Source organism: Oncorhynchus keta, unplaced genomic scaffold (genome assembly GCF_023373465.1).
Source record: "Oncorhynchus keta strain PuntledgeMale-10-30-2019 unplaced genomic scaffold, Oket_V2 Un_contig_889_pilon_pilon, whole genome shotgun sequence".
Lineage (NCBI taxonomy): Eukaryota > Metazoa > Chordata > Actinopteri > Salmoniformes > Salmonidae > Oncorhynchus > Oncorhynchus keta.
In genome coordinates, this window is record NW_026290294.1 from 112,133 (window position 1) to 256,311 (window position 144,179).

Here is a 144,179-nt window from a genome sequence, read left to right on the forward strand (position 1 = left end):
AAGTCGCCCAGAACTGTGAGAGGTGAGCCGTCCTCAGGAAAGGAGCTTATCAAGGCATCAAGCTCATTGATGAACTCTCCGAGGAACCTGGAGGGCGATAAATGATAAGGATGTTAAGCTTGAAAGGGCTGGTAACTGTGACAGCATGGAATTCAAAGGAGGCAATAGACAGATGGGTAAGGGGAGAAAGAGAGAAAGACCACTTGGGAGAGATGAGGATCCCGGTGCCACCACCCCGCTGACCAGAAGCTCTCGGGGTGTGCGAGAACACGTGGGCGGACGAGGAGAGAGCAGTAGGAGTAGCAGTGTTATCTGTGGTGATCCATGTTTCCGTCAGTGCCAAGAAGTCAAGGGACTGGAGGGAGGCATAGGCTGAGATGAACTCTGCCTTGTTGGCCGCAGATTGGCAGTTCCAGAGGCTACCAGAGACCTGGAACTCCACGTGGGTCGTACGCGCTGGGACCACCAGGTTAGGGTGGTCGCGGCCACGCGGTGTGGAGCGTTTGTATGGTCTGTGCAGAGAGGAGAGAACAGGGATAGACAGACACATAGTTGACAGGCTACAGAAAAGGCTACGCTAATGCAAGGAAATTGGAATGACAAGCGGACTACACGTCTCGAATGTTCAGAAAGTTAAGCTTACGTAGCAAGAATCTTATTGACTAAAATGATTAAAATGATACAGTAATGCTAAAGTAGGCTAGCTGGCAGTAGCTGCGTTGTTGACACTACACTAATCAAGTCGTTCCGTTGAGTGTAATAATTTCTACAGTGCTGCTATTCGGGGGCTAGCTGGCTAGCTAGCAGTGTTGTTTACGTTACGTTGAGTTAAAAGAACGACAATAGCTGGCTAGCTAACCTAGGAAATCGGTCTAGACTACACAATTATCTTTGAAACAAAAATGTAGCTAGCTATGTAGCTAGCTACGATCAAACAAATCAAACCGTTGTACTGTAATGAAATGAAAATGTGATACTACCTGTGAATGCGACCGGGTTGTTGAGTTCTATTCAGTAGACGTTGGCTAGCTGTTAGCTGTTAGCTGTTGGCTAGCTAGCAGAGTCTCCTACGTTAAGGACGACAAATAGCTGGCTAGCGAACCTCAGTGAATTAAGATAATCACTCCAAGGCTACACACACTAAACTACACAATTATCTTGGAAACAAAGACAGCTATGTAGCTAGCTAACACTGAACTAATCAAGTCGTACAGTTGAGTGAATAGCACTACAGTGATGCAATCACATGATGTCATAATGGGCCAATTTGAACAACAATAACATAGTTATAACAGAACAACAATCACATGATGTCATAATGGGCCAATTTGAACAACAATAACATATATAAAGGAACAACAATCACATGATGTCATAATGGGCCAATTTGAACAACAAGCCCTAGTTGTTTACAATATGCATACTGCCTTGCTCCACACACATAAAACATTACATTTGAGAAGCACTCCCCCTACTATATTACCTTGTTGATTTGCACACACTGTACATAGATTTTTCAATTTTTCTTTTCTATTGTGTTATTGACTGTACATTTGTTTATGTGTAACTCTGTGTTGTTGTTTTTGTCGCACTGCTTTGCTTTATCTTGGCCAGGACCCAGTTGTAAATGAGAACTCGTTCTCAACTGGCCTACCTGGTTAAATACAGGTGACATAAATTAAAAATAAATACAAATGTTAAAATGGGGCCAGCTTGAACAACAACCACATGATGTTCTAATGGGCTAGCTTGAACAATCACATGATGTTCTAATGGGCTAGCTTGAACAATCACATGATGTTCTAATGGGCCAGCTTGAACAATCACATGATGTTCTAATGGGCTAGCTTGAAAACCAATCACATGATGTTATAATGGGCCAGCTTGAACAACAATCACATGATGTTCTAACGGGCCAGCTTGAATAACAATCACATGATGTTCTAACGGGCCAGCTTGAATAACAATCACATGATGTTTTAACGGGCTAGCTTGAACAACAATCACATGATGTTTTAACGGGCTAGCTTGAACAACAATCACATGATCTTTTAATGGGGCCAGCTTGAATAACAATCACATGATGTTTTAATGGGGCCAGCTTGAATAACAATCACATGATGTTTTAATGGGGCCAGCTTGAACAACAATCACATGATGTTTTAACGGGCTAGCTTGAACAACAATCACATGATCTTTTAATGGGGCCAGCTTGAATAACAATCACATGATGTTTTAATGGGGCCAGCTTGAATAACAATCACATGATGTTTTAATGGGGCCAGCTTGAACAACAATCACATGATGTTCTAATGGGGCCAGCTTGAACAACAATCACATGATGTTTTAATGGGGCCAGCTTGAACAACAATCACATGATGTTCTAACGGGCCAGCTTGAACAACAATCACATGATGTTCTAATGGGCCAGCTTGAACAACAATCACATGATGTTCTAATGGGCCAGCTTGAACAACAATCACATGATGTTTTAATGGGGCCAGCTTGAACAACAATCACATGATGTTTTAATGGGGCCAGCTTGAACAACAATCACATGATGTTTTAATGGGGCCAGCTTGAATAACAATCACATGATGTTTTAACGGGCCAGCTTGAATAACAATCACATGATGTTTTAATGGGGCCAGCTTGAACAACAATCACATGATGTTCTAATGGGCCAGCTTGAACAACAATCACATGATGTTCTAATGGGCCAGCTTGAACAACAATCACATGATGTTCTAATGGGCCAGCTTGAACAACAATCACATGATGTTCTAATGGGCCAGCTTGAACAACAATCACATGATGTTCTAACGGGCCAGCTTGAACAACAATCACATGATGTTCTAATGGGCCAGCTTGAACAACAATCACATGATGTTCTAACGGGCCAGCTTGAATAACAATCACATGATGTTTTAACGGGCTAGCTTGAAAACCAATCACATGATGTTATAATGGGCCAGCTTGAAAACCAATCACATGATGTTATAATGGGGCCAGCTTGAACAACAATCACATGATGTTCTAATGGGCTAGCTTGAACAACCACATGATGTTTTAACGGGCTAGCTTGAAAACCAATCACATGATGTTATAATGGGCCAGCTTGAAAACCAATCACATGATGTTATAATGGGCCAGCTTGAACAACAATCACATAGTAAAAGAGTCAAAGAAGTAACTCTGATAATTGAATCAGGATGATCAAGGTTGTGATGTAGGCTCCTCAGTGTGCAGTACAGTAATGTCATATTTAGTTTGCTACATTGTAGAGAGAGAAAAGATAAATAGATACAAATAACTGCCAAATTAAAGGAAACATCAACATAAAGTGGGCGTTGGGCGACAACGAGCCGCCAGAACAGCTTTCCCCTTGGCGTAGATTCTACAAGTGTCTGGAACTCTATTAGAGGGATGCGACACCCTTCTACGAGAAATTCCATCATTTGGTGTTTTGTTGATGGTGGAGGAAAACGCTGTCCCAGGTGCCGCTCCAGAATCCCCCAGAAGTGTTCAAGTGTGTTGAGATCTGGTGACTGAGACACACCCTTTAAACCCTCTATGTTCCTTTGATCCCCCTCTTTCAAAGTCACTGAGATCTCTTCTTCTAGCCATGGTCGCCAAAATAATGGGCAACTGAGCATTCTTATACATGACCCTAAGCATGATGGGATGGTAATTGCTTCATTAACTCAGGATACCACACCTGTGTTGGAAGCACCTGTTTCTATACATCCTACTTGTAGCCCTCATTTACTCAAGTGTTTCCTTTATTTTTGGCAGTTACAGTTATAGTGAACTTGCCTGTAGGATTCCAATGGTGGCTTTGAAATAGCCCACATGAAAACAGGGCATCTCCAGGTCCAGATACCCATAGTGTCCCAGACAGTCAGCCAGGTTCTTCCCACACGTCTCACAAGGACGATCCTTCTCACTGGTGCCCTGGAATATAACATGACAGTTGGGTCACAACCACCGATAGAGGAGGCCAAGAGTTTGCAAAGCTGTCATCAAGGGCAAAGGGTGGCTACTTTGAAGAACTTCAAAAATCTAAAATATATTTTGATTTGTTTAACACTGTTTTGGTTACTACATGATTCCGTATGTGTTATTTCAAAGTTGATGTCTTCACTATTATTCTACAATGTAGAAAATAGTCAAAATAAAGAAAAACCTTTGAATGAGTAGGTGTGTCTAAAACTATTGACCAGTAGTGTACCATGTGATGATCCAGTACTCAATAGGGTGGTATGTATGTATGTGTGTGTGTGTGTGTGTGTGTGTGTGTGTGTAACGGATGTGAAACGGCTAGTTTAGTTAGCGGTGTGCGCTAAATAGCGTTTCAATCGGTTACGTCACTTGCTCTGAGACCTTGAAGTAGTAATTCCCCTTGCTCTGCAAGGGCCGCGGCTTTTGTGGAGCGATGGGTAACGATGCTTCGGGGTGACTGTTGTTGATGTGTGCAGAAGGTCCCTGGTTCGCGCCCGGGTATGGGCGAGGGGACGGTTTAAAGTTATACTGTTACATATGTATGTATGTATGTATGTATGTATGTATGTATGTATGTGTGTATGTATGTACACGTGTCGGCCCTACCATGCGATGATCCAGTACTCCGTACGGTAGAGGAGTATGGCTGGTGTCCTGGCTGTACAGGTTCTTACTGACCACTTGGATATGAGCCTGCTGTCTCATCTGTTCAGCCGACTTCATCCCAAAACAGATGTGGCTTCTGTTGACATAAATGGAATAGATCGCAAACTCAGCATAGGGGTTAAATTAAACACTGGCCACTAAGTCAACTAGCAAATAGGTCCTACCCAAGCAAGAACTGCCAATGACAACAAGCTATAGTTTAGGGGTCAATTGAGAGTCTATTGGTAATGCATGGTCAGCATTGCCTTGCTGGATGTCTACTTGAGGCTACTTGGTAGTTGGTTGGAATGCAGATTCCCTGCAGCACGTCATGCTTTACCATGTACTCAGCAAGAGTGCCAGTGGTCATGGCAACACGGGTTCGACATCCTGCCACCTTAGCCAGGTGGAGATGTGATGTGGTGTGATTGTTTGTTTAGCTAGCTAGCTAGCTTTCTAAAAACGTGTTTCCAGCGTTGCTGACCCTGTTCAAATCAATGATGCAATTGCAAAAAGCTATCTAACTTAGCTATGAAAAGCAAGCTCATGTGACAAATTGCAAACTGCTTTAGGCAAATACTCATAGCTAGAGGGCTGGGGGAAATATTAATTGCTTGTGGCTAGCATCTAGCTAACTGGACATACTTACATTTTTTTGGCCACATCAGTCTCTCTAAACTGCTCTTTCACCATCGTGACTTCTGTTTGCCCCCGCCAACCTCCGGCAGAAATACAGATCTAGGACATAAACTGTTATTTTCTACACTGTTGTTCACACTAAACTTGATATACAGTCATCACACTGTCACTTGTCGTTCCCAAATCCCATGTTGTAGCTAGAAATGCAGCCACGGCAATGTGAAACAGCGTGAACCATGAATTCATATGACAACGACATGCACACATCCGGTTTCAAGAGCGCCCCATGAACGAGAGAGAGGTTATCCATCAGCAACTGCCCTCCAGTGGGCCAAATAATTATTACATAAACATCGAGGAAACGAGTGCAGAAATACATTTCCACTAGATGTCAGTCGTAGCTACATGGATTAATAACAGATAGGCAACTACATGTTCCTTGTAGAATAGACCAAATCTGTCTGAAATTCATATGGACTTTTTTAATCTCCTCTAGTGCGGGACCCATGGGAGTTGTAGTTTTAAGTGGGAAGAAAAACACAATACAGTATACAATAATATAAGCAATTTAGCAAACACTTTTATCCAAACCACTTAGTCCTATGTGGCTCAGTCTGTAGAGCATTGCACTTGCAACGCCAAAAGTCGCGTATTGATTACACGTTGCATGGTGTATCAATACACCTAGTCACTACAAATATACATATTTTAAAATTAACTATGCAAGTCAGTTTAGAACAAATTCTTATTTACAATGACAGCATCCCCCGGCCAAACCTATACGACACTGGGCCAATTGTGCACTGCTCTATGGGACTCCCAATCACAGCCAGATGTGATACAGCCTGGATTTGAACCATGCTCACTGAGATGCGGTGCCTTAGATCTCTGCGCCATTTGAGAGGCCAAGAAACAGGTGTCCTTCCTAACTCAGTTGCTGGAGAGGAAGGAAACCGCTCAGGGATTTCACAATGCGCCCAATGGTAACTTTAAAACAGTTACAGAGTTTAATGGCTGTGGTAGGAGAAAACTGTAACATTGTTACTCCACAATACTAACTTCATTGACAGAGTGAAAAGAAGGCAGCCTGTATAGAATAAACATTTTCCAAAACCTGCATCCTGTTTGCAACAAGGCACTAAAGTAATACTGCAGCAAAAGTTGGCAAAGCAATTCACTTTTTGTCCTGAATACAAAATGTTATGTTTGGTGCAAATCCAATACAACTCATTACTGAGTACCACTCTCCATACTTTCAAACATGGTGGTGCATGCATCATGTTATGGGTATGCTTTAATCGTTAAGGACTGGGGAGTTTTTCAGGATATAACATACATGAATGGAGCTAAGCACTGGAGTTACTTACCAAGGAGACAGTGAATGTTCCTGAGTTACAGTTTTGACTCAAATCTGCTTGAAAATCTATAGCAAGACTTGAAAATGGTTGTCTAGAAATGATCAACAACCAATTTAACAGAGCTTGAAGAATTCAGAAAAGACTCATGGCCAAATGTGGCACTGCCAAAGGTCATTCTAACATGTATTGACTCAGGGGTGTGAATACTTATGTAAATTAATGTTTTCACTTTGTCATTATGGGATATTGTTTGTAGATGGTTGGCAAAAAGAAATATTCAGGCTGTAACAAAACAAAATGTGTAATAAGTCAAGGGGTATGAATACTTTCTGAAGGCTCGTATTAAGTAACCACACCCATTATTCTATTTGTAATGTAACGGAACACAGCATACGTAACGGAGGGACACAAATTTACATTCCATACCTTACGTCTGTTTAATGTGAATGGGCTGACATTGACACACATTCTAATTCTGGCACCAGTGCCACTGTTATTAGACAGAAGATATTTACTTGGAGTGTTTTTGGGGTGAGAGAACATTCGCACCAACATTCGCACCACAAGTTAGAATACTGTCACCGTTCATATTTGAGGTATTTTGGCTGGGCCTTGGGAGGATCAGACAGTAACTGTTGATCCAATACATTCTAAAGGTGCTGTAAACGACTGGGTCCGTGCTCGCCCAGCGGTTCTATCAGCACAGACAGGTGTTTGGCTGGGCCTTGGGAGGTAAACGACTGGGTCCGTGCTCGCCCAGCGGTTCTATCAGCACAGACAGGTGTTTGGCTGGGCCTTGGGAGGTAAACGACTGGGTCCGTGCTCGCCCAGCGGCTCTATCAGCACAGACAGGTGTTTGGCTGGGCCTTGGGAGGTAAACGACTGGGTCCGTGCTCGCCCAGCGGCTCTATCAGCACAGACAGGTGTTTGGCTGGGCCTTGGGAGGTAAACGACTGGGTCCGTGCTCGCCCAGCGGCTCTATCAGCACAGACAGGTGTTTGGCTGGGCCTTGGGAGGTAAACGACTGGGTCCGTGCTCGCCCAGCGGCTCTATCAGCACAGACAGGTGTTTGGCTGGGCCTTGGGAGGTAAACGACTGGGTCCGTGCTCGCCCAGCGGCTCTATCAGCACAGACAGGTGTTTGGCTGGGCCTTGGGAGGTAAACGACTGGGTCCGTGCTCGCCCAGCGGTTCTATCAGCACAGACAGGTGTTTGGCTGGGCCTTGGGAGGTAAACGACTGGGTCCGTGCTCGCCCAGCGGTTCTATCAGCACAGACAGGTGTTTGGCTGAGGCAACCTAGCGCCTTGGCTCACGTCAGCATTGTTCCAGTATTTCTATAAGCGCTCTCCAATTCCGGTGTACGGTGGGATCCTCTTACTGCTCAGACCTAATGAGAGAGAATCACAGAACTGGTGAAGCTTGAAAGACCTAGAAGATGTCGCCAACTGTTCTCTTCCAGTTTTTACTGCTGCTGTTTAATTATTTGTTACTTTTATTATATATATATATATATTTACTTATCTGTTTTTTACTTAACACTTATTTTTCTTAAAACTGCATTGTTGGTTAAGGGCTTGTAAGTAAGCATTTCACTGTTGTATTCAGCGCGTGTGACAAACACAATGTGATTTGATTTGATTATGGGATATTGTGTGTAGATGGGTGACAAACAAATGATTCAGGCTGTAAAATGTGTAACAAGTCAAGGGGTATGAATACTTTCTGAAGGCTATTATTATGAACCCCCTGGCTGAGCAAAGTTTTTACAAATTTGTTTAGCCTTTTAGCCTATTTACATTATTCCTAATCGTCAAGGTCTCTACTAACATAAATGGTGCAATATTTATTCTTGTCATTTATCCTGTATCTTTATCCTATATCACTACCTCTGTCCAGAGACCCATCTAGCTATCCCATCACTACCTCTGTCCAGAGACTCATCCAGCTATCCCATCAGTACCTCTGTCCAGAGACTCATCTAGCTATCCCATCACTACCTCTGTCCAGAGACTCATCCAGCTATCCCATCAGTACCTCTGTCCAGAGACTCATCCAGCTATCCCATCAGTACCTCTGTCCAGAGACCCATCTAGCTATCCCATCACTACCTCTGTCCAGAGACCCATCTAGCTATCCCATCACTACCTCTGTCCAGAGACTCATCCAGCTATCCCATCAGTACCTCTGTCCAGAGACTCATCCAGCTATCCCATCACTACCTCTGTCCAGAGACCCATCTAGCTAGTCCATCACTACCTCTGTCCAGAGACCCATCTAGCTATCCCATCACTACCTCTGTCCAGAGACTCATCCAGCTATCCCATCAGTACCTCTGTCCAGAGACTCATCCAGCTATCCCATCACTACCTCTGTCCAGAGACTCATCCAGCTATCCCATCAGTACCTCTGTCCAGAGACCCATCTAGCTATTCCATCACTACCTCTGTCCAGAGACTCATCCAGCTATCCCATCAGTACCTCTGTCCAGAGACCCATCTAACTAGTCCATCACTACCTCTGTCCAGAGACCCATCTAGCTATCCCATCAGTACCTCTGTCCAGAGACTCATCTAGCTATCCCATCAGTACCTCTGTCCAGAGACCCATCTAGCTAGTCCATCACTACCTCTGTCCAGAGACTCATCCAGCTATCCCATCAGTACCTCTGTCCAGAGACCCCTCTAACTAGTCCATCACTACCTCTGTCCAGAGACCCATCTAGCTATCCCATCAGTACCTCTGTCCAGAGACCCCTCTAACTATTCCATCACTACCTCTGTCCAGAGACCCATCTAGCTATCCCATCAGTACCTCTGTCCAGGAACCCATCTAGCTATCCCATCAGTACCTCTGTCCAGAGACCCCTCTAACTAGTCCATCAGTACCTCTGTCCAGGAACCCATCCAGCTATCCCATCAGTACCTCTGTCCAGAGACCCCTCTAACTAGTCCATCACTACCTCTGTCCAGAGACCCATCTAGCTATCCCATCAGTACCTCTGTCCAGAGACCCCTCTAACTATTCCATCACTACCTCTGTCCAGAGACCCATCTAGCTATCCCATCAGTACCTCTGTCCAGAGACCCCTCTAACTATTCCATCACTACCTCTGTCCAGAGACCCATCTAGCTATCCCATCAGTACCTCTGTCCAGAGACCCATCTAGCTATCCCATCAGTACCTCTGTCCAGGAACCCATCTAGCTATCCCATCAGTACCTCTGTCCAGAGTCCCATCTAGCTATCCCATCAGTACCTCTGTCCAGAGACCCATCTAGCTATCCCATCAGTACCTCTGTCCAGAGTCCCATCTAGCTATCCCATCAGTACCTCTGTCCAGAGACCCATCTGCTATCCCATCAGTACCTCTGTCCAGAGACCCATCTAGCTATCCCATCAGTACCTCTGTCCAGAGACCCCTCTAACTATTCCATCACTACCTCTGTCCAGAGACCCATCTAGCTATCCCATCAGTACCTCTGTCCAGAGACCCATCTAGCTATCCCATCAGTACCTCTGTCCAGGAACCCATCTAGCTATCCCATCAGTACCTCTGTCCAGACATTCTAACCCATTGCTGATCTCTCCAGGCATTCTATTCCATCACTGTCTCTGTCCAGGCAAATAAATGAATTGCAACATTTGTGAAGATGTTTTTTGTTACATGCCTTAATGAACATGACCCAGCTCGTGGGCTTTGCTACTTATTTAGCAAATCTCCAGATTTGTAAAGGACGTCACACTGCTTTCTTAGCGAGTACGACTTCCTCCCAATGATGAGGGAGGAGCAGTGCACCTTGTACCAGCAGTCCCAATACTTTTGGAACTGTATTATAAATAGCATGAGCAGTGCACCTTGTACCAGCAGTCCCAATACTTTTGGAACTCCCTGTATCATAAATAGCATGAGCAGTGCACCTTGTACCAGCAGTCCCAATACTTTTGGAACTGTATTATAAATAGTATGAGCAGTGCACCTTGTACCAGCAGTATCAATACTTTTGGAACTGTATCATAAATAGTATGAGCAGTGCACCTTGTACCAGCAGTCCCAATACTTTTGGAACTGTATTATAAATAGCATGAGCAGTGCACCTTGTACCAGCAGTATCAATACTTTTGGAACTGTATTATAAATAGCACGAGCAGTGCACCTTGTACCAGCAGTCCCAATACTTTTGGAACTGTATTATAAATAGCATGAGCAGTGCACCTTGTACCAGCAGTCCCAATACTTTTGGAACTGTATTATAAATAGTATGAGCAGTGCACCTTGTACCAGCAGTCCCAATACTTTTGGAACTGATTATAAATAGTATGAGCAGTGCACCTTGTACCAGCAGTCCCAATACTTTTGGAACTGTATTATAAATAGTATGAGCAGTGCACCTTGTACCAGCAGTCCCAATACTTTTGGAACTGATTATAAATAGCATGAGCAGTGCACCTTGTACCAGCAGTCCCAATACTTTTGGAACTGTATTATAAATAGTATGAGCAGTGCACCTTGTACCAGCAGTCCCAATACTTTTGGAACTGTATTATAAATAGCATGAGCAGTGCACCTTGTACCAGCAGTCCCAATACTTTTGGAACTGTATTATAAATAGTATGAGCAGTGCACCTTGTACCAGCAGTCCCAATACTTTTGGAACTGTATTATAAATAGCATGAGCAGTGCACCTTGTACCAGCAGTCCCAATACTTTTGGAACTGTATTATAAATAGCATGAGCAGTGCACCTTGTACCAGCAGTCCCAATACTTTTGGAACTGTATTATAAATAGTATGAGCAGTGCACCTTGTACCAGCAGTCCCAATACTTTTGGAACTGTATTATAAATAGTATGAGCAGTGCACCTTGTATCAGCAGTCCCAATACTTTTGGAACTGTATTATAAATAGTATGAGCAGTGCACCTTGTACCAGCAGTCCCAATACTTTTGGAACTGTATTATAAATAGCATGAGCAGTGCACCTTGTACCAGCAGTCCCAATACTTTTGGAACTGTATTATAAATAGTATGAGCAGTGCACCTTGTACCAGCAGTCCCAATACTTTTGGAACTGATTATAAATAGCATGAGCAGTGCACCTTGTATCAGCAGTCCCAATCCTTTTGGAACTGTATTATAAATAGTATGAGCAGTGCACCTTGTACCAGCAGTCCCAATACTTTTGGAACTGTATTATAAATAGTATGAGCAGTGCACCTTGTACCAGCAGTCCCAATACTTTTGGAACTGTATTATAAATAGTATGAGCAGTGCACCTTGTACCAGCAGTCCCAATACTTTTGGAACTGTATTATAAATAGCATGAGCAGTGCACCTTGTACCAGCAGTCCCAATACTTTTGGAACTCCCTGTATCATAAATAGCATGAGCAGTGCACCTTGTACCAGCAGTCCCAATACTTTTGGAACTGTATTATAAATAGTATGAGCAGTGCACCTTGTACCAGCAGTCCCAATACTTTTGGAACTGATTATAAATAGCATGAGCAGTGCACCTTGTACCAGCACGCAAGTAAAAGATAAACTCTATATTTCATGAAATGCATAGCATTACTCAGTGTTTAAATGAATGAATCAGTGTTTAAATGAACTAGCATGATATTGATTCTTGACTACACCATTCACCACAGATGAATAGGGGAAACATATGTATCTTTGCTAACACCCTGCAGTCAGGTTTTCACACCAGTAGACTAGCTAGCTATGTAAACAACGCCCATTATCCAAACATCATCCAATTTGATTACTTTGATTTGGCCTGTTCTGGACCTTTCAACATGATTTCAACATGATTTTGACTGTTCAGGGTCTTTCAACATGATTTTGACTGTTCTGGGCCTTTCAACATGATTCCAACATGATTTTGACTGTTCAGGGTCTTTCAACATGATTTCAACATGATTTTGACTGTTCTGGGTCTTTCAACATGATTTTGACTGTTCAGGGTCTTTCAACATGATTTCAACATGATTTTGACTGATTCAGGGTCTTTCAACATGAGTTCAACATGATTTTGACTGTTCGGGACCTTCAAGTGTATAGTTTATTGGCTTTTAACTGTATCCTATGCCTGCCAGAAATGATTGCCCCTCAGGGATGAATGAAGTTCATTAAACATTATTGTTAACCTATTTTTAACACATGTAATTCAGCAATGTAATGCACACACACTAGATGTTAATGTATCTAAATGTGTGTAAATCCTAAAGTCTTTTGTCTGTAATGTCTCTTTATGGTTGTGTGTCGGACTCCAGTAAGACTACCTGTCACCATTGGCGTCGGCCAATAGGGATCCTAATAAATCAAACCAGGAAGTTGTTCTTTCAAGTCAGGCATTTCACATTCTTCAATATCTATCTCATCCTTGCTTTTATCAAACCTCTGCATTTAATAGTTGTTTAAATGTTCTTTGTGTCTAATATGGTGCAGCCATATTAATGTTCAATAGCGTGAAACTTTACACAGGGCCGGCCCTAGCCTTTTGGGGCCCTCGGTGAGATTTGGGCCACAGTGGAAGTCATGGCCCCTGCGTCCCCGGCCGGTTTAGGCCATGATTACTACGAGTTCAGATAGCTGACTAGATTAATTTACCAATCGAAAAATTAGCTGACATGGCTAATTCAGTGACTGATATAAGAACAGAAAACTGCTGATGCACAATCAAATTGCACCTTGTGTGCTCTACCATTCTATCTCTGCTGGATGCACAAGTTGAGCAGGGGGCTGACCATCTGGGAGGACCATCAAGGCCTTTTCATTTCTTGGACTGTGCTCTAGTCTTCACTGCAGCCAAGGTTTATTGTCTGGATTCTCTGCCAACATTTCCACAAAGCCAAAATCTGGCTCCGTTGCAACTGTTATTAGACAGAAGATATTTACTTGGCGTGTTTGTGGGTGGAGAGAACATCAACACCATGCAGACTAAGAGTTTATGACATTCAAGTTATTTTAATGTGCAAAGATCTGGCATGACACATGACCGGTGTGTCTGTATCTGAGGGACATGTTTTCTCTAAGCTCCAAACTTGTTACCATCCGCAAATCAGTGGGGTGGAGATGTCAGAGGAATAGACAACTGTGAATTTGGCCACAAACACCTCAACTGACTTTACAGCCATGGGTCTTCTCACAATGCACTGTATCGAGATCAGGGCTGGGGTCATTTCGAGTCAATTTAGGAATTGACCTGCAATAATTTCTCATTAAAAGCCTTGTGAAATATTGGAATTTCAGTTCACTTCCTGAATGAACTGGGTTGTAATTTCTTCATTAACACACTGAACCTGATTTGAGGTAATTAGGGGCTAAATTGAAGATTATGATCTGTTGATTTAGCTAAACCCTAAAGCCCTGTTAGCGCTGGGGTGGAACAAGAACCTGCACACCATGTGGACGGGGGCTGTCCAGAACAGGAGTTTCTGGCTTCTGACACACTGTTAACTGCCAGATGTCATTAAACCGTTGAGTAAACTGTCATTATAAAACTGTCATTGTACATATTTGACGTATTGTGGCAGGCCCTTCAGAGGATCAGACAGTAACTCTTCATCCAATACATTTTAAGGGTCCTTTAATTCCTCAGGCAGAGCCGGCTCTAGCCACTAAGTGGCATAACTGGCATAGGGGGCCCCCGACCCGACCCCCCACCCCCAAAAAATAAGTAAAAAATAATAATAATTAGGAAATCTGTTGGGTTCTCAAGTTACTATTAGGAGTTAGAATAGTAGAATACCCAAGGTGCAATTTTAAAATGTGGTTGTACATTAGCAGTTTTTCTCTTGTTATGTCAGTCACTGAATAAAGGTCTTCACGGCTCCACCCGATTACCCAGAACCCGAACCGGTCCGAAATACCATAGAAAGACCCTCGGATCTCGGTCGGGTCCTGTTTGATGGCCATTATTTTAGATGCAACAGAAAATGGATGTGTGAAACCATTTCGGACAAATCTTGGACATGTTTCAGGTCAGGATCTGGTCAACGTCGGATCCTAATCGAGTTGGGTATTGATCTTCAGAAAAATGACCTGGTCCTGTCGAAGTCGGGTTGGAATTTTGTGGTTCCAATTTGGCGCGGGTCTCATTTTCAGGACCCAAGAAAACCTCTATCACTGACAGTCTCTTAATTAGCCCATGTCAGTTAAGATTTTTTAGCTTGCTGAGATAGTCTAGTAACCATGGTTGAATTGGGATGCCAGGCAGCCTAGTGGTTAGAGCTGTTGGACTAGTAATCTAGAAGGTTGCTAGATTTAATCCCTCAGCTGACAAGGTAAAAAAACGTGTCGTTCTGCCCCTGAATAGGCAGTTAACCCACTGTTCCTGTGCCGTCATTGAAAATAAGAGTTTGTTCTTAACTGACTTGCCTAGTTTATAAAAATCAACCGGTCTTGCAGGGCATGACCTCAGGGGCCTTAACCTCCAGGGGGCCCCCATTGATTTTGTTTTTCACTCTCACTCATATATCATATTAACATTCAATAAGTCACGTAAAAATGTATAGAATTGCAGAAAATGTGTTATAAAATTGGGGGTGGGGGGCAACAACATTTAGTTTAGGGTCCCCAAAAGGCTAGGGCCGGCTCTGGAGTTACCCTGAGACACCCTAGCGCCTTGGCTCACATCAGCATTTATTTTTTCCACGGTTCAATCCATTAAAATGTCACAGCAGTAAAACTCTATATCTGGACATGAAATGTCTGTGGCATGGATCCACAAAACAACCGAGCAGGGTTCATTCAGATCTTATTTCCAGCTCACATATCTCACTGTAAATTTAGTATGGGAAGGGCCAATGTCAGCAATGTGAGGACCTTGTGGTCGACTAATAAGGTCTAGATAATGTTCTGTTCTGAACCGGATCTCTCTGTGATCCACATTACAGGTTATAAGATCTAAATAATGTGCTGTTCTGAACCGGATCTCTCTGTGATCCACATTACAGGTTATGAGGTCTAATAATGTTCTGTTCTGAACCGGATCTCTCTGTGATCCACATTACAGGTTATGAGGTCTAATAATGTTCTGTTCTGAACCGGATCTCTCTGTGGTCCACATTACAGGTTATGAGGTCTAATAATGTTCTGTTCTGAACCGGATCTCTCTGTGATCCTCATTACAGGTTATGAGGTCTAATAATGTTCTGTTCTGAACCGGAACTCTCTGTGATCCACATTACAGGTTATGAGATCTAATAATGTTCTGTTCTGAACCGGATCTCTCTGTGATCCTCATTACAGGTTATGAGGTCTAATAATGTTCTGTTCTGAACCGGATCTCTCTGTGATCCACATTACAGGTTATGAGGTCTAATAATGTTCTGTTCTGAACCGGATCTCTCTGTGGTCCTCATTACAAGTTATGAGGTCTAATAATGTTCTGTTCTGAACCGGATCTCTCTGTGATCCACATTACAGGTTATGAGGTCTAATAATGTTCTGTTCTGAACCAGATCTCTCTGTGGTCCACATTACAGGTTATGAGGTCTAATAATGTTCTGTTCTGAACCGGAACTCTCTGTGATCCACATTACAGGTTATGAGATCTAATAATGTTCTGTTCTGAACCGGATCTCTCTGTGATCCTCATTACAGGTTATGAGGTCTAATAATGTTCTGTTCTGAACCGGATCTCTCTGTGATCCACATTACAGGTTATGAGGTCTAATAATGTTCTGTTCTGAACCGGAACTCTCTGTGATCCACATTACAGGTTATGAGATCTAGATAATGTTCTGTTCTGAACCGGATCTCTCTGTGATCCTCATTACAGGTTATGAGGTCTAATAATGTTCTGTTCTGAACCGGATCTCTCTGTGATCCACATTACAGGTTATGAGGTCTAATAATGTTCTGTTCTGAACCGGATCTCTCTGTGATCCTCATTACAGGTTATGAGGTCTAATAATGTTCTGTTCTGAACCGGATCTCTCTGTGATCCTCATTACAGGTTATGAGGTCTAATAATGTTCTGTTCTGAACCGGATCTCTCTGTGATCCCTACAGGTTTGACAGGTTACAGGTTATGATGAGGTTATGAGGTCTAATAATGTTCTGTTCTGAACCGGATCTCTCTGTGATCCTCATTACAGGTTATGAGGTCTAATAATGTTCTGTTCTGAACCGGATCTCTCTGTGATCCTCATTACAGGTTATGAGGTCTTTTCCTGCCTGCAGTGTGAAGTCAATGTAATATTAATCTCAGAAATGTTCAAGGATAAACACATGGGGATCGGTTGTGTTTTCCATGAAGCTTTACAGATCTTTGGACAAACAAGTAGTCAAAATGATCTCCCCCCCCCCCCCTGTCAGCAACCTTCTCCTGCCAATCGCCCTGTTCCCGAAACTGGAAGTCAGAATGACATGCAGCCGATTGCTTTATGATCATCTGTCATAGAAATGTCAAAGTATCAAACCCCAACTACTGAGCTGTTGTTGACACTCCAATTTCATCCCATACAGTCGACAGCAGAGTTACAAGAAGTAGAGTCTACCAAAGCAACAGATGAGTTACGAGCCCAATATGGCCATGTTTAGTGGTCAGAAATACATCCAGCTTCCACAGCAATCTCTAAGGTAATTTAGCATTGCTTCGTTGCTTTGTTGGCAGATCTGCTGCTATTTGAGCCGTGCACCAGAGGACATTAACATAAAGGAAACAGACTTATACCTGATATGGCTATTAAACAGACCATTCAAATATCTGCTTATTTTTGGACAGCTTTATTTGTACACTTTCAAATGCAAAGACAACAGAGATTGTAGAAAAATACAGTCAAGGACAAGAAAAGTCCATAACAGAGAATATCAATAAAACTGGGAATCCCACAACTCCCCTTCAGCTGAAGCTGTTGGAACCTAAGCGTCTGGGGGAGCAAGGTGTGTGTGTGTGTGTGTGTGTGTGCGTGCGTGTGTCTACAATTATATTTCATACAGGTATGGTCATGCGAATGGGACCCCATTGAGTTGTTTGGCCATGTTAGAAAAAGTCTTCTGTGATTGTCTTGTAATCTACAAATCTTTTCTAGCCGTGTGTATGTAATTTGGTGCTTATGTCACCAAAGTTACCATCCAAAAACGTAACCTCCAACATTCTTATGTCAATTTTACAATATGGGCTAATTTTAAACAATATTTGAAGGTGTTGCTGTCAAATTTGGTTATATTATATACATTTGAAGGGTGATGTCATGACCTGTCAGCTCCACTTGTATCAGGGTTTCCTTTTTTAAAGCAATTCATACAGGTAATTCTGATATGTACCCTAGATGTCAAAGGTCAAAGTTCTGTTGACCTGAACATTCCCGAAAATGTGTCTAGTGGATAGCTGTGAATCAAAGCTTTTCAATTATATACTGAATGAGTATTGGGTATGTGTGAGCAATATCTTGTGTACGGACATTGTTTGTGACAGTGTAAAATCCCTACCCTCTCCTATGGGGGAAATGAATAGGATGGAGGGATGAATGAAAATGTGAAAACACAGTGAAAGCTACCATTTCTGCACTGCTATCACACGTGTTACAACTCCAGGGACATATACCTTCAACGAAATCACTGTGAGACATCGTCACCCCAAGTGAACCCTACGACCCAAATGTGGGGGGTCTAGCCCATGGACTGTTTCTGGGAACGACAGCTTGCAGTACCCAGGTCGGCCTTGAACAGCATGGCTTCAATGAGAGGGGCGCAGTCGTTCTCCCCTGATTTCAGCTGACTGTTTGGCTTTCATTCCAACCTTTCCCGCCACTGTGGATATATTTATAGCCCTCTCATAAAAGTTGGAGGGCTCCGCTTATGTGTCTGATATGCTGACAAAGCTATCTAGCCTCTAACTCATTGCAATTTGAACCCTCTGGAAAATGTGGATAAGTCTAATGTTACTGAATACATGAAATGCTTTTTTCCTAAATGGGTATAGACTTGTTATTGCTTGTGTTTGCAGATGGGGGATCTGTGAAACTCACTCCTCAGTCTGACGTGTCTCCCCTTGCGCTGCCAAATAGAAACATTAGCATTACCATTAAAGAAATGTCTCTGCCGATGGTGGCTCCCTCACAAGTTGCTACAGATGTCTGTTAGAAAGATATTAAAACTGTATTTGTAAAGGATTAATTAAAAATATCATGGTCATGGAAAGGAATCTGTTACTTTATAGTAACTATATAGTCATTTTAAAGCAGTTTTATAGAAGCCAGCTGCTAAACGGTTTACCTCAGAGTGTAATAAAAGTTTGAGGCAGCTACTTGGCTGTCAGAAATACGAGTGGATAAGATGATTTAAATACTGTACTGATGTTATGTAAGCCTGAAGAATCCTCCTGGACCGTTTTAGACAACTGACATGTGAGACGATTAAAAGCCCTTGCAGCATCTTCAATAGATCATACTGTAGATAAATAACTACACAGTTGATTTAACACTTTTATGAGCCTAAATGTTTCTGTTGTAGCTTTAAAATCAGTTTTGCAATATGGTTTTACCAGGGTGACAAATCAAACTAAGCAAAGCAATGAAGTGACGGCCAACTCCTTCACAAGCAGGAGGTGACTGAGGAGACCGTTTAGATGTGTTTGAAAGCAAAATAATAGATCTATTTTTTTTTATATAAAGAAAGCTGTTGATAAGGATTAATGCCACAAAAATGAAACTAAATTAAGTAACATTATATATTTTTTACAATTGTAGTGTCATTACAGTATTTGAGTGGCAGCGTCATGATTATTGTCATATTGATGTTTTCATAATTATTATTATTTTATTATGATCTATTTTTTTCTTAAAACTGCATTGTTGGTTAAGGGCTTATAAGTCAGCATTTCACTGTAAGGTCCTGTTGTATTTGGCGCATGTGACAAATAACATTTGATTTGATCGAATTAATGTAAATTCAGTGAAAATCAATTTAAAACCAACTATTGCATTAAAAACTAATGTAATGGGAGTGTGGCGCTCCTGGGAGTTGGTGCCGCTAGTGAGACACAGAAATACAGATGTCTCTCAGTCAATCCATGTCCTTTACCAGAGTGGTCCATAATTAACTTTTGCCTGGTTGTCAGTTTCAACCAGATATAAGCAGGCTGAGACCCCAGCATCCATAAGTCAGACACCTTCCTCCTCTGTGGTAAGAGACTCTCCACCTCTTCACATGTTTACATTTGCCAACATTTTGTGTGCTTAGAATCTTACATGTGTCTTGTTAGATTTTTAAAATGCAATCAAGTGGCATTGATTTAAAATGTTTTATTTATTTATTGTGCTTAACTTTAAATGTGTTTTCAATTCAAATCTGTAAATTTCATTTACGGTCAAAAGTGGTTCTCCTGCTGTTTATAAATGGAGGGGTTGGTTTATAATGTAACTGGGTTTTCAGGGGTATTTATTTGAATTCTTGTCAGAATGTGTAGTTAAGTGAGTTGTCACCAGGAAATGAAAGTTACCAGTTGCACCTGTAGTTTAATTGGACAAGATTGTCATGATTGAGTTGAATGATGTTTTCTGGCCCTCCGGGGACTAAATGTTAATGCTTTAGACTTATTCATACCACCCTAATGTTTCCCAGGGTTCTCCAAGAAGTACAAATTCATCTGTAGAAGGGGAAAAAGAAGGTGAGACATAGTTTGAGTCTTCATAAGAAAACTGACAAATGTTCTGTAAGAGAAACCCCTCACAAATCTGTTGACTGTGGAGGAAGCACCACAGAGTCAATCACTCTTTCTTGTTGTCTCTTTCCTAGTGATCCGTCACCATGAGTACGGACGCGGAGATGCAAATCTACGGCAAGGCTGCCATATACCTCCGTAAGCCTGAGAAGGAGAGGATGGAGGCACAAACCGCACCCTTTGATTCAAAGAACTCCTGCTATGTCGCAGACACCAAGGAGCTTTACCTTAAGGGTTTGGTCACTGCCAGGGGTGAAGGAAAGTGTACTGTGACAGTCACGAATCCTAACGGCACTAAGGAGGTAAAAGCCTGATTTGAAAAGACTTGAAGATTGTGCAGACAAATTTTTCATTTTTATCATGCCAATTGTACAAATTAAATAAGTAAAAAAATATTGATTAATAAGCATTTCTTAGTTTTTTTGTAAGCAGAATATAACCTTCAAACACATCCTTTTTATCGCTGCTAATTAAAATTGGCATTAAATGTTCTATTTTGACTAGTTAAGTATCACCATGTATGTGTCAATGGTTGATAACAAAGTAGTTGGGTTAAATGGGGTATGCAGTTTTTAAAAAATATATTTGTTTTTAAAAGCATTCAGTCCTGTCCAGTTTGATCTGTGTATCATCTAGATTTTTGACTGTTTCAGGAAGGAAAAGTGTTCAAAGATGCAGATGTCTATGAGATGAACCCCCCGAAGTACGACAAGATTGAGGACATGGCCATGATGACCTACCTGAATGAAGCCTCTGTGTTGTATAACCTCAAAGAGCGTTATGCAGCATGGATGATCTATGTAAGATACCTGTATAAACATACACACACATACAGTACTACACATAAAGTCATGGTAGAAACTAAAAACAGACCAATACAGTAGACCTACATTACTATACCATAGTACACCCACATCCTCACATAAATCCAGGTAAACGTCAATCTGATTGTTCTAATCCCCTAATTGGATTTATTCTCGTTCATCCAGACCTACTCTGGGCTGTTCTGTGCCACGGTGAACCCCTACAAGTGGCTTCCTGTGTACGACATGGAGGTTGTTAACGCCTACAGAGGGAAGAAGAGGATGGAGGCTCCACCCCATATCTTCTCCGTCTCTGACAACGCCTTTCAGTTCATGCAGATTGGTATGAGCTCTAATGGAAGGATGGATGGATGGATGGATGGATGGATGGATGGAAGGAAGGAAGGAAGGAAGGAAGGAAGGAAGGATGGATGGATGGACTGAAGGATGGATGGATGGATGGATGGATGGATGGATGGATGGATGGATGGAAGGAAGGAAGGAAGGAAGGAAGGAAGGATGGATGGATGGATGGATGGATGGATGGATGGATGGATGGATGGACTGAAGGATGGATGGATGGATGGAAGGAAGGAAGGATGGATGGATGGATGGATGGATGGATGGACTGAAGGATGGATGGATGGATGGAAGGAAGGATGGATGGATGGATGGATGGATGGATGGATGGAAGGATGGATGAAGGATGGATGGATGGATGGAAGGAAGGAAGGATGGATGGATGGATGGATGGATGGACTGAAGGATGGATGGATGGATGGATGGATGGATGGATGGAAGGAACGAAGGATGGATGGAAGGAAGGAAGTTAAAATATGCTTTAGAGATGTATCTACTGTTGACGAGGAGTCTACGTGGATGGATGGATGGATGGATGGACTGAAGGATGGATGGATGGATGGACTGAAGGATGGATGGATGGATGGATGGATGGATGGATGGATGGATGGATGGAAGGAAGGAAGGATGGATGGATGGATGGATGGATGGATGGATGGACTGAAGGATAGAACAGTTTGCTGAAAGTTTGCTGGTAATATCTGATTTCACTGGCCTTGAATGGAAAAGGTTCCTAATTTAAATCCATGATGATGCTATGAATTCAATAATGTCCCCATACTGTTGCTTGAGTATGATAATCAATATGTTGTTTTGTTGCAGACCAGGAGAACCAGTCCGTCCTGATTACGTAAGTTGTTTACTAAAATCTCACTTGAAAAAGGGTTTCTACTGCAATATGTTGGGACACTTGGGTGTGATGAAAATACATGACATTATGAATGGATTAGGCTATGCATAGAAATTAGTTGATGAGTGGGGATATGTGTTCATTTATGTCGGAAAACAGTGTATTTTTCAATGTTTTTTCTTAGTGAAAGCCAATCTGACATTCAAACATGTGACTAAAACCCCTGTTTCTCTGTCATATTAACCAGTGGAGAATCCGGTGCAGGAAAGACTGTCAACACCAAGCGTGTCATCCAGTACTTTGCCACCATTGCAGTGTCTGGTGTCAAGAAGGAAGTAGACCCCACCAAAATGCAGGTATGTTCAGCTTCTGAGTGCCATTTGAACACATTTCAGTTTGGTGGGCTGTGTTCAAGCAATCGAGAATAACTAACCTTACCACTTAACCAGTTTCTGAGCAACTTGTGTTTGTCTCAATCAGGGATCTCTTGAGGATCAGATCATTGCTGCTAACCCTCTGCTGGAGGCTTACGGTAATGCCAAGACAGTGAGGAACGACAACTCGTCTCGCTTCGTAAGTATGAAGGGCACACTGGGAAAGTTATCTAATATTGGACAAATGTATTTCAGTATTTCCCTTCTGACATCAATAGATGTCAAACAAACTGTAACATTTAAAGGGGTCTATCAAAGTAAAATGTTAGATATATGTAGGTAACCTCTTTCTAACCCCCATGCTCTACTTTAGGGTAAATTCATTAGGATTCACTTCCAAGGTAGCAAACTGGCTAAAGCTGACATTGAGACCTGTGAGTTGATTTTCATTGTTTCTCAATGATTTCCTAAATTCACACATATTCTTATTCGGAGAGCATATCATCATATCATATAATTTAATCTCATATTCTCTCTATCTCTCAGACTTGCTAGAGAAGTCCAGAGTGTCCTTCCAGCTTCCCGATGAGAGAGGTTACCACATCTTCTTCCAGATGATGACCAATCACAAACCTGAAATTATTGGTGAGGCAAAGTAGAGATTCAGGGGGAATGTTTCCTACCTCCATTATAAATACTATTACAATGAGTACATCCATGGTAACAAGGCATCTAGATATGGGTCAGGTCTTTGGGAAATATCTGTCAAGTAATGGACTGTGATGCACTAGTCCACGAGTCTCAGTTGATGCTATTTATTTTATACTACATCCTTGAGTCCATCTACTGAGTAAAGGAGAGATACTGTAAAGGTAGGACAGTAGAATTCTAAGAGATTTAACTGACAAGACATCCTCTGTTGTCCATAGAAATGTCACTCATCACCACCAACCCCTACGACTTCCCCATGTGCAGTCAGGGTCAGATCACTGTGGCCAGCATCAAGGAAGAGCTGGATGCCACAGACGTGAGTCAAACAAAGGGAATAGCTGGAATGGGTAGGACCACCATACACACTGAATCAAACAAATGGGGGACCACCATACACACTGAATTCATATTCTATATATGGAATTACACACTGAATCATCATATTCTATATATGGAATGGGTAGGGACCACTGAATCATCATATTCTATATATGGAATGGGTAGGACCACCGTACACACTGAATCATCATATTCTATATATGGAATGGGTAGGACCACCGTACACACTGAATCATCATATTCTATATATGGAATGGGTAGGACCACCGTACACACTGAATACACTGTGCAATTCCAACCTGGTGGCAGCTGGGAATTTTCATGTATTTGGTTTTGCTTTATTCTGCCTTGTTGTTAGTTAGGCATGTGCCTCAAGGCCTTCACACTTCACCTTGAGGCCCATACTGTACATGTAAGACATCCACAAGAGAGTGTCACTAAGTCCCTGTGGAACTGTGTCAAATAGAGGTTGACACGGGAGTGAAAATTCATTCCTTTCCTTCTTGGCCTGTCAATGGTTTTTACTGTACTGTCCTGATCCAGCAACAGTTCTACAACCCTTGAACTTTCCTGTCCCTTCCGGATAAAAAAAAATCTCTCTTGTCCCGTCCAGTGCTCATTTTTGCGCACAGAAATATAGTATGTAGGCTATTGTGTTTGTTTAGGAAGTATGCTAAATTATTTCAGTTATGCAATACGCGACAGTGATATGTGGTTGTCTTACCTATATTAGTTAAATGCACTGACTTGTAGGCCTAAATCGCCCTGGATAAGAACATATTCTAAACGACCTAAATGTAGATGGATTGAAACTGGAGGATGAGGACAGACCACAGTCACCTACAGCTGAGCACTGCCGTTGATGAACATTTACAACACAATAACATTTACAACATGAACATAACAAATAAACCTGAGCGGGCATTACTGCATAAGTCAATACATTTTTCTTTCACTCTTCACCTCATACGTTACGGGTTTAGTTAAATACACGAACAATCAGGCTTGACGATAAAGTTGTTGGGAGGAGAGCAGCTATGCGGCATCAGGCCGCTTGTCCCGCTCTCTTGTTTGTCGCGTATTTGATTATGTTACACCGCAGCATTTCTTTTACAAACCATGTTCTCGGTTCCGTCATTGTCAGAGACAAGACCATCAAATTGAACTAAAACATCGCCATTTCCTTTGGCTCTAATGTTAATATTGTTAGTGAAGGGTCCTTGGCTGCAACAAGATGTTGCAATTCCTCTACTGAAGGCTTCTTCATTTAACCTAATAACGTCGGTTGGCATCTGAGGAAGCGTTGTGACCCGCTACAACTGGAGTGAGCCGCGAGGGTGTACTCGTAAAAATAAAATAAAAATTGTAATGAAATACTCTACACATGATATATTTCCACACCAAAACGATGTTTATAACTATACATGTACTGCCAGCTCCTGTGGACTGTTGATCCTCTCCGAACTTGATTCTAGAACTTCACTCCCATTCCTGCCAGAATCCCGGAGGACCCGCAAAAAAACGCGGGATTCCTGTTCCGGTGTCAATCTCTCGTCTAAAATGATTTTTGTGCTGTCATCTACCAGGGTTGGTCAAGTGTAATCATGTGGATCTGAGAACCCAGTCAAATGTATCCATCTCATTTGTTCTGCTGAGAGAACAGAACTGCAGTGTTCTGTATGTGAGAAAACTACCGTTCAGTTCATCACTGTTGTACTTCCTGTCTAATGCCAGGATGCCATTACAATCCTGGGCTTCACCAATGATGAGAAAAATGGCATCTACAAGCTGACAGGAGCTGTACTGCACCATGGCAACTTGAAATTCAAGCAGAAGCAGCGTGAGGAGCAGGCTGAGCCAGTAAACATTAGTCCCATTCCCAGTCCCACAGAGGGTGAGTCATAGATATACACTATGTAAACATTAGTCCCAGATATACATGTAAATATGTAAACATTAGTCCCATTCCCAGTCCCACTCATAGATATACACTATGTAAATTAGTCCCATTAGATATACCTATGTAAACATTAGTCCCAGTCCCACTCATAGATATACAATATGTAAACATTAGTCCCATTCCCAGTCCCACTCATAGATATACAATATGTAAACATTAGTCCCAGTCCCAGTCCCACTCATAGATATACAATATGTAAACATTAGTCCCATTCCCACTCATAGATATACAATATGTCAGATTGACAGAGCCTCCTCCAAGTCCGGCAGGAGATCATTTATAGAGACCAAATTCCAACCTCCAGAAATTATTTAAAATTATGGATGTGTGTTCAAATCAAAACCTAACCCTTTTGTCAGTGTGACATCAGAAACAAGTGATCTTGTGTTTCTGAGTCTGTTGTTGTTGGTTCTCTCTCCAGTGGCTGATAAAATCGGCTACCTGCTGGGCCTGAACTCAGCTGAGATGCTGAAGGCTCTGTGCTACCCCAGAGTGAAGGTCGGCAACGAGTATGTGACCAAGGGACAGACCGTGCCTCAGGTAAGGCGGCCAAACACAGCTTCTACTATTTTCTGAGCACCCTACATCTTTTGGTGATGAGTACATTGCTTGTTTTGAATAGTGATGATGTTTTCCCCAAGCTCTTTTCACCTTGTCACTAGACATGGTCAATATATCATGTATTAATTTGAGCTATTATCATTGCAGGTTAATAACTCAGTCTCGGCTCTGGCCAAGTCCATCTACGAGAGGATGTTCCTGTGGATGGTCATCCGTATCAACGAGATGTTGGACACCAAGAACCCAAGGCAGTTCTACATCGGTGTGCTTGACATTGCCGGGTTTGAGATCTTTGATGTGAGTCTGAGACCAGAACAAGACAATTCGTTGTGATTGAGAGGGATTACAGCCTTGTATGATGATGAAATGATCCCTTCTGAAATTCCTTCAACAGTACAACAGCATGGAGCAGCTGTGCATCAACTTCACCAATGAGAAACTGCAACAGTTTTTCAACCACACCATGTTCGTCTTGGAACAAGAGGAGTACAAGAAGGAGGGAATCGTCTGGGCCTTCATTGACTTCGGCATGGACTTGGCTGCCTGCATTGAGCTTATTGAGAAGGTAAGCTGTCTGTCAGGATTATAATGGACCTCAACAGCAAAGCTCAAATGGAGTGATGTGAGGTATTATCACATGGTACGACTGTTGAGAACTCAATATGTTTCCTATTGTGCCACTAAATGAAGATACTCTGATAATAGCGTATTTGCTAAAGGAATAAATATGATCCTAAATGTAAACATCACTAATTTGATATACATCTCTTTTCGTAAAGCCATTGGGCATCTTCTCCATCCTTGAAGAGGAGTGCATGTTCCCCAAGTCTTCAGACACTACCTTCAAGGACAAGCTGTACTCCCAGCATCTTGGCAAAACCAAGGCGTTTGAGAAGCCCAAGCCAGCCAAAGGCAAGGCAGAGGCCCACTTCTCCCTGGTGCACTACGCCGGCACTGTGGACTACAACATCACTGGCTGGCTGGAGAAGAACAAGGACCCCCTGAACGACTCAGTTCTTCAGCTGTACGGGAAGTCTTCAGTCAAACTGTTGGCGACCCTGTATGTCGCTGCCCCACCTGAGGGTAAGACTAGCAGAACATCAAAAGACTTCATGAAGAACTAGTTACAAATCAGTCCCATATTCTTTAAAGGCTCAGTCTGTAGTTGCTACATCCATTTGTGGACTTAGGACATGTACCCATTCGTTCTTGAAGAACATATTGTAACTTTCTTGAAGAACATCAGCTTAGTTCAGCCTTTGTACCCCATCAGAAGCCGAAATATAAGCTTTTACTTGTATGTTTGTAAGCAAAGTAAAGGGAAACATGCACTTTACAGCCTCAAAACATTATTAAAACTATCATTTTGATATCATGGATGGTCAGTCCTTCAATACATAGATCTGTCTATACATTTGAGTGGTTATGTTTCTCCAGACCATCTCTCAGTGTTTTATTGAAACAGGGGCAGGGAGGATGCGTTGTTATTGTTTCAACTGCTGATTGCTGCTTTAAATGTATCACAATTTGTCAGGGTGATTTACTGGGTTAATGTACTCATACAATAGGTGTTATTTTACACAATCTCATTGGCAGCATTAAGATGTGTGTGAAGATAACCTGAGATCCTCTCATTTATAATTATATGGAACTTTTCTCCATTATAACAGATACAACAAAGAAAGGAGGCAAGAAGAAGGGTGGTTCCATGCAGACTGTGTCCTCCCAGTTCAGGGTGAGCTTTTAAAATGTGGATATTCAGTCCTTCAAAACATGTACTGATTATCATAAATGATTTCTGAGAACATGGTTTGTAACCCTCTTACAGGAGAACTTACATAAGCTGATGACCAACTTGAGGAGCACTCATCCTCACTTTGTGCGCTGCCTGATCCCCAACGAGTCAAAGACTCCAGGTACAATAGATGTTGAGTTAAATATGACATCTTGTCAGTACAGTATCACTAACATTAACAAACCAGTCTTTAACCTGTTTATGAGTATTTATAGAGACTTGGTTTGTGTTTCCAGGTCTGATGGAGAACTTCCTGGTTATCCACCAGCTCAGGTGTAATGGTGTTCTGGAGGGCATCAGGATCTGCAGGAAGGGCTTCCCCAGTAGAATCATCTATGCTGACTTCAAGCAGAGGTACACACACACACACACGCACACACACACACACACACACACACACACACACACACACACACACACACACACACACACACACACACACACACACACACACACACCTTCTCCAAGGGTGTTCCCAGGCTTAACCAACCCATTACAACTTGACTAATGTTAAACATTTCTCCTGATTCAGGTACAAAGTACTGAATGCCAGTGTCATCCCCGAGGGCCAGTTCATGGACAACAAGAAGGCTTCTGAGAAGCTGCTTGGGTCCATTGATGTGAATCACGAGGACTACAAGTTTGGACACACCAAGGTCAGTCAAACCCCCCCAGCAAAAGATGCCAACTAAAACACAACTTCAATGATAATTTAAACTCTAACCATTAAATGTCTCTCCAGGGTGATCTATCCATCTTGTAATTATTTCTTAAAAATGTGAAGAAACATTGTACTCAATTCATTATCTTGTGCATTATGTCAGAATGGTATGTCTGCAGTTATCTATATCAGTGTACATTATTAATCTACAACTATACAATAACTTACCGCTCATTAACAACCGATCTCATGGTTTGTTTGTAAGGATTACAATGTTTATGCTGTTCAAATCAATCTAGTGGTTTTGTTCCTCTCTTTGGATCCAACCCTTCTGTTTCCACCTGACTGGTTCTATAATTGACCATGTCAACCTGTGTCAGGTGTTCTTCAAAGCCGGTCTGCTGGGTGTCCTGGAGGAGATGAGAGATGAGAAGCTGGCCTCTCTGGTCGGCATGGTCCAGGCTCTCAGCCGTGGATTCCTCATGAGGAGAGAGTTCACCAAGATGATGGAGAGGAGGTGAGGAAGAGTACACATCTTGGCAAACAATTCTGTCAGCCTCCTGTATGTAATGTATAATGATTGTGTACTGAATATGCTGTGAGTTGTTCAGGATGAGAAGGTACATGTTATAATATTCTATTAAAGCAGCAGGTTGGGATTTAGCAAGCTGTTCAATTGTTATTTAACTTTGTGATATTTACCCATTAATTCTGGAATAATATGAAATGCCTCATGATCTTAACATCACCTGTCAGTTCTTTCATCTAGAGCGACGTCTATACATTTAAGAGGGATTATATTTCCCGAGCCTCATTCCTCAGCTGGTGGTGGGGTCCCCATTTTGTTATTCTTTGAATCGCAGAATGTAGCTTTAAAGACGTCATCCAGTGATTTTATTTTTTACTTTTCCAGTTAAGGAATACTGGGAATGCCACTGCTTGAAGTTTGCAGTTGTATTAAAAATATATATTTTCCTCAAAACATAGATTTTTAGTGTGTGTACTTTACTGTATTTATACTTGGGATATCGTTTTCCACAGGAAAAGTACAAATCAAAAACACTGGAGGAGATCTTTAAGCATGTCACTCACCATGTCACTCACCATGTCACTCACCATGTCACTCACCATGTCACTCACCATGTCACTCACCCTGTCACTCACCATGTCACTCACCATGTCACTCACCCTGTCACTCACCCTGTCACTCACCATGTCACTCACCATGTCACTCACCATGTCACTCACCCTGTCACTCACCCTGTCACTCACCCTGTCACTCACCATGTCACTCACCATGTCACTGTCACCATGTCACTCACCATGTCACTCACCATGTCACTCACCATGTCACTCACCACCACTGTCACTCACCACCCTCACCACGTCACTCACCACTCACCATGTCACTCACCATGTCACGTGTCACCCTGTCACCGTGTCACCCACCATGTCACTCACCATGTCATGTCACTCACCATGTCACTCACCATGTCACTCACCACCCTGTCACTCACCATGTCACCACCATGTCACTCACCATGTCACTCACTCACCATGTCACCATGTCACTCTATCCTTTCTGTGGACCAGAGATTCTGTCTTCACCATCCAGTACAACATCCGCTCATTCATGAATGTGAAAACCTGGCCATGGATGAAGTTGTACTTCAAGATCAAGCCCCTGCTGCAGAGCGCTGAGACTGAGAAGGAGCTGGCCAACATGAAGGAGAACTATGAGAAGATGACGTCGGACTTGTCCAAGGCTCTGGCCAAGAAGAAGGAGTTGGAGGAGAAGATGGTGGCCATGGTGCAGGAGAAGAATGACCTGGCACTTCAAGTCGCATCTGTGAGTGAGCAACAACCCTCATCAGAGCACATTTAGACCCACAAGTACATAGACACTAACACAATCGCTATGTGACTAACTCAAGAAAATGCCCATGGTAAATTTAAAACATTTAAATTGATTTGCTCTGACTTATTTGACTAAATGAAGTCTATATTTTGATACACAAAGTGAAAACACAGTTTAAAAAAATCTTGTTCTGAAACCAGGATTCAGAGAATCTGAACGATGCTGAGGAAAGGTGCGAGGGGCTCATCAAGAGCAAGATCCAGCTGGAGGCCAAACTCAAAGAGACGACTGAGAGGCTGGAGGATGAGGAGGAGATGAATGCTGAGTTGACTGCCAAGAAGAGGAAGCTGGAGGACGAGTGCTCTGAGCTGAAGAAGGACATTGATGACCTGGAGCTCACCTTGGCCAAAGTGGAGAAGGAGAAGCACGCCACTGAAAACAAGGTCTTGTAAACAGTCCAACCAAACAATAATCCAAAGAATGATCAACTCAAAACAGAAATGTAATTCAAGTCTTTTTGTGAGTGCAGTAAAAATTAAGACACAAAATAGTGGAATTTCAGTTGTGGTGGACTCCCCACATTCATTACATGTTCTGCTCCCCCCTCGTTTATGATTTCCATTCAGTCCACTGGCATGGAGTACAGTGCCATCTAGTGTTGAATCTATAGTACAGTACTTGTTGACACATTTCTATTATCCATTTAACCACTTATGGTGAAGAAACCAAAAACTAAATTTGTGTTGGCCGTTTTCAGGTTAAAAACCTGACAGAGGAGATGGCGTCTATGGATGAGAGTGTTGCCAAGCTGACCAAGGAGAAGAAAGCCCTCCAAGAGGCCCACCAGCAGACACTGGACGACCTGCAGGCAGAGGAGGACAAAGTCAACACTCTGACCAAGGCCAAGACCAAGCTGGAACAGCAAGTGGACGACGTGAGTGGAGTTTGACATTCTGGCCATGATATTATGCAAGATGATATAATCTACAGTTGTTTAGATTTGACCAACACATGTCTGTTTATATCTTGTAGCTTGAGGGTTCTCTGGAGCAAGAGAAGAAGCTCCGTATGGACCTTGAGAGAGCCAAGAGAAAGCTGGAGGGAGATCTGAAACTGGCCCAGGAGTCCATAATGGACCTGGAGAATGACAAGCAGCAGTCTGATGAGAAAATCAAGAAGTAAACACAAATAAATGACTTCAGTATTCCCTGCCATCTTGATCAACATAATGGTTCTTCTTGGCTCATTCTTGTAATCACGAATTAGACTTATGTGATTCTTACAAGCAAAGTGAATGGTAATGTAGGCTCCCTTTACACTGTCTAACCAAAACAAATGTGTTTGTGTTTGTTAGGAAGGAGTTCGAGACCACCCAGCTCCTCAGCAAGATAGAGGATGAGCAGTCTCTGGGAGCTCAGCTGCAGAAGAAGATCAAGGAACTCCAGGTACAATACAGGATCTAAGCTCCAGTACAGGAAAATAACTGACACATTTCTTCTGGTAGCACACATTCTTCCTGGTGGATTCTGATGACTCAGTAAGATGGAAGATGGTGCTTCTTGCTGGTGCTTCTAATCTGTGCAAAGATGTTGCTTCTTACTGTTGTTAGTTTGGTTCCTGCATGGGACAATGTCTAATGAATATAGTAAATATGTTAGTGTAGCTGGCTATGTATAAACACATTTATGCTAAATATACAGTACATGCTATTATTATGTAGTGAGGTTCAATTGTTTCAACTGTATTGTAGTGTTCATTCCCCCTGCTCTTACCACCTGTTTTAGGCCCGTATTGAGGAGCTGGAGGAGGAAATTGAGGCTGAGCGTGCTGCCAGGGCCAAGGTTGAGAAGCAGAGGGCCGATCTCTCCAGGGAACTTGAGGAGATCAGCGAGAGACTTGAGGAGGCCGGAGGCGCCACTGCTGCTCAGATTGAGATGAACAAGAAGCGCGAGGCTGAGTTCCAGAAGCTGCGTCGTGATCTTGAAGAGTCCACCCTGCAGCATGAGGCCACAGCCGCCGCTCTGCGCAAGAAGCAGGCCGACAGTGTGGCTGAGCTCGGGGAGCAGATCGACAACCTGCAGCGCGTCAAGCAGAAGCTGGAGAAGGAGAAGAGTGAGTACAAGATGGAGATTGATGACCTCTCCAGCAACATGGAGGCTGTCGCCAAGGCTAAGGTGAGTAGTGATGTTTTGGTCAAGCAGTGTTGAGGGTCAACTAAATGACCATTGAATAAACTGAAGTTGACAGTCCCATATGTTTCACTAACAGGGCAATCTGGAGAAGATGTGCCGTACTCTTGAGGACCAGCTGAGTGAGATCAAGACTAAGAATGATGAGAATGTTCGCCAGGTCAACGACATCAGTGGACAGAGGGCCAGACTCCTTACAGAAAATGGTACCTTCAACAATGAACAACAAACCAATATAGTTCACCTCAGTAGTACACAATAACATGTGTTGGGGGCTGAAAAATTAAATCCACACAGTTTCTGCACAATTTCAATCGAGAAAGAATGACTCACAGGAGGTCCCTCTTTCCCTGCAGGTGAGTTTGGCCGCCAGCTGGAGGAGAAGGAAGCCCTGGTGTCTCAGCTGACCAGAGGCAAACAGGCCTTCACCCAGCAGGTGGAAGAGCTGAAGAGACTGATTGAGGAGGAGGTCAAGGTAAGGCATCCTAAATGGGAACCACCTTCCAGTTTAGAGCTTTATCTACACATAGACTGTTTCTACACCTCCCTCAGAGACTCCTACTGTCATGTTTTACTCTCCCTCTCTAATTTCTCTTTGTCTTTCTTTCTCTCTCAGGCTAAAAACGCACTGGCCCATGGTGTCCAGTCTGCCCGCCATGACTGTGATCTCCTGAGAGAGCAGTTTGAGGAGGAGCAGGAGGCCAAGGCAGAGCTGCAGCGCGGCATGTCCAAGGCCAACAGTGAGGTGGCTCAGTGGAGGACTAAGTATGAAACTGATGCCATCCAACGCACAGAGGAGCTGGAGGAGGCCAAGTGAGTTGCACTCAATAGCAAAGACTAAAATAAACGGTGTGGATGGTGAGGCTGGTTGGGGATCTGAGAAAATGGTACTTCAATATGTAGTGCAATATTTGTTTCACAACAAGTTACTCACCATGACACCATCCTCTGTTGTCCAACAGGAAGAAGCTGGCCCAGCGTCTGCAGGAGGCTGAAGAGACCATTGAGGCGACCAACTCAAAGTGTGCCTCCCTGGAGAAGACCAAGCAGAGACTGCAGGGAGAGGTGGAGGACCTCATGATTGACGTTGAGAGAGCCAACGCCATGGCCGCCAACCTTGACAAGAAGCAGAGGAACTTCGACAAGGTGAACATATATGAACCTCACTCTAGGGTGATATTTTCTGTCTGCTATTTGATCAGTTGTATTATAATTGTAGCATATTTCCGATTGAAAATTCTCTTTCAATGAGTTGTAATGAAAATCCCATGGATTTCGCTAGGTTCTGGCAGAGTGGAAGCAGAAGTATGAGGAGGGCCAGGCTGAGCTGGAAGGAGCTCAGAAGGAGGCTCGCTCAATGAGCACTGAACTCTTCAAGATGAAGAACTCCTACGAGGAGGCTCTGGATCATCTGGAGACTCTGAAGAGAGAGAACAAGAACCTGCAACGTGAGCATTTGACAGCAGTTATTTTTGCATGATGTTTGACCAGTGTTTGAAAATGGAATCAACTGGAATCATCAACATTATATCAAATCTCAGAATTTGTATATACATTTTAAAATATATATATTTTTGGAACTTGTAATTGGTATTCCTTTGAACAACCCAATGATGTGGGGTGGCAATTAGATTTGCAAGATATTATGTAATAGGAGCTACTGTTAATTAATTATCTGTTATTATTATTCATTATAAACTTCAGTGCATTGGTGATATCCACTGGAAATCTCCCAAGTCTAAACAGCTTCTGTGTTTGTGTGTGCAGAGGAGATCTCTGACCTGACTGAGCAGATCGGAGAGACTGGCAAGAGCATCCATGAGCTGGAGAAGGCCAAGAAGACCGTGGAGACAGAGAAGTCTGAGATCCAGACGGCTCTGGAGGAGGCTGAGGTACAAACTACAGCTGTTTGATAGGAAAAGCAGTGTTACACTTGGCAATGCCAGTTACAATCCAATGCTCCCTTTTATTGGTGTTTATTGTAGTCATATATATGCAATTGCTTGTGTTTTGCACATCCAAACGTCCTGACTCTTCACTAAGCTCCGCCCTAACATTTGTGGGCAACCAATCCCTGTTCTCCAATGGATAGCAACTATCGTCGAGTCGGACACATCGAACAAGCTCTTGTTTCAAACACATGAAAACCAGTAGAAAAAGAAAACAGAAACAGAGTTTTCTTAAAATAAAATTCAAGTTTAATAATTGAACAGTGAATCAGCAGTACTTTCTAATGTGATTCCTGAAAGACAGAGCCTGTTGATGGACTGAATCCGATATTATACTTGTGTTGCGTTGTTTGCTAGCTCAGCTGGTTAGCTAGCTCTGTCTCATAGACCACCAAACGTTGCTAGCTAGGCATATAACATATAACATATACATTGGCTAGCTCAGTTAGTCTTGTTATGAATACATCTCCCATCTGCTTTAAACTTCAGGATACGATTTGAGACCACTAGTTAGTTCCAAAAGTAGTTATAGCTTTGACTGCATGCTGGCACTGAATTCAGAGCCATTCAGTGGCCACACTACAAACATGACTTGACCAGGATGCCCTTTAAAGCAGCTGTAATGACAGTCCAACACAACATACCTGAGGGGTTGTGTTTCATTTCATTGTGTAGTTAAAAACACAGTTTGAGATTATTGTAAGGGGTTTATTCCAGTGGTCTGAATGGGGAATTGGGCTTCCCAGGAAAATGTTGTCTGAGGTTGCAACAGTAACCAAGGGGGGCGGAGCTGAGTGAAGGGTTGATTTGACTGACGGCTTCTCTTCCTTCAGGGCACACTGGAGCACGAGGAATCCAAGATTCTGCGTGTGCAGCTGGAGCTGAACCAGATCAAGGGTGAGGTGGACAGGAAGATCGCTGAGAAGGACGAGGAGATGGAGCAGATCAAGAGGAACAGCCAGAGGGTGGTTGACTCCATGCAGAGCACCCTGGACTCTGAGGTCAGGAGCAGGAATGACGCCCTGAGGGTGAAGAAGAAGATGGAGGGAGACCTGAATGAGATGGAGATCCAGCTGAGCCACGCCAACAGGCAGGCCGCTGAGGCCCAGAAACAGCTGAGGAACGTCCAGGGACAGTTCAAGGTAAAGGGACTTGGACATCAGGCTCAACAACCTGAACATGGGGAGGGATTTGTTTGTGAATCAGTAGAAAATAATAGATCAGAGGAATGTAATAGACTGGACTAATATACTGTAGGAAGGTAGGGATATTAGAGTAGACTAATATACTGTAGGAAGGTATGGATATTAGAGTAGACTAATATACTGTTGGGATATCGGGGACATTTTTACCAATGAACATGCCTATTACCCACTGGGGAGGCAGGTAGCCTAATGGTTGCTGGATCTGTCATTCTGCCCCTGAGCAAGGCAGTTAACCCACTGTTCCCTGGGCGCCGATGACGTGAATGTGGATTAAGGCAGACCCCTTCACCTCTCTGATTCAGAGGGTTAAATGCAGAAGACACATTTCAGTTGAAGGCATTCAGTTGTACGACTGACTAGTTATCACCCTTTCCCCTTTAATACCAATCCTATCGCCCCCACTTCCACAAGTCTAATGATGCTATGTAATTGTGAACCCCAGGATGCACAATTGCACCTTGATGATGCCGTCCGAGCCGCAGAAGATATGAAGGAGCAGGCAGCCATGGTGGAGCGCAGAAACGGTCTGATGGTGGCTGAAATCGAGGAGCTGAGAGTTGCTCTGGAGCAGACAGAGAGAGGCCGCAAAGTGGCTGAGACTGAGCTGGTGGACGCCAGCGAGCGTGTTGGACTGCTGCACTCCCAGGTACGGGTCAAAAGCCATTTCTAATGAAACTCAACCAAGCATAACGTTTACATTTTCATGATTTCAGCCTTGTGACTTTCTCTTTCTCACTTGTAAGTTCTCTTGAGAGTCAAACAAATCGCCTTGTTTCCTCGTTCAGAACACCAGCCTTGCGAACACCAAGAAGAAGCTGGAGACTGACCTGGTTCAGGTGCAGGGAGAGGTGGACGACATCGTCCAGGAGGCCAGGAATGCAGAGGAGAAGGCCAAGAAGGCCATCACTGACGTGAGTCCTTGAATTCCAACAACTTGATTTGTCCCCAAGGGCCAGCAGTCGCTAGGCTGGTTTAACCACACCAAAGATCCCGAATGAGCTTTATGATTGGTGCCAGTTGGTGCATAAATTAAACTAACTACCATTCCAGGCGGCCATGATGGCCGAGGAGCTGAAGAAGGAACAGGACACCAGCTCTCACCTGGAGAGGATGAAGAAGAACCTGGAGGTCACAGTCAAGGACCTACAGCACCGTCTGGATGAGGCTGAGAATCTGGCCATGAAGGGAGGCAAGAAGCAGCTCCAGAAACTGGAGTCCAGGGTGAGTTAACAGCAGGGTGGATTGAAAAACAGATTGCTGGAAGTGTATTTGATCATATGAAAATAAACAGGGGCATTGTGTAATGGCTTTTTCTCTCAATAGCCCACCTACATCATGAAAAGTAGTTGTTTTCATTATAGACCCCTTTAATTAAAATCGTAAAAGTTCATAAGAGCAGACATTTCTTGACCAGTAGAAGAAGATTCCTCTGTTTTACAAACATTTGTTACGTCTGACTTCACCACCTCACATAAATGCTGACCTTTATTTCTTCCACAAAGGTGCGTGAGCTCGAGACTGAGGTGGAGGCTGAGCAGAGAAGAGGTGTAGACGCAGTCAAGGGAGTCCGCAAATATGAGCGCAGAGTCAAGGAGCTCACTTACCAGGTAAGAGAAAGTGCATTCTTCACACACTAAAGCACACTGGTTTGTGTGTTAAACTATAGACTATTGATCCTTGTAACTTCTCCCACAGACTGAGGAGGATAAGAAGAACGTTGGCAGACTTCAGGACCTGGTAGATAAGCTGCAGATGAAAGTGAAGGCCTACAAGAGGCAGGCTGAGGAAGCGGTGAGTCACAGACTTAGTCAAATCCTCTGAAAGCTTACAGTCCCAAGGAGACATTACAAAACATTTAGTGAGATTAGTTGAAGTGTTGTTACTGCAAAACGTCAACATTGACTCAGTTGATAGTGCAAGTCATTTCTGAAGAAATGTACGCACAGTGACTCTTCCTATGTGTAACATTTTAAAGTAGAGAGGTGGTGCTGACTCTCCTGGATCACATGGCCCTGGAAGCAGCAGATTGATCCTCTGTTCCACCACTCACTTTCTCTTCTGTATCATCTATCTCCCTATATATACTGTACAATGCTATCCTACATCTTTTTAAAATATCTTTAAAATAATTATATGAATAAAAAAATAAAAATAATATGAGGCTTCAAACGTTCAATACTGATGTTTTGCTCTCGTCTCTTTTCCTCACCCAGGAGGAAGCATCCAACCAGCACATGTCTAAGTTCCGGAAGGTTCAGAATGAGCTGGAAGAGGCTGAGGAGCGTGCTGACATCGCTGAGACTCAGGTCAACAAGCTCAGAGCCAAGACCCGTGACTCTGGAAAGGTACAGAAGTGCTGCTAAACCTACACCTGACTTCACAGTAGACAATTCTGACATTTACTGAGTCTTAAATGCTTGAGCCATTCTGTTATTTCAAAGTGTTGATATATTTATCATGTTCATTATTAATACTGATCCATTCTGTTATTTCTTTCTTCTTACAGGGAAAAGAGGCTGAATAAAAAAGACCAAAGTCTTGTCAATTTCCTGTGTTTCATAAAATATGATTTTCATGGTAAAATGTTGAGCATTGATTAAAAACATGTCGGCCTACATACACTTCCTTTGTGACTGTGGAATTATTTCTCAGAAAACAGCTTTTCATACCATAAAAATACTGTACTTTAACTAAAGGAGCAATCTGGGATTTAAACCACATCAAAGCGGACACCTCAACAAAGAGGTCACTTGTTTTGGTAACCAGCTGAGGGATGAGGATGGAGAAATGTAACTACACAATTCATACAACTAAGCTATTATAAATCATCCGTGATAGTTTTAACCCTTTATACTCAGGGGAAGTGGCCTGTATGAACACGCCCAAATTGAAATGTTTCCATAAGAAACAAATAGGAGAAGCAAGATGGTAACATAAACATGGCAGCACTTAAGAGAACACTTTGGTGATTGGGCCGGAAATTCTCAGAACAAAGTTCTCAGGATACAACGTTTTTTTCCAGTTGAATTTTGTCCCAGATAATGCACACAATAATCTAATGTGGCCAGACAACGTGAAAACAAATGGTAATCGATTATCTGACCAAATTACACAAGATTTTAGTCCTGGGTTATCCGAGATTATGCAAATATATACATGAAAAAAGTAAAGAGAACATGATATTGATTTATCATTAGCCAATTTGCATCCCCCCCCTAAAGAAATGCAGATATACACTTCCATAATGATTAGTGTTCCCTTGTCCCATCTAGTGGTGAAATTACAATAATTCACATTATAAACACGGTACCAGACATTATAAAGACATTATAAACACGGTACCAGACATTATAAACACGGTACCAGACAGTATAAACACGGTACCAGACATTATAAACACGGTACCAGACAGTATAAACACGGTACCAGACAGTATAAACACGGTACCAGACAGTATAAAGACATTATAAACACGATAATAGGCATTATAAACACGGTACCAGACATTATAAACACGGTACCAGACATTATAAACACGGTACCAGACATTATAAACACGGTTCCAGACATTATAAACACGATAATAGGCATGACAAACACGGTACCAGACATTATAAAGACATTATAAACACGATAATAGGCATTATAAACACGGTACCAGACATTATAAACACGGTACCAGACATTATAAACACGGTTCCAGACATTATAAACACGGTTCCAGACATTATAAACACGGTTCCAGACATTATAAACACAGTACCAGACATTATAAACACGGTACCAGACATTATAAACACGGTACCAGACATTATAAACACGGTACCAGACATTATAAACACGGTACCAGACAGTATAAACACGGTACCAGACATTATAAACACGGTACCAGACATTATAAACACGGTACCAGACATTATAAACACGGTACCAGGCATTATAAACACGGTACCAGGCATTATAAACACGGTACCAGACATTATAAACACGATAATAGACATTATAAACACGATAATAGACATTATAAACACGGAACCAGACATTATAAACACGGTACCAGACATTATAAACACGGTACCAGACATTATAAACACGGTACCAGACAGTATAAACACGGTACCAGACATTATAAACACGGTACCAGACATTATAAACACGGTACCAGACATTATAAACACGATAATAGACATTATAAACACGATAATAGACATTATAAACACGGTACCAGACATTATAAACACGGTACCAGACATTATAAACACGGTACCAGACATTATAAACACGGTACCAGACATTATAAACACGGTACCAGACATTATAAACACGGTACCAGACATTATAAACACGGTACCAGACATTATAAACACGGTACCAGACATTATAAACACGGTACCAGACATTATAAACACGGTACCAGACATTATAAACACGGTACCAGACATTATAAACACAGTACCAGACATTATAAACACGGTACCAGACATTATAAACACGGTACCAGACATTATAAACACGGTACCAGACATTATAAACACGGTACCAGACATTATAAACACGGTACCAGACATTATAAACACGATAATAGACATTATAAACACGGTACCAGACATTATAAACACGGTACCAGACATTATAAACACGGTACCAGACATTATAAACACGGTACCAGACATTATAAACACGGTACCAGACATTATAAACACGGTACCAGGCATTATAAACACGGTACCAGACATTATAAACACGATAATAGACATTATAAACACGATAATAGACATTATAAACACGGTACCAGACATTATAAACACGGTACCAGACATTATAAACACGGTACCAGACATTATAAACACGGTCATTGACATTATAAATACGGTACCAGACATTATAAACACGGTCATTGACATTATAAACACAGTACCAGACATTATAAACACGGTACCAGACATTATAAACACGGTCATTGACATTATAAACACAGTACCAGACATTATAAACACAGTACCAGACATTATAAACACGGTACCAGACAGTATAAACACGGTACCAGACATTATAAACACGGTACCAGACATTATAAACACGGTATCAGACATTATAAACACGGTACCAGACAGTATAAACACGGTACCAGACATTATAAACACGGTACCAGACATTATAAACACGGTACCAGACATTATAAACACGGTACCAGACATTATAAACACGATAATAGACATTATAAACACGATAATAGACATTATAAACACGGTACCAGACATTATAAACACGGTACCAGGCATTATAAACACGGTACCAGGCATTATAAACACGGTACCAGACATTATAAACACGGTACCAGACATTATAAACACGATAATAGACATTATAAACACGGTACCAGACATTATAAACACGGTACCAGACATTATAAACACGGTACCAGACAGTATAAACACGGTACCAGACATTATAAACACGGTACCAGACATTATAAACACGGTACCAGGCATTATAAACACGGTACCAGACATTATAAACACGATGATAGACATTATAAACACGATAATATACATTATAAACACGGTACCAGACATTATAAACACGGTACCAGACATTATAAACACGGTACCAGACATTATAAACACGGTCATTGACATTATAAACACGGTCATTGACATTATAAACACGGTACCAGACATTATAAACATGGTCATTGACATTATAAACACGGTCATTGACATTATAAACACGGTCATTGACATTATAAACACGGTACCAGGCATTATAAACACGGTACCAGGCATTATAAACACGGTACCAGACATTATAAACACGGTACCAGACATTATAAACACGGTTCCAGACATTATAAACACGGTTCCAGACATTATAAACACGGTACCAGACATTATAAACACGGTCATTCACATTATAAACACGGTACCAGACATTATAAACACGGTACCAGACATTATAAACACGGTACCAGACATTATAAACACGGTACCAGACATTATAAACACGGTACCAGACATTATAAACACAGTACCAGACATTATAAACACAGTACCAGACATTATAAACACGGTACCAGACATTATAAACACGGTACCAGACATTATAAACACGGTACCAGACATTATAAACACGGTACCAGACATTTTAAGTCATAGACTGTTTTCTTTGCTACCGCCCGGCAAGCGGTACCAGAGTGCCAAGTCTCGGTCCAAAAGGCTCCTTAACAGCTTCTACCCCCAAGTCCTTAGACTGCTGAACCATCTGATCTTTGTTTTAACACTGCTGCTACTCGCTGTTTATTATCTACGCATAGTCACTTTACAAATGACCTCGACTAACCTTTACCCCCGCACATTGACTCAGTACTTTTATTGGTTTTATTTGTAATTAGTTCATTTAGGGGGTGATGGTGTCGACGCGGGCCATACTCAAGTCCTCATCAAACTCCAGGTCGATGTCGAAGAGTTCTACCTGCAACTAAAGAGGGTTATTGAAGGAGTTTTCCATTGGGGACGGACAAAGAACCCTTTTAGGTTCTAGATAGCACACTTTTTTTCTAATGTGGAGACTGAAGGGCAACGTAGGATGAGATGAACTCAACGTTGTTGAGACGCAGTTCCAAAAGCTGCCGGAGACTAGGAATTCCATGTGGGTTGTGCATGCTGGGTACAAGAAAACGCCCTCCATTTACCTTTTATGGTGGCAATAATGCCCTGTATTTAATGTATAATTGGGCACTATTGGAATTAAGCCACAGCAGTTTGTAAAAGAAAAAGCACTGACATACTTGATCACATTTCTGTAGAGGTTTGGGCAGAATGTTTGGGCAGAAGGTTTGGGCAGACTGTTTTAGCAGAATGTTTGTGCAGAGGTTTGGGCAGAATGTTCTAGCAGAATGTTTGTGCAGAATGTTTGTGCAGAGGTTTGGGCAGAATGTTTTAGCAGAAGGTTTGGGCAGAAGGTTTTGATATTTTCCAGTGACTTGTATGCTGCCTATAGTGAGTGCCTGTCTGCGCATTCTGCAAGATTGATCGTATGTTGTCTACACAGACCAGATTTACGTACTGGACTGTGGAGGCATACTGGAGGTCTGGTGTGTAGAGCTGGCACCACCCGTCCTGGCTGGATGATTATTTTTGCCCTGCAAATGCGGGGCGCTGGCACAGGACGTATTGGGCTGTGTGGACTCACCAGAAACACAGTACGCAAAGCCGGCGCAGGATATCCTGGTCCAAGGAGGTACACTGGAGACCAGGAGCGCTGAACCGGCACCCTCCTTCCTGGCTGGATGCCCATTCTAGCCCGGCCAATCCGAGGAGCTGGAATAGAGCGCACCGGGCTAGATTAGCGCACTGGAGACACCATGCGCTCTACCGCATAACACGGTGCCTGACCAGTAACACGCTCCCCACAGAAAGCACAGGAGTTGGCTCAGGTCTTCTACCTGACTCAGCCAATCTCCTCGTGTGCCACCCCCAAAAAAAAAAATATTGGGGCTGCCTCTCGTGCTTCCGTGCACCTTCATATCGTCGCTGTTCCTCTTTTCTCCGGTATTTATACTCGTAGTATCGCCGTTCCACTTTCGCTGCATCTAACTCCTCCTTAGGACGGCGATACTCCCCCGGCTGTATCCAGGGTCCTGCTTCATCTAAAATCTCCTCCCAGGTCCATCTCCCCATTAAGCGCTGCTCCTCCTTTTCACGCTGCTTGGTCCTTGTAGTGTGGGTTGTTCTGTCACGGTCGTCATAATGAGGAGATCAAGGCGCAGCGTGATACGCGTACATAACTCTTTGAATGAAAAGAACGAACACTGAAACAAAACGAACCGTGGAAGCTATATAACTACTGCAAACAGGCAACTAAACATAGAATAACAATCCACAAACTATCCATTGAATATGTCTACCTAAATATGGTCCCCAATCAGAGACAACGATAAACAGCTGCCTCTGATTGAGAAACAATCTAGGCAACCATAGACATACAGACGAGTTAAACCCCATAAATAAACTAAAACCCCTAGACAATACAAAACTACACAAACCACCCTAGTCACACCCTGACATAACCAAATAATAAAGAAAACAAAGATAACTAAGGTCAGGGCGTGACACTTAGTCATATCTCAGCTTACTCACTGATTTATGGAGCTGCCTACTCCTGATGATTCGTTTTTTTCAAATCATATGAGCAAAACATATTGAGATTTATCTGGGATGCTAATCCAGACAAAATAAAGCGCGCCTGTCTATATAATGAATATGAATTGGGTGGGTTGACATTATGAAATATAAAAGCACTAAACCTCTCTCTAAATGCTTCACTTATACAACTGGTCTGCCTGTTCAAAACAAACTACACTGGAGGAATAAACATAGCATAAATAGGAAATGATACCAGTTTCAAATATTGCACTACATATTGAAGTACCATTTTCTCAGATCCCCTACCAGCCTCACCATCCACACCGTTTATTTTAGTCTTTGCAATTGAGTGCAACTCACTTGGCCTCCTCCAGCTCCTCTGTGCGTTGGATGGCATCAGTTTCATACTTAGTCCTCCACTTTAGCCTGAGAGAGAAAGAAAGACAAAGAGAGATTAGAGAGGGAGAGTAAAACAGATGACAGTAGGAGTCTCTGAGGGAGGTGTAGAAACAGTCTATGTGTAGATAAAGCTCTAAACTGGAAGGTGGTTCCCATTTAGGATGCCTTACCTTGACCTCCTCCTCAATCAGTCTCTTCAGCTCCTCCACCTGCTGGGTGAAGGCCTGTTTGCCTCTGGTCAGCTGAGACACCAGGGCTTCCTTCTCCTCCAGCTGGCGGCCAAACTCACCTGCAGGGAAAGAGGGACCTCCTGTGAGTCATTCTTTCTCGATTGAAATTGTATTTTGAGGAATCGTAGTGCAGAAACTGTGTGGACTGAATTTACAGCCCCCAACACATGTTATTGTGTACTACTGAGGTGAACTATATTGGTTTGTTGGTCATTGTTGGAGGTACCATTTTCTGTAAGGAGTCTGGCCCTCTGTCCGCTGATGTCGTTGACCTGGCGAACATTCTCATCATTCTTAGTCTTGATCTCACTCAGCTGGTCCTCAAGAGTACGGCACATCTTCTCCAGATTACCCTGTTAGTGAAACATATGGGACTGTCAACCTCAGTTTATTGAATGGTCATTTAGCTGACCATCCTCAACACTGCTTGACCAAAACATCACTTCTCACCTTAGCCTTGGCGACAGCCTCCATGTTGCTGGAGAGGTCATCAATCTCCATCTTGTACTCACTCTTCTCCTTCTCCAGCTTCTGCTTGACGCGCTGCAGGTTGTCGATCTGCTCCCCGAGCTCAGCCACACTGTCGGCCTGCTTCTTGCGCAGAGCGGCGGCTGTGGCCTCATGCTGCAGAGTGGACTCTTCAAGATCACCACGCAGCTTCTGGAACTCAGCCTCGCGCTTCTTGTTCATCTCAATCTGAGCAGCAGTGGCGCCTCCGGCCTCCTCCAGTCTCTCGCTGATCTCCTCAAGTTCCCTGGACAGATCGGCCCTCTGCTTCTCAACCTTGGCCCTGGCAGCACGCTCAGCCTCAATTTCCTCCTCCAGCTCCTCAATACGGGCCTAAAACAGGTGGTAAGAGCAGGGGGAATGAACACTACAATACAGTTGAAACAATTGAACCTCACTACATAATAATAGCATGTACTGTATATTTAGCATAAATGTGTTTATACATAGCCAGCTACACTAACATATTTACTATATTCATTAGACATTGTCCCATGCAGGAACCAAACTAACAAAGTTAAGAAGCAACATCTTTACACAGATTAGAAGCACCAGCAAGAAGCACCATCTTCCATCTTACTGAGTCATCAGAATCCACCAGGAAGAATGTGTGCTACCAGAAGAAATGCATTGGTTATTTTCCTGTACTGGTGCTTAGATCCTGTACTGTACCTGGAGTTCCTTGATCTTCTTCTGCAGCTGAGCACCCAGAGACTGCTCATCCTCTATCTTGCTGAGGAGCTGGGTGGTCTCAAACTCCTTCATAACAAACACAAACACGTTGATTGTAAAGTTAGGTTTAGGTTAGACAGTGTAAAGGGAGCCTAAGCTACCATTCACTTTGCTTTTAAGAATCACATACAAAGACTACTTTGATGATTACAAGAATGAGCCAAGAAGAACCATTATGTTGATCAAGAAGGCAGGTAATACTGTCGTCATTTATTTGTGTTTACTTCTTGATTTTCTCATCAGACTGCTGCTTGTCATTCTCCAGGTCCATTATGGACTCCTGGGCCAGTTTCAGATCTCCCTCCAGCTTTCTCTTGGCTCTCTCAAGGTCCATATGGAGCTTCTTCTCTTGCTCCAGAGAACCCTCAAGCTACAAGATATAAACAGACATGTGTTGGTCAAATCTAAACAACTGTAGATTATATCATCTTGCATAATATCATGGTCAGAATGTCAAACTCCACTCACGTCGTCCACTTGCTGTTCCAGCTTGGTCTTGGCCTTGGTCAGAGTGTTGACTTTGTCCTCCTCTGCCTGCAGGTCGTCCAGTGTCTGCTGGTGGGCCTCTTGGAGGGCTTTCTTCTCCTTGGTCAGCTTGGCAACACTCTCATCCATAGACGCCATCTCCTCTGTCAGGTTTTTAACCTGAAAACGGCCACAACAAAATTCGTTTTTGGTCACTTCACCATAAGTGGTTAAATGGATAATAGAAATGTGTCAACAAGTACTGTACTATAGATTCAACACTAGATGGCACTGTACTCCATGCCAGTGGACTGAATGGAAATCAGAAACGAGGGGGGAGCAGAACATGTAATGAATGTGGGGAGTCCACCACAACTGAAATTACACTATTTTGTGTCTTAATTTTTACTGCACTCACAAAAAGACTTGAATTACATTTCTGTTTTGAGTTGATCATTCTTTGGATTATTGTTTGGTTGGACTGTTTACAAGACCTTGTTTTCAGTGGCGTGCTTCTCCTTCTCCACTTTGGCCAAGGTGAGCTCCAGGTCATCAATGTCCTTCTTCAGCTCAGAGCACTCATCCTCCAGCTTCCTCTTCTTGGCAGTCAACTCAGCATTCATCTCCTCCTCGTCCTCCAGCCTCTCAGTCGTCTCTTTGAGTTTGGCCTCCAGCTGGATCTTGCTCTTGATGAGCCCCTCACACCTTTCCTCAGCATCGTTCAGATTCTCTGAATCCTGGTTTCAGAACAGGAGAAAAAAACCTGTGTTCTCACTTCGTGTATCAAAATATAGACTTCATTTAGTCAAATAAGTCATATCAATTTAAATGCATGACATATATAAATATATATCACATGCCAAAAAGATCATCAAGGACTTCAACCGCCTGTTCACCCCGCTACATCATCCATCATCATCCAAAATCATCCAGAAGGTGAGGTCAGTACAGGTGCATCATCACCACCCGAGCCACTTCCTCTTCACCCCGCTACCTTCCAGAAGGTGAGGTCAGTACAGGTGAGTCAAAGCAGGGACAGAGAGACTGAAAAACAGCTTCTATCTAAAGGCCATCAGACTGTTAAACAGCCATCACTAGCCGGTTACTACCTGGTTACTCAACCCTGCACCTTAGAGGCGGCTGCCCTATGTACATAGACCTGGCATCACTGGCCACTGTAATAATCGAACACTGGTCCATCCTTGAAGAGGAGTGCATGTTCCCCAAGTCTTGGGAGGGGGGAACATACTGTTTTACCCACTTCATATGTACTGTATATACTGTATTCTAGTCACCTTAGTGGCTGCTGCCCTACGTACATAGACCTGTCATCATTGTTCTATGTACTTCATATGTATATACTGTATTCTAGTCAAGGCCATCCTATTCAATCATTGTTCATATGTATATACTGTATTCTAATCAAGGCCATCCTATTCAATCATTGTTCATATGTATATACTGTATTCTAGTCAAGGCCATCCTATTCAATCATTGTTCATATGTATATACTGTATTCTAGTCAAGGCCATCCTATTCAATCATTGTTCATATGTATATACTGTATTCTAGTCAAGGCCATCCTATTCAATTATTGTTCATATGTATATACTGTATTCTAGACAATACTGTATTCTGCATCCTATTCAATTATTGTTGATAAGTGCTGATGTGTGTGCGATTGTGTCTGTGTACTTGTGTGTCTAAATGTGCTCTGATGAGGGTTGTTGCTCACTCACAGATGCGACTTGAAGCGCCAGGTCATTCTTCTCCTGCACCATGGCCACCATCTTCTCCTCCAACTCCTTCTTCTTGGCCAGAGCCTTGGCCAAGTCCGACGTCATCTTCTCATAGTTCTCCTTCATGTTGGCCAGCTCCTTCTCAGTCTCAGCGCTCTGCAGCAGGGGCTTGATCTTGAAGTACAACTTCATCCATGGCCAGGTTTTCACATTCATGAATGAACGGATGTTGTACTGGATGGTGAAGACGGAATCTCTGGTCCACAGAAAGGATAGAGTGACATGGTGAGTGACATGGTGAGTGACATGGTGAGTGACATGGTGAGTGACAGGGTGAGTGACAGGGTGAGTGACATGGTGAGTGACAGGGTGAGTGACATGGTGAGTGACATGGTGAGTGACATGGTGTGTGACGTGGTGTGTGACGTGGTGAGTGACGTGGTGAGTGACATGGTGAGTGACATGGTGAGTGACATGGTGTGTGACGTGGTGAGTGACGTGGTGAGTGATGTGGTGAGTGACGTGGTGAGTGACGTGGTGAGTGACGTGGTGAGTGACAAGGTGAGTGACGTGGTGAGTGACGTGGTGAGTGACATGGTGAGTGACGTGGTGAGTGACGTGGTGAGTGACGTGGTGAGTGACATGGTGAGTGACGTGGTGAGTGACGTGGTGAGTGACGTGGTGAGTGACATGGTGAGTGACAGGGTGAGTGACAGGGTGAGTGACATGGTGAGTGACGTGGTGAGTGACGTGGTGAGTGATGTGGTGAGTGACGTGGTGAGTGACGTGGTGAGTGACATGGTGAGTGACATGCTTAAAGATCTCCTCCAGTGTTAAAAAAAACTTTTCCTGTGGAAAACGATATATATGTTTCGAATATTATTATAATTTTTTTTTTATACAACTGCATACTTCAAGGAGTGGCTGTCACGCCCTGGTCGGAGTATTTTGTGTTTATCTTCGTTTATTTGGTCAGGCCAGGGTGTGACATGGGTTTTTGTATGTGGTGTGTATGTAGTGGGATTGTAGCTTAGTGGGGTGTTCTAGGAGAGTCTATGGCTGTCTGAAGTGGTTCTCAATCAGAGTCAGGTGTTTATCGTTGTCTCTGATTGGGAACCATATTTAGGCAGCCATATTCTTTGGTTGTGTTGTGGGTGATTGTCCTTAGTGTCTTGATGTCCTTGTTCTGTGTTAGTTGACACAAAGTATAGGCTGTTTTCGGTTTTCGTTTCGTTTATTGTTTTTGTAGTGTTTTGTATTGATTAGTGTTACATGTTTGTTTGATTAAAAATGGATCGCAATCTACATGCTGCAGTTTGGTCCGACTCTCCTTCACCACTAGAAAACCGTTACAGTGGCATTCCCAGTATTCCTTAACTGGAAAAAAAATAAATAAAATCACTGGATGACGTCTTTAAAGCTACATTCTGCGATTTGAAGAATAACAAAATGGGGACCACACCACTTTTTGCATACAGCTGAGGAATGAGGCTAGGGAAATATAATCCCTCTTAAATGTATAGACGGCGCTCTAGATGAAAGAACTGACAGGTGATGTTAAGATCACGAGGCATTTCTGTCAGGACCCGGTTACGAACCCGGGTCTCCGGAGTGAGAAACAGTCACTTAACCAACTGAGCCACGAATAGTCGGCAGAACCCAGAAGATGAGGCAGACACAGCAGTACTTGAGACGGTGTATTTAATGAAGTAAAAAGTGAAGTTCTTCAGGAAAACATGTAACTCCACAACCTCAAAAGGAATTACACAAGAACAAAGGTAATCCTCCAAGACAAAAAAGGTAAATCCACAAGGTGGAAGGTATAGCAAAAAAAGCCTCAAAAGATACTCAAAAACAAACAAACAAGAACAAAAAAACAGAATTCCACAAGAGAGTCCACCGGGATCAACAAGAGTTCACAGAGTACTAGGGCTGGGTGCTAACATACAAACACAGAGCAAAGAACTGAGGAAAACAAAGGGTTTAAATACAATCAGGGGAAACGAGGCACAGGTGCAAATAATAATGGGGATCAAAGGAAAACAAAAGGTCAAAAGGCACAATGGGGGCATCTAGTGACCAAAAACCGGAACAACCCTGGCCAAATCCTGACAATTTCATATTATTCCAGAATTAATGGGTAAATATCACAAAGTTAAATAACAATTGAACAGCTTGCTAAATCACAACCTGCTGCTTTAATAGAATATTATAACATGTACCTTCTCATCCTGAACAACTCACAGCATATTCAGTACACAATCATTATACATTACATACAGGAGGCTGACAGAATTGTCTGTCTACTCTTCCTCACCTCCTCTCCATCATCTTGGTGAACTCTCTCCTCATGAGGAATCCACGGCTGAGAGCCTGGACCATGCCGACCAGAGAGGCCAGCTTCTCATCTCTCATCTCCTCCAGGACACCCAGCAGACCGGCTTTGAAGAACACCTGACACAGGTTGACATGGTCAATTATAGAACCAGTCAAGTGGAAAGAGATAGAAAGTATTTTTGCTGTTGTTTTTATTTCTTTACTTAACTTTTCTTCACCTCATACATTTTATTTTGACGTAGAAAAGTAGTTTTTGCTGGGGGGTATTTGACTGACCTTGGTGTGTCCAAACTTGTTGTCCTCGTGATTCACATCAATGGACCCAAGCAGCTTCTCAGAAGCCTTCTTGTTGTCCATGAACTGGCCCTCGGGGATGACACTGGCATTCAGTACTTTGTACCTGAATCAGGAGAAATGTCAAGTTGTAATAGGTCGGTTATATTACGTAAAATAATAAGGCTATTCTTATGTTGGGATAACCCTTAGAGAAGATTAGTATGTGCGCGCGCGTGTTGAATGTTTAACATGAGTCAAGCTGTAATGGGTTGGTTAAGCCTGGGAACACCCTTGGAGAATATATTTGTGTGTGTGTGTGTGTGTGTGTGTGTGTGTGTGTGTGTGTGTGTGTGTGTGTGTGTGTGTGTGTGTGTGTGTGTGTGTGTGTGTGTGTGTGTGTGTGTGTGTGTGTGTGTGTGTACCTCTGCTTGAAGTCAGCATAGATGATTCTACTGGGGAAGCCCTTCCTGCAGATCCTGATGCCCTCCAGAACACCATTACACCTGAGCTGGTGGATAACCAGGAAGTTCTCCATCAGACCTGGAAACACAAACCAAGTCTCTATAAATACTCATAAACAGGTTAAAGACTGGTTTGTTAATGTTACTGATACTGTACTGACAAGATGTCATATTTAACTCAACATCTATTGTACCTGGAGTCTTTGACTCGTTGGGGATCAGGCAGCGCACAAAGTGAGGATGAGTGCTCCTCAAGTTGGTCATCAGCTTATGTAAGTTCTCCTGTAAGAGGGTTACAAACCATGTTCTCAGAAATCATTTCTGATAATCACTACAGCTGACATACAGGGTCGCCATCAGTTTGACTGAGGACTTCCCGTACAGCTGAAGAACTGAGTCGTTCAGGGGGTCCTTGTTCTTCTCCAGCCAGCCAGTGATGTTGTAGTCCACAGTGCCGGCGTAGTGCACCAGGGAGAAGTGGGCCTCTGCCTTGCCTTTGGCTGGCTTGGGCTTCTCAAACGCCTTGGTTTTGCCAAGATGCTGGGAGTACAGCTTGTCCTTGAAGGTAGTGTCTGAAGACTTGGGGAACATGCACTCCTATTCAAGGATGGAGAAGATGCCCAATGGCTTTACGAAAAGAGATGTACATCATATCAGTGATATTTACATTTAGGATCACATTTATTATTTTAGCAAACATGCTATTATGAGAGTATCTTCATTTAGGGGCACAATAGTAAACATATTGAGTTCTCAACAGTCAGATGTGTTGTACCATGTGATAATATCTTCATATGATCTTTGCTGTTGAGGTCCATTATAATCCTGACAGACAGTTTACCTTCTCAATAAGCTCAATGCAGGCAGCCAAGTCCATGCCGAAGTCAATGAAGGCCCAGACGATTCCCTCCTTCTTGTACTCCTCTTGTTCCAAGACGAACATGGTGTGGTTGAAAAACTGTTGCAGTTTCTCATTGGTGAAGTTGATGCACAGCTGCTCCATGCTGTTGTACTGTTGAAGCAATTTCAAAAGGGATCATTTCATCATCATACAAGGCTGTAATCCCTCTCAATCACAACGAATTGTCTTGTTCTGGTCTCAGACTCACATCAAAGATCTCAAACCCGGCAATGTCAAGCACACCGATGTAGAACTGCCTTGGATTCTTGGTGTCCAACATATCGTTGATAAGGATGACCATCCACAAGAACATCCTCTCGTAGATGGACTTGGCCAGAGCCGAGACTGAGTTATTAACCTGCAATGATAATAGCTCAAATGAATACATGATATATTGACCATGTCTAGTGACAAGGTGAAAAGAGCTTGGGGAAAACAACATCACTTTTCAATTCAATTTCAATTCACTCATCACCAAAATATTTCTGGTTCTCAGAAGATGGTAGATGCTGTGTTTGGCCACCTTACTTGAGGCATGGTCTGTCCCTTGGTCACATACTCATTCACTTAAGGGTAGCACAGAGCCTTCAGCATCTCAGCTGAGTTCAGGCCCAGCAGGTAGCCGATTTTATCAGCCACTGGTGAGAGAACCAACAACAACGGACTCAGAAATACAAGATCACTTGATTCTGATGTCACATTGGCCAAGTTTTTGTGGGTTAGGTTTTGATTTGAACCAACTTCCATCATTTTAAATCAAGTAGAGATTCTGGGGTGCAAAAGAGCAAGAAATAAATAACAATATGGGGATGATGTAGTTGGGTGTGCTGTTTACAGATTGGCTATGTACAGGTGCAGTGATCTGTAAGCTGCTCTGACAGCTGATGCTTAAAGTTAGAGAGGGAGATTAGAGTCTCCAGCTTCAGCGATTTTTGCAAGTCGTTCCAGTCATTGGCAGCAGAGAACTGGAAGGAAAGGCGGCCAAAGGAAGTGTTGACTTTGGGGATGACCAGTGAAATATACCTGCTGTTACGGGTGGGTGTTGCTATGGTGACCAGTGAGCTAAGATAAGACGGGGCTTTTACCGAGCAAAGATTATAGATGACCTGGAGCCAGTGGGTTTGGCGACGAATATGTAGCGAGGGCCAGCAAACAAGAGCATACAGGTCACAGTGGTGGGTAGTATATGGGGCTTTGGTAACAAAACGGATGACACTGTGATAGACTACATCCAGTTTGCTGAGTAGAGTGTTGGAGGCTAGAGTTTACAGTCTATTTGTTGTTGTCCACATATTCTAAGTCAGAACCGTCCAGAGTAGTGATGCTAGTTGGGCGGGCGGGTGGGTGCGGGCAGCAATCGGTTGAAGAGCATGCATTTAGTTTTAGGGCTTGGGCAAGTTGCTGCAGGGGGTGAAGAGCTGTTGCTCGGGGTAGCCAGGTGGAAAGCATGGCCAGCCGTAGAATAATGCTTCTTGAAATCATTGTTTATCGTAGATTTATCGGTGGTGACATTGGGCATCTGGGAGGAGGTGCTCTTATTCTCCATGGACTTTAGAGTGTCCCATAACTTAGTGGAATTAGTGCTACAGGACGCAAATATCTGTTTGAAAAAGCTATCCTTGGCTTTCCTAACTGACTGTGTATATTGGTTCCTAACTTCCCTGAAACGTTGCATATCGTGGGGGTTTTTGATGCTAATGCAGAACGCCACAGGATGTTTTAGTGCTGGTCAAGGGAAGACAAGTCTGGGTTGAACCAAGGGCTATATCTGTTCTTAGTTCTACATTTTGTGAATGGGGCGTGCTTATTTAAGATGGTGAGGAAAGCACTTTTAAAGGGCAACCAGGCATCCTCTACTGACGGAATGAGATCAATATCTTTCCAGGATACCCGGGCCAGGTCGATTAGACAGGCCTGCTCACTGAAACGATCTTCTTCTTACTTAGATGAGGCTCTGGCTGTCTACATTTAGTTTTTATATGTTTGGGACTGGAATGGGACTAATGTTTTACATATTGTATATCTATGAGTGGGACTGGGAATGGGACTAATGTTTACATATTGTATATCTATGAGTGGGACTGGGACTGGGACTAATGTTTACATATTGTATATCTATGAGTGGGACTGGGAATGGGACTAATGTTTACATAGTGTATATCTATGAGTGGGACTCACCCTCTGTGGGACTAATGTTTACGTCTGGCTCAGCCTGGGACTCCTCACTGGGACTAATGCTTCTGACTAATGATATTGTATATCAAGTGCCATGGTGCAGTTTACAGCTCCTGTTTCAGTATATCTTGTATATGCATATTGTATATCATCTTCTCATCATGGGACTGGTGGGAAGCCATATTGTATATCTATGAGTGGGACTGGGGATTGTAATGGCATCCTGGCATTAGACAGGAAGTACAACAGTGATGAACTGAATGGTAGTTTGCTCACATACAGAACACTACAGTTCTGTTTTCTCACCAGAACAAATGGGATGGACATTTGACTGGCTTCTCAGATCCAAGTGATTACACTTGACCAACACAGGTAGATGACAGCACAAAAATACATTTGACACAGTTCTACAGGGACTTAGTGACACTCTCTTGTGGATGTCTTACATGTACAGTATGGGCCTCAAGGTGAAGTGTGAAGGCATGAAGAGTTCGTTGAGGCACATGCCTAACTAACAACAAGGCAGAATAAAACAAAACCAAATACATGAAAATTCCCAGCTGCCACCAGGTTGGAATTGCACAGTGCATTCAGTGTGTATGGTGGTCCTACCCATTCCATATATAGAATATGATGATTCAGTGTGTATGGTGGTCCTACCCATTCCATATATAGAATATGATGATTCAGTGTGTATGGTGGTCCTACCCATTCCATATATAGAATATGATGATTCAGTGTGTATGGTGGTCCTACCCATTCCATATATAGAATATGATGATTCAGTGTGTATGGTGGTCCTACCCATTCCATATATAGAATATGATGATTCAGTGTGTATGGTGGTCCTACCCATTCCATATATAGAATATGATGATTCAGTGTGTATGGTGGTCCTACCCATTCCATATATAGAATATGATGATTCAGTGTGTATGGTGGTCCTACCCATTCCATATATAGAATATGATGATTCAGTGTGTATGGTGGTCCTACCCATTCCATATATAGAATATGATGATTCAGTGTGTATGGTGGTCCTACCCATTCCATATATAGAATATGATGATTCAGTGTGTATGGTGGTCCTACCCATTCCATATATAGAATATGATGATTCAGTGTGTATGGTGGTCCTACCCATTCCATATATAGAATATGATGATTCAGTGTGTATGGTGGTCCTACCCATTCCATATATAGAATATGATGATTCAGTGTGTATGGTGGTCCTACCCATTCCATATATAGAATATGATGATTCAGTGTGTATGGTGGTCCTACCCATTCCATATATAGAATATGATGATTCAGTGTGTATGTATGGTGGTCCTACCCATTCCATATATAGAATATGATGATTCAGTGTGTATGGTGGTCCTACCCATTCCATATATAGAATATGATGATTCAGTGTGTATGGTGGTCCTACCCATTCCATATATAGAATATGATGATTCAGTGTGTATGGTGGTCCTACCCATTCCATATATAGAATATGATGATTCAGTGTGTATGGTGGTCCTACCCATTCCATATATAGAATATGATGATTCAGTGTGTATGGTGGTCCTACCCATTCCATATATAGAATATGATGATTCAGTGTGTATGGTGGTCCTACCCATTCCATATATAGAATATGATGATTCAGTGTGTACGGTGGTCCTACCCATTCCATATATAGAATATGATGATTCAGTGTGTATGGTGGTCCTACCCATTCCATATATAGAATATGATGATTCAGTGTGTATGGTGGTCCTACCCATTCCATATATAGAATATGATGAACCCTTTGTTTGACTCACGTCTGTGGCATCCAGCTCTTCCTTGTCGTTGATGCTGGCCACAGTGATCTGACCCTGACTGCACATGGGGAAGTCGTAGGGGTTGGTGGTGATGAGTGACATTTCTATGGACAACAGATCACAGTCCATTACTTCATACATCTTTGCCAAAGACCTGACCCATATCTAGATGCCTTGTTAGTGTGTATGGATGTCCTACTCATTTGTATATAGAATATGATTAATCATGTGGACGATGACCCATTCCACAGAATATGATGATTAATTTATTCCATGGTAGAATCAATCAGTGTAAGGTGGTCCTCATTCCATGAATAGAATCTATCCTGAACCTCTATCCTGAAAACTCAATCCTGTACCTCTATCCTGGTGACCCACTCTATCCAGAGACCATCTATCCTGAACAGATCTATCCTGAACATCTTTATTTTGCCAAAGACCTGACCATATCTAGATGCCTTGTTACCTAATCCTGATTCTCAATCCTGAGACGAAACTATCCTGAACCATCCTGCCTCTGATCCAGAACGTTAAGGTACACATGAACAAACTAACAAAAACAAGAAATGTGAAAATCTATCCCATGAACAAATTCTCAACCAGAAAACAAGAAATCCCAAAACCTAGAAAAACAAACATACCTCTATCCTGAACCCATCCAACCTCACTCCTGACCATACTATCCTAAGTACAAAACCAGGAAACCTCTATCCTGTGACCTCTATCCTGAATGTATCCTGTACCTCTATGAATCATGTGGACGATGAATTCCACAGACGGGGGATAATTTATCCTGTACCTCTATCGTGAACCTCTATCCTGTACCTCTATCCTGTACACCTCTATCCTGTACCTCTATCCTGAACCTCTATCCTGTACCTCTATCCTGTACCTCTATCCTGTACCTCTATCCTGTACCTCTATCCTGAACCTCTATCCTGTACCTCTATCCTGTACCTCTATCCTGTACCTCAATCCTGAACCTCTATCCTGTACCTCTATCCTGTACCTCTATCCTGTACCTCTATCCTGTACCTCTATCCTGTACCTCTATCCTCTATCCTATACCCTCTATCCCGTACCTCTATCCTGAACCTCAATCCTGAACCTCTATCCTGTACCTCTATCCTGTACCTCTCTCATTAACAAATATCCCCACTCATCGACTCATTCCTATGCGTAGCCTAATCCATTCATAATGTAATATATCACATCAAAGTGACACAACATATTGCAGTAGAAACATTTTCTCAAGTGAGATTTTAGTAAACAACTTACGTAATCAGGACGGACTGGTTCTCCTGGTCTGCAACAAAACAACATATTGATTATCATACTCAAGCAACATTATGGGGACATTATTGAATTCATAGCATCATCATGGTTCCAGCTATATTAATGTTCAATAGGGTGACGTTCAGACAGAAATGTATTGTGTAGAACAGATATGACTGTCTGTCAGGTAGAATAGAGAATCACGTCAGCTCTATTCAATACATTTCTATCAGCAATGTTCAGAACATTTCACCTGAATACCTCCTGTTTGTTCAGTGTCCACCGAGCACATCAGTACAAGAAGCCCCATAGAGGGCAGCTGCTGGATGCACTAGTTGAGCAGATGCCACTGTTATTAGACACAAGATATTTACTTGGCGTGTTTGTGGGTGGAGAGAACATCAACACCATGCAGACTAAGAGTTTATGACTTTCAAAGTTATTTTAATGTGCAAAGATCTGGCATGATATTCAACCTGTGTTTTGGTATCCGAGGGACATAGTGCTGGTGTGGAATAAGAACCTGCACACCATGTGGATGGGGGCTGTCCAGAACAGGAGTTTCTGGCTTCGGACACACTGTTAACTGCCAGATGTCATTAAACCATTGAGTAAACTGTCATTATAAAACTGTCATTGTACATAGTTAACATATTTTGGCAGGACCTTGGGAGGATCAGACAATAACTCTTGATCCAAGACATTTTAATGGTGCCTTCAACGACTTAGGCTCGCAAAGTAGTCGCAAAGTAATCACCACAGACAGGAGTTTGCCTGAGACAACTGAGACACCCAAGAGGCTCTGGCACTTTTAACATGATTCAGTCCATTAAAATGTCAGTCAAAATGTACATCTGGATATGACATGTCACATGCTGTGGCGTGGATCCACAGAACAACCAAGCTGGATTCCTTCAGCTCTTATTCAGATCTCAATTATCTCACTGTCCATCTATTATGGTGGCCAACGTCAGCAATGTCAGGACCTCGTGGTCGACTAATAAGGTCTAAATGATGTGCTGTTCTGCCCCGGAACTCTCTGTGGTCCACATTACAGGTTATGAGGTCTTTTCAGCATGCAGTGTGAAGTCAATGGAGGGGAAAATGTAATATTAATCTCAGACATTTACAAGGAGAAAGACATGGATCAATTAGCCGTTGTGTTTTTCTATCAAGCTTTACAGATCTTTAGACAAACATACAACATGTTACAAGAAGTAGTCCACACGATGACCCCCCCTGTCAGTGTAGTTCCCATGGTGACCCCCCCTGTCAGTGAACTTCTCCAGCCAATGGCCACGTTCTGAAACTGGGTGTCAGAATGACATGCAGACTAAAGTTGTTTTGGAATGTTACCCGCTGACATAGAAATGTCAAAGTATCAAACCCCAACTGCTGAGCTGTTGTTGACACTCCAATTTCATCCCATACAGTCGACAGCAGAGTTGCAAGAAGTAGAGTCTACCAAAGCAACAGATGAGTTACGAGCCCAATATGGCCATGTTTAGTGGTCAGAAATACATCCAGCTTCCACAGCAATCTCTAAGGTAATTTAGCATTGCTTCGTTGCTTTGTTGGCAGATCTGCTGCTATTTGAGCCGTGTTCCAGAGGATATGGCCTCCATCTTTATGGACTGCCTTATTTTTAGACTCACCAACTTGTTCATGGAATTAGGATCAGTCCACACCGTCCCCTCTCTCATCCTCCCAGAGCAGGTCAACCTGTACACAGACACAGGGAAAATACTGCCCATTTAATGGTAAAACCCTGTCCGACTCTAACATCTAGCACCTGGAAATAATCACAGTAGGTGACGCATGTCACACAGAGAACATACTTAAAACTGGGAATCCCACACACATAAGTGTCTGGGGGAGCAGGGGACTCGTCCTCGCCAAGCCTTTAGTAGAGTCTGGGGGAGCAGGGGACTCGTCCTAGCCAAGCCTTTAGTAGAGTCTGGGGGAGCAGGGGACTCGTCCTAGCCAAGCCTTTAGTAGAGTCTGGGGGAGCAGGGGACTCGTCCTAGCCAAGCCTTTAGTAGAGTCTGGGGGAGCAGGGGACTCGTCCTAGCCAAGCCTTTAGTAGAGTCTGGGGGAGCAGGGGACTCGTCCTAGCCAAGCCTTTAGTAGAGTCTGGGGGAGCAGGGGACTCGTCCTAGCCAAGCCTTTAGTAGAGTCTGGGGGAGCAGGGGACTCGTCCTAGCCAAGCCTTTAGTAGAGTCTGGGGGAGCAGGGGACTCGTCCTAGCCAAGCCTTTAGTAGAGTCTGGTTGGAGCAGGGGACTCGTCCTAGCCAAGCCTTTAGTAGAGTCTGGGGGAGCAGGGGACTCGTCCTAGCCAAGCCTTTAGTAGAGTCTGGGGGAGCAGGGGACTCGTCCTAGCCAAGCCTTTAGTAGAGTCTGCCATTTAGTAGAGACTGGGGAGCAGGGGACGAGGCCCTGATCAAGCCTTTAGTAGAGTCTTCAGGGGACTGGGTGTCCAGCCAATTTTTACTGATTTAGAGTCTGGGGGAGCAGGGGACTCGTTGACAAGCCTTTAGTAGAGTCTTAAAAGGACATTTTCATGAGTAGGCCTTTAGTAGAGTCAGTGACAACCCAATCCACTAGATGGCCCGAGGCCAATGATCAACGTTTACAAGTGAAACACTTCACACCCAGTCACACTATTTGGAAGACTGATTTAAATAATGGGGGAAATGGAAACTTTTGACTGGTGCTGTATATCTTAAATGAGCACATTTTCATGAATAAGTCGATATAATCATCAAGCCCATTCAAAAGACAGGACCCGGAAGTGTGACGCAGGACGACACCACTTGCACATCGTATTAAGAGCAGCTGTAATGGGGCTTGGGAGTCATGGGGCTTGGGTGTCATGGGGCTTGGGTGTCATGGGGCTTGGGTGTCATGGGGCTTGGGTGTCATGGGGCTTGGGTGTCATGGGGCTTGGGTGTCATGGGGCTTGGGTGTCATGGGGCTTGGGTGTCATGGGGCTTGGGTGTCATGGGGCTTGGGTGTCATGGGGCTTGGGTGTCATGGGGCTTGGGTGTAATGGGGCTTGGGTGTAATGGGGCTTGGGTGTCATGGGGCTTGGGTGTCATGGGGCTTGGGTGTCATGGGGCTTGGGTGTAATGGGGCTTGGGTGTCATGGGGCTTGGGTGTAATGGGGCTTGGGTGTAATGGGGCTTGGGTGTCATGGGGCTTGGGTGTCATGGGGCTTGGGTGTCATGGGGCTTGGGTGTCATGGGGCTTGGGTGTAATGGGGCTTGGGTGTAATGGGGCTTGGGTGTCATGGGGCTTGGGTGTCATGGGGCTTGGGTGTCATGGGGCTTGGCACACACACACACACACACACACACACACACACACACACACACACACACACACACACACACACACACACACACACACACACACACACACACACACACACACACACACACCACCACACACACATGGAGAACACATCCCTGTTTCCTAAAACACACACACACCAACCACCAGGGGAAGTGGGGCTTGGGTGTCATGGGGCTTGGGTGTCATGGGGCTTGCTATTTGTCATGGGGCTTGGGTGTCATGGGGCTTGGGTGTAATGGGGCTTGGGTGTACATGGGGCTTGGGTGTAATGGGGCTTGGGTGTCATGGGGCTTGGGTGTAATGGGGCTTGGGTGTCATGGGGCTTGGGTGTCATAGGGGGGGTGTACAGCCCATGGAAGGGGCTTGGGTGTCATGGGGCTTGGGTGTAATGGGGCTTGGGTGTAATGGGGCTTGGGTGTCATGGGGCTTGGGTGTCATGGGGCTTGGGTGTAATGGGGCTTGGGTGTCATGGCGGTGCGGAAGGGACGTCATGAATAGGTCTCGCATCACCATCAGCACCCCCAAGAAATAATGTGTTTTTCACGCACAAACTCCATATACTGGAAACACCCAACGACTAAACCCTCAGTTACCCTGCTGCCGCCACTTCCTCACACACTCTCTGATCCTTTTAAAACACCAATGGTAATGTCTACTAAATATTATCTTACCAAATGTAAATATGCACCGCCTTGTAACCAGAAGGCGTTGTTTACATAGCTAGCTCGTCTACTGGTGTGAAAACCTGACTGCAGGGTGTTAGCAAAGATACATATGTTTCCCCTATTCATCTGTGGTGAATGGTGTAGTCAAGAATCAATATCATGCTAGTTCATTTAAACACTGATTCATTCATTTAAACACTGAGTAATGCTATGCATTTCATGAAATATAGAGTTTCTCGTGCTGGTACAAATGTGCACTGCTCATGCTATTTAAGATACAAACATTTTGAAATATTTTTGATTGTGTGTTTCCTTCTACACACACCTGGGTCTACTGAGGAGATCCCCTGCCAGTTTCCTATAGAGCACACACACACACACACACACACACACACACACACACACACACACACACACACACACACACACACACACACACACACACACACACACACACACACACACACACACACACACACACACACACATAGATGTGGAAGTGGGACAGTCACACACACACACACACAGTCTGATGTTGTCCTCTACTACAGTACTACAGCCCATAGATGTGGAAGTGGACATAGGACTACAGCCCATAGATTGGGAAGTGGGACACAGACACACAGTACTACAGCCCACATAGTCAGATGTAGTCCTCTCTAGCCAGCCCATGGAGAAGCCCTTGCTGAGTCCTGATTGATCCCTGTTTCCTAAAACACTAACACACTTTGTCTATGGAAAATAGACTGGCCAACCACCTGTCAGTGGGAAGCATTCCCTACATGTTGACTCACAGAGGTCAGGGTGGAGAGGTTAAGGTTATTTAACTGATTGTTTTGGACATTCTTCAGGTTGTCCTCCCATTACAGCCCTCCAGAATCTCTTTGGGACATAGGGTTTCTACTACAGTACTAACATAGATATGGAATTGTTTTAATAAGATGGTCATAGTCATGTTGCTAATTTGTGGAAGCTATTTCATTTAGTACTACAGCCCATAGATTTTGATGTTGTCCTCTACTTACTACAGCCCATAGATGTGGAAGTGGGACATAAGATGTTGTCCTCTACTACAGTACTACAGCCCATAGATGTGGAAGTGGGACATAGTCAGATGTTGTCCTCTACTACAGTACTACAGCCCATAGATGTGGAAGTGAGACATAGTCTGATGTTGTCCTCTACTACAGTACTACAGCCCATAGATGTGGAAGTGGGACATAGTCAGATGTTGTCCTCTACTACAGTACTACAGCCCATAGATGTGGAAGTGGGACATAGTCAGATGTTGTCCTCTACTACAGTACTACAGCCCATAGATGTGGAAGTGGGACATAGTCTGATGTTGTCCTCTACTACAGTACTACAGCCCATAGATGTGGAAGTGGGACATAGTCTGATGTTGTCCTCTACTACAGTACTACAGCCCATAGATGTGGAAGTGGGACATAGTCAGATGTTGTCCTCTACTACAGTACTACAGCCCATAGATGTGGAAGTGGGACATAGTCTGATGTTGTCCTCTACTACAGTACTACATCCCATAGATGTGGAAGTGGGACATAGTCAGATGTTGTCCTCTACTACAGTACTACAGCCCATAGATGGGGAAGTGGGACATAGTCTGATGTTGTCCTCTACTACAGTACTACATCCCATAGATGTGGAAGTGAGACATAGTCTGATGTTGTCCTCTACTACAGTACTACATCCCATAGATGTGGAAGTGGGACATAGTCTGATGTTGTCCTCTACTACAGTACTACAGCCCATAGATGTGGAAGTGGGACATAGTCTGATGTTGTCCTCTACTACAGTACTACAGCCCATAGATGTGGAAGTGGGACATAGTCTGATGTTGTCCTCTACTACAGTACTACAGCCCATAGATGTGGAAGTGGGACATAGTCAGATGTTGTCCTCTACTACAGTACTACAGCCCATAGATGTGGAAGTGGGACATAGTCTGATGTTGTCCTCTACTACAGTACTACAGCCCATAGATGTGGAAGTGGGACATAGTCAGATGTTGGCCTCTACTACAGTACTACAGCCCATAGATGTGGAAGTGGGACATAGTCAGATGTTGTCCTCTACTACAGTACTACAGCCCATAGATGTGGAAGTGGGACATAGTCAGATGTTGTCCTCTACTACAGTACTACAGCCCATAGATGTGGAAGTGGGACATAGTCTGATGTTGTCCTCTACTACAGTACTACAGCCCATAGATGTGGAAGTGGGACATAGTCAGATGTTGTCCTCTACTACAGTACTACAGCCCATAGATGTGGAAGTGAGACATAGTCGGATGCGGAGGATTGAGACACGTCCAAGGCAAAGAACCAGATATTTCTAGATTCAATTGATAGATTTTTATGGGTAGTTTTTGAATTATGCTTATTATATTTAATCGGGGGCAGGGACATCGACCTTAGGGTGTAAACAATTGTAACGTCGTTCTTCGCTTGTTGAAAGAGAGTCGGACCGAAATGCAGCGTGGTTGTTACTCATGTTCTTTAATGAATGAAAATGACGATACATGAAAATAACGTAATATACAAAATACAAAACAACAAACGGAACATGAAACCTATTACAGCCTATCTGGTGAACACTACACAGAGACAGGAACATGAAACCTATTACAGCCTATCTGGTGAACACTACACAGAGACAGGAACATGAAACCTATTACAGCCTATCTGGTGAACACTACACAGAGACAGGAACATGAAACCTATTACAGCCTATCTGGTGAACACTACACAGAGACAGGAACATGAAACCTATTACAGCCTATCTGGTGAAACTACACAGAGACAGGAACATGAAACCTACAGCCTATTACAGCCTATCTGGTGAAACTACACAGAGACAGGAACATGAAACCTATTACAGCCTATCTGGTGAACACTACACAGAGACAGGAACATGAAACCTATTACAGCCTATCTGGTGAACACTACACAGAGACAGGAACATGAAAAACCTATTACAGCCTATCTGGTGAACACTACACAGAGACAGGAACATGAAACCTATTACAGCCTATCTGGTGAAACTACACAGAGACAGGAACATGAAACCTATTACAGCCTCTCTGGTGAACACTACACAGAGACAGGAACATGAAACCTATTACAGCCTATCTGGTGAACACTACACAGAGACAGGAACATGAAACCTATTACAGCCTATCTGGTGAACACTACACAGAGAACAGGAACATGAAACCTATTACAGCCTATCTGGTGAACACTACACAGAGACAGGAACATGAAACCTATTACAGCCTATCTGGTGAAACTACACAGAGACAGGAACATGAAACCTATTACAGCCTCTGGTGAACACTACACAGAGACAGGAACATGAAACCTATTACAGCCTATCTGGTGAAACTACACAGAGACAGGAACAATCACCCACGAAATACACAGTGAAACCAGGCTACCTAAATATGGTTCCCAATCAGAGACAACGAGAATCACCTGACTCCTGACACCTGATTGAGAACCGCCTCAGGCAGCCAAGCCTATACAACACCCCTACTCAGCCACAATCCCAATAATACAAAAACCCCAATATGAAACACAACAACATAAACCCATGTCACCCTGGCCTGACCAAATAATAAAGAAAACACAAAATACAATGACCAAGGCGTGACAACAATCTAGTTCGCTCGCACATTTTCTTGCCAAACTGTCTACTGAGTAGCTAGCGCCCAACACGTAAGAGACACAAAAAAAAGGTTTTAAAAAAAATCAAGTTTAACCGTTCATGACCATGAATTTGATTTGTTTCTGATTTCAAACCACCTATGAATGTGGTTCAAATCTGATTTGAAAATGGTCTGTGATATCCAGCATCCTTGGGATGTCCCTAATCCCATTGAAGTTTACATTTTAAATGGTTTAAGTTAATTAAGGGTTAAGGGTAGGGCTAGGTTTAGGGTAAGGATAAGGGTTAGGGTTAGGGTTAGGGTTAGAGTGTAGGGTAAGGATAAGGGTAGGGGTTAGAGTTAGGGTTAGGGTTAGAGTGTAGGGTAAGGATAAGGGTAGGGGTTAGAGTTAGGGTTAGGGTTAGAAGGGTAGGGGTTAGGGTTAGAGTTTAGGGTAAGGATAAGGGTTAGGGGTTAGGGTTAGGGTTAGAGTGTAGGGTAAGGATAAGGGTAGAGGTTAGGGTTAGAGTGTAGGGTAAGGATAAGGGTAGGGGTTAGAGTTAGGGTAAGGATAAGGGTAGGGGTTAGAGTTAGGGTTAGGGTAAGGATAAGGGTCGGGGTTAGGGTTAGAGTTTTGTGTAAGGATAAGGGTCGGGGTTAGGGTTAGAGTTTTGTGTAAGGATAAGGGTTAGGGGTTAGGGTTAGAGTGTAGGGTAAGGATAAGGGTAGGGGTTAGAGTTAGGGTTAGAGTTTAGGGTAAGGATAAGGGTAGGGGTTAGAGTTAAGGTTAGAGTTAGGGTTAGGGTAAGGATAAGGGTAGAGGTTAGGGTTAGAGTGTAGGGTAAGGATAAGGGTAGGGGTTAGGGTTAGAGTGTAGGGTAAGGATAAGGGTAAGGGTTAGAGTTAGGGTTAGGGTAATCTAAGTGTGCGTTCTCTAATTCTCTCCTTCTTTCTTTCTCTCTCTCGGAGGACCTGAGCCCTAGGACCATGCCCCAGGACTACCTGACATGATGACTCCTTGCTGTCCCCAGTCCACCTGGCCATGCTGCTGCTCCAGTTTCAATAGACCTGAGCCATAGGACCATGCCCCAGGACTACCTGACATGATGACTCCTTGCTGTCCCCAGTCCACCTGGCCATGCTGCTGCTCCAGTTTCAACTGTTCTGCCTTACTATTATTTGACCATGCTGGTCATTTATGAACATTTGAACATCTTGGCCATGTTCTGTTATAATCTCCACCCGGCACAGCCAGCAGAGGACTGGCCACCCCACATAGCCTGGTTCCTCTTGTCAGGATTTGGCCAGGGTTGTTCCGGTTTTTGGTCACAAGATGCCCCCATTGTGCCTTTTGACCTTTTTGTTTTCCCTTGATCCCCATTATTATTTGCACCTGTGCCTCGTTTCCCCTGATTGTATTTAAACCCTTTGTTTTCCTCAGTTCTGTGCTCTGTGTTTGTATGTTAGCACCCAGCCCTAGTACTCTTGTTGATCCCGGTGGACTCTCTTGTGGAATTCAGTTTTTTGGTCTTGTTTGTTTGTTTGTTTGTTTGTTTGTTTTTTTGAGTATCTTTTGAGGCTTTTTGTGCTATACCTTCCACCTTGTGGATTTACCTTTTTGTCTTGGAGGATTACCTTTGTTCTTATGGAATTCCTTTTGAGGTTGTGGAGTTACATGTTTTCCTGAAGAACTTCACTTTTTTTCTTCATTAAATACACTGTCTCAAGTACTGCTGTGTCTGCCTCATCTTCTGGGTTCTGCCGACTATTCGTGGCTCAGTTGGTTAAGTGACTGTTTCTCACTCCGGAGACCCGGGTTCGTAACCGGGTCCTGACACCTCTCTAGGTTTCTTCCTAGGTTTTGGCCTTTCTAGGGAGTGTTTCCTAGCCACCGTGCTTCTACACCTGCATTGCTTGTTGTTTGGGGTTTTAGGCTCGGTTTCTGTACAGCACTTTGCGATATCAGCTGATGTACGAAGGGCTATAAATACATTTGATTCGATTTGATGTGATTAGGGACATCCCAAGGATGCTGGATATCACAGACCATTTTCAAATCAGATTTGAACCACATTCATAGGTGGTTTGAAATCAGAAACAAATCAAATTCATGGTCATGAATGGTTAAACTTGATTTAAAAATAAAAAAATGGTTGTCTCTTGTGTGTTGGGCGCTAGCTACTCAGTTGACAGTTTGACAAGAAAATGTGCTAGCAAACTAGATTGTTTACACTCTAAGGTCGATGTCCCTGCCCCCGATTAAATATAATTAGCATCATTCAAAAACTACCCATCAAAATCTGTCAATTTAATCTAGAAATATCCGGTTCTTTGCCTTGGACATGTCTCAATCCTGTAGTAGAGGCCAAATTTTAAATATATTTTGTATACCTAAAGGGTTCCTAAAATTCAAAATGAAATAGCTAAATTAGCCATGGTATGACCATCTTATTAAAACAATTCCATATGTTAGCTTAGTAGAATCCCTGAAAGAGATTCTGGAGGGAAATGGGAGGAGCCTGAAGAATGTCCAAAACAATCAGTTAAATAACCACAGTTAACCTTTCCACCCTGACCTCTGTGAGTCAACATGTAGGGAATGCTTCCCCTGACAGGTGGTTGGCCAGTCTATTTATAGACAAAGTGTGTTAGTGTTTTAGGAAACAGGGATCAATGCAGGACTCAGCAAGGGCTTCTCCATGGGCTGGCTAGACTACGGTGGTGGTGTGTGTGTGTGTGTGTGTGTGTGTGTGTGCTCTATAGGAAACTGGCTGGGGATCTCCACAGTAGACCCAGGTGTGTGTAGAAGGAAACACAATTAAACATATTTCAAAATGTTTGTATCTTAAATAGCATGAGCAGTGCACATTTGTACCAGCACGAGAAACTCTATATTTCATGAAATGCATAGCATTACTCAGTGTTTAAATGAATGAATCAGTGTTTAAATGAACTAGCATGATATTGATTCTTGACTACACCATTCACCACAGATGAATAGGGGAAACATATGTATCTTTGCTAACACCCTGCAGTCAGGTTTTCACACCAGTAGACGAGCTAGCTTCTTCTGGTTACAAGGCGGTGCATATTTACATTTGGTAAGATAATATTTAGTAGACATTACCATTGGTGTTTTAAAAGGATCAGAGAGTGTGTGAGGAAGTGGCGGCAGCAGGGTAACTGAGGGTTTAGTCGTTGGGTGTTTCCAGTATATGGAGTTTGTGCGTGAAAAACACATTATTTCTTGGGGGTGCTGATGGTGATGCGAGACCTATTCATGACGTCCCTTCCGCACCGCCATGACACCCAAGCCCCATGACACCCAAGCCCCATGACACCCAAGCCCCATGACACCCAAGCCCCATGACACCCAAGCCCCATGACACCCAAGCCCCATGACACCCAAGCCCCATGACACCCAAGCCCCATGACACCCAAGCCCCATGACACCCAAGCCCCATTACACCCAAGCCCCATGACACCCAAGCCCCATGACACCCAAGCCCCATGACACCCAAGCCCCATTACACCCAAGCCCCATTACACCCAAGCCCCATTACACCCAAGCCCCATTACACCCAAGCCCCATGACACCCAAGCCCCATGACACCCAAGCCCCATGACACCCAAGCCCCATTACACCCAAGCCCCATTACACCCAAGCCCCATTACACCCAAGCCCCATGACACCCAAGCCCCATGACTCCCAAGCCCCATTACACCCAAGCCCCATGACTCCCAAGCCCCATTACACCCAAGCCCCATTACACCCAAGCCCCATGACACCCAAGCCCCATTACACCCAAGCCCCATGACACCCAAGCCCCATGACTCCCAAGCCCCATTACACCCAAGCCCCATGACTCCCAAGCCCCATTACACCCAAGCCCCATTACACCCAAGCCCCATGACCCCCAAGCCCCATGACTCCCAAGCCCCATTACACCCAAGCCCCATGACACCCAAGCCCCATGACGCCCAAGCCCCATGACGCCCAAGCCCCATTACACCCAAGCCCCATGACTCCCAAGCCCCATTGACACCCAAGCCCCATTACACCCAAGCCCCATGGACCCCCAAGCCCCATTACACCCAAGCCCCATGACACCCAAGCCCCATGACACCCAAGCCCCATGACACCCAAGCCCCCATGACTCCCAAGCCCCATGACACCCAAGCCCCATTACACCCAAACCCCATGACTCCCAAGCCCCATTACACCCAAGCCCCATTACACTCAAGCCCCATGGCCCCCAAGCCCCATTACACCCAAGCCCCATTACACCCAAGCCCCATTACACCCAAGCCCCATTACACCCAAGCCCCATTACACCCAAGCCCCATTACACCCAAGCCCCATGACTCCCAAGCCCCATGACTCCCAAGCCCCATGACTCCCAAGCCCCATGACTCCCAAGCCCCATTACACCCAAGCCCCATGACACCCAAGCCCCATGACACCCAAGCCCCATTACACCCAAGCCCCATTACACCCAAGCCCCATGACACCCAAGCCCCATGACTCCCAAGCCCCATGACTCCCAAGCCCCATTACACCCAAGCCCCATGACACCCAAGCCCCATGACTCCCAAGCCCCATGACTCCCAAGCCCCATGACGCCCAAGCCCCATGACGCCCAAGCCCCATGACGCCCAAGCCCCATGACACCCAAGCCCCATGACACCCCCAAGCCCCATGACGCCCAAGCCCCATGACGCCCAAGCCCCATGACACCCAAGCCGCATGACACCCAAGCCCCATGACGCCCAAGACCCATGACTCCCAAGCCCCATTACAGCTGCCCCATGATGTGCAAGTGGTGACGCCCAAGCCCATACTTCCGGGTCCTGTCTTTTAAATGGGCTTGATGATTATATCGACTTATTCATGAAAATGCCCCTCATTTAAGATATACAGCACCAGTCAAAAGTTTCCAGCCCCATTACAGCTTTCAATCAGTCTTGCAAATAGTGGTGGGATTCGTCCTTTATTCAACTCCTTTCTATTCAAATGGGCTTTTTATTCAATTTATTCATTCAATGTGCTCATTTAAGATATTCAGCACCAGTCAAAAGTTTCCATTTCCCCCATTATTTCAATCAGTCTTCCAAAAGTCTTTCTATTCAACTCTTTCTATTCAACTCCTTTCTATTCAACTCCTTTTATTCAACTCTTTTATTCAACTCTTTCTATTCAACTCTTTCTATTCAACTCTTTCTATTCAACTCTTTCTATTCAACTCTTTCTATTCAACTCCTTTCTATTCAACTCTTTCTATTCAACTCTTTCTATTCAACTCTTTCTATTCAACTCCTTCTATTCAACTCTTTCTATTCAACTCTTTCTATTCAACTCCTTCTATTCAACTCCTTCTATTCAACTCCTTCTATTCAACTCTTTCTATTCAACTCCTTCTATTCAACTCCTTCTATTCAACTCCTTTTATTCAACTCCTTCTGTTCAACTCCTTCTATTCAACTCCTTCTGTTCAACTCCTTCTGTTCAACTCCTTCTATTCAACTCCTTCTATTCAACTCCTTCTATTCAACTCTTTCTATTCAACTCCTTCTATTCAACTCCTTTTATTCAACTCTTCTATTCAACTCCTTCTATTCAACTCTTTCTATTCAACTCCTTCTATTCAACTCCTTTTATTCAACTCTTTCTATTCAACTCCTTCTGTTCAACTCCTTCTGTTCAACTCATTCACAGGCAGACAGGAACACTTTCCATTTCCCCCATTATTTAAATCAGTCTTCCAAATAGTGTGACTGGGTGTGAAGTGTTTCACTTGTAAACATTGATCATTGGCCTCGGGCCATCTAGTGGATTGGGTTGTCACTGACTCTACTAAAGGCTTGGCTCGGACGAGTCCCCTGCTCCCCCAGACTCTACTAAAGGCTTGGCTAGGACGAGTCCCCTGCTCCCCCAGACTCTACTAAAGGCTTGGCTAGGACGAGTCCCCTGCTCCCCCAGACTCTACTAAAGGCTTGGCTAGGACGAGTCCCCTGCTCCCCCAGACTCTACTAAAAGCTTGGCTAGGACGAGTCCCCTGCTCCCCCAGACTCTACTAAAAGCTTGGCTAGGACGAGTCCCTGCTCCCCCAGACTCTACTAAAGGCTTGGCTAGGACGAGTCCCCTGCTCCCCCAGACTCTACTAAAGGCTTGGCTAGGACGAGTCCCCTGCTCCCCCAGACTCTACTAAAAGCTTGGCTAGGACGAGTCCCCTGCTCCCCCAGACTCTGCTAAAAGCTTGGCGACGACGAGTCCCCTGCTCCCCCAGACTCTACTAAAGGCTTGGCTAGGACGAGTCCCCTGCTCCCCCAGACTCTACTAAAGGCTTGGCTAGGACGAGTCCCCTGCTCCCCCAGACTCTACTAAAGGCTTGGCTAGGACGAGTCCCCTGCTCCCCCAGACTCTACTAAAGGCTTGGCTAGGACGAGTCCCCTGCTCCCCCAGACTCTACTAAAGGCTTGGCTAGTACGAGTCCCCTGCTCCCCCAGACTCTACTAAAGGCTTGGCTAGGACGAGTCCCCTGCTCCAACCAGACTCTACTAAAGGCTTGGCTAGGACGAGTCCCCTGCTCCAACCAGACTCTACTAAAGGCTTGGCTAGGACGAGTCCCCTGCTCCAACCAGACTCTACTAAAGGCTTGGCTAGAACGAGTCCCCTGCTCCCCCAGACTCTACTAAAGGCTTGGCGAGGACGAGTCCCCTGCTCCCCCAGACACTTATGTGTGTGGGATTCCCAGTTTTAAGTATGTTCTCTGTGTGACATGCGTCACCTACTGTGATTATTTCCAGGTGCTAGATGTTAGAGTCGGACAGGGTTTTACCATTAAATGGCCAGTATTTTCCCTGTGTCTGTGTACAGGTTGACCTGCTCTGGGAGGATGAGAGAGGGGACGGTGTGGACTGATCCTAATTCCATGAACAAGTTGGTGAGTCTAAAAATAAGGCAGTCCATAAAGAAGGAGGCCATATCCTCTGGAACACGGCTCAAATAGCAGCAGATCTGCCAACAAAGCAACGAAGCAATGCTAAATTACCTTAGAGATTGCTGTGGAAGCTGGATGTATTTCTGACCACTGAACATGGCCATATTGGGCTCGTAACTCATCTGTTGCTTTGGTAGACTCTACTTCTTGCAACTCTGCTGTCGACTGTATGGGATGAAATTGGAGTGTCAACAACAGCTCAGCAGTTGGGGTTTGATACTTTGACATTTCTATGTCAGCGGGTAACATTCCAAAACAACTTTAGTCTGCATGTAATTCTGACACCCAGTTTCAGAACGTGGCCATTGGCTGGAGAAGTTCACTGACAGGGGGGTCACCATGGGAACTACACTGACAGGGGGGGTCACCATGGGAACTACACTGACAGGGGGGGTCACCATGGGAACTACACTGACAGGGGGGGTCACCATGGGAACTACACTGACAGGGGGGGTCACCATGGGAACTACACTGACAGGGGGGGTCACCATGGGAACTACACTGACAGTGGGGGTCACCATGGGAACTACACTGACAGGGGGTCACCATGGGAACTACACTGACAGGGGGGGTCACCATGGGAACTACACTGACAGGGGGGGTCACCATGGGAACTACACTGACAGGGGGGGTCACCATGGGAACTACACTGACAGGGGGGGTCACCATGGGAACTACACTGACAGGGGGGGTCACCATGGGAACTACATTGACAGGGGGGGTCATCATGGGGACAACTTCTTGTAACATGTTGTATGTTTGTCTAAAGATCTGTAAAGCTTGATAGAAAAACACAACGGCTAATTGATCCATGTCTTTCTCCTTGTAAATGTCTGAGATGAATATTACATTCAGCCCTCCATTGACTTCACACTGCGTGCTGAAAAGACCTCATAACCTGTAATGTGGACCACAGAGAGTTCCGGGGCAGAACAGCACATCATTTAGACCTTATTGGTCGACCACGAGGTCCTGACATTGCTGACGTTGGCCACCATAATAGATGGACAGTGAGATAATTGAGATCTGAATAAGAGCTGAAGGAATCCAGCTTGGTTGTTCTGTGGATCCACGCCACAGCATGTGACATGTCATATCCAGATGTACATTTTGACTGTGACATTTTAATGGACTGAATCATGTTAAAAGTGCCAGAGCCTCTTGGGTGTCTCAGTTGATTTAGGCAAACTCCTGTCTGTGGTGATTACTTTGCGACTACTTTGCGAGCCTAAGTCGTTGAAGGCACCATTAAAATGTCTTGGATCAAGAGTTACTGTCTGATCCTCCCAAGGTCCTGCCAAAATATGTTAACTATGTACAATGACAGTTTTATAATGACAGTTTACTCAATGGTTTAATGACATCTGGCAGTTAACAGTGTGTCAGAAGCCAGAAACTCCTGTTCTGGACAGCCCCCATCCACATGGTGTGCAGGTTCTTATTCCACACCAGCACTATGTCCCTCGGATACCAAAACACAGGTCGAATATCATGCCAGATCTTTGCACATTAAAATAACTTTGAAAGTCATAAACTCTTAGTCTGCATGGTGTTGATGTTCTCTCCACCCACAAACACGCCAAGTAAATATCTTGTGTCTAATAACAGTGGCATCTGCTCAACTAGTGCATCCAGCAGCTGCCCTCTATGGGGCTTCTTGTACTGATGTGCTCGGTGGACACTGAACAAACAGGAGGTATTCAGGTGAAATGTTCTGAACATTGCTGATAGAAATGTATTGAATAGAGCTGACGTGATTCTCTATTCTACCTGACAGACAGTCATATCTGTTCTACACAATACATTTCTGTCTGAACGTCACCCTATTGAACATTAATGTAGCTGGAACCACATTAGACACAAAGAACATTTAAACGACTATTAAATGCAGAGGTTTTGAAACACAAAAGATTTGATAGAGTTTGAAGAATGTGAAATGCCTGTCCATAAAGAAGACCTTGATCAAATACATGTACTAAAAATGATTTAAAGCAATGCCTCTGCTGATGGTGTCTCCTTCACAAGTTGCATTGAGGTATATGTTGTGAAATTGTTAGATATTACTTGTTAGATATTGTTGCACTGTCGGAACGAGAAGCACAAGCATTTCGCTACACCAGCAACAACACCATCTGTTAACCCCATCTGCTAAATACGTGTACAGTATATGACCAATACAATTTGATTTGCGAGAGCTGTCTGTTAGAAAGATATTAAAAAGATATTAAAACTGTATTGTAAAGGATTCATTAAAATGTCATAGAAATGGAAAGGAATCTGTTACTTTATAGTAACTATATAGTCATTTTAAAGCAGTTTTAAAGAAGCCAGCTGCTAAACGGTTTACCTCAGAGTGTAATAAAAGTTTGAGGCAGCTACTTGGCTGTCAGAAATACGAGTGGATAAGATGATTTAAATACTGTACTGATGTTATGTAAGCCTGAAGAATCCTCCTGGACCGTTTTAGACAACTGACATGTGAGACGAAAAAAAGCTCCTGCAGCATCTTCAATAGATCATACTGTAAATAAATAACGTGGTTATTAGTAGTGGTCCTAATAGTGGTCCTTCTGTAGCTCAGTTGGTAGAGCATGGCGCTTGTAACGCCAGGGTAGTGGGTTCAATTCCCGGGACCACCCATACGTAGAATGTATGCACACATGACTGTAAGTCGCTTTGGATAAAAGCGTCCGCTAAATGGCATATATTATTATTATTATATTATTATTATATTAAATAACTACACAGTTGATTTAACACTTTTATAGCTTTTAAATATGTATTTAATATGACAGATCACAAGTATGAGGTGACTGAGGAGACAGTTCTGATTTGTTTGCAAGCAAAATATAAAACAATTGGTCAAAACACACATTAAGTTGCTGATAAAGATGAATGTAACTAAAATTGAATGAAATAAGGTCAGGTTATTGTGAAATGTTTTTATTGGTATTGGGGTTTAACAGGAACTCCATTTCAGGACTTGAGGCGCTATGGTAGAAACATTGGAGTCAATCTGATACCGCAAACTTTTGATACTGTCATAATTATTATTCATTATTAACTATTATTATCTCTTATTGATGTTAACTCAATTCAATTTGGAGACTCATATTACATTAGAAAGTAATGTAATGGGAGTGTGGCGCTCCTGGGAGTTGGTGGCGCTTGTGAGACACAGAAATACAGAGGTCTCTCAGTCAATCCATTGCCTTTACCAGAGTGGTCCATAATTAACTTTTGCCTGGTTGTCAGTTTCAACCAGATATAAGCAGGCTGAGACCCCAGCATCCATAAGTCAGACACCTTCTTCCTCTGTGGTAAGACTCTCTTCACATGTTTACATTTGTGTCATCTTAGCACTCAGCATGTGAGGCAGTGGGGCAGTGGGGCAGTGAGGCAGTGGGGCAGTGAGGCAGTGGGGCAGTGAGGCAGTGGCTAAATGGCCTGTTTCAGTTTACTTCTGCATGTAGTTATTTACATTATTTCTGCATTGTCAGATTTTACAATATGCAATCAACTGGAATTCATTTGAAATGTTTTTACATTAAATGTGTTTAACTTGAAACATGTAGCTTTTATGTACGGTCAAAAGTGGTTCTCCTGCTGTTTATAAATGGAGGGGTTGGTTTATAATGTAACTGGGTTTTCAGGGGTATTTATTTGAATTCTTGTCAAGAATGTGTAGTTAAGTGAGTTGTCACCAGGAAATGAAAGTTACCAGTTGCACCTGTAGTTTAATTGGACAAGTTTGTCACGGTTGAGTTGAATGAAGGTTGTAATGTGTTGAGTTACACCGTTCTAAATGTTTTCTACCTCTTCGGGGGGCTAAATGATAATGCTTTAGACTTGTGCGTATTCACAACAACCTAATGTTTCCCAGGGTTCTCCAAGAAGTACACATTCATCTGTAGAAGGGGAAAAGAAGGTGAGACATAGTTTGAGTCTTCATAAGAAAAAGTGACACATGTTCTGTGAGAGAAACCACTCACAACTCTGTTGACTGTGGAGGAAGCACCACAGAGTCAATCATGTTTCTTGTTTCGCCTCTTTCCTAGTGATCCGTCACCATGAGTACGGACGCGGAGATGCAAATCTACGGCAAGGCTGCCATATACCTCCGTAAGCCTGAGAAGGAGAGGATGGAGGCACAAACCGCACCCTTTGATTCAAAGAATGCCTGCTATGTCGCAGACACCAAGGAGCTTTACCTTAAGGGTTTGGTCACTGCCAGGGCTGAAGGAAAGTGTACTGTGACAGTCGCGCATCCGGACGGCACTAAGGAGGTAAAAGCCTGATTTGAAAAGTATTCAAATTACTCCATATCTTGAAATAAACATCAACATGATCAAAACATGCCAATAGACTAAATGAAATAAGTAACAACAGCAGAATATAACCTTCAAAAACATACTTTTTATCGCTGCTATTTAAAAATAGCATGACATTTTCTGTGTTGACTAGTTACTCATCACCATGTGTGTCAGTGGTTGGTGACAAAGTAGTTGGATTGGATGCAGATTTTCATTTTTAAATGTAAAGATTGAACTTGTATTTAATGAGCAAACAGAATTCAGTCCTGTCCAGTTTGATCTGCATATAATCTACATTTCTGACTGTTTCAGGCAGGAAAAGAGTTCAAGGAAGCAGACGTCTACCAGATGAACCCCCCGAAGTACGACAAGATTGAGGACATGGCCATGATGACCTACCTGAATGAAGCCTCTGTGTTGTATAACCTCAAAGAGCGTTATGCAGCATGGATGATCTATGTAAGATACCTGTATAAACATACACACACATACAGTACTACACATAAAGTCATGGTAGAAACTAAAAACAGACCAATACAGTAGACCTACATTACTATACCATAGTACACCCACATCCTCACATAAATCCAGGTAAACGTCAATCTGATTGTTCTAATCCCCTAATTGGATTTATTCTCGTTCATCCAGACCTACTCTGGGCTGTTCTGTGCCACGGTGAACCCCTACAAGTGGCTTCCTGTGTACGACATGGAGGTTGTTAACGCCTACAGAGGGAAGAAGAGGATGGAGGCTCCACCCCATATCTTCTCCGTCTCTGACAACGCCTTTCAGTTCATGCAGATTGGTATGAGCTCTAATGGATGGATGGATGGATGGATGGATGGATGGATGGATGGATGGATGGATGGATGGATGGATGGATGGATGGATGGATGGATGGATGGATGGATGGATGGATGGATGGATGGATGGATGGATGGATGGATGGATGGATGGAAGGATGGAAGTTAAAATATGCTTTAGAGATGTATCTACTGTTTTCTAGTCTACGTTAGAACAGTTTGCTGGTAATATCTGATTTCACTGACCTTGAATGGAAAAGGTTCCTAATTTAAATCCATGATGATGCTATGAATTCAACAATGTCCCCATAATGTTGCTTGAGTATGATAATCAATATGTTGTTTTGTTGCAGACCAGGAGAACCAGTCCGTCCTGATTACGTAAGTTTTTTACTAAAATCTCACTTGAGAAAATGTTTCCACTGCAATATGTTGCGTCACTTGGGTGTGATATATTACATTATGACGCATAGGAATGAGTCGATGAGTGGGGATATTTGTTAATGAGAGAGGTACAGGATAGAGGTACAGGATAGAGGTACAGGATAGAGGTACAGGATAGAGGTACAGGATAGAGGTACAGGAGAGAGGTACTTGATAGAGGTACCGGATAGAGGTACAGGATAGAGGTACAGGATAGAGGTACCGGATAGAGGTACAGGATAGAGGTACAGGATAGAGGTCCCGGATAGAGGTACCGGATAGAGGTACAGGATAGAGGTACAGGATATTTGTTAATGAGAGAGGTACAGGATAGAGGTACAGGATAGAGGTACAGGATAGAGGTACAGGATAGAGGTACAGGATATTTGTTAATGGGAGAGATACAGGATAGAGGTACAGGATAGAGGTACAGGATAGAGGTACAGGATAGAGGTACAGGATAGAGGTACAGGATAGAGGTACAGGATAGAGGTACAGGATAGAGGTACAGGATAGAGGTACAGGATAGAGGTACAGGATAGAGGTACAGGATAGAGGTACAGGATAGAGGTACAGGATAGAGGTACAGGATAGAGGTACAGGATAGAGGTACAGGATAGAGGTACAGGATAGAGGTACAGGATAGAGGTACAGGATAGAGGTACAGGATAGAGGTACAGGATAGAGGTACAGGATAGAGGTACAGGATAGAGGTACAGGATAGGAGGTACAGGATATTTGTTAATGATTTACTTATGAATTAAAACACGTCAACAGTGTATTTTTCAATGTTATTTCTTAGTGAAAGTCAATCTGACATTCAAACATGTGACTAAAACCCCTGTTTCTCTGTCATATTAACCAGTGGAGAATCCGGTGCAGGAAAGACTGTCAACACCAAGCGTGTCATCCAGTACTTTGCCACCATTGCAGTGTCTGGTGCCAAGAAGGAAGCAGAACCAGGCAAAATGCAGGTAGGTTGAACCTTTCTAACACATTTCAGTTTGGTGGGCTGTGATCAAGCAATCGAGAATAACTAATTTAACCAGTTTCTGAGCAACTTGTGTTTGTCTCAATCAGGGATCTCTTGAGGATCAGATCATTGCTGCTAACCCTCTGCTGGAGGCTTACGGTAATGCCAAGACAGTGAGGAACGACAACTCGTCTCGCTTCGTAAGTATGAAGGGCACACTTGGAAAGTGATCTATAATTGGACCAATGTATTTCAGTATTTCCCTTCTGACATCAATAGATGTCAAACAAACTGTAACATTTAAAGGGGTCTATCAAAGTAAAATGTTAGATGTATTTAGTTAACCTCTTTCTAACCCCCATGCTCCACTTTAGGGTAAATTCATTAGGATTCACTTCCAAGGTAGCAAACTGGCTAAAGCTGACATTGAGACCTGTGAGTTGATTTGGATTATTTCTCAATGATTTCCTAAATTCACACAGACTTTTTGGGGAGATAAGCTTTATCCAATGCTCTCTCTTTCACTCTCTCTCTCTCTCTCTCTCTCTCTCTCTCTCTCAGACCTGCTAGAGAAGTCCAGAGTGTCCTTCCAGCTTCCCGATGAGAGAGGTTACCACATCTTCTTCCAGATGATGACCAATCACAAACCTGACATTATTGGTGAGGCAAAGTAGAGGTTCAGGGGGAATGTGTCCTACCTCCATTATAAATACTATTACAATGAGTACATCCATGGTAACAAGGCATCTAGATATGAGTCAGGTCTTTGGGAAATATCTATCAAGTAATGGACTGTGATGCACTAGTCCACGAGTCTCAGTTGATGCTATTTATTTTATACTACATCCTTGAGTCCATCTACTGAGTAAAGGAGAGATACTGTAAAGGTAGGACAGTAGAATTCTAAGAGATTTAACTGACAAGACATCCTCTGTTGTCCATAGAAATGTCACTCATCACCACCAACCCCTACGACTTCCCCATGTGCAGTCAGGGTCAGATCACTGTGGCCAGCATCAACGACAAGGAAGAGCTGGATGCCACAGACGTGAGTCAAACAAAGGGTTCATCATATTCTATATATGGAATGGGTAGGACCACCATACACACTGAATCATCATATTCTATATATGGAATGGGTAGGACCACCATACACACTGAATCATCATATTCTATATATGGAATGGGTAGGACCACCATACACACTGAATCATCATATTCTATATATGGAATGGGTAGGACCACCATACACACTGAATCATCATATTCTATATATGGAATGGGTAGGACCACCATACACACTGAATCATCATATTCTATATATGGAATGGGTAGGACCACCATACACACTGAATCATCATATTCTATATATGGAATGGGTAGGACCACCATACACACTGAATCATCATATTCTATATATGGAATGGGTAGGACCACCGTACACACTGAATCATCATATTCTATATATGGAATGGGTAGGACCACCATACACACTGAATCATCATATTCTATATATGGAATGGGTAGGACCACCATACACACTGAATCATCATATTCTATATATGGAATGGGTAGGACCACCCTACACACTGAATCATCATATTCTATATATGGAATGGGTAGGACCACCATACACACTGAATCATCATATTCTATATATGGAATGGGTAGGACCACCATACACACTGAATCATCATATTCTATATATGGAATGGGTAGGACCACCATACACACTGAATCATCATATTCTATATATGGAATGGGTAGGACCACCGTACACACTGAATCATCATATTCTATATATGGAATGGGTAGGACCACCATACACACTGAATCATCATATTCTATATATGGAATGGGTAGGACCACCATACACACTGAATCATCATATTCTATATATGGAATGGGTAGGACCACCATACACACTGAATCATCATATTCTATATATGGAATGGGTAGGACCACCATACACACTGAATCATCATATTCTATATATGGAATGGGTAGGACCACCATACACACTGAATCATCATATTCTATATATGGATTCTAAATGGGTAGGACCATGAATACACACTGAATCATCATATTCTATAATGGAATGGGTAGGACCACCATATTACACTGAATCATCATATTCTATATTATGGAATGGGTAGGACCACCATACACACTGAATCATCATATTTTATATGGAATGGGCAGAAAGGACACTGAATTAACCTGTGGTTGAACCACTCCACTTAGCTCTGGGATGTTTAGATACGGCAGAGAGTGTTTTCCTGGGTTTTCCATCATCTGGAACTGTCTTCTAAATAGTGATGGGGATGAAGGTGAAGATTGCAGAAGTGAATCTTGAAGTGTGTCATCGAGGGGTGGGAATAAACTATTGAACCTGTTTTGAATGGGTAGGACCACCATTTTACACACTGAATCATCATTTTGTGCATAAACTGTTGTTCGTGGTTTATGGCACGCACAGTATAAATACTATTATCTCATTTTGATAAGATGGGTCTGTCTATTTTATGCAAATAAGAACTGAATTCATCTAATATTCTATATATGGAATGGGTTAGGACTCACTTCATGCCTTACACACTGAATCATAAGACATATTCTAGTATATGGAATGTGTCAAATGTATTTTGTGGATCTACCTGTGTTGGTCAAGTGTAATCATGTGGATCTGAAACCAGTCAAATGTCCATCCCATTTGTTCTGGAATGAGGAACAGAACTGTAGTGTTCACCATACACACTGAATCATCATATTGTACTTCCTGTCTAATGCCAGGATGCCATTACAATCCTGGGCTTCAGGACCACCATAGAAAAATGCATCTACAAGCTGACAGGATTCCACTGCACCATGGCAACTTGAAATTGGCAGCTGGGAGCATTTTCATGAGTACTCATAGATATTTGTTTGTTTGATTACAAAATGCCTTGAGTTCGTGTTAGATATTTTAAACATGAATAAGTCCCAGACTAAACAATAACTACATTTTAAATAGAATATACACTAATTAAACATTAGTCTCTGTTTTATTATATCATTAATATTCATAAGGAAGGGATATATGTGATGTTAATTCATAAGGAAGGGATATTATATGTAAACATAGTCTCATTCCCAGGGTAATCATAACATAAATATGTACCATTCTAACCAGGTTGGGAATAATGGATTGTGGGTTTTCCCAGTCCCAGAAAGGATACACTATGTAAACATTGGTTGAACCAGTCCCACTCATAGCTCTGGGATGTTTAGATTCCCAGTCCCAGTCATAGATATTTTCATGGGTTTTCCATCATCTGGAACTGTCTTCTAAATAGTGATGGGGATATACAATATGAAATTGCAGAAGTGAATCCATCATAGTATACAATATGTAAACATTAGTCTCATTCCCACTCATAGATATACAATATGTAAACATTAGTCTCATTCCCACTCATAGATATACACTATGTAAACATTAGTCTCATTCCCACTCATAGATATACACTATGTAAACATTAGTCTTTCCCACTCATAGATATACAATATGTAAACATTAGTCTCATTTTATAACCTATGTACGTCATATTTTGTGCATAAACAATATGTTCGTGGTTTCATGGCAGTCCCACTCATAGATATAAATACTATTATCTCATTTTGATATAAGTAAACTGGTCTCTGTCTATTTTATGTAAACATTAAGAATCTTACAAATTCTATGTAAACATTAGTGAATTTAATTAATGAAATTATCTCATTCCGATGACAGATATACAATATGTAAGGCATGTGTCTCAAGGAACTCTTCATACCTTAAACATTAGTCTCATTCCCAGGCTCATACTGTACATGTAAACATTAGTCTCATTCCCAGTCCCACCCATATATATACAATATGTAAAATGTATTTTGTGCTGTCATCTACCTGTAAACATTGTCTCATTAATCACTTGGATCTGTAAAGAAGCCAGTCAAATGTCCATCCCATTTGTTCATGAGATAACAGAACTGTAGTGTTCTGATATGTGAGCAAACTACCATTCAGTTCATCACTGTTACAATACTTCCTGTAGAATGCCAGGATGCCATTACATTCCCTGGGCTTCACTAATGATGAGTAAAAATAGCATCTACAAGCTGTAAACATTAGTCTCATTCCCACTGCACCATGGCAACAATATGTAAAATTTCTCATTCCCAGTCCCAGAAGCAGGAGCAGGCTGAGCCAGACGGCACAGAGGGTGAGTCCCACTCATAGATATACAATATGTAAACATTAGTCCCATTCCCAGTCCCACTCATAGATATACAATATGTAAACATTAGTCCCATTCCAGTCCCACTCATAGATATACAATATGTAAACATTAGTCCCATTCCAGTCCCACTCATAGATATACAATATGTAAACATTAGTCCCATTCCAGTCCCACTCATAGATATACAATATGTAAACATTAGTCCCATTCCCAGTCCCACTCATAGATATACAATATGTAAACATTAGTCCCATTCCCACTCATAGATATACAACGTGTCAGATTGACAGAGCCTCCTCCAAGCCCGGCAGGAGATCATTTATAGAGACCAATTTACAACCTCTAGAAATGATTCAAAAAAACTTGGCCAATGTGACATCAGAAACAAGTGATCTTGTGTTTCTGAGTCTGTTGTTGTTGGTTCTCTCTCCAGTGGCTGATAAAATCGGCTACCTGCTGGGCCTGAACTCAGCTGAGATGCTGAAGGCTCTGTGCTACCCCAAAGTGAAGGTCGGCAACGAGTATGTGACCAAGGGACAGACTGTGCCTCAGGTAAGGCGGCCAAACACAGCGTCTACCATTTTCTGAGCACCAGAAATATTTTGGTGATGAGTATATTGCTTGTTTTGAATAGTGATGATGTTTTCCCCAAGCTCTTTTCACCTTGTCACTAGACATGGTCAATATCTCATGTATTCATTTGAGCTATTATCATTGCAGGTTAATAACTCAGTCTCGGCTCTGGCCAAGTCCATCTACGAGAGGATGTTCTTGTGGATGGTCATCCGTATCAACGAGATGTTGGACACCAAGAATTCAAGGCAGTTCTACATCGGTGTGCTTGACATTGCCGGGTTTGAGATCTTTGATGTGAGTCTGAGACCAGAACAAGACAATTAGTTGTGATTGAGAGGGATTACAGCCTTGTATGATGATGAAATGATCCTTTCTGAAATTCCTTCAACAGTACAACAGCATGGAGCAGCTGTGCATCAACTTCACCAATGAGAAACTGCAACAGTTTTTCAACCACACCATGTTCGTCCTGGAACAAGAGGAGTACAAGAAGGAGGGAATCGTCTGGGCCTTCATTGACTTCGGCATGGACTTGGCTGCCTGCATTGAGCTTATTGAGAAGGTAAGCTGTCTGTCAGGATTATAATGGACCTCAACAGCAAAGCTAATTTATGATCCTAAATGTAAATATCACTAATTTGATGTACATCTCTTTTCGTAAAGCCATTGGGCATCTTCTCCATCCTTGAAGAGGAGTGCATGTTCCCCAAGGCGTCAGACACTTCCTTCAAGAACAAGCTGTATGACCAGCATCTTGGCAAAAACAAGGCGTTTGAGAAGCCCAAGCCAGCCAAAGGCAAGGCAGAGGCCCACTTCTCCCTGGTTCACTACGCCGGCACTGTGGACTACAACATCACTGGCTGGCTGGACAAGAACAAGGACCCCCTGAACGACTCAGTTCTTCAGCTGTACGGGAAGTCTTCAGTCAAACTGATGGCGACCCTGTATGTCGCTGCCCCACCTGAGGGTAAGACTAGCAGAACATCAAAAGACTTCATGAAGAACTAGTTACAAATCAGTCCCATTTTCTTTAAAGGGTCAATCTGCAGTTGCTACATCCATTTGTGGACTTCAAAGATATGTACCCATTCGTTCTTGAACATTTTTTGTTGAAGAACATCGGCTTGGTTCACCTGTCGTACCCCATCAGAACCCAAAATATGAGCTTGTTTAAATGTTTGTAAGCAAAGTAAAGGTAAACATTTACTGCCTCAAAACATTATTAATACTATCATTTTGATATCATGGATGGTCAGTCCTTTAATACATAGATCTGTTTATACATTTGAGTGGTTACATTTCTCCAGACCATCTCTCAGTGTTTTATTGAAACAGGGGCAGGGAGGATGCGTTGTTATTGTTTCAACTGCTGATTGCTGCTTTAAATGTATCACAATTTGTCAGGGTGATTTACTGGGTTAATGTACTCATACAATAGGTGTTATTTTACACAATCTCATTGGCAGCATTTGCATAAAGATAAGGGTGAAGTTAACATGAGATTCTCTCATTTATATGGAACTTTTCTCCATTATAACAGATACAACCAAGAAAGGAGGCAAGAAGAAGGGTGGTTCCATGCAGACTGTGTCCTCCCAGTTCAGGGTGAGCTTTTAAAATGTGGATATTCAGCTGTAGTGATTATCAGAAATGATTTCTGAGAACATGGTTTGTAACCCTCTTACAGGAGAACTTGGGCAAGCTGATGACCAACTTGAGGAGCACTCATCCTCACTTTGTGCGCTGCCTGATCCCCAACGAGTCAAAGACTCCAGGTACAATAGATGTTGAGTTAAATATGACATCTTGTCAGTACAGTATCAGTAACATTAACAAACCAGTCTTTAACCTGTTTATGAGTATTTAAAGAGACTTGGTTTGTGTTTCCAGGTCTGATGGAGAACTTCCTGGTTATCCACCAGCTCAGGTGTAATGGTGTTCTGGAGGGCATCAGGATCTGCAGGAAGGGCTTCCCCAGTAGAATCATCTATGCTGACTTCAAGCAGAGGTACACGCACGTGCGCGCTCACACTAATCTCCTCTAAGAGTTTTCCCAACATCAGAATAGACTTATCATTTTACGTAATATAACCAACCTATTACAACTTGACATTTCTCCTGAATCAGGTACAAAGTACTGAATGCCAGTGTCATCCCCGAGGGCCAGTTCATGGACAACAAGAAGGCTTCTGAGAAGCTGCTTGGGTCCATTGATGTGAATCACGAGGACTACAAGTTTGGACACACCAAGGTCAGTCAAATACCCCCAAGCAAAAACTAATTTCTATCTCTTTCCACTTGACTGGTTCTATAATTGACCATGTCAACCTGTGTCAGGTGTTCTTCAAAGCCGGTCTGCTGGGTGTCCTGGAGGAGATGAGAGATGAGAAGCTGGCCTCTCTGGTCGGCATGGTCCAGGCTCTCAGCCGTGGATTCCTCATGAGGAGAGAGTTCACCAAGATGATGGAGAGGAGGTGAGGAAGAGTAGACATCTTGGCAAACAATTCTGTCAGCCTCCTGTATGTATAATGATTGTGTCCTGAATATGCTGTGAGTTGTTCAGGATGAGAAGGTACATGTTATAATATACTATTAAAGCAGCAAGTTGGGATTTAGCAAGCTGTTCAATTGTTATTTAAATGAGTAATATTTACCCATTAATTCTGGAATAATATGAAATGCCTCATGATCTTAGGGTTACTTGTCAGTCATTCCCTATGTAGCGCTATCTATACATGTTAGAGTGGTTTCATTTCCCTAGCCCCATTCCTCAGCTGTATACAAAACATGTCAGGGTCCCTGTTTTGTTATTCTTCAAATCCCAGAATGTAGTTTTAAAGTCCTCCTCTTTAAAACTGGAGGAGATCTTTGTTACTGTAATTTAATTATACCAATGTGTTTTCATTAATTGAATTCCCTTAATCTATTTTAATGAGAATTTGTAAGATTCTTGTTTGCATAAAATAGACGGAGACCAGTCTTATCAATAATAGGTAACAGAATTTATTCTCGGAGCGCGCTGCCACGTTACCACGAGCAACAGTTTATATACAATAACATGACGTCATTTCATTGCTCCTAAAATGAATCTCCTCTCGACCGAGACAAAGGGAACTTTAAAAGTTCATTCAAAGTTCATTCTGACCCCCCAACACATACACAGGACACACAACACAACTGAATTAACTTTTGACTCCTCACCATTATCGATCACCACGTAGCTGACAGCTCTAACTAACAGAAAACCTAGGAATGCACTCACAGCCTTATCTAAAACACACCAGAGCTCATTTCTTCGGTTCAAGCACAGGTTAACTACCTTATCTGTTTACTTAATCCACAGCCCATTCCTTTCTTCCTAGTTGGAATGGTGTTCATTAACTTTAATTACTCCTTGTCCGTGTCACACAATCCCTTCTTATGAACTCATATTGTTAATCAGATATAATAAAACAGAGTATAAGTTTACTTAGTTACAGTTCCATTTAAAATGATTTGTTCAGTCATTAAATCATCATTTTCGTAACAATCTTTAAACATGTCACTCACCATGTCACTCACCATGTCACTCACCATGTCACTCACCATGTCACTCACCATGTCACTCACCATGTCACTCACCATGTCACTCACCATGTCACTCACCATGTCACTCACCATGTCACTCACCATGTCACTCACCATGTCACTCACCATGTCACTCACCATGTCACTCACCATGTCACTCACCATGTCACTCACCATGTCACTCACCATGTCACTCACCATGTCACTCACCCTGTCACTCATGTCACTCACCATGTCACTCACCATGTCACTCACCATGTCACTCACCATGTCACTCACCCATGTCACTCACCATGTCACTCACCATGTCACTCACCACTCACCATGTCACTCACCATGTCACTCACCATGTCACTCACCCTGTCACTCACCATGTCACTCACCATGTCACTCACCATGTCACTCACCATGTCACTCACCATGTCACTCACCATGTCACTCACCTCATCACCATGTTCTGTCACTCACCATGGACCAGAGATTCCGTCTTCACCATCCAGTACAACATCCGTTCATTCATGAATGTGAAAACCTGGCCATGGATGAAGTTGTACTTCAAGATCAAGCCCCTGCTGCAGAGCGCTGAGACTGAGAAGGAGCTGGCCAACATGAAGGAGAACTATGAGAAGATGACGTCGGACTTGGCCAAGGCTCTGGCCAAGAAGAAGGAGTTGGAGGAGAAGATGGTGGCCATGGTGCAGGAGAAGAATGACCTGGCGCTTCAAGTCGCATCTGTGAGTGAGCAACAACCCTCATCAGAGCACATTTAGACACACAAGTACATAGACACTAACACAATCGCTTTGTGGCTAACTCAAGAAAATGCCCATGGTAAATTTAAAACATTTAAATTGATTTGCTCTGACTTATTTGACTAAATGAAGTCTATATTTTGATACACAAAGTGAAAACACCGTTTTTTAAATCTTGTTCTGAAACCAGGATTCAGAGAATCTGAACGATGCTGAGGAAAGGTGTGAGGGGCTCATCAAGAGCAAGATCCAGCTGGAGGCCAAACTCAAAGAGACGACTGAGAGGCTGGAGGATGAGGAGGAGATGAATGCTGAGTTGACTGCCAAGAAGAGGAAGCTGGAGGACGAGTGCTCTGAGCTGAAGAAGGACATTGATGACCTGGAGCTCACCTTGGCCAAAGTGGAGAAGGAGAAGCACGCCACTGAAAACAAGGTCTTGTAAACAGTCCAACCAAACAATAATCCAAAGAATGATCAACTCAAAACAGAAATGTAATTCAAGTCTTTTTTTGAGTGCAGTAAAAATTAAGACACAAAATAGTGGAATATGGTGTACTCCCCACATGGGAGTATACCTGGGGTGGCAGGTAGTCAAGTGGTTAGAGTGTTGGACTAGTAATTAAAAGTTAGCAAGATCGAATCTCAGACCTGACAAGGTAAAACATCTGTCATTCTTTCCCTGAACAAGACAGTTAACCCACTGTTCCTAGGCTATCATTGTAAATAAGAATTTGTTCTTAACTGACTTTCCAAGTTAAATAAAGGTAGAAAAAAAACCATTCATTGCATGTTCTGCTACCCGCTTGTTACTGCTACTTCACTTATGGTGAATTGACCAAAAACTATGTTTGTTGTGGCCGTTTTCAGGTTAAAAACCTGACAGAGGAGATGGCGTCTATGGATGAGAGTGTTGCCAAGCTGACCAAGGAGAAGAAAGCCCTCCAAGAGGCCCACCAGCAGACACTGGACGACCTGCAGGCAGAGGAGGACAAAGTCAACACTCTGACCAAGGCCAAGACCAAGCTGGAACAGCAAGTGGACGACGTGAGTGGAGTTTGACATTCTGGCCATGATATTATGCAAGATGATATAATCTACAGTTGTTTAGATCTGACCAACACATGTCTGTTTATATCTTGTAGCTTGAGGGTTCTCTGGAGCAAGAGAAGAAGCTCCGTATGGACCTTGAGAGAGCCAAGAGAAAGCTGGAGGGAGATCTGAAACTGGCCCAGGAGTCCATAATGGACCTGGAGAATGACAAGCAGCAGTCTGATGAGAAAATCAAGAAGTAAACACAAATAAATGACTACAGTTTTCCCTGCCTTCTTGATCAACATAATGGTTCTTCTTGGCTCATTGTTGTAATCATGAAATAGTCTTTGTATGTGACTCTTAAAAGCAGAGTGAATGGTAGCTTAGGCTCCCTTTACACTGTCTAACCTAAACCTAACTTTACAATCAACGTGTTTGTATTTGTTAGGAAGGAGTTTGAGACCACCCAGCTCCTCAGCAAGATAGAGGATGAGCAGTCTCTGGGAGCTCAGCTGCAGAAGAAGATCAAGGAACTCCAGGTACAGTACAGGATCTAAGCACCAGTACAGGAAAATAACCAATGCATTTCTCCTGGTAGTGTAACAGTATAACTTTAGACCGTCCCCTCGCCCATACCCGGGCGCGAACCAGGGACCCTCTGCACACATCAATAACAGTCACCCACGAAGCATCGTTACCCATCGCTCCACAAAAGCCGCGGCCCTTGCAGAGCAATGGGAACAACTACTTCAAGGTCTCAGAGCAAGTGACGTCACAGATTGAAACGCTATTTAGCGCGCACCACCGCTAACTAGCTAGCCGTTTCACATCCGTTACACTAGCACACATTCTTCCTGGTGGATTCTGATGACTCAGTAAGATGGAAGATGGTGCTTCTTGCTGGTGCTTCTAATCTGTGTAAAGATGTTGCTTCTTACCGTTGTTAGTTTGGTTCCTGCATAGGACAATGTCTAATGAATATAGTAAATATGTTAGTGTAGCTGGCTATGTATAAACACATTTATGCTAAATATACAGTACATGCTATTATTATGTAGTGAGGTTCAATTGTTTCAACTGTATTGTAGTGTTCATTCCCCCTGCTCTTACCACCTGTTGTAGGCCCGTATTGAGGAGCTGGAGGAGGAAATTGAGGCTGAGCGTGCTGCCAGGGCCAAGGTTGAGAAGCAGAGGGCCGATCTCTCCAGGGAACTTGAGGAGATCAGCGAGAGACTTGAGGAGGCCGGAGGCGCCACTGCTGCTCAGATTGAGATGAACAAGAAGCGCGAGGCTGAGTTCCAGAAGCTGCGTCGTGATCTTGAAGAGTCCACCCTGCAGCATGAGGCCACAGCCGCCGCTCTGCGCAAGAAGCAGGCCGACAGTGTGGCTGAGCTCGGGGAGCAGATCGACAACCTGCAGCGCGTCAAGCAGAAGCTGGAGAAGGAGAAGAGCGAGTACAAGATGGAGATTGATGACCTCTCCAGCAACATGGAGGCTGTCGCCAAGGCTAAGGTGAGTAGTGATGTTTTGGTCAAGCAGTGTTGAGGGTCAACTAAATGACCATTCAATAAACTGAAGTTGACAGTCCCATATGTTTCACTAACAGGGTAATCTGGAGAAGATGTGCCGTACTCTTGAGGACCAGCTGAGTGAGATCAAGACTAAGAATGATGAGAATGTTCGCCAGGTCAACGACATCAGCGGACAGAGGGCCAGACTCCTTACAGAAAATGGTACCTCCAACAATGAACAACAAGCCAATATAGTTCACCTCAGTAGTACACAATAACATGTGTTGGGGGCTGTAAATTCAGTCCACACAGTTTCTGCACTACGATTCCTCTAAATAGAGAGTCCCCATAACAAGATGTCCCTCTTTCCCTGCAGGTGAGTTTGGCCGCCAGCTGGAGGAGAAGGAAGGCCTGGTGTCTCAGCTGACCAGAGGCAAACAGGCCTTCACCCAGCAGGTGGAGGAGCTGAAGAGACTGATTGAGGAGGAGGTCAAGGTAAGGCATCCTAAATGGGAACCACCTTCCAGTTTAGAGCTTTATCTACACATAGACTGTTTCTACACCTCCCTCAGAGACTCCTATTGTAATTTGTTTTACTCTCCCTCTCTAATCTGTCTTTTTTTCTCTCTCAGGCTAAAAACGCACTGGCCCATGCTGTCCAGTCTGCCCGCCATGACTGTGATCTCCTGAGAGAGCAGTTTGAGGAGGAGCAGGAGGCCAAGGCAGAGCTGCAGCGCGGCATGTCCAAGGCCAACAGTGAGGTGGCTCAGTGGAGGACTAAGTATGAAACTGATGCCATCCAACGCACAGAGGAGCTGGAGGAGGCCAAGTGAGTTGCACTCAATAGCAAAGACTAAAATAAACGGTGTGGATGGTGAGGCTGGTAGGGGATCTGAGAAAATGTTACTTCAATATGTAGTGCAATATTTGTTTCACAACAAGTTACTCACCATGACACCACCCTCTGTTGTCCAACAGGAAGAAGCTGGCCCAGCGTCTGCAGGAGGCTGAGGAGACCATTGAGGCGACCAACTCAAAGTGTGCCTCCCTGGAGAAGACCAAGCAGAGACTGCAGGGAGAGGTGGAGGACCTCATGATTGACGTTGAGAGAGCCAACGCCATGGCCGCCAACCTTGACAAGAAGCAGAGGAACTTCGACAAGGTGAACATTTATGAACCTCACTCTAGGGTGATATTTTCTGTCTGCTATTTGATCAGTTGTATTATAATAGTAGCATATTTACGATTGAAAACTCTTTCAATGAGTTGTAATGAAAATCCCATGGATTTCGCTAGGTTCTGGCAGAGTGGAAGCAGAAGTACGAGGAGGGCCAGGCTGAGCTGGAAGGAGCTCAGAAGGAGGCTCGCTCAATGAGCACTGAACTCTTCAAGATGAAGAACTCCTACGAGGAGGCTCTGGATCATCTGGAGACTCTGAAGAGAGAGAACAAGAACCTGCAACGTGAGCATTTGACAGCAGTTATTTTTGCATGATGTTTGACCAGTGTTTGAAAATGGAATCGACTGGAATCATCAACATTATATCAAATTGCTATTACACAATCTCAGAATGTTTACATACATTTTAAAATATATATATTTTTGGAACTTGTAATTGGTATTCTTTTGAACAACCCAATGATGTGGGGTGGCAATTAGATTTGCAGGACAGCATGAAGTGCTGTTCATTAATTAACTGTTATTATGATTCATTATAAACTTCAGTGCATTGGTGATAGCCACTGGAAATCTCCCAAGTCTAAACAGCTTCTGTGTTTGTGTGTGCAGAGGAGATCTCTGACCTGACTGAGCAGATCGGAGAGACTGGCAAGAGCATCCATGAGCTGGAGAAGGCCAGGAAGACCGTGGAGACAGAGAAGTCTGAGATCCAGACCGCTCTGGAGGAGGCTGAGGTACAAACTACAGCTGTTTGATTGGAATACCAGTGTTACGCTTGCCTATACCAACTACAATCCAATGCTTCATGTATTGGTTTATATTGTCATCATATACACAGTATTTAATTATTTGTGGAATACACATCCTAATATATTGAGCACAATTCACTTGACTGCTTCTCATTGTCCAGGGTACATTGGAGCACGAGGAATCCAAGATTCTGCGTGTGCAGCTGGAGCTGAACCAGATCAAGGGTGAGGTGGACAGGAAGATCGCTGAGAAGGACGAGGAGATGGAGCAGATCAAGAGGAACAGCCAGAGGGTGGTTGACTCCATGCAGAGCACCCTGGACTCTGAGGTCAGGAGCAGGAATGACGCCCTGAGGGTGAAGAAGAAGATGGAGGGAGACCTGAATGAGATGGAGATCCAGCTGAGCCACGCCAACAGGCAGGCCTCTGAGGCCCAGAAACAGCTGAGGAACGTCCAGGGACAGTTCAAGGTAAAGGGACTTGGACATCAGGCTCAACAACCTGAACATGGGGAGGGATTTGTTCGTGAATCAGTAGAAAATAATAGATCAGAGGAATGTAATAGACTGGACTAATATACTGTAGGAAGGTAGGGATATTGGAGTAGACTAATATACTGTACACTCTTAGAAGTAAAGGGGCCTGGAAGAACCTTTTGGGTTGCCGCACCGGCAGAACCTTCCCAGTTGAAAAAGGTTCCAAGAGGAACCCCTCTGAAACGGACCTTTGAGAAACCTCTGTGTGAAGTTTCAAACTGTTATCTTTATTGTGATGGGAGGGGTTAAATGTTGAACCTTTTCAATAATATATTATAGAGGTGTCATTCTATCAGATTGGAGACGTGGCTTAGTGGCAGAGGTGGGACCAAGTCATTGTTTTACAAGTCACAAGTAAGTCTCAAGTCTTAGCACTCAAGTCCCAAGTCAAGACAGGCAAGTCCGAGTCAAGTCCAAAGTCAAGACAGGCAAGTCCGAGTCAAGTCTCAAGTCAAGACCGACAAGTTTCAAGTCTTGAGTTTCGAGTCCTAAGCAAGTCATAATGTGCTCTTCGAGTCAAAAGGCTCAAGTCCAAGTTAAGTCACAAGTGATTGGTGTTAAAGTCAAAGTTGAGTTGCAAGTCATCATATTTGTGACTCGAATCCAAGACATGTGACTCGAGTCCACACCTCTGCTTATTGGAGGGTTATTTTTTGTCAAGCATTAGCATAAATGTTAAACATGTTCATCATGTTAAGTTAGTATACTGCAAATTGAAATGTTCCTTCAATATTTTTGCATATTGAGTTTTCTAATATAATAATTTTTAATTGCTGATTACATACAATAAGAATGTTGTAAATATTCCAACTTTGGTATTTGCTTATGAAGAATTCATACACCTCCACTGGCCTCATTGAAGCAACAAAACTGAACATGTGATGACAATACAACAGAACAGATGAACAGGAATTAAATTTACTCTAACGGTCGGCCCAAAGAATATCTATCTTAAAGCCATGCCCCTACCAAGCCATGCCTCCACTCCAGGGATCCTCCATGAACCCTTGCTACATTTAACAATTAACGGTTTACCCAAGAACCCCTCAACTAACCAAATGTGAAAATATGAACCATTGACTAGCAATGGTTCCTTGAGGAACTCTAGGGGTTCCTTGAGAATCTCCAGGGTTCCTCTAATCACCACTAATTCTAGGAGTGTAGAAAGGTAGGGATATTATGGACATTTTTACCCATTAACATTTCTCTCACCGATTATATTGCCCGACTTCCACAATTCCTAATTCATTGTGAACCCCAGGATGCCCAATTGCACCTTGATGATGCCGTCCGAGCCGCAGAAGATATGAAGGAGCAGGCAGCCATGGTGGAGCGCAGAAACGGTCTGATGGTGGCTGAAATCGAGGAGCTGAGAGTTGCTCTGGAGCAGACAGAGAGAGGCCGCAAAGTGGCTGAGACTGAGCTGGTGGACGCCAGCGAGCGTGTTGGACTGCTGCACTCCCAGGTACGGGTCAAAAGCCATTTCTAATGAAACTCAACCAAGCAAACTGTTCACGCACATATATAATTCAACAGTGCTTGCTTTTAGATTTTCATAATTTCAGCCTTGTGTAAGATCTTTTGAGAGTCAAACAAATCGCCTTGTTTCCTCATTCAGAACACCAGCCTTGCGAACACCAAGAAGAAGCTGGAGACTGACCTGGTTCAGGTGCAGGGAGAGGTGGACGACATCGTCCAGGAGGCCAGGAATGCAGAGGAGAAGGCCAAGAAGGCCATCACTGACGTGAGTCCTTGAATTACATCAACTTGATTTGTCCCCAAGGGCCAGCAGTCGCTGTGCTGGTTTAACCACACCAAAAATCCCAAAGGAGCTTTATGATTGGTGCAGAAATTAAACTAACTACCATTCCAGGCGGCCATGATGGCCGAGGAGCTGAAGAAGGAGCAGGACACCAGCTCTCACCTGGAGAGGATGAAGAAGAACCTGGAGGTCACAGTCAAGGACCTGCAGCACCGTCTGGATGAGGCTGAGAATCTGGCCATGAAGGGAGGCAAGAAGCAGCTCCAGAAACTGGAGTCCAGGGTGAGTTAACAGCAGGGTGGATTGAAAAACAGATTTCTGGAAATGTATTTGATCATATAAAAATAAGGTATGTTGGGGGAAAATGCCTCACTTGAGGAACATTTGTGGAACATTCTCACACAAAGAAATCTACTTTTGGTAAGATTTGAATATGGCATTCTGGGTATTTTGTAGGAAAAAACATGTTTAATAAGTGCCCTCTGAAGATTACTGTGTTTAAATACATTTAAACGCTTTATTATTACAATGTTGAGTAATTAACTCTTTAAAGCTAAAGTCTTTCAGCAGTAAGGTATGAGCATGTCAGGGGTTCACCTAGGGGTTATGATAGGGGCTGTACCAAATGTTTGATGTATTCTAATAATTGATTATGCTTATGTTGTACTAATTAAAGAGGGGAGGTTTATAATACCCTCTCCCTCCTTACATTTATAGGGCCCTAGACTACAGATTAACAATATACATTATGAGGTTTAATATTGTTCCATAGTACATTTCCAATCTCTGCCTCTTATAAAGAAACTGTCTGAGAAATGTGTGAGTTCAGTGAGAAGAGCCTAAAATATAAAAGAGATGCAGAGACACAGAACTCCCCAGGGAGTGTAAAAGTCAAGAGACTAGTCAAACATTCCATTATAAATCAAATTGGGGTGTGGGCATTTACTGCTAAGCTTTTAGATAACACTGAAACTATTTGTTTGTGTAGCTGTGGATGCATTGGCTTGGTCTCATGAGTAGAAGGTAATGACATAGGCAGTGACATCACTAAGGCTGGAGTTCAGGTTTTATAAAATACCCTTGAGTATTTTGCAGAACTTACTCGGAAACATGCATGCATGCTATGTTCCTGTTGTCAACTTCTGTCTGCAATTGCATTAATAAAAGTTGTTGAATGATTTAACCTCTTTAGGGTATGTGGGAAGCTAGCGTCCCATCTAGCCAACATCCAGTGAGATTGCAGAGCGCCAAATTCAAATACAGAAATACTCATTATAAAAATTCAGAAAACAAAACATATTTTACATAGGTTTAAAGATGAACTTCTTATAAATCCAACCACGGTGTCAGATTTAAAAAATGCTTTACGGTGAAAGCATACCTTACAATTATTTGAGAACATAGCCCAGTTGACAAATTATTACAAACAGTAACCAGCCAAGCAGAAGCGTTACAAAACTCAGAAATAGAGATAAAATTAATCCCTTACCTTTGAAGATCTTCATATGGTGGCACTCAGAATACATTAATTTACTCAATCAATGTTCCTTTTGTTCGATAAAGTCTCTTTTTATCCAAAAACATCCGTTTTGTTTGCATGTTTTTTTCCACTAATCCACAAGCTCAAACGCAGTCAAAACAGGCAGACAAAAAAATCCAAATTGTATCCGTAAAGTTCATAGAAACATGTCAAACGATGTTTATATTCAATACTCAGGTTGTTTTTAGCCGAAATGATCTATAATATTTCAACCGGACAATAACATTGTCAATATAAAAGGTAAACAAGAAATGTACTCTCTTGGGATTGCGCATGAAAAAGCTCTGTGACACATAAGGGTCCACTCATTCAGACTGGTCTTACTCCCTCAATTATAAGAATACAAGCCTGAAACCATTTCTAAAGACTGTTGACATCTAGTGGAAGGAATAGGAACTGCAAATGGAGTCCTAAGTCAATGGATACTGTAACAATTGAATAGAAAACTACAAAACCAACAAAAAAAAGACTTCCTGAATGGATTTTTCTCAGGTTTTCGCCATGCCAAATCAGTTCTGTTATACACAGGGCTATTGTGTAATGATGAGTTCTCTCAATAACCCACCTACAACATGAAAATGAGTTGTTTTTTTATTATTATATTATTTTTTATTTATTATATTATATTTAATTAAAATCGTAAAAGTACATAGGAACACTTGTGCCTCCTCGACTAGCTGAAGAACATTCCTGTTTTACAAAGATTTGTTACGTCTGACTTCACCACCTCACATAAATGCCGACCTTTATTTCTTCCACAAAGGTGCGTGAGCTCGAGACTGAGGTGGAGGCCGAGCAGAGAAGAGGTGTAGACGCAGTCAAGGGAGTCCGCAAATATGAGCGCAGAGTCAAGGAGCTCACTTACCAGGTAAAATAAAGCACATGCTTCACACACTAAAGCACACTGGTTTGTGTGTTAAACTATAGACTATTGATTCTTGTAACTTCTCCCACAGACTGAGGAGGATAAGAAGAACGTTGGCAGACTTCAGGACCTGGTAGATAAGCTGCAGATGAAAGTGAAGGCCTACAAGAGGCAGGCTGAGGAAGCGGTGAGTCACAGACTTAGTCAAATCCTCTGAAAGCTTACAGTCCCAAGGAGACATTACAAAACATTTAGTGAGATTAGTTGAAGTGTTGTTGCTGCACAACGTCAACATTGACTCAGTTGATAGTGCAAGTCATTTCTGAAGAAATGTATGTGACTCTTCTTCCTATGTGTAACATTTTAAAGTAGAGAGGTGGTGCTGACTCTCCTGGATCACATGGCCCTGGAAGCAGCAGATTGATCCTCTGTTCCACCACTCACTTTCTCTTCTGTATCATCTATCTCCCTATATATACTGTACAATGCTATCCTACATCTGTCAATAAAAAAAAACATTAAAATACATTTTAAAAATATATATTAATTTGGTACCTGAAGCTCCAAACTTTCAATACTGATGTTTTGCTCTCCTCTCTTTTCCTCACCCAGGAGGAAGCATCCAACCAGCACATGTCTAAGTTCCGGAAGGTTCAGAATGAGCTGGAAGAGGCTGAGGAGCGTGCTGACATCGCTGAGACTCAGGTCAACAAGCTCAGAGCCAAGACCCGTGACTCTGGAAAGGTACAGAACTGCTGCTAAACTTACACCTGACTCATGTTCAAACATGACCACATCAACACCACCTATGATTCATTCTTCACAGAGGTCAATACTGATGTTTAACAATCACTCAAATCTATTTAAGATCTCTGAGATAACATTTTCAGGACAGGGTAAAATACTTTTTTCGTTATAAAAGGTTAATCAAAAATCAAGCTGAGTACAGAGTCTTAAATACTTGATGCATTCTGTTATTTCCAAGTGTTGATATATTTATCATGTTCATTATTAATACTGATCCATTCTGTTATTTCTTTCTTCTTACAGGGAAAAGAATCTGAATAAACAAGACCAAAGTCTTGTCATTTTCCTGTGTTTCATAAAATATGATTTTCATGGTGAAATGTTGAGCATTGATTAAAAACATGTCGGCCTACATACACTTCCTTTGTGACTGTGGAATTATTTCTCAGAAAACAGCTTTTTTCATACCATAAAAATACTGTACTTTAACTAAAGGAGCAATCTGGGATTCAAACCACAACACTTGTTTTGGTTAAGAGCTGAGGGTTGAGGCTGGAGAAATGTAATCACTTTCAAATTCCTGAACAGAGCTATGGATGCAAGGATTGATAATCCATTACATCATAAATTATAGTTATAGGTATAACATTTTACACTCTGGGGAAATTGACCTATATGGACACGCCCAAATTGGAATGTTTTGAAAAGCAACAAATGGGAGGAATATATGCGTAACCGTGGTAACTAATTGAGCGAAAACATTTTGGGAGATTGAGCGGAAATTCTTAGAACAAGTTCTCCAGAGACAACTGCATTCGAATTTTGTCACAGATTATGCATGCAATAACCTGGTGTGGACAGAAAATGTAAACATTTATAAATGGTAATCGTGCCTCTGACTCAATTACACAAGATTTTAGTTCTGGGTTAACTAAAACCCAGATGCACATCAATGGATAAACACTGACAATTGGGATACCGATTTATCATTAGAAAATTTGAATATCCGATTTTTGTCAGAAATGCAAAAGTTCCATAATGATTAGTGTTTCCCTCCAGCCCTCTAGTGGTGAAATTATGGTAATACGCATTATAAACACAGTAATACACAACAGGCTTTTGCACATTCAGATGGATTAATTGACCTTTCACGAGGACAATAAAATTGTCTGATTAGTGCCCACGAACTCATGAAAAACTAAACAATTATCTAGATTAATATTTAGAAATCTTAATTGAAGATTAATTATTCAAAATGTATTTGATTGAAGAACACATTACACACTAAAAACGAAACAATTAGGCTAGATTAATATTTAGAAATCTTAATTGAAGATTATAATTATTCTAAATGTATTTGATCGAAGAACACTGTTCATCAGCGATGGTCGTGAACATGAGGAAGGATGATGTCATTTTTTAGAGAGGCCTTACAGCGAATTGGATGACTGTCATTCATTCATATTCCATTCACCCAGATCTATGTAACAGTGATAGGTTTAGGTTACTGTCATTCACCCAGCTCTATGTAACAGTGATAGGTTTAGGTTACTGTCATTCACCCAGCTCTATGTAACAGTGATAGGTTTAGGTTACTGTCATTCACCCAGCTCTATGTAACAGTGATAGGTTTAGGTTACTGTCATTCACCCAGCTCTATGTAACAGTGATAGGTTTAGGTTACTGTCATTCACCCAGCTCTATGTAACAGTGATAGGTTTAGGTTACTGTCATTCACCCAGCTCTATGTAACAGTGATAGGTTTAGGTTACTGTCATTCACCCAGCTCTATGTAACAGTGATAGGTTTAGGTTACTGTCATTCACCCAGCTCTATGTAACAGTGATAGGTTTAGGTTACTGTCGTTCACCCAGCTCTATGTAACAGTGATAGGTTTAGGTTACTGTCGTTCACCCAGCTCTATGTAACAGTGATAGGTTTAGGTTACTGTCGTTCATATTCCATTCACCCAGCTCTATGTAACAGTGATAGGTTTAGGTTACTGTCGTTCATATTCCATTCACCCAGCTCTATGTAACAGTGATAGGTTTAGGTTACTGTCGTTCATATTTCATTCACCCAGCTCTATGTAACAGTGATAGGTTTAGGTTACTGTCGTTCATATTCCATTCACCCAGCTCTATGTAACAGTGATAGGTTTAGGTTACTGTCATATTTCAGCTCTATGTAACAGTGATAGGTTTATTCCATTCACCCAGCTCTATGTAACAGTGATAGGTTTAGGTTACTGTCGTTCATATTTCATTCACCCAGCTCTATGTAACAGTGATAGGTTTAGGTTACTGTCGTTCATATTTCATTCACCCAGCTCTATGTAACAGTGACAGGTTTAGGTTACTGTCGTTCATATTCCATTCACCCAGCTCTATGTAACAGTGATAGGTTTAGGTTACTGTCGTTCATATTCCATTCACCCAGCTCTATGTAACATCCATAGGTTTAGGTTACTGTCGTTCATATTCCATTCACCCAGCTCTATGTAACAGTGATAGGTTTAGGTTACTGTCGTTCATATTCCATTCACCCAGCTCTATGTAACATCCATAGGTTTAGGTTACTGTCGTTCACCCAGCTCTATGTAACAGTGACAGGTTTAGGTTACTGTCGTTCATATTCCATTCACCCAGCTCTATGTAACAGTGATAGGTTTAGGTTACTGTCGTTCATATTCCATTCACCCAGCTCTATGTAACAGTGATAGGTTTAGGTTACTGTCGTTCATATTCCATTCACCCAGCTCTATGTAACATCCATAGGTTTAGGTTACTGTCGTTCACCCAGCTCTATGTAACAGTGACAGGTTTAGGTTACTGTCGTTCATATTCCATTCACCCAGCTCTATGTAACAGTGATAGGTTTAGGTTACTGTCGTTCATATTCCATTCACCCAGCTCTATGTAACAGTGATAGGTTTAGGTTACTGTCGTTCATATTCCATTCACCCAGCTCTATGTAACATCCATAGGTTTAGGTTACTGTCGTTCCATTCACCCAGCTCTATGTAACAGTGATAGGTTTAGGTTACTGTCGTTCATATTCCATTCACCCAGCTCTATGTAACATCCATAGGTTTAGGTTACTGTCGTTCCATTCACCCAGCTCTATGTAACAGTGACAGGTTTAGGTTACTGTCGTTCATATTCCATTCACCCAGCTCTATGTAACATCCATAGGTTTAGGTTACTGTCGTTCATATTCCATTCACCCAGCTCTATGTAACAGTGACAGGTTTAGGTTACTGTCGTTCATATTCCATTCACCCAGCTCTATGTAACATCCATAGGTTTAGGTTACTGTCGTTCATATTCCATTCACCCAGCTCTATGTAACAGTGACAGGTTTAGGTTACTGTCGTTCATATTCCATTCACCCAGCTCTATGTAACATCCATAGGTTTAGGTTACTGTCATTCACCCAGCTCTATGTAACAGTGACAGGTTTAGGTTACTGTCGTTCATATTCCATTCACCCAGCTCTATGTAACAGTGACAGGTTTAGGTTACTGTCGTTCATATTCCATTCACCCAGCTCTATGTAACAGTGACAGGTTTAGGTTACTGTCATTCATATTCCATTCACCCAGCTCTATGTAACATCCATAGGTTTAGGTTACTGTCGTTCATATTCCATTCACCCAGCTCTATGTAACAGTGATAGGTTTAGGTTACTGTCGTTCATATTCCATTCACCCAGCTCTATGTAACATCCATAGGTTTAGGTTACTGTCGTTCATATTCCATTCACCCAGCTCTATGTAACAGTGACAGGTTTAGGTTACTGTCATTCATATTCCATTCACCCAGCTCTATGTAACATCCATAGGTTTAGGTTACTGTCGTTCATATTCCATTCACCCAGCTCTATGTAACAGTGACAGGTTTAGGTTACTGTCGTTCATATTCCATTCACCCAGCTCTATGTAACATCCATAGGTTTAGGTTACTGTCGTTCATATTCCATTCACCCAGCTCTATGTAACATCCATAGGTTTAGGTTACTGTCGTTCATATTCCATTCACCCAGCTCTATGTAACATCCATAGGTTTAGGTTACTGTCGTTCATATTCCATTCACCCAGCTCTATGTAACATCCATAGGTTTAGGTTACTGTCGTTCATATTCCATTCACCCAGCTCTATGTAACATCCATAGGTTTAGGTTACTGTCGTTCATATTCCATTCACCCAGCTCTATGTAACATCCATAGGTTTAGGTTACTGTCGTTCATATTCCATTCACCCAGCTCTATGTAACAGTGATAGGTTTAGGTTACTGTCATTCATATTCCATTCACCCAGCTCTATGTAACATCCATAGGTTTAGGTTACTGTCATTCATATTCCATTCACCCAGCTCTATGTAACAGTGACAGGTTTAGGTTACTGTCGTTCATATTCCATTCACCCAGCTCTATGTAACAGTGACAGGTTTAGGTTACTGTCATTCATATTCCATTCACCCAGCTCTATGTAACAGTGATAGGTTTAGGTTACTGTCGTTCATATTCCATTCACCCAGCTCTATGTAACAGTGACAGGTTTAGGTTACTGTCATTCATATTCCATTCACCCAGCTCTATGTAACAGTGATAGGTTTAGGTTACTGTCGTTCATATTCCATTCACCCAGCTCTATGTAACATCCATAGGTTTAGGTTACTGTCATTCATATTCCATTCACCCAGCTCTATGTAACAGTGACAGGTTTAGGTTACTGTCGTTCATATTCCATTCACCCAGCTCTATGTAACAGTGACAGGTTTAGGTTACTGTCGTTCATATTCCATTCACCCAGCTCTATGTAACAGTGACAGGTTTAGGTTACTGTCATTCATATTCCATTCACCCAGCTCTATGTAACAGTGATAGGTTTAGGTTACTGTCGTTCATATTCCATTCACCCAGCTCTATGTAACAGTGACAGGTTTAGGTTACTGTCGTTCATATTCCATTCACCCAGCTCTATGTAACAGTGACAGGTTTAGGTTACTGTCGTTCATATTCCATTCACCCAGCTCTATGTAACAGTGACAGGTTTAGGTTACTGTCGTTCATATTCCATTCACCCAGCTCTATGTAACAGTGACAGGTTTAGGTTACTGTCATTCATATTCCATTCACCCAGCTCTATGTAACAGTGATAGGTTTAGGTTACTGTCGTTCATATTCCATTCACCCAGCTCTATGTAACAGTGACAGGTTTAGGTTACTGTCGTTCATATTCCATTCACCCAGCTCTATGTAACAGTGACAGGTTTAGGTTACTGTCGTTCATATTCCATTCACCCAGCTCTATGTAACAGTGACAGGTTTAGGTTACTGTCGTTCATATTCCATTCACCCAGCTCTATGTAACAGTGATAGGTTTAGGTTACTGTCGTTCATATTCCATTCACCCAGCTCTATGTAACAGTGACAGGTTTAGGTTACTGTCGTTCATATTCCATTCACCCAGCTCTATGTAACAGTGACAGGTTTAGGTTACTGTCGTTCATATTCCATTCACCCAGCTCTATGTAACATCCATAGGTTTAGGTTACTGTCGTTCATATTCCATTCACCCAGCTCTATGTAACAGTGACAGGTTTAGGTTACTGTCGTTCATATTCCATTCACCCAGCTCTATGTAACAGTGACAGGTTTAGGTTACTGTCGTTCATATTCCATTCACCCAGCTCTATGTAACAGTGACAGGTTTAGGTTACTGTCGTTCATATTCCATTCACCCAGCTCTATGTAACAGTGATAGGTTTAGGTTACTGTCGTTCATATTCCATTCACCCAGCTCTATGTAACAGTGACAGGTTTAGGTTACTGTCGTTCATATTCCATTCACCCAGCTCTATGTAACAGTGACAGGTTTAGGTTACTGTCGTTCATATTCCATTCACCCAGCTCTATGTAACAGTGATAGGTTTAGGTTACTGTCGTTCATATTCCATTCACCCAGCTCTATGTAACATCCATAGGTTTAGGTTACTGTCATTCATATTCCATTCACCCAGCTCTATGTAACATCCATAGGTTTAGGTTACTGTCGTTCATATTCCATTCACCCAGCTCTATGTAACATCCATAGGTTTAGGTTACTGTCATTCATATTCCATTCACCCAGCTCTATGTAACAGTGATAGGTTTAGGTTACTGTCGTTCATATTCCATTCACCCAGCTCTATGTAACAGTGATAGGTTTAGGTTACTGTCGTTCATATTCCATTCACCCAGCTCTATGTAACAGTGACAGGTTTAGGTTACTGTCGTTCATATTCCATTCACCCAGCTCTATGTAACATCCATAGGTTTAGGTTACTGTCGTTCATATTCCATTCACCCAGCTCTATGTAACATGATAGGTTTAGGTTACTGTCGTTCATATTCCATTCACCCAGCTCTATGTAACATCCATAGGTTTAGGTTACTGTCGTTCATATTCCATTCACCCAGCTCTATGTAACATCCATAGGTTTAGGTTACTGTCGTTCATATTCCATTCACCCAGCTCTATGTAACAGTGACAGGTTTAGGTTACTGTCGTTCATATTCCATTCACCCAGCTCTATGTAACATCCATAGGTTTAGGTTACTGTCGTTCATATTCCATTCACCCAGCTCTATGTAACAGTGATAGGTTTAGGTTACTGTCGTTCATATTCCATTCACCCAGCTCTATGTAACAGTGACAGGTTTAGGTTACTGTCGTTCATATTCCATTCACCCAGCTCTATGTAACAGTGACAGGTTTAGGTTACTGTTCATATTCCATTCACCCAGCTCTATGTAACAGTGATAGGTTTAGGTTACTGTCGTTCATATTCCATTCACCCAGCTCTATGTAACAGTGACAGGTTTAGGTTACTGTCGTTCATATTCCATTCACCCAGCTCTATGTAACAGTGATAGGTTTAGGTTACTGTTCATTCATTCCCAGCTCTATGTAACAGTGACAGGTTTAGGTTACTGTCGTTCATATTCCATTCACCCAGCTCTATGTAACAGTGATAGGTTTAGGTTACTGTCGTTCATATTCCATTCACCCAGCTCTATGTAACAGTGATAGGTTTAGGTTACTGTCGTTCATATTCCATTCACCCAGCTCTATGTAACAGTGACAGGTTTAGGTTACTGTCGTTCATATTCCATTCACCCAGCTCTATGTAACAGTGACAGGTTTAGGTTACTGTCGTTCATATTCCATTCACCCAGCTCTATGTAACAGTGATAGGTTTAGGTTACGTCGTTCATATTCCATTCACCCAGCTCTATGTAACAGTGACAGGTTTAGGTTACTGTCGTTCATATTCCATTCACCCAGCTCTATGTAACAGTGACAGGTTTAGGTTACTGTCGTTCATATTCCATTCACCCAGCTCTATGTAACAGTGACAGGTTTAGGTTACTGTCGTTCATATTCCATTCACCCAGCTCTATGTAACAGTGATAGGTTTAGGTTACTGTCGTTCATATTCCATTCACCCAGCTCTATGTAACAGTGACAGGTTTAGGTTACTGTCGTTCATATTCCATTCACCCAGCTCTATGTAACATCAGGTTTCGGTTACTGTCGTTCATATTCCATTCACCCAGCTCTATGTAACATCAGGTTTCGGTTACTGTCGTTCATATTCCATTCACCCAGCTCTATGTAACAGTGATAGGTTTAGGTTACTGTCGTTCATATTCCATTCACCCAGCTCTATGTAACAGTGACAGGTTTAGGTTACTGTCGTTCATATTCCATTCACCCAGCTCTATGTAACATCAGGTTTCGGCTACTGTCGTTCATATTCCATTCACCCAGCTCTATGTAACATGATAGGTTTAGGTTACTGTCGTTCATATTCCATTCACCCAGCTCTATGTAACAGTGATAGGTTTAGGTTACTGTCGTTCATATTCCATTCACCCAGCTCTATGTAACATCAGGTTTAGGTTACTGTCGTTCATATTCCATTCACCCAGCTCTATGTAACAGTGACAGGTTTAGGTTACTGTCGTTCATATTCCATTCACCCAGCTCTATGTAACAGTGATAGGTTTAGGTTACTGTCGTTCATATTCCATTCACCCAGCTCTATGTAACAGTGATAGGTTTAGGTTACTGTCGTTCATATTCCATTCACCCAGCTCTATGTAACAGTGATAGGTTTAGGTTACTGTCGTTCATATTCCATTCACCCAGCTCTATGTAACAGTGATAGGTTTAGGTTACTGTCGTTCATATTCCATTCACCCAGCTCTATGTAACAGTGACAGGTTTAGGTTACTGTCGTTCATATTCCATTCACCCAGCTCTATGTAACAGTGACAGGTTTAGGTTACTGTCGTTCATATTCCATTCACCCAGCTCTATGTAACATCAGGTTTCGGCTACTGTCGTTCATATTCCATTCACCCAGCTCTATGTAACAGTGACAGGTTTAGGTTACTGTCGTTCATATTCCATTCACCCAGCTCTATGTAACAGTGACAGGTTTAGGTTACTGTCGTTCATATTCCATTCACCCAGCTCTATGTAACAGTGATAGGTTTAGGTTACTGTCGTTCATATTCCATTCACCCAGCTCTATGTAACAGTGACAGGTTTAGGTTACTGTCGTTCATATTCCATTCACCCAGCTCTATGTAACAGTGATAGGTTTAGGTTACTGTCGTTCATATTCCATTCACCCAGCTCTATGTAACAGTGACAGGTTTAGGTTACTGTCGTTCATATTCCATTCACCCAGCTCTATGTAACAGTGATAGGTTTAGGTTACTGTCGTTCATATTCCATTCACCCAGCTCTATGTAACATCCATAGGTTTAGGTTACTGTCGTTCATATTCCATTCACCCAGCTCTATGTAACATCCATAGGTTTAGGTTACTGTCGTTCATATTCCATTCACCCAGCTCTATGTAACATCCATAGGTTTAGGTTACTGTCGTTCATATTCCATTCACCCAGCTCTATGTAACATCCATAGGTTTAGGTTACTGTCGTTCATATTCCATTCACCCAGCTCTATGTAACAGTGATAGGTTTAGGTTACTGTCGTTCATATTCCATTCACCCAGCTCTATGTAACATCCATAGGTTTAGGTTACTGTCGTTCATATTCCATTCACCCAGCTCTATGTAACATCCATAGGTTTAGGTTACTGTCATTCATATTCCATTCACCCAGCTCTATGTAACATCCATAGGTTTAGGTTACTGTCGTTCATATTCCATTCACCCAGCTCTATGTAACATCCATAGGTTTAGGTTACTGTCATTCATATTCCATTCACCCAGCTCTATGTAACAGTGATAGGTTTAGGTTACTGTCGTTCATATTCCATTCACCCAGCTCTATGTAACAGTGATAGGTTTAGGTTACTGTCGTTCATATTCCATTCACCCAGCTCTATGTAACAGTGACAGGTTTAGGTTACTGTCGTTCATATTCCATTCACCCAGCTCTATGTAACATCCATAGGTTTAGGTTACTGTCGTTCATATTCCATTCACCCAGCTCTATGTAACATCCATAGGTTTAGGTTACTGTCGTTCATATTCCATTCACCCAGCTCTATGTAACATCCATAGGTTTAGGTTACTGTCGTTCATATTCCATTCACCCAGCTCTATGTAACATCCATAGGTTTAGGTTACTGTCGTTCATATTCCATTCACCCAGCTCTATGTAACAGTGACAGGTTTAGGTTACTGTCGTTCATATTCCATTCACCCAGCTCTATGTAACATCCATAGGTTTAGGTTACTGTCGTTCATATTCCATTCACCCAGCTCTATGTAACAGTGATAGGTTTAGGTTACTGTCGTTCATATTCCATTCACCCAGCTCTATGTAACAGTGACAGGTTTAGGTTACTGTCGTTCATATTCCATTCACCCAGCTCTATGTAACAGTGACAGGTTTAGGTTACTGTCGTTCATATTCCATTCACCCAGCTCTATGTAACAGTGACAGGTTTAGGTTACTGTCGTTCATATTCCATTCACCCAGCTCTATGTAACAGTGACAGGTTTAGGTTACTGTCATTCACCCAGCTCTATGTAACAGTGACAGGTTTAGGTTACTGTCGTTCATATTCCATTCACCCAGCTCTATGTAACAGTGATAGGTTTAGGTTACTGTCGTTCATATTCCATTCACCCAGCTCTATGTAACAGTGACAGGTTTAGGTTACTGTCGTTCATATTCCATTCACCCAGCTCTATGTAACAGTGACAGGTTTAGGTTACTGTCGTTCATATTCCATTCACCCAGCTCTATGTAACAGTGACAGGTTTAGGTTACTGTCGTTCATATTCCATTCACCCAGCTCTATGTAACAGTGATAGGTTTAGGTTACTGTCGTTCATATTCCATTCACCCAGCTCTATGTAACAGTGACAGGTTTAGGTTACTGTCGTTCATATTCCATTCACCCAGCTCTATGTAACAGTGACAGGTTTAGGTTACTGTCGTTCATATTCCATTCACCCAGCTCTATGTAACAGTGACAGGTTTAGGTTACTGTCGTTCATATTCCATTCACCCAGCTCTATGTAACAGTGATAGGTTTAGGTTACTGTCGTTCATATTCCATTCACCCAGCTCTATGTAACAGTGACAGGTTTAGGTTACTGTCGTTCATATTCCATTCACCCAGCTCTATGTAACATCAGGTTTCGGCTACTGTCGTTCATATTCCATTCACCCAGCTCTATGTAACAGTGATAGGTTTAGGTTACTGTCGTTCATATTCCATTCACCCAGCTCTATGTAACATCAGGTTTCGGCTACTGTCGTTCATATTCCATTCACCCAGCTCTATGTAACATCAGGTTTCGGCTACTGTCGTTCATATTCCATTCACCCAGCTCTATGTAACAGTGATAGGTTTAGGTTACTGTCGTTCATATTCCATTCACCCAGCTCTATGTAACATCAGGTTTCGGCTACTGTCGTTCATATTCCATTCACCCAGCTCTATGTAACATCAGGTTTCGGCTACTGTCGTTCATATTCCATTCACCCAGCTCTATGTAACAGTGACAGGTTTAGGTTACTGTCGTTCCATTCACCCAGCTCTATGTAACAGTGATAGGTTTAGGTTACTGTCGTTCATATTCCATTCACCCAGCTCTATGTAACAGTGATAGGTTTAGGTTACTGTCGTTCATATTCCATTCACCCAGCTCTATGTAACAGTGACAGGTTTAGGTTACTGTCGTTCATATTCCATTCACCCAGCTCTATGTAACAGTGACAGGTTTAGGTTACTGTCATTCATATTCCATTCACCCAGCTCTATGTAACAGTGATAGGTTTAGGTTACTGTCGTTCATATTCCATTCACCCAGCTCTATGTAACAGTGACAGGTTTAGGTTACTGTCGTTCATATTCCATTCACCCAGCTCTATGTAACAGTGACAGGTTTAGGTTACTGTCATTCATATTCCATTCACCCAGCTCTATGTAACAGTGACAGGTTTAGGTTACTGTCGTTCATATTCCATTCACCCAGCTCTATGTAACAGTGACAGGTTTAGGTTACTGTCGTTCATATTCCATTCACCCAGCTCTATGTAACAGTGACAGGTTTAGGTTACTGTCGTTCATATTCCATTCACCCAGCTCTATGTAACAGTGACAGGTTTAGGTTACTGTCATTCATATTCCATTCACCCAGCTCTATGTAACAGTGATAGGTTTAGGTTACTGTCGTTCATATTCCATTCACCCAGCTCTATGTAACAGTGACAGGTTTAGGTTACTGTCGTTCATATTCCATTCACCCAGCTCTATGTAACAGTGACAGGTTTAGGTTACTGTCGTTCATATTCCATTCACCCAGCTCTATGTAACAGTGACAGGTTTAGGTTACTGTCGTTCATATTCCATTCACCCAGCTCTATGTAACAGAGACAGGTTTAGGTTACTGTCGTTCATATTCCATTCACCCAGCTCTATGTAACAGTGACAGGTTTAGGTTACTGTCGTTCATATTCCATTCACCCAGCTCTATGTAACAGTGATAGGTTTAGGTTACTGTCGTTCATATTCCATTCACCCAGCTCTATGTAACAGTGACAGGTTTAGGTTACTGTCGTTCATATTCCATTCACCCAGCTCTATGTAACAGTGATAGGTTTAGGTTACTGTCGTTCATATTCCATTCACCCAGCTCTATGTAACAGTGACAGGTTTAGGTTACTGTCGTTCCATTCACCCAGCTCTATGTAACAGTGACAGGTTTAGGTTACTGTCGTTCCATTCACCCAGCTCTATGTAACAGTGACAGGTTTAGGTTACTGTCGTTCCATTCACCCAGCTCTATGTAACAGTGATAGGTTTAGGTTACTGTCGTTCATATTCCATTCACCCAGCTCTATGTAACATCCATAGGTTTAGGTTACTGTCGTTCACCCAGCTCTATGTAACAGTGACAGGTTTAGGTTACTGTCGTTCATATTCCATTCACCCAGCTCTATGTAACAGTGACAGGTTTAGGCTACTGTCGTTCATATTCCATTCACCCAGCTCTATGTAACAGTGATAGGTTTAGGTTACTGTCGTTCATATTCCATTCACCCAGCTCTATGTAACATCCATAGGTTTAGGTTACTGTCGTTCCATTCACCCAGCTCTATGTAACAGTGACAGGTTTAGGTTACTGTCGTTCATATTCCATTCACCCAGCTCTATGTAACATCCATAGGTTTAGGTTACTGTCGTTCATATTCCATTCACCCAGCTCTATGTAACAGTGACAGGTTTAGGTTACTGTCGTTCATATTCCATTCACCCAGCTCTATGTAACAGTGATAGGTTTAGGTTACTGTCGTTCATATTCCATTCACCCAGCTCTATGTAACAGTGACAGGTTTAGGTTACTGTCGTTCATATTCCATTCACCCAGCTCTATGTAACATCCATAGGTTTAGGTTACTGTCGTTCATATTCCATTCACCCAGCTCTATGTAACATCCATAGGTTTAGGTTACTGTCGTTCATATTCCATTCACCCAGCTCTATGTAACAGTGATAGGTTTAGGTTACTGTCGTTCATATTCCATTCACCCAGCTCTATGTAACATCAGGTTTAGGTTACTGTCGTTCATATTCCATTCACCCAGCTCTATGTAACAGAGACAGGTTTAGGTTACTGTCGTTCATATTCCATTCACCCAGCTCTATGTAACAGAGACAGGTTTAGGTTACTGTCGTTCATATTCCATTCACCCAGCTCTATGTAACAGTGATAGGTTTAGGTTACTGTCGTTCATATTCCATTCACCCAGCTCTATGTAACATCAGGTTTAGGTTACTGTCGTTCATATTCCATTCACCCAGCTCTATGTAACATCAGGTTTAGGTTACTGTCGTTCATATTCCATTCACCCAGCTCTATGTAACAGAGACAGGTTTAGGTTACTGTCGTTCATATTCCATTCACCCAGCTCTATGTAACAGAGACAGGTTTAGGTTACTGTCGTTCATATTCCATTCACCCAGCTCTATGTAACAGTGACAGGTTTAGGTTACTGTCGTTCATATTCCATTCACCCAGCTCTATGTAACAGTGACAGGTTTAGGTTACTGTCGTTCATATTCCATTCACCCAGCTCTATGTAACAGAGACAGGTTTAGGTTACTGTCGTTCATATTCCATTCACCCAGCTCTATGTAACAGTGACAGGTTTAGGTTACTGTCGTTCATATTCCATTCACCCAGCTCTATGTAACAGTGACAGGTTTAGGTTACTGTCGTTCATATTCCATTCACCCAGCTCTATGTAACAGTGATAGGTTTAGGTTACTGTCGTTCATATTCCATTCACCCAGCTCTATGTAACAGTGATAGGTTTAGGTTACTGTCGTTCATATTCCATTCACCCAGCTCTATGTAACAGTGATAGGTTTAGGTTACTGTCGTTCATATTCCATTCACCCAGCTCTATGTAACATCCATAGGTTTAGGTTACTGTCGTTCATATTCCATTCACCCAGCTCTATGTAACAGTGACAGGTTTAGGTTACTGTCGTTCCATTCACCCAGCTCTATGTAACAGTGACAGGTTTAGGTTACTGTCGTTCCATTCACCCAGCTCTATGTAACAGTGACAGGTTTAGGTTACTGTCGTTCATATTCCATTCACCCAGCTCTATGTAACATCAGGTTTAGGTTACTGTCGTTCATATTCCATTCACCCAGCTCTATGTAACATCAGGTTTAGGTTACTGTCGTTCATATTCCATTCACCCAGCTCTATGTAACAGAGACAGGTTTAGGTTACTGTCGTTCATATTCCATTCACCCAGCTCTATGTAACAGAGACAGGTTTAGGTTACTGTCGTTCATATTCCATTCACCCAGCTCTATGTAACAGTGATAGGTTTAGGTTACTGTCGTTCATATTCCATTCACCCAGCTCTATGTAACATCAGGTTTAGGTTACTGTCGTTCATATTCCATTCACCCAGCTCTATGTAACATCAGGTTTAGGTTACTGTCGTTCATATTCCATTCACCCAGCTCTATGTAACAGAGACAGGTTTAGGTTACTGTCGTTCATATTCCATTCACCCAGCTCTATGTAACAGAGACAGGTTTAGGTTACTGTCGTTCATATTCCATTCACCCAGCTCTATGTAACAGAGACAGGTTTAGGTTACTGTCGTTCATATTCCATTCACCCAGCTCTATGTAACAGTGACAGGTTTAGGTTACTGTCGTTCATATTCCATTCACCCAGCTCTATGTAACAGTGACAGGTTTAGGTTACTGTCGTTCATATTCCATTCACCCAGCTCTATGTAACAGAGACAGGTTTAGGTTACTGTCGTTCATATTCCATTCACCCAGCTCTATGTAACAGTGACAGGTTTAGGTTACTGTCGTTCATATTCCATTCACCCAGCTCTATGTAACAGTGACAGGTTTAGGTTACTGTCGTTCATATTCCATTCACCCAGCTCTATGTAACAGTGATAGGTTTAGGTTACTGTCGTTCATATTCCATTCACCCAGCTCTATGTAACAGTGACAGGTTTAGGTTACTGTCGTTCATATTCCATTCACCCAGCTCTATGTAACAGTGATAGGTTTAGGTTACTGTCGTTCATATTCCATTCACCCAGCTCTATGTAACAGTGACAGGTTTAGGTTACTGTCGTTCATATTCCATTCACCCAGCTCTATGTAACAGTGATAGGTTTAGGTTACTGTCGTTCACCCAGCTCTATGTAACAGTGACAGGTTTAGGTTACTGTCGTTCATATTCCATTCACCCAGCTCTATGTAACAGTGATAGGTTTAGGTTACTGTCGTTCATATTCCATTCACCCAGCTCTATGTAACAGTGACAGGTTTAGGTTACTGTCATTCACCCAGCTCTATGTAACAGTGATAGGTTTAGGTTACTGTCATTCACCCAGCTCTATGTAACAGTGACAGGTTTAGGTTACTGTCGTTCCATTCACCCAGCTCTATGTAACAGTGACAGGTTTAGGTTACTGTCGTTCCATTCACCCAGCTCTATGTAACATCAGGTTTCGGTTACTGTCATTCACCCAGCTCTATGTAACATCAGGTTTCGGCTACTGTCATTCACCCAGCTCTATGTAACATCAGGTTTCGGCTACTGTCATTCACCCAGCTCTATGTAACATCAGGTTTCGGCTACTGTCATTCACCCAGCTCTATGTAACATCAGGTTTCGGTTACTGTCATTCACCCAGCTCTATGTAACATCAGGTTTCGGTTACTGTCATTCACCCAGCTCTATGTAACATCAGGTTTAGGTTACTGTCGTTCCATTCACCCAGCTCTATGTAACATCAGGTTTAGGTTACTGTCGTTCCATTCACCCAGCTCTATGTAACATCAGGTTTAGGTTACTGTCGTTCCATTCACCCAGCTCTATGTAACATCAGGTTTAGGTTACTGTCGTTCCATTCACCCAGCTCTATGTAACATCAGGTTTAGGTTACTGTCGTTCCATTCACCCAGCTCTATGTAACATCAGGTTTAGGTTACTGTCGTTCCATTCACCCAGCTCTATGTAACATCAGGTTTAGGTTACTGTCGTTCCATTCACCCAGCTCTATGTAACATCAGGTTTAGGTTACTGTCGTTCCATTCACCCAGCTCTATGTAACATCAGGTTTAGGTTACTGTCGTTCCATTCACCCAGCTCTATGTAACATCAGGTTTAGGTTACTGTCGTTCCATTCACCCAGCTCTATGTAACATCAGGTTTAGGTTACTGTCGTTCCATTCACCCAGCTCTATGTAACATCAGGTTTAGGTTACTGTCGTTCCATTCACCCAGCTCTATGTAACATCAGGTTTAGGTTACTGTCGTTCCATTCACCCAGCTCTATGTAACATCAGGTTTAGGTTACTGTCGTTCCATTCACCCAGCTCTATGTAACAGTGATAGGTTTAGGTTACTGTCGTTCCATTCACCCAGCTCTATGTAACATCAGGTTTCTACTACATGATACTCTAATTTTCCCTCATGAGGTTGCTACAACCTGGCCTATGAATGAAAGTTTACAAAGTAGGTGCACAGATCAAGAGGGCTCCATGAGTTGTGCAGCAGTGGTCTAAGGCACTGCATCTCAGTGCAAGAAGCATCACTACAGTCCCTGGTTCGAATCCAGGCTGTATCACATAAGGCCGTGATTGGTTGTCCCATAGGGCGGCGCACAATTTGTCCAGCGTCTTCTGGGTTTGCCGGGGTAGGGTGTCATTGTAAATAACAATTTGCTATTAACTGATATGCCTGGTTAAATAAAAAAGATAATTTTGAGTAATCAAAGTGACAGTCAGTGACACGTTCAATACCGCCTTGCACACTCTTGCCTGCATCTAGCTGATCTAGGGTCACATCAAATTTGATTTGTCACATGCGCCAAGTACAACAAGTGTAGACCTTATAGTGAAATGCTTACTTACAACCCCTTAAAACCTCTACAAGACCGGTGTCCCGTCCTTGGGAGCTAACGTATGCTAATGTGATTAGCATGAGGATGTAAGAAACAAAAAAATTCCCAGGACAGAGACATATCTGATATGGGCAGAAAGTTTATATTCTTGTTAATCTAACTGCACTGTCCAATTTACAGTTGTTATTACAGTGAAATAATACCATGCTGTTGTTTGAGGAGAGTGCACAGTTATGAACTTGAAAATGTATGAATAAACCAATTAGGCACATTTGGGCAGTCTTGATACAACATTTTGAATAGATATGCAATAGTTCATTGGATCAGTCTAAAACTTTGCACATACACTGCTGCCATCTAGTGGCCAGTCTAAATAGTGCATGGGCTGGAATAATTTACATTTAAGTCATTTAGCAGACGCTCTTATCCAGAGCGACTTACAAATTGGTGCATTCACCTTATGACATCCAGTGGAACAGCCACTTTACAATAGTGCATCTAAATCTTTTAGGGGGGTGAGAAGGATTACTTATCCTATCCTAGGTATTCCTTATAATTCATTATGGCCTTTCTCTTGCATTTCAAATATTACGGTACAGTTATTATTTTTTAAACGTATGTTTTGTTCTTTGTATTCTCTTTTACCAGATCTAATGTGTTATATTCTCCTACATTCATTTCACTTTTCCACAAGCAAGAATATGCATATTCTTGCTTCAGGTCCTCAGCTACATGCAGTTAGATTTGGGTATGTCATTTTAAGCGAAAATGTAAAAAAGGGGCGGATCCTTAAGACAATGCAGTTAAGAAAAAGAAGTGTTAATTAAAATATGAAAAATAAAAGTAACAAATAATTAAAGATCACTAGTAAAATAACTGTAGCGAGGCTTTATACAGGGGGTACCGGTACAGAGTCAATGTTTATTTTTTTACATAGATTTTATTTCACCTTTATTTAACCAGGTAGGCTAGTTGAGAACAAGTTCTCATTTGCAACTGCGACCTGGCCAATGTGCGGGGACACCGGTTAGTTGAGGTAATATGTGTCACGCCTTGGTCTTAGTATTTTGTGTTTTCTTTAATTATTTGGTCAGGCCAGGGTGTGACATGGGTTTATGTTGTTGTATTTCGTATTGGGGTTTTTGTATTATTGGGATTGCGGCTGAGTAGGGGTGTTGTATGAGCTTGGCTGCCTGAGGCGGTTCTCAATCAGAGTCAGGTGATTCTCGTTGTCTCTGATTGGGAACCGTATTTAGGTAGCCTGGTTTCGCTTTGTATTTCGTGGGTGATTGTTCCTGTCTCTGTGTAGTTTCACCAGATAGGCTGTAATTAGGTTTCACGTTCCGTTTGTTGTTTTGTATTTTTGTATCGTTATTTCATGTGTCACTTTTTCTATTAAAGTCATGAGTAACCACTACGCTGCATTTCGGTCCGACTCTCATTCTACAAACGAAGAACGCCGTTACAATATGTACATGTAGGTAGAGTTATTAAAGTAACTATGCATAGATAATAACAGAGAGTAGCATCAGCGTAAAAAGGGGGGGGCAATGCAAATAGTCTGTGTAGCCATTTGATTAGCTGTTTAGGAGTCTTGTGTCTTGGGGGTAGAAGCTGTGAAGAAGCCTTTTGGACCTAGAGTTGGCACTCCAGTACCACTTGCCATGCGGTAGATGAGAGAAGATCTATGACTGGGGTGTCTGGAGTCTTTGACTACCCTCTGTAGTGCTTTGCGGTTGGAGGCTGAGCAGTTGCCATTCTAGTCAGGATGCTCTCAATGGTGCAGCTGTAGAACTTTTTGAGGATCTGAGGACCCAGGACAAATCTTTTCAGTCTCCTGGTGGGGAATAGGCTTTGTTGTGCCCTTTTCACGGCTGTCTTGGTGTGTTTGGACCATGATCATTTGTTGGTGTTGTGGACACCAAGGAACACCAAGGAACAGCTCTCAACCTGCTCCACTACAGCCCCATCGATGTGAATGGGGCCCTGTTTGGCCCTCCTTCTCCTGTAGTCCACAATCATCTCCTTTGTCTCGATCACGTTGAGGGAGAGGTTGTTGTCCTGGCACCACACGGCCAGGTCTCAGACCTCCTCCCTATAGGCTGTCTCGTCGTTGTCGGTGATCAGGCCTACCACTGTTGTGTCATCTGCCATTTTAATTATGGTGTTGGAGTGAACAGGGAGTAAAGGAGGGGGCTGAGCACGCACCCTTGAGGGGCCCCTGTGTTGAGGATCAGCGTGGCGAATGTGTTGTTACTTACCTTTTCTACGTGGGGGCAACCCGTCAGGATGTCCTGGATCCAGTTGCAGAGGGATGTGTTTAGTCCCAGGGTCCTTAGCTTAGTGATGAGCTTTGAGGGCACTATGGCGTTGAACGCTGAGCTGTAATCAATGAATAGCATTCTCACATAGGTGTTCATTTTGTCCATGTGGAAAAGGGCAGTGTGGAGTGCAATAGAGATTGCATCATCTGTGGATCTGTTGGGGCGGTATGCAAATTGGAGTGGATCTAGGGTTTCTGGGATGACGGTGTTGATGTGGGCCATAACCAGCCTTTCAAAGAACTTCATGGCTACAGACGTGAGTGTTAGTCATTTAGGCAGGTTACCTTAGTGTTCTTGGGCACAGGCACTACGGTGGTCTGCTTGAAACATGTTGGTATTACAGACTCGGACAGGGAGAGGTTGAAAATGTCAGTGAAGACACTTGCTATTTGGTCAGCCCATGCTCGCAGTACACATCCTGGTAATCCGTCTGGCCCTTGTGAATGTTGACCTGTCTAAAGGTCTTACTCACATTGGCTGCGGAGAGCGTGATCACAGTCTTCTGGTACAGCTAGTGCTCTCATGCATGTTTCAATGTTATTTGTCTCGAAGCGAGCATAGAAGTAGTTTAGCTCACCCGGTAGGCTCGTGTCACTGGGCAGCTCTCGGCTGTACTTCCCTTTGTAGTCTGTAATGGTTTGCAAGTCCTGCCACATCCGATGAGCTTCAGAGCCGGTATAGTATGACTCGATCTTATTCCTGTATTGGCGCTTTGCCTGTTTGATGGTTCGTCGGAGGGCATAGCGGGATTTCTTAGAAGCTTCCAGGTTAGAGTCCCACTCTTTGAAAGCGGAAGCTCTAGACTTTAGCTCAGTGCCAATGCTGCCTGTAATCCATGGCTTCTGGTTGGGGTATGTAGGTCACTGTGGGGAGGACGTCATCGATGCACTTATTGATGAAGCCAATGACAGATGTGGTGTACTCCTCAATGCCATCGGAGGAATCCCAGAACATATTCCAGTCTTAGCATCTGCTTCATCTGACCACTTTTTTTATTGATCTAGTCACTGGTGCTTCCTGGATTAATGTTTACTTGTAAGCAGAAATCAGGAATTATGGTCAGATTTGCCAAATGGAGGGCGAGGGAGAGCTTTGTGTGCATCTCTGTGTGGAGTATAGGTGGCCCAGAGTTCTTTTCCCTCTGGTTGCACATTTAACATGCTGATAGAAATTTGGTAAAACTGATTTAAGTTTCCCTGCATTAAAGTCTCCGGCTACTAGAAGTGCCTCCTCTGGGTGAGTGTTTTCTTGTTTGCTTATGTCGGAATACAGCTCATTCAATGCTGTCTTAGTGCCTCTGACTGTGGTGGTATGTAAACAGCTACAAAGAATATAGAGGGCCTTATCAAAGCCCCAATAATTAACTTAATTGTGTCACCAGAGTCATACTTTCTGTGGCACACAGTCAAATGCTTTCTATAGAACAACATTCATCAGGATAGGCAACCGAAATTCATCAAAGTAAATGTTATATTAAACAGACGGAGTCAAATGTAGGAAAGCAATAAACATTTCAGAACTACTAGTCAAATTAGACATGGGCGAGATTGCGAATTTTGGCAAAGAGATTTATAGACTAATAAACTTAAAACAAAATGGCCAAACCCAAAACTGCAGACATGAAGAACACAAATAAAACCTGCTTTCTGCTACTGAGATCAGTGAAATGTGAACTGACAAAGGAGTGAAGAGCAGAAATCTCAACTAGCAAGAAAGTTGCAACAATGAAGAATTGAGTGTGTGCCCGTCCATGTGAAGGGGCGAATTCTGGCGGTGGGGGGGGGGACTTTCGGCACAACACCGGTGGAGGCGTAGCGACGATCTTGAGGACTGACATGGGATGGGCGCCTTCCGAGCCAACCGTGGTAAGAAACCTCTCAAGCCAACTAGGGCGTGACAACCCAGCGTGACAAATGACACCCTATTCCCTTTCTCGTGCACTACTTTTGACCAGGGCCCATAGGGTTAGAGCATGTTGTAGGTTCCTGTTGTAGGTTCCTGTTGTGTGTTGAGCCAGTGTGTGGTGGAAGAGATTAAGATAAAGAGATGTTGAAAGGGTGAGACTGGCTCAATGCACGAGAGGAACTAAAGCAAGCCAGTCAGATCTTCTAAGAAAGGCAAGTATCTGTGTGAGCAGACGACCAGTTATAATTAGAACTACTGTAGGTGTCTGTATTTATGTGTTGAAGCGAGAAAAGACATCATACCGAGAGTACTGAGTTGGTTCAGGATATATTGTTATTCACCGAGAATTGGATTCTCTTTGCACTGTGTAGGCCTACTTCACAGTCTATGAGCACAGTATTACATCAGTTGAGATGCATTGTGTTGAAGAGCTGCTGTTTCTGTTGACCAAGCGGGACGTTTTTCTATGTGTTCTCAACCCTTGTTGTGTCTCTACTCTCTATCATACAGGATGGGTTAGACTAGAGTAGAGTAGAATAGAAAACAGTAGAGTAGAGAATAAAACAGTAGAATAGAAAACAGTAGAGTAGAAAACAGTAGAATAGAGGAGAGTAGAAAACAGTAGAGTAGAAAACAGTAGAATAGAGTAGAGTAGAAAACAGTAGAATAGAATAGAGTTGAGTAGAAAACAGTAGAGTAGAATAGAAAACAGTAGAATAGAAAACAGTAGAATAGAGTATAATAGAAAACAGTAGAATAGAATAGAGTAGAATAGAAAACAGTAGAATAGAGTATAATAGAAAACAGTAGAATAGAATAGAGTAGAATAGAATATCTTTATTTGACGTAAGGTTGATGGTATTGTTTCTATGCAGGATGGCTGTTATTGATGCCGTGCTGTATCGTCTGCTAGATGGACTCCTGGGTCTGGGTCGTCTCCTGTCTCCTCTCTGCTCCCTATTTGTTCTCCTCCAGCTCTCTGCTCTGGTTGTCCTCCTCCTCCTGTCCCTCCGTGTCGTCTGTCTGCTGTGGAGCCATTCTCAGTTCACCAGACGTCTCCGGTGCTTCAGTAAACCCCCCACACAAAACTGGCTGATGGGACACCTGGGAGAGGTGAGAAAACAGACTGTGTGTGTGTGTGTGTCTATGTGTGTGTCTGTGTGTCTGTGTGTCTGTGCGCGTGCGTGCGTGTGTGCGTGTGCGTGTGTGTGTGTGTGTGTGTGTGTGTGTGTGTGTGTGTGTGTGTGTACAGACTGAATTAATGGATGGAATTGATAGGACATTAACCTCTACACTACAACCTGCATGTTGAGATGAAACAAAATAGACTTTGATTAATAAAGCTGATCCAATATTAATTTAAATGTATGTTGCTCCAAGGAAATTAAATGTTCTTGTTGTTGTTGTGAATTCAGTGGATGTTTTCAGTCTCAGTGACCACCCTTTTGTATTAGGCTAGTGAAGCTGACTGTTAGGCAACAGTGCTTTGTTTACAGGAAAAGGTTCTTCCTGTTGTTCAGAAGGGTAAGCTACTGTAAGTGTTGCACCACAAACACTGAAAACTAAAGTCAGTCTTTTACAAGTCCAGTTGTCAACACTGAAAACTAAAGGTCTGTCTTTTACAAGTCCAGTTGTCAACACTGAAAACTAAAGGTCTGTCTTTTACAAGTCCAGTTGTCAACACTGAAAACTAAGTCTGTCTTTTACAACTCTAGTTGTCAACACTGAACTAAAGTCTGTCTTTTACAACTCTAGTTGTCAACACTGAAAACGAGTCTGTCTTTTACAACTCCAGTCGTCAACACTGAAAACGAGTCTGTTTTTACAGCTCCAGTCGTCAACACTGAAAACGAGTCTGTTTTTACAGCTCCAGTCGTCAACACTGAAAACGAGTCTGTTTTTACAGCTCCAGTCGTCAACACTGAAAACGAGTCTGTTTTTACAGCTCCAGTTGTCAACACTGAAAACGAGTCTGTTTTTACAGCTCCAGTCGTCAACACTGAAAACGAGTCTGTTTTTACAGCTCCAGTTGTCAACACTGAAAACGAGTCTGTTTTTACAGCTCCAGTCGTCAACACTGAAAACGAGTCTGTTTTTACAGCTCCAGTTGTCAACACTGAAATCGAGTCTGTTTTTACAGCTCCAGTCGTCAACACTGAAAACGAGTCTGTTTTTACAGCTCCAGTTGTCAACACTGAAATCGAGTCTGTTTTTACAGCTCCAGTCGTCAACACTGAAAACGAGTCTGTTTTTACAGCGCCAGTCGTCAACACTGAAAACGAGTCTGTTTTTACAGCTCCAGTTGTCAACACTGAAAACGAGTCTGTTTTTACAACTCCAGTCATCAACACTGAAAACGAGTCTGTTTTTACAGCTCCAGTCGTCAACACTGAAAACGAGTCTGTTTTTACAGCTCCAGTCATCAACACTGAAAACGAGTCTGTTTTTACAACTCCAGTCATCAACACTGAAAACGAGTCTGTTTTTACAGCTCCAGTCGTCAACACTGAAAACGAGTCTGTTTTTACAACTCCAGTCATCAACACTGAAAACGAGTCTGTTTTTACAGCTCCAGTCGTCCTGCCCTTTACAGTACAAAACATCTCCTTGTAAAGTGTTTATTGGCCACTCGTTCCACACCACTATCCCCCAGCCTGCGGCTAGAAAGGAGTAGCTTTGTATCAGTCCTGCAGTTGTTTCAGCAGTGGGTTTTTGTGACACCCGTGACTGGATATTGCACATGGAAGTTTGGTTTCAGCAATAGTACACCATGAAACATTACCTTCACATGTCCCAATGCTGGAGGAACCTCCCCCCAGCCAACAAAACGTGTGTGTGTGGTGTGTGTGTGTGTTTCTACCTACGTGTGTGTGTGGTGTGTGTGTGTGTTTCTACCTACGTGTGTGTTTGTGGTGTGTGTGTGTGTTTCTACCTACGTGTGTGTGTGGTGTGTGTGTGTGTTTCTACCTACGTGTGTGTGTGGTGTGTGTGTGTGTTTCTACCTACGTGTGTGTGTGGTGTGTGTGTGTGTTTCTACCTGTGTGTGTGTGTGTGTGTGTGTGTGTGTGTGTGTGTGTGTGTGTGTGTGTGTGTGTGTTTCTACCTACATGTGTGTGTGGTGTGTGTGTGTGTGTGTGTGGTGTGTGTGGTGTGTGCGTGTGTGTTTCTACCTACGTGTGTGTGTGTGTGTGTGTTTCTACCTACATGTGTGTGTGTGTGTGTGTGTGTGTGTGTGTGTGTGTGTGTGTGTGTGTGTGTGTGTGTGTGTGTGTGTGTGTGTGTGTGTGTGTGTGTAGATGCGGAGCACGGAGGAGGGCCTGCAGGCGGTGGATCAGTTGGTAAGAACCTACAGCCACTCCTGCTCCTGGTTTCTGGGCCCCTTCTACTCCCTGGTACGACTCTTCCACCCTGACTACATCAAGCCTCTGCTGCTGGCACCAGGTACATACATCTCACTCCTGGCTCCTGTTCATTAGGGCACCAAACTGAAGAAAACCAACTGTAACCCGGGAGGGACTAACTGGAATTGTCCAATAAGAAGTGCTCATTTTCATTTCCCATTGCTAAATGTTTCAAAACGTTTTTTACTTGTGTGCCCTAATGAACAGTGTGCCCTAATGAACAGTGTGCCCTGTATACAGAATACCACTTCATTTACCAGAGGGCCACATTTCACACATTTGTCTACTTTGGGCTAGCAAAGTCTAACTACAATTTTCAGTAAGGTCCACCCATATTTGTGGGTAATATTTCGATATCAATAACACTTATCAGAGGTAGCTAAATGTGGCTATCGCTACATTATATGTTATGACCCCTTAGTTAGTTAGTTAGTTAGGGGTCATAGACCGAGGGAATGAAATCTAGTTTTGTGTTGTCAGGGAACAATCTTCTCATACTAACTCAATTAGATATATTATAAACTTGATGATACAACACTATTTAAGGTATGAAACAATTGGGATTGGTAATGACATGTCTGTTGGGCTACCTTGAGGGGGGGGTTCATATGTTATACACGTATTCATGTTGTGGTGCAAGGAGACAGAATGGGCAGTATAGGGATGTGCTCTGTTACCACGTGACAAGGGTGTGAAGTACTGAAGTGAAAAACAAAAATACTTTCAAGTACTACTTAAGTTGTCTGTTTGTGGTATCTTACAGATCACACCTTCCCTGTCAGCATGCTGGGTGTTAATATACAGCAGAGTATCGTGTCAACTATAAAAACAACATGGTACCAGATATAGATATCTTTATTTCTGTGACCAACTTCCCAAAAAACAACATGGTACCAGATATAGATATCTTTATTTCTGTGACCAACTTCCCTAAAAACAACATGGTACCAGATATAGATATCTTTATTTCTGTGACCAACTTCCCTAAAAACAAACATGTTGTTCTGCTATTTGAAACACTCTGGTTTCAATGGTGAATCAGTCGAGGTAAATCATTAGATACAACAGCCCCCCAAAAAATGGACCAATCCCGTGGTTGTTAACATAACATCCATCCAATAGGATGGATCCGATGCTGTTTGATCCAGTCATTTTCAACGAGCATGTGAACATTCCAACGTGAACATTCCAACGTGAACATTCCAACGTGAACATTCCAACGTGAACATTCCAACGTGAACATTCCAACGTGAACATTCCAACGTGAACATTCCAACGTGAACATTCCAACGTCTCTTCAACGTTCTTTAATCAGCCTTCAAACATTTTGGACTCGTATTCAACAAGATGTGTAAATGTGTGAAAACATCATTTTATTTTGGAGAGGTTATGTATTCATTTGATCAGGGGCTTGTGGAGAACAATTGAATAGCATCAAAGCTTTGTCGCCCTAAAGTGGATACATTTTCCCACTGGCCCATAGACTAACAGGCTGTCTGTCATAGCTGCAGCAAGATGTTTTGAATAGGGGGGTGCTGATCGCTCCCATATACACTCCTGTCCTGCTCACCCAAGCTCCTATACACACTCCTGTCCTGCTCACCCAAACACACTCCTGTCCTGCTCACCCAAGCTCCTATACACACTCCCGTCCTGCTCACCCAAACACACTCCCGTCCTGCTCACCCAAGCTCCTATACACACTCCTGTCCTGCTCACCCAAGCTCCTATACACACTCCCGTCCTGCTCACCCAAGCTCCTATACACACTCCTGTCCTGCTCACACAAGCTCCTATACACACTCCCGTCCTGCTCACCCAAGCTCCTATACACAGTCCTGTCCTGCTCACCCAAGCTCCTATACACACTCCCGTCCTGCTCACCCAAACACACTCCCGTCCTGCTCACCCAAGCTCCTATACACACTCCCGTCCTGCTCACCCAAACACTATACACACTCCCGTCCTGCTCACCCAAGCTCCTATACACACTCCTGTCCTGCTCACCCAAGCTCCTATACACACTCCCGTCCTGCTCACCCAAGCTCCTATACACAGTCCTGTCCTGCTCACCCAAGCTCCTATACACACTCCTGTCCTGCTCACCCAACCTCCCAAACACACTCCCGTCCTGCTCACCCAAACTCCTATACACACTCCCGTCCTGCTCACCCAAACTCCTATACACACTCCCGTCCTGCTCACCCAAACTCCTATACACACTCCCGTCCTGCTCACCCAAGCTCCCATTAGGCCTACAGACATGACTGCTTACAAAAACACACTGATGGGATACATGGTCCTTCTGTAGCTCAGTTGGTAGAGCATGGCGCTTGTAACGCCAGGGTAGTGGGTTCGATTCCCGGGACCACCCACACGTAGAATGTATGCACACATGACTGTAAGTCGCTTTGGATAAAAGCGTCTGCTAAATGGCATATATTATTTATTATTATACACAAACAGTACAAGCTACATTTTTTTTGGCCAAATCCCGACAGCCTTTATCACACATTCAAAATGTACTGATTGATTAAAGTAGGGAAATATGTGTTCCAATCACGAGCTAAAGTTTTGGAATAAAAGATGCTTCTCTTCTAGTTTAGGCTTTTTTACGAACTGCTAGTGTGTCATTTAGAATAGGTTATAACCACCCTAATGGCTACTGTGTCATTTAGAATAGGTTATAACCCCCCTAACGGCTACCGTGTCATTTAGAATAGGTTATAACCACCCTAATGGCTACCGTGTCATTTAAAATAGGTTATAACCCCCCCTAACTACTAGTTTGTCATTTAGAATATGTTATAACCACCCTAATGGCTACTGTGTTTTTTAGAATAGGTTATAACCACCCTAATGGCCAATCTGTCATTTACAATAGGTTATAACCCCCCTAATGGCTACTGTGTCATTTAAAATAGGTTATAACCCCCCCTAACTGCTAGTTTGTCATTTAGAATAGGTTATAACGACCCTAATGGCCAATGTGTCATTTACAATAGGTTATAACCCCCCTAATGGCTACTGTGTCATTTAAAATTGGTTATAACACCCCTAACGGCTACCGTGTCATTTAGAATTGGTTATATATTGACTCTTGTAGGTCTTCATTTTGCAAATTAGATAGGCTACCTCTCATCTCAATTAGGCTTAACTGTTTGTCGGCTTAGACAGAGAAGATAGGTCTAAACATGTGATTTGGTTGTCCATTGTGCGACTGGCTCTAGTGTGCTAGCTAGCCAGTGTGTTTACAGTTGAGTTAATTTGTCATGAGAAAAAGGCTTGTGGAAAAAATAACTCCCTCGCGTGGTTTTACCATCTCACCACCAGGTGGTGCTGCCGTACCCTCTACACCCCTACTTCCTGGTGCCATGCTGTCTGCTTTTCTCCTTAGCAAGTAGACCTACAGTGACTATTTTTCTGAATCACCTTCACCATATTTTCCATCCTTGCAGCTTCCATCACAGTCAAAGATGAGCTTTTCTATGGGTTCCTGAGACCATGGCTGGGTAGGTACAAAACATGAACACCTTTCATTTACTTTGCCCATACAATACACTCTCAAATCAAATCCTCTCTCACAGTCACAGTAATATTTCCTATACTATATACAGTACTCTCAGATCCTCTGTCCTAGTGACAGTCACAGTAATATTTTCTATACTATATACAGTACTTTAGGATCCTCTGTCCTAGTGACAGTCAGTAATATTTCCTATACTATATACAGTACTTTAGGATCCTCTGTCCTAGTGACAGTCACAGTAATATTTCCTATACTATATACAGTACTTTAGGATCCTCTGTCCTAGTGACAGCCACAGTAATATTTACTATACTATATACAGTACTCTCAGATCCTCTGTCTTAGTGACAGCCACAGTAATATTTACTATACTATATACAGTACTTTAGGATCCTCTGTCCTAGTGACAGTCACAGTAATATTTACTATACTATATACAGTACTTTAGGATCCTCTGTCCCAGTGAAAGTTACAGTAATATTTACTATACTATATACAGTACTTTAGGATCCTCTGTCCTAGTGACAGTCACAGTAATATTTACTATACTATATACAGTACTTTAGGATCCTCTGTCTTAGTGACAGCCACAGTAATATTTCCTATTCTATATACAGTACTTTAGGATCCTCTATTCTAGTCAAAGGTACAGTAATATTTCCTATACTATATACAGTACTCTCAGATCCTCTATCCTGGCCACAGTTACAGTAATATTGTCATGCAGGACAGAGTCTCCTCCTGAGTAACGGAGAGGACTGGTCTCGTCGTAGACGTCTACTCACTCCTGCATTCCACTTCGACATCCTCAAGAACTATGTGAGGATCTTCAACCACTCCTCCGACATCATGCATGTGAGTCTATGGAGTCACAGCAGCCATTACGTGGGCTCATTTAAGTAGCAATAAAGAAATCAAATCATTTGACCCGTAACATTAAATATGTTAGAGAAACAAGTAGTACAGTTTACAAGTTTTTTTTGTTTGCATCAGCTTCTCTGTTTTTAAACTGCCCTCAGTAATTATTTTTGACAGTGAAGTATTTTTTACAATTATTTTAGCTCTATACTTGAAAACTTTGGATCCATATCGGGTGAAGCATTTTGAAATTACAGCAGTTTTTGTACATAGACCTCCCATTTCAGGGGAGCGAACTAGTAAAAAGTGAAGTATTTGGTCCCGTATTCATAGCACGCAATGACTACATCAAATGAGTTTGATGCATTTGCTTTTTGTTTTGGTTGGGTTTCAGATGATTAGGTTTCAGATACAGTGTCAGACAGAGGTGGCTGGTGGGAGGAGCTATATCGGTTCAATTCCAGCCATTACAATGAGCCCGTCCTCCTATAGCTCCTCCCACCAGCCTCACCTGGTGTAAGAATGTAAGAGGTAGTGTGGCGATGTGGTGAGGTAGGCAACACAAATGTCTCCCATAGAGTTAGTTGGAGGACTTGTTATGGACATAACCCACTTTAGCATGTACATTGCCATTGAGTGATTCCACCAGTTTAAAGACGTCAACTTGGTGGGGATTCCTATGGGTTCTAAGTGATCAGCCAAATATCAGAGCATTGTCGCCTGGTTGCAGTGTTTGTAAATGGCTTTAAGCTATATCACTGCCATCTAGTGGCCAAAATAAATAAATGACACAAGATATGATTCAGGACTCCAGCACTGCAAGGTGGCTGTAAATCACCAATATTAGTATTAGGCTTTTTAAAAACACTAAGAAATAAGAAAATGGACTACTTCAAAATGGAGATAGAACGGGCAGCGTCCCTGAGGCTGTCACAGACACCTTAATAGGACAGATACAAAGATGACTCCTCTAATTAACTCTATGGTCTCTCCCCTGTTGGTTGGCGTCAGTCTAAGTGGCGCCGCCTGGTGGCCGAGGGAGAGAGCCGCCAGGAAATGTTCAATCACATCAGCCTGATGACTCTGGACAGTCTGCTCAGATGTACCTTCAGCTACAACAGCAACTGCCAGGAGTGAGTAGTCTATGTTTAATATTACAAGAGCCCAGTAACCTTCTACTTCTGATACTGACTGAAACAAGAGCCCAATAACCTTCTACCTCTGATACTGACTGAGACAAGAGCCCAGTAACCTTCTACCTCTGATACTGACTGAGACAAGAGCCCAGTAACCTTCTACCTCTGATACTGAGACAAGAGCCCAGTAACCTTCTACCTCTGATACTGAGACAAGAGCCCAGTAACCTTCTACCTCTGATACTGAGACAAGAGCCCAGTAACCTTCTACCTCTGATACTGACTGAGACAAGAGCCCAGTAACCTTCTACCTCTGATACTGAGACAAGAGCCCAGTAACCTTCTACCTCTGATACTGAGACAAGAGCCCAGTAACCTTCTACCTCTGATACTGACTGAGACAAGAGCCCAGTAACCTTCTACCTCTGATACTGAGACAAGAGCCCAGTAACCTTCTACCTCTGATACTGAGACAAGAGCCCAGTAACCTTCTACCTCTGATACTGAGACAAGAGCCCAGTAACTTTCTACCTCTGATACTGAGACAAGAGCCCAGTAACCTTCTACCTCTGATACTGAGACAAGAGCCCAGTAACCTTCTACCTCTGATACTGACTGAGACAAGAGCCCAGTAACCTTCTACCTCTGATACTGAGACAAGAGCCCAGTAACCTTCTACCTCTGATACTGAGACAAGAGCCCAGTAACCTTCTACCTCTGATACTGACTGAGACAAGAGCCCAGTAACCTTCTACCTCTGATACTGAGACAAGAGCCCAGTAACCTTCTACCTCTGATACTGAGACAAGAGCCCAGTAACCTTCTACCTCTGATACTGAGACAAGAGCCCAGTAACCTTCTACCTCTGATACTGAGACAAGAGCCCAGTAACCTTCTACCTCTGTTACTGAGACAAGAGCCCAGTAACCTTCTACCTCTGATACTGACTGAGACAAGAGCCCAGTAACCTTCTACCTCTGTTACTGAGACAAGAGCCCAGTAACCTTCTACCTCTGTTACTGACTGAAACAAGAGCCCAGTAACCTTCTACCTCTGATACTGACTGAGACAAGAGCCCAGTAACCTTCTACCTCTGATACTGACTGAGACAAGAGCCCAGTAACCTTCTACCTCTGATACTGACTGAGACAAGAGCCCAGTAACCTTCTACCTCTGTTACTGAGACAAGAGCCCAGTAACCTTCTACCTCTGTTACTGACTGAAACAAGAGCCCAGTAACCTTCTACCTCTGATACTGAGACAAGAGCCCAGTAACCTTCTACCTCTGATACTGACTGAAACAAGAGCCCAATAACCTTCTACCTCTGTTACTGACTGAAACAAGAGCCCAATAACCTTCTACCTCTGATACTGAGACAAGAGCCCAGTAACCTTCTACCTCTGTTACTGAGACAAGAGCCCAGTAACCTTCTACCTCTGATACTGACTGAAACAAGAGCCCAATAACCTTCTACCTCTGTTACTGAGACAAGAGTCCAGTAACCTTCTACCTCTGTTACTGAGACAAGAGCCCAGTAACCTTCTACCTCTGATACTGACTGAAACAAGAGCCCAGTAAACTTCTACCTCTGATACTGACTGAAACAAGAGCCCAGTAACCTTCTACCTCTGTTACTGAGACAAGAGCCCAGTAACCTTCTACCTCTGTTACTGAGACAAGAGCCCAATAACCTTCTACCTCTGATACTGAAACAAGAGCCCAGTAACCTTCTACCTCTGTTACTGACTGAAACAAGAGCCCAGTAACCTTCTACCTCTGTTACTGAGACAAGAGCCCAATAACCTTCTACCTGTCTCCATCCTCTCTCCTCTATCTAACCCTGTCTCCATCCTCCCTCCTCTATGTAACCCTGTCTCCTCCCTCCTCTTTCTAACCCTGTCTCCATCCTCCCTCCTCTATCTAACCCTGTCTCCATCCTCCCTCCTCTATGTAACCCTGTCTCCTCCCTCCTCTATGTAACCCTGTCTCTTCCCTCCTCTTTCTAACCCTGTCTCCTCCCTCCTCTATCTAACCCTGTCTCCATCCATCCTCCTTTATCTAACCCTGTCTCCATCCTCCCTCCTCTATGTAACCCTGTCTCCTCCCTCCTCTTTCTAACCCTGTCTCCATCCTCCCTCCTCTATCTAACCCTGTCTCCAACCTCCCTCCTCTATCTAACCCTGTCTCCTCCCTCCTCTTTCGAACCCTGTCTCCATCCTCCCTCCTCTATCTATCCCTGTCTCCATCCTCCCTCCTCTATCTAACCCTGTCTCCATCCTCCCTCCTCTATCTAACCCTGTCTCCCCCCTCCTCTATCTAACCCTGTCTCATCCCTCCTCTATCTAACCCTGTCTCATCCCTCCTCTATCTAACCCTGTCTCCTCCCTCCTCTATCTAACCCTGTCTCATCCCTCCTCTATCTAACCCTGTCTCCTCCCTCCTCTATCTAACTCTGTCTCCATCCTCCCTCCTCTATCTAACTCTGTCTCCTCCCTCCTCTATCTAACCCTGTCTCTTCCCTCCTCCTTTCTAACCCTGTCTCCATCCTCCCTCCTCTATCTAACCCTGTCTCCTCCCTCCTCTTTCTAACCCTGTCTCCATCCTCCCTCCTCTATCTATCCCTGTCTCCATCCTCCCTCCTCTATCTAACCCTGTATCCATCCTCCCTCCTCTATCTAACTCTGTCTCCTCCCTCCTATCTAACCCTGTCTCCTCCCTCCTCTATGTAACCCTGTCTCCATCCTCCCCTATCTAACCCTGTCTCTCCTCCCTCCTCTATCTAACCCTGTCTCCATCCTCCTTACTCTATCTAACCATGTCTCCATCCTCCCTCCTCTATCTAACTCTGTCTCCATCCTCCCTCCTCTATCTAACCCTGTCTCCATCCTCCCTCCTCTATGTAACCCTGTCTACTCCCTCCTCTTTCTAACCCTGTCTCCATCCTCCCTCCTCTATCTAACCCTGTCTCCATCCTCCCTCCTCTATCTAACCCTGTCTCCATCCTCCCTGCTCTATCTAACCCTGTCTCCTCCCTCCTCTATTTAACCCTGTCTCCATCCTCCCTCCTCTATCTAACCCTGTCTCCATCCTCCCTCCTCTATCTAACCCTGTCTCCATCCTCCCTCCTCTATCTAACCCTGTCTCCTCCCTCCTCTATCTAACCCTGTCTCCATCCTCCCTCCTCTATGTAACCCTGTCTACTCCCTCCTCTTTCTAACCCTGTCTCCATCCTCCCTCCTCTATCTAACCCTGTCTCCATCCTCCCTCCTCTATCTAACCCTGTCTCCATCCTCCCTGCTCTATCTAACCCTGTCTCCTCCCTCCTCTATTTAACCCTGTCTCCATCCTCCCTCCTCTATCTAACCCTGTCTCCATCCTCCCTCCTCTATCTAACCCTGTCTCCATCCTCCCTCCTCGATCTAACCCTGTCTCCTCCCTCCTCTATCTAACCCTGTCTCCTCCCTCCTCTATCTAACCCTGTCTCCTCCCTCCTCTATCTAACTCTGTCTCCTCCCTCCTCTATCTAACTCTCTCTCCATACTCCCTCCTCTATCTAACCCTGTCTCCTCCCTCCTCAATCTAACCCTGTCTCCTCCCTCCTCTATCTAACCCTGTCTCCTCCCTCCTCTATCTAACCCTGTCTCCATCCTCCCTGCTCTATCTAACCCTGTCTCCTCCCTCCTCTATTTAACCCTGTCTCCATCCTCCCTCCTCTATCTAACCCTGTCTCCATCCTCCCTCCTCGATCTAACCCTGTCTCCATCCTCCCTCCTCGATCTAACCCTGTCTCCTCCCTCCTCTATCTAACCCTGTCTCCTCCCTCCTCTATCTAACCCCGTCTCCTCCCTCCTCTATCTAACTCTGTCTCCTCCCTCCTCTATCTAACTCTCTCTCCATACTCCCTCCTCTATCTAACCCTGTCTCCTCCCTCCTCAATGTAACCCTGTCTCCTCCCTCCTCTATCTAACCCTGTCTCCTCCCTCATCTATCTAACCCTGTCTCCTCCCTCCTCTATCTAACCCTGTCTCCATCCTCCTGCTCTATCTAACCCTGTCTCCTCCCTCCTCTATTTAACCCTGTCTCCATCCTCCCTCCTCTATCTAACCCTGTCTCCATCCTCCCTCCTCTATCTAACCCTGTCTCCATCCTCCCTCCTCTATCTAACCCTGTCTCCTCCCTCCTCTATCTAACCCTGTCTCCATCCTCCCTCCTCTATGTAACCCTGTCTACTCCTCCTCTTTCTAACCCTGTCTCCATCCTCCCTCCTCTATCTAACCCTGTCTCCATCCTCCCTCCTCTATCTAACCCTGTCTCCATCCTCCCTGCTCTATCTAACCCTGTCTCCTCCCTCCTCTATTTAACCCTGTCTCCATCCTCCCTCCTCTATCTAACCCTGTCTCCATCCTCCCTCCTCTATCTAACCCTGTCTCCATCCTCCCTCCTCTATCTAACCCTGTCTCCTCCCTCCTCTATCTAACCCTGTCTCCTCCCTCCTCTATCTAACCCTGTCTCCTCCCTCCTCTATCTAACTCTGTCTCCTCCCTCCTCTATCTAACTCTCTCTCCATACTCCCTCCTCTATCTAACCCTGTCTCCTCCCTCCTCAATGTAACCCTGTCTCCTCCCTCCTCTATCTAACCCTGTCTCCTCCCTCCTCTATCTAACCCTGTCTCCTCCCTCCTCTATCTAACCCTGTCTCCTCCCTCCCCTATGTAACCCTGTCTCCTCCCTCCTCTATCTAACCCTGTCTCCTCCCTCCTCTATCTAACCCTATCTCCTCCCTCCTCTATCTAACCCTGTCTCCTCCCTCCTCTATCTAACCCTGTCTCCCCCCTCCTCTATGTAAGCCTGTCTCCTCCCTCCTCTATGTAACCCTGTCTCCTCCCTCCTCTATCTAACCCTGTCTCCTCCCTCCTCTATGTAACCCTGTCTCCTCCCTCCTCTATGTAACCCTGTCTCCTCCCTCCTCTATGTAACCCTGTCTCCTCCCTCCTCTATGTAACCCTGTCTCCTCCCTCCTCTATCTAACCCTATCACCATCCTCCCTCCTCTATCTATCCCTGTCTCCTCCCTCCTCTATCTAACCCTGTCTCCTCCCTCCTCTATCTAACCCTGTCTCCTCCCTCCTCTATCTAACCCTGTCTCCTCCCTCCTCTATGTAAGCCTGTCTCCTCCCTCCTCTATCTAACCCTGTCTCCTCCCTCCTCTATGTAACCCTGTCTCCTCCCTCCTCTATCTAACCCTGTCTCCTCCCTCCTCTATCTAACCCTGTCTCCTCCCTCCTCTATGTAACCCTGTCTCCTCCCTCCTCTATGTAACCCTGTCTCCTCCCTCCTCTATGTAACCCTGTCTCCTCCCTCCTCTATGTAACCCTGTCTCCTCCCTCCTCTATCTAACCCTGTCACCATCCTCCCTCCTCTATCTATCCCTGTCTCCTCCCTCCTCTATCTAACCCTGTCTCCTCCCTCCTCTATCTAACCCTGTCTCCTCCCTCCTCTATCTAACCCTGTCTCCTCCCTCCTCTATCTAAGCCTGTCTCCTCCCTCCTCTATCTAACCCTGTCTCCTCCCTCCTCTATGTAACCCTGTCTCCTCCCTCCTCTATCTAACCCTGTCTCCTCCCTCCTCTATCTAACCCTGTCTCCTCCCTCCTCTATCTAACCCTGTCTCCTCCCTCCTCTATCTAACCCTGTCTCCTCCCTCCTCTATCTAACCCTGTCTCCTCCCTCCTCTATCTAACTCTGTCTCCTCCCTCCTCTATCTAACTCTCTCTCCATACTCCCTCCTCTATCTAACCCTGTCTCCTCCCTCCTCAATGTAACCCTGTCTCCTCCCTCCTCTATCTAACCCTGTCTCCTCCCTCCTCTATCTAACCCTGTCTCCATCCTCCCTCCTCGATCTAACCCTGTCTCCTCCCTCCTCTATCTAACCCTGTCTCCTCCCTCCTCTATCTAACCCTGTCTCCTCCCTCCTCTATCTAACCCTGTCTCCTCCCTCCTCTATCTAACCCTGTCTCCATCCTCCCTCCTCGATCTAACCCTGTCTCCATCCTCCCTCCTCGATCTAACCCTGTCTCCTCCCTCCTCTATCTAACCCTGTCTCCTCCCTCCTCTATCTAACCCTGTCTCCTCCCTCCTCTATCTAACTCTGTCTCCTCCCTCCTCTATCTAACTCTCTCTCCATACTCCCTCCTCTATCTAACCCTGTCTCCTCCCTCCTCAATGTAACCCTGTCTCCTCCCTCCTCTATCTAACCCTGTCTCCTCCCTCATCTATCTAACCCTGTCTCCATCCTCCCTGCTCTATCTAACCCTGTCTCCTCCCTCCTCTATTTAACCCTGTCTCCATCCTCCCTCCTCTATCTAACCCTGTCTCCATCCTCCCTCCTCTATCTAACCCTGTCTCCATCCTCCCTCCTCTATCTAACCCTGTCTCCTCCCTCCTCTATCTAACCCTGTCTCCATCCTCCCTCCTCTATGTAACCCTGTCTACTCCCTCCTCTTTCTAACCCTGTCTCCATCCTCCCTCCTCTATCTAACCCTGTCTCCATCCTCCCTCCTCTATCTAACCCTGTCTCCATCCTCCCTGCTCTATCTAACCCTGTCTCCTCCCTCCTCTATTTAACCCTGTCTCCATCCTCCCTCCTCTATCTAACCCTGTCTCCATCCTCCCTCCTCTATCTAACCCTGTCTCCATCCTCCCTCCTCTATCTAAACCTGTCTCCTCCCTCCTCTATCTAACCCTGTCTCCTCCCTCCTCTATCTAACCCTGTCTCCTCCCTCCTCTATCTAACTCTGTCTCCTCCCTCCTCTATCTAACTCTCTCTCCATACTCCCTCCTCTATCTAACCCTGTCTCCTCCCTCCTCAATGTAACCCTGTCTCCTCCCTCCTCTATCTAACCCTGTCTCCTCCCTCCTCTATCTAACCCTGTCTCCTCCCTCCTCTATCTAACCCTGTCTCCTCCCTCCCTATGTAACCCTGTCTCCTCCCCTCCTCTATCTAACCCTGTCTCCTCCCTCCTCTATCTAACCCTATCTCCTCCCTCCTCTATCTAACCCTGTCTCCTCCCTCCTCTATCTAACCCTGTCTCCCCCCTCCTCTATGTAAGCCTGTCTCCTCCCTCCTCTATGTAACCCTGTCTCCTCCCTCCTCTATCTAACCCTGTCTCCTCCCTCCTCTATGTAACCCTGTCTCCTCCCTCCTCTATGTAACCCTGTCTCCTCCCTCCTCTATGTAACCCTGTCTCCTCCCTCCTCTATGTAACCCTGTCTCCTCCCTCCTCTATCTAACCCTGTCACCATCCTCCCTCCTCTATCTATCCCTGTCTCCTCCCTCCTCTATCTAACCCTGTCTCCTCCCTCCTCTATCTAACCCTGTCTCCTCCCTCCTCTATCTAACCCTGTCTCCTCCCTCCTCTATGTAACCCTGTCTCCTCCCTCCTCTATGTAACCCTGTCTCCTCCCTCCTCTATGTAACCCTGTCTCCTCCCTCCTCTATGTAACCCTGTCTCCTCCCTCCTCTATGTAACCCTGTCTCCTCCCTCCTCTATCTAACCCTGTCACCATCCTCCCTCCTCTATCTATCCCTGTCTCCTCCCTCCTCTATCTAACCCTGTCTCCTCCCTCCTCTATCTAACCCTGTCTCCCCCCTCCTCTATGTAAGCCTGTCTCCTCCCTCCTCTATGTAACCCTGTCTCCTCCCTCCTCTATCTAACCCTGTCTCCTCCCTCCTCTATGTAACCCTGTCTCCTCCCTCCTCTATGTAACCCTGTCTCCTCCCTCCTCTATGTAACCCTGTCTCCTCCCTCCTCTATGTAACCCTGTCTCCTCCCTCCTCTATCTAACCCTGTCACCATCCTCCCTCCTCTATCTATCCCTGTCTCCTCCCTCCTCTATCTAACCCTGTCTCCTCCCTCCTCTATCTAACCCTGTCTCCTCCCTCCTCTATCTAACCCTGTCTCCTCCCTCCTCTATGTAAGCCTGTCTCCTCCCTCCTCTATCTAACCCTGTCTCCTCCCTCCTCTATGTAACCCTGTCTCCTCCCTCCTCTATCTAACCCTGTCTCCTCCCTCCTCTATCTAACCCTGTCTCCTCCCTCCTCTATGTAACCCTGTCTCCTCCCTCCTCTATGTAACCCTGTCTCCTCCCTCCTCTATGTAACCCTGTCTCCTCCCTCCTCTATCTAACCCTGTCTCCTCCCTCCTCTATCTAACCCTGTCTCCATCCTCCCTCCTCTATCTAACCCTGTCTCCATCCTCCCTCCTCTATCTATCCCTGTCTCCTCCCTCCTCTATCTAACCCTGTCTCCTCCCTCCTCTATCTAACCCTGTCTCCTCCCTCCTCTATGTAACCCTGTCTCCTCCCTCCTCTATCTAACCCTGTCTCCTCCCTCCTCTATGTAACCCTGTCTCCTCCCTCCTCTATCTAACCCTGTCTCCTCCCTCCTCTATCTAACCCTGTCTCCTCCCTCCTCTATCTAACCCTGTCTCCTCCCTCCTCTATGTAACCCTGTCTCCTCCCTCCTCTATGTAACCCTGTCTCCTCCCTCCTCTATGTAACCCTGTCTCCTCCCTCCTCTATGTAACCCTTTCTCCTCCCTCCTCTATCTAACCCTGTCTCCTCCCTCCTCTATCTAACCCTGTCTCCTCCCTCCTCTATCTAACCCTGTCTCCTCCCTCCTCTATGTAACCCTGTCTCCTCCCTCCTCTATGTAACCCTGTCTCCTCCCTCCTCTATCTAACCCTGTCTCCTCCCTCCTCTATCTAACCCTGTCTCCTCCCTCCTCTATCTAACCCTGTCTCCTCCCTCCTCTATCTAACCCTGTCTCCTCCCTCCTCTATGTAACCCTGTCTCCTCCCTCCTCTATGTAACCCTGTCTCCTCCCTCCTCTATCTAACCCTGTCTCCTCCCTCCTCTATGTAACCCTGTCTCCTCCCTCCTCTATGTAACCCCGTCTCCTCCCTCCTCTATCTAACTCTGTCTGATGGCTCCTTTTCTTCCGTCCAGGAGTTCCAGTGAGTACATAGCAGCCATATTTGAGCTGAGCACCCTGGTGATCGAGCGGAGAGGACGTATCCTGCACCACTGGGACTGTCTGTACTGGAGGTCCCCAGAGGGACAGCGCTTCAAACAGGCCTGTAGTGTAGTACACGGGTAAGAAGATTGGCTGAACATTTCCCTGAAATTCCAAGGTTTTCCTGAAAGCTGGAAATCCAAGATTCCTCCAGATAGGATTTCTGGAATACTTTGGAATTTTCAGGAAGTAACTCAAGTTCTTACAACCCTATACACAGGTTCACCAGGACTGTTGTTCAGGAGCGCAGAGCACAGCTTCTCCACCGGGGGGAGCCAGAGAGCCACACTGACACCACAGGAGGGGAGGAGAAGAAGAAGAAAAGAGTAGCAGACTTCATTGATTTGTTACTGCTGTCAAAGGATGAGGATGGTCATGGTCTCACAGATGAGGAGATAAAAGCAGAGGCAGACACTTTCATGTTTGGAGGTGATCCTCGAGAGTTAAGATTCACTCAATCCTTTACTGTATTTACCCTGGCAGTATATTCTATCATAACCTACTGTATTTACCCTGGCAGTATATCCTATCATAAACTACTGTATTTACCCTGGCAGTATATCCTATCACAAACTACTGTATTTACCCTGGCAGTATATCCTATCATAAACTATTGTATTTACCCTGGCAGTATATTCTATCATAAACTACTGTATTTACCCTGGCAGTATATTCTATCATAAACTACTGTATTTACCCTGGCAGTATATCCTATCACAAACTACTGTATTTACCCTGGCAGTATATCCTATCATAAACTACTGTATTTACCCTGGCAGTATGTCCTATCATAAACTACTGTATTTACCCTGGCAGTATATTCTATCATAAACTACTGTATTTACCCTGGCAGTATATTCTATCATAAACTACTGTATTTACCCTGGCAGTATATTCTATCATAAACTACTGTATTTACCCTGGCAGTATATCCTATCATAAACTACTGTATTTACCCTGGCAGTATGTCCTATCATAAACTACTGTATTTACCCTGGCAGTATATTCTATCATAAACTACTGTATTTACCCTGGCAGTATATTCTATCATAAACTACTGTATTTACCCTGGCAGTATGTCCTATCATAAACTACTGTATTTACCCTGGCAGTATATTCTATCATAAACTACTGTATTTACCCTGGCAGTATATTCTATCATAAACTACTGTATTTACCCTGGCAGTATATTCTGTCATAAACTACTGTATTTACCCTGGCAGTATATCCTATCATAAACTACTGTATTTACCCTGGCAGTATATCCTATCATAAACTACTGTATTTACCCTGGCAGTATATTCTATCATAAACTACTGTATTTACCCTGGCAGTATGTCCTATCATAAACTACTGTATTTACCCTGGCAGTATATCCTATCCTAAACTACTGTATTTACCCTGGCAGTATATCCTATCATAAACTACTGTATTTACCCTGGCAGTATATTCTATCATAACCTACTGTATTTACCCTGGCAGTATATCCTATCATAAACTACTGTATTTACCCTGGCAGTATATCCTATCATAAACTACTGTATTTACCCTGGCAGTATATCCTATCGTAAACTACTGTATTTACCCTGGCAGTATATCCTATCATAAACTACTGTATTTACCCTGGCAGTATATTCTATCATAAACCACTGTATTTACCCTGGCAGTATATTCTATCATAAACTACTGTATTTACCCTGGCAGTATATTCTATCATAAACCACTTTGAGACTTTATTCTCTCTCAGGTCATGACACCACGGCCAGCGGAATCAGCTGGGTTCTGTATAACCTGTCTCAGCATCAGGACTACCAGGACCGCTGTAGAGCCGAGGTCAACGACCTGCTACAAGACCGAAAGACAGAGGACTTAGACTGGTCAGCACCTGTCTGTCTGTCCGTCCGTCAGTCTGTCTGTCTGCTTGCCTGTCTGTCTTTGTTTCTGTCAGGGGGATGGGTCATACCACAGGGTAAGGGGGACGGGTCATACCACAGGGTGAGGGGAGGGGGATGGGTCATACCACAGGGTAAGGGGGACGGGTCATACCACAGGGTGAGGGGAGGGGGACGGGTCATACCACAGGGTGAGGGGAGGGGGATGGGTCATACCACAGGTTGAGGGGGACGGGTCATACCAAAGGGTGAGGGGGATGGGTCATACCACAGGGTGAGGGGAGGGGGACGGGTCATACCACAGGGTTAGGGGAGGGGGACGGGTCATACCACAGGGTGAGGGGGATGGGTCATACCACAGGGTGAGAGGAGGGGGACGGGTCATACCACAGGGTGAGAGGAGGGGGACGGGTCATACCACAGGGTGAGGGCAGGGGGACGGGTCATACCACAGTCCTTTCTCAAATAGGTCACATTTGTAATAATGAAAAGTTCCATCCTCTCTTCATCTCAACATGGCAGGCACGTGTTCTCATCGGTCTAGGTCTTTATATGATACAAGGAGAAGATACATTTACATTACATTTAAGTCATTTAGCAGATGCTCTTATCCAGAGCGACTTACAAATTGGTGCATTCACCTTATGACATCCAGTGGAACAGCCACTTTACAATAGTGCATCTAAATCTTTTAAGGGGGGGTGAGAAGGATTACTTTATCCTATCCTAGGTATTCCTTAAAGAGGTGGGGTTTCAGGTGTCTCCGGAAGGTGGTGATTGACTCCGCTGTCCTGGCGTCGTGAGGGAGTGTGTTCCACCATTGGGGAGCCAGAGCAGCGAACAGTTTTGACTGGGCTGAGCGGGAACTGTACTTCCTCAGTGGTAGGGAGGCGAGCAGGCCAGAGGTGGATGAACGCAGTGCCCTTGTTTGGGTGTAGGGCCTGATCAGAGCCTGGAGGTACTGAGGTGCCGTTCCCCTCACAGCTCCGTAGGCAAGCACCATGGTCTTGTAGCGGATGCGAGCTTCAACTGGAAGCCAGTGGAGAGAGTGGAGGAGCGGGGTGACGTGAGAGAATTTGGGAAGGTTGAACACCAGACGGGCTGCGGCGTTCTGGATGAGTTGTAGGTGTTTAATGGCACAGGCAGGGAGCCCAGCCAACAGCGAGTTGCAGTAATCCAGACGGGAGATGACAAGTGCCTGGATTAGGACCTGCGCCGCTTCCTGTGTGAGGCAGGGTCGTACTCTGCGGATGTTGTAGAGCATGAACCTACAGGAACGGGCCACCGCCTTGATGTTAGTTGAGAACGACAGGGTGTTGTCCAGGATCACGCCAAGGTTCTTAGCGCTCTGGGAGGAGGACACAATGGAGTTGTCAACCGTGATGGCGAGATCATGGAACGGGCAGTCCTTCCCCGGGAGGAAGAGCAGCTCCGTCTTGCCGAGGTTCAGCTTGAGGTGGTGATCCGTCATCCACACTGATATGTCTGCCAGACATGCAGAGATGCGATTCGCCACCTGGTCATCAGAAGGGGGAAAGGAGAAGATTAATTGTGTGTCGTCTGCATGGCAATGATAGGAGAGACCATGTGAGGTTATGACAGAGCCAAGTGACTTGGTGTATAGCGAGAATAGGAGAGGGCCTAGAACAGAGCCCTGGGGGACACCAGTGGTGAGAGCGCGTGGTGAGGAGACAGATTCTCGCCACGCCACCTGGTAGGAGCGACCTGTCAGGTAGGACGCAATCCAAGCGTGGGCCGCGCCGGAGATACCACGTTAATAAGAGTAGTCTTGGATCTCTGTGGGCCAAGACTCCCAAAACCACAGAGAGGATACCACGTTAATAAGAGTAGTCTTGGATCTCTGTGGGCCAAGACACTCAAAACGACAGAGAGGATACCACGTTAATAAGAGTAGTCTTGGATCTCTGTGGGCCAAGACACTCAAAACGACAGAGAGGATACCACGTTAATAAGAGTAGTCTTGGATCTCTGTGGGCCAAGACACTCAAAACGACAGAGAGGATACCACGTTAATAAGAGTAGTCTGGGGATCTCTGTGGGCCAAGACACTCAAAACCACAGAGAGGATACCACTTTAATAAGAGTAGTCTGGGGATCTCTGTGGGCCAAGACACTCAAAACCACAGAGAGGATACCACTTTAATAAGAGGAGTCTGGGGATCTCTGTGGGCCAAAACTCTCAAAACAGTCCTTTCTGTATGTGTGAATGATCCATAAAAGAGTGACTGGTGTGTTGTGTTTCTGCAGGGAGGACCTGAGCAGCCTCCCCTTCACCACCATGTGTATTAAAGAGTCTCTGAGACTGCACTCCCCCGTGTCTGCTGTCACCAGACGATACACGAAGGACATGACGGTGCCAGGTGGACGGGTCATACCACAGGGTGAGGGGGACGGGTCATACCACAGGGCGAGGGGAGGTGGACGGGTCATACCACAGGGTGAGGGGGACGGGTCATACCACAGGGCGAGGGGAGGGGGACGGGTCATACCACAGGGTGAGGGGAGGGGACGGGGGGTGAGGGGAGGGGACGGGTCATACCACAGGGTGAGGGGGACGGGTCATACCACTGGGTGAGGGGAGGGGGACGGGTCATATCACAGGGTGAGGGGGACGGGTCATACCACAGGGTGAGGGGAGGGGGACGGGTCATACCACAGGGTGAGGGGGACGGGTCATACCACAGGGTGAGGGGAGGGGGACGGGTCATACCACAGGGTGAGGGGAGGGGGGGGACGGGTCATACCACAGGGTGAGGGTGAGGGGGGGGACGGGTCATATCACAGGGTGAGGGGGGGACGGGTCATACCACAGGGTGAGGGGAGGGGGACGGGTCAAACCACAGGGTGAGGGGAGGGGGACGGGTCATACCACAGGGTGAGGGGGATGGGTCATACCACAGGGTGAGGGGGACGGGTCATACCACAGGGTGAGGGGAGGGGGACGGGTCATACCACAGGGTGAGGGGACGGGTCATACCACAGGGTGAGGGGAGGGGGACGGGTCATACCACAGGGTGAGGGGAGGGGGACGGGTCATACCACAGGGTGAGGGGGACGGGTCATACCACAGGGTGAGGGGAGGGGGATGGGTCATACCACAGGGTGAGGGGAGGGGGACGGGTCATACCACAGGGTGAGGGGGACGGGTCATACCACAGGGTGAGGGGAGGGGGACGGGTCATACCACAGGGTGAGGGGAGGGGGACGGGTCATACCACAGGGTGAGGGGGATGGGTCATACCACAGGGTGAGGGGAGGGGACGGGTCATACCACAGGGTGAGGGGAGGGGGACGGGTCATACCACAGGGTGAGGGGGACGGGTCATACCACTGGGTGAGGGGAGGGGGACGGGTCATATCACAGGGTGAGGGGGACGGGTCATACCACAGGGTGAGGGGGACGGGTCATACCACAGGGTGAGGGGGACGGGTCATACCACAGGGTGAGGGGGACGGGTCATACCACAGGGTGAGGGGAGAGGGGTCATACCACAGGGTGAGGGGGACGGGTCATACCACAGGGTGAGGGGAGGGGGACGGGTCATACCACAGGGTGAGGGGGACGGGTCATACCACCGGGTGAGGGGAGGGGGACGGGTCGTACCACAGGGTGTATTTGGGTATATTTGCATATTTAAATACATTAACAGAAAGGGGAGGAACAGAGCTGCAAGCACCAAACACTTTCTCAGTCTCCCCTACCTGCTCTGTCTAGACTACCTGCTCTGTCTAGACTACCTGCTCTGTCTAGACTACCTGCTCCGTCTAGACTACCTGCTCCGTCTAGACTACCTGCTCCGTCTAGACTACCTGCTCTGCCTACCCTACCTTCTCTGTCTAGACTACCTGCTCTGTCTACCCTACCTGCTCTGTCTACCCTGCCTGCTCTGTCTAGACTACCTGCTCTGTCTACCCTTCCTGCTCTGTTACCCTGCCTGCTCTGTCTACCCTACCTGCTCTGTCTAGACTACCTGCTCTGTCTACTACCTCTGTCTAGACTACCTGCTCTGTCTAGACTCTGCTCTACCCTGCCTGCTCTGTCTACCCTACCTGCTCTGTCTACCTACCTGCTCTGTCTAGACTACCTGCTCTGTCTAGACTACCTGCTCTGTCTACCCTACCTGCTCTGTCTAGACTACCTGCTCTGTCTACACTACCTGCTCTGTTTACCCTGCCTGCTCTGTCTACTCTACCCGCTCTGTCTACCCTACCTGCTCTGTCTACCCTGCCTGCTCTGTCTACTCTACCCGCTCTGTCTACCCTACCTGCTCTGTTTACCCTGCCTGCTCTGTCTACTCTACCCGCTCTGTCTACCCTACCTGCTCTGTCTACCCTACCTGCTCTGTTTACCCTGCCTGCTCTGTCTACTCTACCTGCTCTGTCTACCCTACCTGCTCTGTCTACCCTACCTGCTCTGTCTACCTGCTCTGTCTACCCTACCTGCTCTGTCTACCCTACCTGCTCTGTCTACCCTACCTGCTCTGTCTACCCTACCTGCTCTGTCTAGACTACCTGCTCTGTCTAGACTACCTGCTCTGTCTAGACTACCTGCTCTGTCTAGACTACCTGCTCTGTCTACCCTACCTGCTCTGTCTAGACTACCTGCTCTGTCTACCCTGCCTGCTCTGTCTAGACTACCTGCTCTGTCTAGACTACCTGCTCTGTCTAGACTACCTGCTCTGTCTAGACTACCTGCTCTGTCCTGCTCTGTCTACCCTACCTGCTCTGTCTAGACTACCTGCTCTGTCTACCCTGCCTGCTCTGTCTAGACTACCTGCTCTGTCTAGACTACCTGCTCTGTCTACCCTACCTGCTCTGTCTACCCTGCCTGCTCTGTCTACCCTACCTGCTCTGTCTAGACTACCTGCTCTGTCTAGACTACCTGCTCTGTCTAGACCTGCTCTGTCTACCCTACCTGCTCTGTCTAGACTACCTGCTCTGTCTACCCTACCTGCTCTGTCTAGACCCTACCTGCTCTGTCTACCCTGCCTGCTCTGTCTACCCTACCTGCTCTGTCTGTCTACCCTACCTGCTCTGTCTACTCTACCTGCTCTGTCTACCCTACCTGCTCTGTCTACCCTGCCTGCTCTGTCTAGACTACCTGCTCTGTCTAGACTACCTGCTCTGTCTACCCTGCCTGTCTCCCTGCTCTGTCTACCCTACCTGCTCTACCCTGCCTGCTCTGTCTACCCTACCCTGCTCTGTCTAGACCTGCTCTGTCTACCTGCTCTGTCTAGACTACCTGCTCTGTCTAGACTACCTGCTCTGTCTGACTACCTGCTCTACCCTACCTGCTCTGTTTACCCTGCCTGCTCTGTACCCTACCTGCTCTGTCTACCCTGCTCTGTCTAGACTACCTGCTCTGTCTAGACTACCTGCTCTGCTCTTCTAGACTACCTGCTCTGTCTCTGTCTACCTCTGTCTACCCTGCCTG

General features: G+C 43.8%; 4 protein-coding genes across 6 annotated transcripts in view; 3 read left to right on the plus strand and 1 right to left on the minus strand.

Annotated features, from left to right (window-relative positions):
• The window catches only part of polr3a (polymerase (RNA) III (DNA directed) polypeptide A), an 84,291-nt gene extending 78,748 nt beyond the window's left edge, over positions 1-5,543 (minus strand). Inside the window, 3 exon segments of the mRNA XM_052512650.1 lie at positions 3,817-3,954; positions 4,609-4,744; positions 5,297-5,543. Of these exon segments, the coding sequence (XP_052368610.1) occupies positions 3,817-3,954; positions 4,609-4,744; positions 5,297-5,340 (318 nt within the window). The 5' untranslated portion in view covers positions 5,341-5,543.
• Positions 5,544-19,677: 14,134 nt separating this feature from the next.
• Positions 19,678-98,079, plus strand: LOC118382944 (myosin heavy chain, fast skeletal muscle). Of its 3 annotated transcripts, XM_052512654.1 has the most exons (42): positions 19,678-19,775; positions 20,214-20,259; positions 20,388-20,615; positions 20,967-21,113; positions 21,303-21,459; positions 22,299-22,326; positions 22,574-22,682; positions 22,807-22,899; positions 23,074-23,134; positions 23,247-23,345; positions 23,630-23,727; positions 25,485-25,601; positions 82,806-82,827; positions 83,279-83,397; positions 83,566-83,715; positions 83,813-83,983; positions 84,085-84,388; positions 84,962-85,026; positions 85,109-85,196; positions 85,312-85,429; positions 85,549-85,672; positions 85,759-85,895; positions 87,467-87,722; positions 87,931-88,173; positions 88,608-88,784; positions 88,883-89,028; positions 89,221-89,311; positions 89,895-90,284; positions 90,379-90,505; positions 90,660-90,778; positions 90,916-91,112; positions 91,262-91,445; positions 91,580-91,745; positions 92,072-92,196; positions 92,373-92,681; positions 94,009-94,212; positions 94,366-94,491; positions 94,621-94,791; positions 96,813-96,917; positions 97,006-97,101; positions 97,527-97,658; positions 97,965-98,079. In XM_052512654.1, the coding sequence occupies exons 3-42, from the start codon at positions 20,400-20,402 to the stop codon at positions 97,980-97,982; spliced, it is 5,805 nt and encodes a 1,934-aa protein (XP_052368614.1). In that variant the 5' UTR covers positions 19,678-19,775; positions 20,214-20,259; positions 20,388-20,399; the 3' UTR covers positions 97,983-98,079. The 3 variants fall into 3 exon arrangements, with proteins under 3 accessions (XP_052368614.1, XP_052368616.1, XP_052368615.1); XM_052512656.1 differs by lacking the exons at positions 82,806-82,827; positions 83,279-83,397; positions 83,566-83,715; ... (25 more) ...; positions 97,527-97,658; positions 97,965-98,079 and adding exons at positions 26,132-26,250; positions 26,419-26,568; positions 26,666-26,836; ... (24 more) ...; positions 38,142-38,273; positions 38,435-38,549 and having other exon boundaries at positions 19,684-19,775; positions 25,485-25,644; XM_052512655.1 differs by lacking the exons at positions 19,678-19,775; positions 20,214-20,259; positions 20,388-20,615; ... (9 more) ...; positions 82,806-82,827; positions 83,279-83,397 and adding an exon at positions 26,137-26,250.
• LOC127927001 (myosin-13-like) lies at positions 75,952-82,726 on the plus strand. The gene is made up of 11 exons (XM_052512657.1): positions 75,952-75,996; positions 76,127-76,354; positions 76,694-76,840; positions 77,030-77,186; positions 77,538-77,565; positions 78,473-78,581; positions 78,688-78,780; positions 78,955-79,015; positions 79,142-79,240; positions 79,525-79,628; positions 82,668-82,726. The coding sequence occupies exons 2-11, from the start codon at positions 76,139-76,141 to the stop codon at positions 82,695-82,697; spliced, it is 1,044 nt and encodes a 347-aa protein (XP_052368617.1). The 5' UTR covers positions 75,952-75,996; positions 76,127-76,138; the 3' UTR covers positions 82,698-82,726.
• Positions 98,080-118,908: 20,829 nt separating the features above from the next.
• Positions 118,909-144,179, plus strand: part of LOC118381526 (cytochrome P450 4F3) — a 28,928-nt gene continuing 3,657 nt past the window's right edge. The window contains exons 1-10 of the mRNA XM_052512614.1: positions 118,909-119,049; positions 119,713-119,950; positions 122,134-122,278; positions 125,697-125,750; positions 126,495-126,622; positions 127,637-127,758; positions 136,766-136,912; positions 137,053-137,261; positions 138,580-138,709; positions 140,993-141,126. Of these exons, the coding sequence (XP_052368574.1) occupies positions 119,714-119,950; positions 122,134-122,278; positions 125,697-125,750; positions 126,495-126,622; positions 127,637-127,758; positions 136,766-136,912; positions 137,053-137,261; positions 138,580-138,709; positions 140,993-141,126 (1,306 nt within the window). The 5' untranslated portion in view covers positions 118,909-119,049; position 119,713. The remainder of the gene's footprint in view (positions 119,050-119,712; positions 119,951-122,133; positions 122,279-125,696; positions 125,751-126,494; positions 126,623-127,636; positions 127,759-136,765; positions 136,913-137,052; positions 137,262-138,579; positions 138,710-140,992; positions 141,127-144,179) is intronic.

Excerpts from the sequence above, each read along its gene's own strand:
- LOC127927001 (XM_052512657.1), top strand. The coding sequence starts at position 76,139 with ATGAGTACGGACGCGGAGATGCAAATCTACGGCAAGGCTGCCATATAC. Across the intron at positions 76,841-77,029 it reads ATGCAGCATGGATGATCTAT|ACCTACTCTGGGCTGTTCTG; the intron begins GTAAGATACCTG and ends TCGTTCATCCAG. Across the intron at positions 79,241-79,524 it reads TCACAAACCTGACATTATTG|AAATGTCACTCATCACCACC; the intron begins GTGAGGCAAAGT and ends TGTTGTCCATAG.
- LOC118382944 (XM_052512656.1), top strand. The coding sequence starts at position 20,400 with ATGAGTACGGACGCGGAGATGCAAATCTACGGCAAGGCTGCCATATAC. Across the intron at positions 26,569-26,665 it reads CCGGGTTTGAGATCTTTGAT|TACAACAGCATGGAGCAGCT; the intron begins GTGAGTCTGAGA and ends TTCCTTCAACAG. Across the intron at positions 36,575-36,713 it reads TTGGACTGCTGCACTCCCAG|AACACCAGCCTTGCGAACAC; the intron begins GTACGGGTCAAA and ends TTCCTCGTTCAG.